Raw genomic sequence first — 144179 nt, 5'->3', positions numbered from 1 at the left:
ACACTTCTATGTCTAGGCTGACCATATTTCCTTGAGACAAAAACGGGATATTGGGAGGACAAAAACGGGATGGGGTTATGTAATATTCCGTATTCATGAAAAACCACAATATAACAAAACAACTGCAGCTCCCTTTGTGGTCTCTCAGGCTATAAGAGATCTAAAAAACAACCTAAACTCACTGCAAAAGAACATGGAAAGGGGCGCAAATGAATAACACTAATTTATTGCATATACACAAAAAACCACTCATAAATATACATATATAAAATACTTATAAAATATCACATGAGCAGTAAACAAGTCTGTATGGCATACCACACTGAACACTCTAATGCAGGACTGCAGTGGCCAGACTGCAAAAAATCATAAACATACACCAAAAAGAAAGAAAAAAAAGGAAAAAATGAACAGCCTGACTGCTATTACAAGCCGGTATATGCTAATGTCCCACCGGAGAGTTCCGCTGTAATAAAAAAAATAGCTAACAGCCTGTTGAGCCGAAATATGAGTCTGAAAAGTTTGAATCAAACTGAATGTAGGACAGAAAGAATCTCTATGAGTGGTATGATGGTAGAAATAACAGCAAGACTCACCCTCCTGGCTCCCACACGCTGAATGGGGCTTAGTGACTGCCTCTTGAATTCCCCGCCACTGCAGACAAGCAAGGGGGCGTCGTCTGATCATTGCTAGCTCAGGAAGCTTGGCCCTGACTGGATAAAGTAAATGCAGCTTCCTCTTTTGTCACACTAGTAGTTTTACTGCACACATTGATTAGCATAGAGCCTTATGATAAACGCGTTCAGTTTTTTACAAAAAATTAAAAACGGGACAAAATTGACATTTATATTAAAACGACGGGACGGTCGGGAAATATGAAAAAAATGGTACTGTCCCGTTTAAAATGGTACATATGGTCAGCCTATGTCCTATGTGCCACTGCACCATCACAGGAGTATAGTTGTGCTCATGGGCTTAACTCCCGACCTGCCTCTATAAGTTTCTTTGGAGTGCTAGGTGGGGTCCCTACACTTTGGAGCCACTGCAAAGTCATGGTGGAGGGTGGCTCATAGGATAGTGGGCCCATCTGCTTGTCTTGGGGCCATGGCAAATATCCAACCGTGCCACCCTCAGGAGCCAGTCCTGCTCTATGCAATGAAGAGATCTCCCTTGGTGAGATCCAACATGACTTGAAAACTTCAGGTCCATGGGGTAAGGCAACCTTTGGACCAACTAGGCCTGTAGTTGGGGAGCCTTGGGTGGGCAGGCCGTCCCACACTCCTTCAGGTGTGAGGTAATGGTTGTGTGTAATTAAGTGGTTGACTGGAGGTGCCCAAAGGAACAGGAAATGCCAGTGCCTTCTTTGAACAGAGGATGTCAGCTGTATACATCTTCCATAAATTGTAACCAAATCTAAACCAAGTTTAAATACGGGGTAGAAGAACAACTTGCAAAAAAAATTGTTTATACCCTATACCTCACCTTGTAAATTTGATACTGTACCAAAAGCTATTTTGTCCACTGCTGGATTTCTTCCTACTGTTAGGTACATAGTTAATTTCTATAAGCATTTTCTTCTGTTAGTGAAAACAGCATTATAACTCAACAGTGAGACAACATCAAAGCTTACAAATTGACAACATTATTCACAATATTGAACCAATCTAGAAACTGTGCATTGATCAGTTCTCTTCAGAACAAAAAAAGGAAACTATATGTCTTGTGGTACTGGAGAAATACCCCGTAAACAGAAACCAAGTATCTCGTCATGGGGAATACACTAGAATCCTAAGAGGTTTCTCTGTTGTTGGGTAAATGGAGCGTCAACACTAAGTAGGGGTTGGGAGGCATTTTTCTTCTGTCTTTCTCGTGTCTTCCCCTGGTTCCAGAGCCCTTTGTCAAAAGCAAAAGCACATTGCAACCACTTAAGGCAGAATGTCTTTTAGCCTGAGGGCTGAATTCCATTTTGGAAAAGCTCTCAGGACCCACATTCCAGAGGTGGGTGGGGCCAAAGGAAAAAGGGGTAGGGTCAAAACAACCCCGCCCCCGACCCAGCATATTAGGAGAGGCATATCAACCCTTTAGAATGGAAGGAAAAATAGTGGTTGAAAGGGGCGGGGCCAGCGGAAGGAAGCACGGCAATTTGGGGGACCATAGAGGGCCAGATGGGACCCCCAGAGGGCTGAATTGGGACCCCAGATTGGAGGTTCTGCACACCTGACTTAAGATCAGTCAGAGAGAAAGTGGCAGAGTGCATAACAGGAAAATAGTGTGTCTGTTTGGTTTGACCAGTGTGGGTTCACCTTTGCAGGAGGAGGAGGAGGAGGAGGAGGAGGAGGAGGAGGCAGCAGCGGTGGCTCCTGCTTGCTAGTTTGATTGCTCCAGGGCTTGTTGGACTGCTAGAAGTGGGGTGACTCTGGAGGTGGGAAAGACGGTTTTTTAAGCAGCCAAGTTTCAAAGGGCATTCAATATACAGACGACAATTTGCTTTCTGTTCCTTCCCATACCTGGGCAGTTTAACAGGCAAAAGAAGAGACAAGTATTTTGTCAGGAGTCTTGCATGTTGGAGAGACTCCCTGAGCATCTCTACACCAACCTAAAATCCCACATTTAAAATGGGTCTTTCTGCTTCCATTTTAAATGCAGGATCACAACAGACACCTTTTACACGTGCTTCCTTCCCCCCCTTATCTGAGTCTTTCATATGTTTCATTATACAGCCGCTAGATGACGCTGTGGTCTAGCTCCTCTTTTTGCAGCTTTTCCTTTTTCAAGAGGGAACTGAAGAGGACTTCAAAAGCTGTAATTTGATAGCTCGTTATCTCCGATCTTTTAAAAAATGGAATGAAGGTCATTTAGTGCGGGAGACACTCTAGAGGTTCACCATGTCATCTAAAGGGCCCACAAACTTCCGTGAGTGAGCAATCCCAAGAGCAGGATAAAAGCTCTGTGTGAAGACATCCCCTGTGAGAGAGGACCAGGGCAAAGACGGAAGGAACAACAGGTAATATAGGTTTCTCCAAGAATGCTGCTGAGGTCCAGTTAGTTGATATGAAGACTATTTTGGAAGCCCAGACAGGTCTATTGGATAGGACAGTGAGGAACATGATGTGGGAGGTATGTGTGAATAAAAGGGTCATGACTCAGAGCAATGGTCTGTAAGATATTTGGAGAGAGAAGCTGAATGAAAATTAGGCAAAGAACTAAGTGTAGACAGCACTGGTTGCTAGAAAACCATGATGCCATAGTAGGATATACGAGAATTTCATTTCTGTTCACAAATCATGTGAGCACGTCCCAGTCGCAATCCCAAACAAGTGCAGGAGCCCCTTTTTTCAAGAAAAAAATGCATTTGTGTTCAAAAAATGCATTTTTAAAAATGTGCTCTTTCAAATGCACTTTTTTTTTTTAAAAAAGCAATTTCATGCTTTAGTCAATGAAAGAAAAGTGCACACGTTTGAAAAATATGCACAGAAATGCACACTTTCCCCATTCGAATGAGCTGAAAAGCAGGTTGAAAATGGGAGTGAGGCAAAACAAGCGTCAAAGAAATTTTCAGAGAGTTTTGGCGTCCTTGAAAATCGGTAGTTCTCCCATCCCTATGGTAGAGTAGAGATGGATTTAATGAGGTCAGCAAGGTGGGATAAAATTGCTGCCAGGGGTTCACAAATTTTTGCTGCTCATGGCAGCCTTCAGAAACTTTGATCAGCAGGACCCGCAAGTGATGGAGTCTTGTCCCTGACCTTGCACCGACCCTCCAAAACGTAGCGTAAGGTCAAGAGACAATCCCTTTCGCAACTACGAGCTTGGAATTTGGGAGGGGGGTGGGGATCATTCTTGGGATCAGGCTTGCTTTGGCTCAGCACTTCCAAGGTGCACAGTCTGGCTTCTGCCATCAACCAGGGGAAATACAGCATTGCGTGGCTGCAGCCCCTCCCCCTGCTTTCCAGGACCAACATCAAGTCAAGGGTGAGACCAACCTGGCCCATCCATTGGCCAAGGAAGGAGCAGCTGCTGATTTTCCAGGGTTCTTAATCACGTGAAGACCCCCCCCCCCCAATATAGGAGGCTTTCCTCTTCAGGCAGATGCGATGACATAAGGGAGCAGGGCTGGGGCACTCCTTCTCCTCATGTGTTGATTATGCATGGTAAGAAAAATACCTGAATAGGGCTGTGTAGGGTTCCAAATTGCATGGAAGCCTACGTGCATACAGCTGTACGTGTGAAGGTCTCCCCGCTGTACGCATGGAAGCCTCTGGGCAGAGCTATATTGTGACATGACATTGGGGGTGGGGCTACTTGGCATGATCATGTTTCTGCTTGCATGGTAAGTTTCTCCACTTATAATAACACCTGAATAGGGATCTTGCTTTGGCCTGGCTTGAATTAAGCTCTGCTAATGCACCAGTTCATCCCTTACAGAAGTTGAGTAGAGATTCAACATTACCATGAATCTTAAGCAGCTGATGTCAGTGCATTTTAGTCATTTTATTTTGCACCAGTCGCACTTTTTTTTTTTTTTTTTAAGGTACTGGCTTTCTTGACATAAATAGAGTTTGACATGTGTATTGGTTGAACCTGCACCGAAGCTAAAAAAACGGATCTCTTGTTAATCTTTTTAAATGCCCCCAGCCAAGAATGATCATAAAACTGTCATTTCTCTTTTTTAAAAAAAATCTGGAAATACTGCTTTTAAGTGCTTTCTCACCCATCAGTTCCTTTCTAATGAAGATGAGTTATATAATCAAATATACATTATTGCAGAGATCCAGCTGCATTGTAGTAGCTACAGCAGGCTAAATCTGGGGGTTAAATGGTTCTGCAACAGCATTTTACAACCAATGATGATTGATTCTAGCATTTTTTTAAAAGTTCTTTTGCTGAAGCATTAGGGATTGATGTGTGCCATGGCTCTCAACAGACTTGTCTGCAATGCAGTGGCAGGGATGTTTGTTCTTATCTTTTCTTTTTAGAGGAAATAGCTGCCCTTTATGATGTTTTCCTTAGTCAGTGCAGTAGCATTCAAGAATTGATTTCAATATTGGTTAAAAATAATGTGCAATTTCAAAGTAATTGTTTTGTTCTAGTAGAAACAGATGCTGAGGTCCAATTTTAACTTGGCTACTTTGGATCTATAGATTTAGTGCTTTGTTTATCATTTGGCAAGATCTCTGAAGTTTGGCTTTAGCTGCCACATGACATCTAGTGCCTACCACAGTTCCACAAATGCCTGCTGCAACTGGAGTAAATGAGTTATGATCTACCCCTTTAAAGAGCCTACATTCCCCCTGCCCCCCCCCCATCCCCAGAAGTCGAACAGGATTCAAGCCACCTGCTTGACTCTAATTTATAGCTAGAATAGAACATTGTGCTGGCCTGAGAATGGACTCTGACAAGGAGCAGTGGAATGTTTTTCAGTGGTCTTCAAACCTTCTGACTTTCTAGCAATGTGGAACTCCTTCCAATGGGCTTATTTGCCAAGGAGCCCCTGGACATCGGAGTGGGAACACCGGAATCTTGCCGAGGATTCTTGGAAGTGCTTTAGGGCCCTCTCACAGTTTATTTATGCAAGGGTGGGGTGGCAGGGAGAACTTTTTTTCTGCCCAGAACCTTTTTTCTGATTCCCTCAGAGGTAATCTGTTGGGAGCTGCATCCTGGTGGCAAGTGGGGCCAGTGCCAAAAGTGAAGGGCCATCCCCAAAGTGGGTGGGGCTGACTGATCACTTGCAGAGGTATTTTGAAATTAGGCGGAAGACCCCTGGTTACCCACCCCTGACTTATGGCACTGACCAGGTGGCTTCACTGTCACTATGTGTGAATGGTCATCTTCAACCCTTTGAAATCTGAGCCCACCTTTTATCCCAGCCTGTAACATGAGACCCAATTTAATTCATTGTCCAAATATTCTGCTGTTTTTTCTCCTCTTCCTCCTCCCACTCTTGCTCCCCCTCTTAGCATATCTACATGGCAGACATACTGATAAGAGCAATTTCTGCCCTCTGCGGAACTAGGGAATCATTGTTTTGTGGGCAGGAGGGCTATATATATCCATATATATATATATATATATATATATATATACACACACACACACACACACACACACACACACACATACACCTGCCCGGACCCTAAGATCATCTGCAGAGGCACTTCTCTGATTGTCCCCACTGAATGAGGTGAGGCAAGTGGCTAATAAGAAGGCCTTTTCAGTGGTGGCACCCCAGTTGTGGAAAGGCCTCCCCAGAGAGGCTCGCTTGGCTCCGACGTTGTGAACTTTACAGCATCAGGTGAAGACTTTTTTATTTTCCCAGGCTTTTTAGCCATTCAGTTTTAAAAACTGTCTCAGCACATTTTAAACCTTGGCCCTGTTGCTGGCTTCTATCATGGTTACTAATTTGGTTTCATTCTGTTTTAAACTGATGGTTTTATATTATGTTTTCCTGTGTTATTGTATTTTATGGTTTTAAGCTTTGTCTTGTAAACCTCCCAGAGAACTTTGGCTAATGGACAGTACAGAAATGTAATAAATGGCTTTGGCTAATGGACAGTAGAGAAATGTAATAAAATTAATTAATTAATTAGATAATTAAATAAAAACAATTCTTTTAAGAAAGCAAATGTGGGGTGCCACTGGTGCAACCCACCTTCGGTCAGCCACAACCACCCACTTATGGGTCTTGACCAACTAGCTGAAGAAAATGAATGTTGCAGAGTAGTCCCTAAATTCATGGCTGTATGTTGTTGGGGAAGAATGATGGTGGCAGGCAAGCGCTCTGTCTTGTTCATCCCTTACTATTTCACACAGAAGAAGCGTTGATAGGCTTCTGTGGAACTCCAAGTTTCTGTAGAATACAGTTTGGTAAGCACTGGTCTAGACAAAGCATTCTCCTATTCCCAAGTTCCCAAGAGTGACTGAGCTCTGGTGATGATGGGAGCACATGAGAAGCTTCATGAAAATGCCATTAATGGGGAGGCTCTCCTTCATTCATAATTGTCTAGCTTACAGTATTCAGCTGTGGCAGCCAGTGATACTGGAGGGATGAAAACAGAGATGTGGACAGAATGCATGGCACTGTATAATGCAGACTGGGCCAGTCTGCTGTCCTCTCAATATTTGGGGCTACAACTTCCATCATCCCTGACCACAGGCCATTCTGGCTGGGGAGGTATAGTCCAAATCATCTGGAGGGAACCAGATTTGGGAATGCTGGAATAATGGAACAGCTGGAAATGGGAAGAGGTGCACTTGAGGAAGAGGTGAAGCGCTGGAAGGGAAGTTTAAGGCCAAGAAGAAGGCTTCTGTTGGAAACTGTAACCTTGTTTCACTTGTATTTAGTTCTATATAAAACTCTGAAAATCTTCAGAATAAAGGCAGGAAGAAAATCCATACAAACCAACTATGAATAAAACCAAGGTACCCATGTTGACTGTAAGAAAAATAATCCAAAATCCATATGTCAAGGTTCCACTTATTACCTGGATTCCCTGAGCAATCCCTTAAGAATCTCTTGCCTCCTTAAGAGTCCCACCTTCCTTTTAAACTTCCCCTTCCTGTAATGTGGGGTTTAGGCTTTAGCTGTGGGGTGGCTGACACTCTAGACACAGGGTTTAACCACAACAGTCTACTACTAGATTTAAAGCAAACAAATTACAACTAAAAGTATTTACACAATAGAGCTGAGTGATACATAACAAAAGGCATTAAAAGAAAATAAAATTTGCAAAAAGCAAGTTCTTTTACCCTCGCTGTACTTTGACTTCTCCAGGCTGCTTCTTCTTGCTTGCTCTCTCTTCAGGCTCTGCTCTCACTTCAAGCTCTGGCTGTCTCTGCTCTTACTGGGTCTCTTGCTCTCTTTATATACCCTCCTCCCTCAAAACTGGAAGTACTGCTTCAAACCTGAAGAAATGAAACTAGAGTGGAGAAATGAAACTGACACATAACTAGAGAAATGAAACTACTCCTCTCAGAGTTACACCCTCCCAACAGAAAACTCCAGATCTCTAAGCCTGACCCTTTCCCCTTTGCTCTGTAGGTCTCAGCCCTTCACACCATGTTAGTGTAAGGCCAACCAAAATATGCAAGTTTTCAAGATCTCCAGATATCTTTATCGGGCCAGATGTTAGAAAAAGTGGTTGAGGTGGGGTGGGAGGTGAGATAGGAGAGAAAAAGTTGAAGTCACAGCATCTGCATGTTCAGAGTCCCAAGGTGATGTGGGGGGAGGAGGGGTCTGCAGACATTCAAATTAGGCTCCACGAGTCATGTGACGGTTACAGGTATGACCTGCCACTGCTCCCAGGATTGCTGGGAACCAGAAAGGGGAAATGTTTTGTCCCCCATTTTGGAAATATTGCATAGTATCCCATGATGTCCTGGCACTAGCGCTAATGACATTGTGCTAGTGTAAACCAATGCTTGCACAATGTAATTAGCACAATGGCTAAAACTGATGATTTGCTGCTGAAATTTGGTGGCACAGCAGCAAAAAAAGAGGTGGTTTTCTTTCAAAACAAGGTGCACAGATAAATAGTTACCTGCAAAACAAGTAATAAATAGTTATCTGCCATGATGATACCAATGGTCATGCTGGTCAATGGTCATGTGTGCTGTGGATGATGGGAGTTGTAGGCCAATGCATTTAGAAGGGCATCTGGTTGGGAAAGGCTGGTCTATGCATTACTAGCCAAAATATTCAGACACTGGGGGTGGAGGCACCAGTGAATGAAACTGGGACCTTCCTTATACATGCAAAACATGATACATGCTCTACAACTGAGTTATGCCTCCTTCCAACATTTTTAGTCACTGGTTGACGGGAAGGTGGGGGGCAGAACCAGCCGTATCACAAGGCGAGATGAAGTAGCAGGTTTTGGAGGACAGATCTTGATACCATTACAGGCAGTAAATGGTCAGTTATCTGATCTTTATATATTACTCCAGAGGGTGGGGAACGGTTTGGATATTCTTCCTCAGGCACAAAAGTGTCTTGAGCCAACCTTGGGTGGGAAGGGTTCAGTTTCTAAGAAAAAAGCCACCCCCTTAAATGCTGCCATATTATCACAAAATATTGGCTGTCTATAAATTACAGCTCCATTAACTAAAATATAATGGAACTAGGATGAGCATATGCATTAATGGTCACAAATGCCCTAACCCCAGCGCCAGCTTGTCTGGCTGAAAGGGGGGGGGCATTGCAGGCGGGTGGGGTGACAAGACGTAGGGGCCTCTGATTGGTGCACCCCAGTGGCACCACCATGCAAGGAGGGGCAGGCTGAGTTGCCTTAAACTCAGCCCCCCTCCCAATCTCAGCTCTCTGGCTCGACGCAGCTAGAGAGAGCTACAGCTCCGCCGGGAAACGATGAAGGACACCTGCCTGCTGGAGACTGGCTTTGTCGTCGTTCCAGCCACCTGGACTCTGCGTGCTATCAGCGCGCCCAAAGCCTCGCTTCTACGCTGGCACTAGCCGCAGCTCTGGGGTTGCTGGCGCTCGCGGTGGGGCGTGTGCACTCCGGCGTACCTCCCTCATGGCTGGTGCCTGCCCTGCCAGCGGGAGCGCCGGCGTTGGTGGTGGCGTGCGCTGGGGCATGGCACCGGTTGCCGCTGGTGCTTGCTGCACCCTGAGGGTCCCGGTGCTTGCGGCGGCAGCGCGCCCGCCCCTTCTTCTCCTCACTTCCCACTGTTGGCTCGGCGCACCTGCCGCATCTCCGGGTTTGCCGGCGCTCGCGGCGGGGGTGCACGTGCTCGGGCGCCACCCCCTCCTCGGCTGGATCTTGCTGCGCCAGTGGGAGCACCAGCGGCTGCACCGGCAGCGGCGCCTGTTGCCCTGCTCCCCTGCGGGGGCGCCAGCACTTGCGGCGGTGGCGCGCCCGCCCCCCTTTTTCACCGGCGTTTGCGGCGCGGCTGCGCTGCCGCGGCCCTGGGGTTGCCAGCACTCACGGAGGGGCAGCGGGCTCGAAACTTGCTGTGCTGGCTGGAGCACTGGCGTTCGGCGGCGACGCGCACTCGTGCACGGTGCTGGTTGCTGCCAGCATTTACTGGCCTTTGAGAGTGCCGACACTTAGGGCGGTGGCATGCCCGCCCCACTGCCTCCTTGCTCACCAGCAGTCGCGCGGGCCCAGGCGCGGCACATATCAACACCGGCTCGCCACCTCCCATCAATGCAGGGCGCTCGCGGCGGCAGCGCGTGCGTCCCCCCCCCAAAAAAAACACAACTGAAAAGGGGGGGCCATTTGACAACAGTGTTGTCAAAATTGGCTGTCAGTCAGCAGGCTGCTTGCCAGGTGCGCTGCCGCCTGCAGCAGGGCGACCGCTGGGCCTGCCCTCATTCGTCACCCCTGGGCCTTCACTTGGGGCTTCCACCGCCTGCGCCAGGTGTCCTTGGGCCCCTCGGCCCATAGGTTTGGTCTGGTTGGGGGAGGGCAGTTGCTGGCTTGCGCCCCCCCCTTAACAAGCCTCGGGTGGCGCAGAGTGGTAGGCGGCTGTATTGTACCCGAAACTCTCCCCATGACCTCAGTTCAATCCCTAGGGGTCAGTAATGACCCGGTGCTTGCACAAGAGGAACCTTTCCTTCCTTGGAGGGGAGTTTGCCTGGCAATAGGGATGGCGGAGAATTTCTCCCTGAAACTTCGGGGGGCCGAGCGCCAACGTGTTCGGCCCCCCGAACAAGTTTCGGGGAGAAATCCTCCGCACACCCCCCGCACACCCCCCCGGGACGGGACTTACCTTCACCGAATGTCCCTCCCGGCGGCGGGTCCAGCCGGCGGTTCGGCGGGTGTTCGAGCGGGGCGGGAGCGGCAGCCGGTCTTTTGACCGGCTGCCGCCGCTGCCATTCCAATAAAAGAAAAAAAAAAATGCCCCCGTGATAGGCTACGTGACGATTAACGTAGCCTATCACGGCTAGATCTGCAAAGTCAGCCGTGATAGGCTACGTCAATCGTCACGTAGCCTATCATGGGTGACTTAAAAAAAAAAAAAAGCGCATACGGATAATGGCAGCCCCCATAGGGAGCCGCCATTCCCGTTCCTTATTTGGTCGCTTGTAGTCTACGTAAAGATTTACGTAGACTACGGCGAAAATAAGGGCAACGCTATTTGCGTTGCCCTTATTTTCGCCGTAGTCTATGTAAACATTTACGTAGACTACAGCGACTAAATAAGGAACGCGAATGGCGGCTCCCTATGGGGGCCGCCATTAGCGTACGCGCTTTTTTTTTATTTTAAAGTCACCCGTGATAGGCTACGTGACGATTAACGTAGCCTATCACGGCTGACTTTGCAGATGTAGCCGTGATAGGCTACGTTAATCGTCACGTAGCCTATCACGGGGGCGTTTAAAAAAAAAACAAAAATCAATGGAGTTCGTGGCCGGGCGAGGCGGGAAGCCTTCTCCCCGGCCTGAATTTCCGCCGGGGCGAGGCGGGAAGCCTCCCCCCCGGCCTGAATTTCGGCCGGGGCGAGGCGGGAAGCCTCCCCCCTGGCCTGAACTTCGCGGGGGGAGCAGCGAAGCACCTCCCCCCCACCGCGAACAAGCTTCGACGAAAGGTAAGTGCCTTTCGTCCACCCCTACTTGGCAGCCATGTGTGGCCACCTCGAGTTCCACAGCTGAAGGAAAATCAGGGTATAAATGAAATGAATAAATACCTAGGGGAAAGGAGGTGGATCCAGGGAAGGGGTGGGGCTTGGCCTTCTGAGGAACCCCAAAGGGCTGGATTTAGCCCCCAGACCTGAGGTTTAGTACCCCATTCTAGCCTTTTCCTCCCATGTCTCTAAGGGCTGGTTGCTCCCAGTCTCATCTGATCTCCGAAACTAAGCAGGGTCAGCCCGGGTTGGGATTTGGATGGAAGACCACCGGGGAATCAGGCTTCCTGCATCGAGCTGGGGATTGGACTCGACAGTCTTGTAGACCCCTTCCAACCCTATGATTCCATGAATTAACTTCCTTGTTCAAGCGGCTCCCCGGGTTGCTGTTCTGGATCCCCCTCTTTCTAACAACATCATGCCCAAAGAAGGGACGGGGCAGAAGCACTGGTAAAGCCCTGTGACACCCCAGAAAAAGGCCTCAACATAGGCACGTTTCTGAGTCAGACCAATGTTGCAGGCCCAGTCTTGGCTTCCATGCTCACGTGTCTGGAAGCAGCTGAATGTACACCCGGGACCACCTCCCCTCCCCCCGGCTGTGCCCAGTGAAGCCACGGCAGTCCACCCCAAAGCAGACATGACAGCAGACGCAATGTTCACTCTTGCTTTCCATTGCATTGCACCTGGACGCCATTGCAGTGCACCTGGCCAGTCTTTGGACAAGAGGTGCACGAGTGCTGACTGCTACAATGGAGCACTCACGACGGAAATGGCATGGGTTCTGGGAGTATGTGCCCTTGGGGCTGTATTCCCAGCACAGACAGCGGTGCTGAAGCACCAGACCCTCAATAGGCCGAGGGCCAGTGCGGGAGATAGCCTGGGGAATGTGGCCACTCCCAGATCTGTTGCCGAAACCCGGCCGGGAAAGAGTCAAAACTGGAGCGAAAGGTCCTGGTCCATCAGGTCCCTGTGCAGAGAAGGGTCAATAGCGGCCCTCCTGCAGAAAGCATCGACATAAGCCAGCCACACACCTCCTCAGGTGAAAGCCATGACGAGAAGGAGTAGCCCCGGTGGCATCGCAACTCGCCAGATTAGCGTGGGGTTCTGATATGCCACTTATGTGGATGCCCAAGCGGGCGGGGGCAGGGCAAGGGATCCTGAATTAATCCAGCAGAACCCTGTAAGACGCTGAGTTAAGCGGCTGGGGCTACAGTGGGGTGTGACTGATGGAGCTGCAGGCGGCCCAGGCGTCATATAGGGAGATGACATTGGGGTGAGGGAGACAGCCGCCCCAGGGAGGTAAGCTAAGGCGGCAACCCCAAGGCCCAGAAGATCGCCCATCTGGTCAATTGAAGCGAGGTCATCTCACCCGTATCTGGGGCAGCCGCGTCCGGGTCCCCGGGAGCAAGGGAGACGATGTCGCTTGCGGTGCTACTGACGGAGATACCCCAGGAGGGCAGACCGCCTCCAGTGGTGGTGTGCCGCCTGGGCAAAACAGCAAGGAGGATGATGTTGCTTGGATCACCGCCGACGGAGATGCTGCAGGAGGGTGGACCGCCTGCAGCGGTGGTGTACTGCCATGGTGAGCCTGAGAAGTCCAAGCCGGACTGCGGATTCACTTGGGTACTGCCGCTACCATGTGGGTTGCAGAATCATAGGGCAGGTCCGATCATGCTGTGGGTAGTGGCCTGTAGAGTGGGGGGCCGCCGCTGCCAAGCACATTTTGGCTGACCTCATAGCCAAGTTACTAGCCCCCCTTTGGTATGACAACATGACCACGATATTCATTTCCCATCCTCCTGAAGTTGGAGGGTCATGTTATGTGTCAGAGTGTTCGCGCTCCAGTGTCTGTGTCACAACATCTGGTTCTGGGCCAGCCATGTGCTGGGTTAGGCAGACCCAACTGTCGATGCTTTGTCACGACATCAGGTCAACGAATCCCGGGCCTTAGCCCCACGGGTGCGTCCATTCCCAGATCCCATCCTTGCAGTGCTAGGGGAGACCGGGATACGGAAGCCAAGCATGCCACCCTGCATTCCATAGCTCCCAGTACAGGAGCCACCTGCGACAGAGCAGGTAGAGTGTGCCGTGCCTTAGGAGCAAAATTTCAGTTATAGCACTCATGGCCCTTACTTAGATCATTTGCCTCAGTTTTGCGTCTCCTTTAGGAACAACAGACTATCTGCCAGGACCATAAGTTGCAAGCTGGCCGTTTAGCCTTCCGGCCCACAACGGTGGGATTTACTGACGCCATGTCAGATTTCAGGGTTTGGTGTAGAATGTAGGGTTGGGCACAGATGTTGCCTGCTTTAGTAGATTTTAGCCACCCTCTCTCCCTGGATACCCTTTTGGGGCTCCGGAGGTAATGGCCCTCCATTTGCGCTTTCCAGTAAGATGTTTTCCTGTTCCACGCAGCAACCTTAATGGCCTTCCTCAAGCCCCCTTAGGAATTCAGGGTTGGTCCGGGCTCCCAAGTCTGACTTGTCCTGGAGGGCCTGGATATACCTCAAGGTAGAGGTCTGGCCCAATGTAACCCACTTACGCATTTGGAGATCAAACTGATATGAATGGCGAGGGCACGGCAGTGGCCTACGGCCAAACGCAAGTCAATGGGTTATGCCCCGTTGGGGCCTTATGGGTTTTATGGAATGCCGTGGGTCCGAGGAGGGGCCTCCGTTTTATCACTTTGACGGCTTACTATTGACATAATGGCAATTTGGGCAGTTTCTACATTAACTCTACTCCGCTAGGCCTAGGTACTTTTCAGTTCAGACCCACTGTTTTGCATTGAAGCAGTCACCATGGCAGCCGCTGGAGGTTTCTCTCAGGCACGTTATGGCAGTTTGAAAACAGGGCTTCACAGTGTTCTGGCCTGTGTTCGCGAGTTGTCTGCTTCTTCCTGACACAATTTTCGCTTTGCTTGCCCTAATGTGCTTATTCCTTAGACCAGCAGACTCGATGTACGCTGGAACGGGTGCTCTTGTATGGGCACAATATGATGTCTTTGAACTGCACGAAGGGCTTGTATGTCGACTTCGGATTTCAGCTTCTGTCACCCCGACACATTAAAATCCAGTGGCTTCACAGACAGGGCATACGGTGGGAGTCCCCCCCTCCTCACCCTGTTCCACCAGTTTGTCAGTCTTCCTCCACAGGTCCAGGTGCTGCACATTGAGAGGAATGACTTCGGCTGTAAGCCAGGCAAGGACCTGATCGAACAGGCCTTGGTTGAGGTGCAGGTGGTCCGGCATACCTGGCCGGAAGTAGCCTTATTGCGTCCTCACTGCTCCCATGGATCAATTGGAAGGCATGGAATGACGTTGCCAGTGGCAGGGCACGTCGGAAAAGTGCACAGAGGAATGGCTTATGGCCTATGCAAATGGGGTGATGGATGCACTGCCCACCAGGAAATTCTGTGGATATGGAGGGAGTGTTACAGGCAGGACGGTGTCCGCCTGTCTCATGTAGTGAATAACATATTTCTGTCTGATCTGCAAAGGGGCCTGAGGGAAGTTCTATAGGCTTGTGACTCCTGTGGCAGCTAGGACGGGCTAAACATGAAAGGGAGTAGGGATGGTGTGCATGCAGAGGCACCTTATGGTGACAGGTGACACCTGAGGCCCCCCGAACGGGTTGTGTGGCTCAGCGGGGGGATAAGGGTTGCCTGGGAGACCAACCCTACTCACTCACCCAGGTGTTGTGCGGCACCGGGTTGGGGGTGACACTGGAAAGTCTACCTCCCCCAGAAGGGGCAGTCCGAAGGGATAGCAAGATCACCGCCACCCCTCAGGCTGAGTGTGTTTTCGCCCAAGAAGTGCCAGCTAGCCGCTGACACAGTTAGATGCCTGTCTTAGTTACCCCTTTGCAGGTATTTCAAGAAATGTGGCCCAGTTTTCAACCCAAGCTCGTTGTCTGCATCTTCTTTAACCCATCTCCGCTCGCAAATGCCCTAACCCCAGCTCCAGCTTGTCTGGCTGAAAGGGGGGGGCATTGTGGGCAGGTGGGGTGACAAGATGTAGGGGCCTCTGATTGGTGTACCCCAGTGGCACCACCGTGCAAGGGGGGGCAGGCTGAGTTGCCTTAAACTCAGCCCCCCTCCCAATCTCAGCTCTCTGGCTCGACGCAGCTCCCTCCCACCCTCCCCTAAGCAGTGTGGGTTTCTTGCCGGTTGCCCCTTTGGGAGCCATGTAGGAATTTTTTGGCTCACAGTTCGATTGGCCTATTACTGTGAGTCTTTTTTGCCTACGTCACACTGTTTTCCGGGTTGAGTGTGTCCTAGGGATGTACGAAAGTGACTTACCTTTCCGTGGATTATGTTGATGCTGGGGGGGAGGCGTTCCCTCCCCCCGGAATCCTGGCTGGGGGGGAGGCGCTCCGTTCCTCCTCCCCGGAATCCTGGCCAGCTGGCTCCGCTCCGCAGGGATTCTGCGGAGCTGCTGGCCGGCTCCGCCAGCAGCTGGACATCCGTCCGCTGGCTAGCAGGGACGCAAATGGCGGCGGCCGTAGCCGCCGCCGTTTGCATCCCTGCAGTCAGCCGTGATAGGCTACGTAAATGTTTACGTAGCCTATCACGGCTGATTTTTTAAAAAACCAAAAAAACGCGCGTACGCAAATGGCGGTGGCCATGGCCGCCGCCATTTGCGTTCTTTATTTTGGCACGTCTTAGTCTACGTAAACATTTACGTAGACTAAGACAGCGAAAATAAGGGGAACGCAAATAGCATAGCGTCTACGCTATTTGCGTTCCCCTTATTTTCGCCATCTTAGTCTATATAAATGTTTACGTAGACTAAGACGTGCCAAAAAAAGGAACGCAAATGGCGGCGGCCATGGCTGCCGCCATTTGCGTACGCGCGTTTTTGTTTTTTGTTTTTTTAAGTCAGCCGTGACAGGCTACATAAATCTTTACGTAGCCTATCGCTTTTGGGGGGGGGGGGGGTTTAACTGGAAATGGCCGGAGCCACCGTCGCCAGGAAGATCCGCCCAAAGTAAGACCCGTCCCGGGGGGGGGTGGGCTGTTCCGCCACTGATTTTGGGAGGCCGAATGCGCTGGCATTCGGCCTCCCCGAGATCCGTGGTGGAACTTTCATACACCCCTAGTGTGTCCCGTAAGGGAATACGATCTATAGTCTATATCATCGGTCGCATTCCAGTTGGCGGCTAGGACGGGCTAAACATGAAAGGGAGTAGGGATGGTGTGCATGCAGAGGCACCTTATGGTGACAGGTGACGCCTGAGGCCCCCCGAACGGGTTGTGCGGCTCGGCGGGGGGATAAGGGTTGCCTGGGAGACTAACCCTACTCACTCACCCAGGTGTTGTGTGGCACCGGGTTGGGGGTGACACCGGAAGGTCTACCTCCCCCAGAAGGGGCAGTCTGGAGGGATGGCGAGATCACTGCCACCCCTCAGGCTGGGTGTGTTTTCACCCAAGAAGTGCCAGCTAGCCGCTGACATAGTTAGATGCCCGTCCTAGTTACCCCTTTGCAGGTATTTCAATAAATGTGGCCCAATTTTCAACCCATGCTCGTTGTCTGCGTCTTCTTTAACCCATCTCCACTCGCAATGTTCTGTCCCTTATTGTAAATCCTGATCCTTTTTTTAAATACTTGTTTAAAAGATCTCAAATGGTTTATGAATAAGTCATGACACATCAGAAAACTAAAATCTTAGGCAGATAATGACTCTGGGACTGCAGAACTCAGTGGGACTTACTTCTGAGCAGACATGCATAGTATTGCACTGGACATTCAGCAGAATTTCAGTAATGTGCAGCATCATCCTAAGTGTGTTTACTCAGACATAAGTCCCACTGAGAGTTACTCTCATATATGTGTGCATAGGACTGCAGTCTAAGGGCTTCTTCACATGGAGCTTTTATCCTGCTATTGAGATTGGTTACTCACGGAGGTTTGCGGGTCCTTTACATGACGTCGTCAACCTCCAGGGTGTCTCCCGCATGAAAGGACCTTTATTCCATTTTTTAAAAGATCGGAAATAATGAGCTATCAAATTACTGTGCTTGAGTTCCCTTGTGAAAAGAGGAAAACCTGCAATAAGAGGAGCTGGACCAATGAAACATATGGAAAACTCAGATAAGAGGGAAAAGGTATGTGTGTGAGGGGGAAGGAAACATGTGTAAAAGGAGTCCGTCATGATCCTGCATTTAAAACAAAAGCAGAAAGCCCCATTTTAAATGTGGGATTTTAGGCTGGTGTAGACATGCTCTAAGTATATTTAAAGCACTATTCTGTGCAGGTTTACTTAGAAGTAAGCCACACAGTTTTTAGTGTGGCTTCCTTCCAAGTAAGGATTGCATAGGATTGCAGCACTTGGCTGCAATTCTATTCACAAGTAAGGGGCTATAAGCCCCATTGAACTCAATGGGATTTACTTTTGCATAGACATGTATAGGATTCCAGTATTGGAGAACTGATTTGTAATTTCTGGAGTGTACCTAGTCATCATCATCATTATCATCTTATAGATTTCTGTCCTGCCTTGTGTATCTACCCTCACAAGGCAGTTTACATATGCAATAGCAAAATACAACAGCAAATACAATAAGAAAAAAAATCCAATGTGATTAAAATAACAGTAAAATAGTACAATTCATCAGCATTAAAATAACATTAAAAATAACATCAGCAGATAAATAGAACACAGCTCCATAAAATTATCTAAATGCAGACCGAAATAAAAACGTATAGAAGGATCTTTTAAAAACCAGCCGCTAAGGGGCCATATGTATTTCCCAGGGGAGAGTATTCTAGTGGTGTGGGGCCCCTACAGACAAGGCCCTGTCCCTGGTACTGATCAACTTGACCACTCTCACTGGTGGACAGACATTCTACTATTGTATTTCTCTCAATAGTCCTAGGAAATGGAACTGGCTGAGAAAACTGTTTTCCTGATACACTTTGCAATGTTTACTTCGATTTATTTTTAAAACACATTACTGGTATTTCCCTCATAAGAACCTACAACTTGTATGGCTCTTTTCAAATTAGCTCTGGATAATGGATGGGAAATGGTGCTATAAAACTCTTAATTTAGTGTTTCTCCTTCTTCCCCTCCCATAGAAGATGAATAGAACATTAGTTCTTATTCTGGTAGCTTATTTCTTTTCTACTATACTGTACCTTGATGTCTTTCAGTATTCCCCCCCGAATGGGCAAGGAGCCTGGCGCAATCTACACTAGAGTTTTATCCCAGTACTCTAACATCTGGCTCACTTGTTGTCAAGGGCTCCTTGGAGGCCTCTCTCAGTCTAATCCAGTAGCCAAGTCCAGACACAGACAATGGGATTCCTTTCAAAGCTTTATTCTTCTTTTACACTTTTACAACTTAACAACTATACCGTTTGCAACTAGATCTGAGCAGCACAGTACCTATGCCCTAAGTTGTAACAGTTGGTCCCTGTTTGAAAGGGAATTACTGGCAGACCCCTGAACTTAAGGACTAGGGAGAGTCCCTCCCCTTTGCCCTTGGAGCCTCTGGGCGCAGCCGTTGTTTGCGCGCCAACCGGGCACTACGCCTCCTTTCTGCGCCCTCCATCTGGCGCCGCTCTCTGCGTCTGCGTCGTGCGTCCACCAAGTCTGCTATCCGTGCTCTGTTACTCCCTGGACTGCTATCTAAGCTAGGAATGTTGGTGGGAGGAATCTCCGTCAGCTGTTGGCCCTGGGGAAGAGGAGCGCGCTCCTCTCCCAGGAGCGACTGCTCTTCCTCAGAATCAGAACTACTCTGGGATTCTATGGGCTCAGTGTCCACCCTGACAGTTGTCCACCACCCATTGTTCAGCTCACTGATTTTCTTCAGCTTTCTTTAGGGCGCAATCGTATGGTATCTGCCCTTGATACTCATAAGCCTCTGAACTCAGAAGCTTACGAGTATCCAGTGCAGGGAGGGAGGTGTGGTGGAAGTGATCCTTGCCTCCGGCATGCCTCTTGCTCTGTCCGCATTTCAGTTAGATGGGCTTTTTCGCCCAACTAGATGAGGTGTTGCAGAGGGGGAGGGAAGGAGGCTAGAGAGGCCTCAGGATAGGGCACACACCGGACTCTCCAGTCCCCTCCCCTCCCACTAAAATAATGCCCCCTTAACCTCCTCTCTGAGGTCACTTCTGCAACCTCAGAGAGGCAGCTGGCGTGGTTCTCTCCAGGCTGGGTGTGAAAGGGAGTGGGAGTGGGTGGGGGGCTCAGATTCCTGGGTCTGAGGTTGGAGTGCTATCTCCAACCTCGGGTCCAGGGACCTGAAATTTCCCATGGACCCCCAGACTCTGTCTAGGGGTCATAGGATTGCTTCCTCCGCCATGTTGTCTTTGGACTAGCTCCCTAGCCAAACGTACAGCTTTCCCATCCCTTACAGAAACTGAGCTGCACACTGAACATTCGAGGCCATTACACCTGCTCAGCCAGTGTTGGAGGTATCACCTACGCAAGGATTATGCAGAAGAGATTAGCACAGTTTGTCCCTGAAGATCCTTTGGAATAAAATTGACAATTATGTATAGTATTGCTATTGTTAGAATTCATAGCTACAAAAACAACTTTATTTTAAAATGGAAATGGTCTTTATTGCCTACCAAAGCCCAGTGGTATGGGGAAAAATAACACATCACATTAAAGTAGTCAATGAAATTAGCCAGTATTGCCTTTCTTACTGCTGCTGCAATATAGGCCTATTTTCTAGACCAGGGTAGGCAAGGAGGTGCCCATGGGCGCCACTGTGCTCCTGGACACCTTTCTTGGCACCTGCCATGGTGCCTTACCCCTCCCAGATGGTTTAAAAAAAAAAAAACCCAACCAACAACACATTTTCTTACTGGCAGCTGAGATTGCTATGAAATAGGTTCCTTCCTGTTGGTGCTGAAAACTGTGGGTTCAAAGCAGTTGTTTAGTGTGTTGGGGCTCAGGCCCCACCTCTGCCTTGTACTCAGTCTTTTGGGCAGGTTATTTGTCCTTTGCCATGCCTCTCATGGCAGCCATTTTGTGGTGGTGCTCAGGACAGTTTCACAAATTACCAAATGTGCCTGTAGCTCAAAATGGTTGCCTATTCTTGTTGTACGGGTATTAATACACTTAATACCCATAGCACAGGGGTGGGTAGACTTTAGGCTTTGGGGATCTATTTTGTATTTCACTAGAACCCTGAGGCCTACCAGCTGGAGATTGGTGCAAAGTAGTGGGGACATGAGGAACAATGCGCCTCGGAGCAAATGCTCAACCTTCTGCCTACCCCTGCCATAACGGATCTTCCCAATTGCTGTATGTCCATGGTCCATTTAAATTTGAACCATTTTGTATTCACATTTTACTACGATTTCGTGTTGATTATTTGCAATTTTGTCTCTTCCTTCAGGTTCCTGGCATAGGTATGTGAACTATGAGCTGCAAGTGGGCATAACCGGCCATAGGTGGTTTTCTTTTTGTGATTTAGTGGCTGTGAGCCTTTGTTTTATTTCAGTAGAGACAGTCAAGCTAACAAGTAGAAAATCTATTCATGCTTTCTGAGTGCAGGGAAGAAAAGTAATGACTTCTTTATTATCTTTGGAATTAATTGGAGCTTTTAAACTAAAGCTTAATTCAGCTCTTTTGATTAGAATAACTTACGTGACTAATGACTGCCCATTGAACAAGCCGCCTGCTATATTTTAGCTGCTAATTTATTTGTGTGTGTGTGTGTGTGTGTGTCTATGTTTAAGCTTCTTCTCCACTGACAGCCTGCAACATCTTAATTTCAGGAAGCCGGCCAATTTGAAGATAGCAGATGACAAAATGTTGTCATAAATTACTGAAAGCAAAAATGTTTCTCCTCCTTCAGAGAAAAAAATAAAATAAAGAGACTAAGATAGCCTGTATATATATCACATTTCCTGCTTAGGCAGCCTTTTAATGGCAAAGTTATTGACCTCTGAAAAATGAGAGTGTGTAATGGAAATGCTGACAGACTGTAAACCAAAAGTGTTCTGCTAAGGTGGTGGGGACAGTAATTATGGGTACATAAATACTCTTCCACTATACCTTGCAATAGCAAAAGCAAACAAACTGCCACCACTACATGGCCAAAGGATTATCTATTGAGAAGGACTGAGAAGGGTTATATATATACTCTTGAATTTTGCACGGTGCACTTTTCTTCCTTTGACCTTGAATATTAGTAGCAACAGGAGCAGCAATCCAGTCAGGGGTACTGGGGGAAGAGAGGAGGCTTTAGCCTTCCCCTCCCTCAGCGACCCCAAAGCAGAAAACCCACCCCGGCGCTCTTAGCAGGATTGCTGGGATGGGGGCGGAATAGGCGTGTGTGTGTATGTATGTGTGTGTGTCACTGAATGTAGCCCTTCGTGGAGGCAACCTGGTGCCCTCCAAATATATTGGATTACAACTCCCATAATTCCTATCATTGGCCATGTTGGCTGGGGCTTATGCAAGTTGCTACTCAAAAATCTGGGGCCTACACCTGCCATAGGGCCAAAAAGGTTGTGCACTCCTGCCTTAGGTAGTGAGATCCTAAAGCTGTGCAGAGCTTTATAGGCCAAAACCAGACCTTTGAACTGATCCAAGAAATGGATCAGGAGCCAGTGAGAGCAAAAAAAGAAAAAAAAAGAAAAAAAAGAACCCGTATAATAGGTTTATGGATCCTCATTAGAACTCTTAAGTATTGTATTCTTCGTTATACATTGCACAAATATAGAAAAATATGACAAAATACAACACTCTACTAAAGAGAATAAAAAATTAAAATAGATTGAAATCCTTACAATTATTGAGCCTTTACTCATTGCGACAATTCAACTCATAACAATATTTATCAGGTTGAGGCAGCAATCCCATTTGTACCAACTTGGGAGCAAGTCCCATTGAACTCAGTGGCTGGGGCTTACTTCTGAGTAGATATGTATCAAATTCTACTGTGCATGTTTTATACTGTTATCAGGGGTGGCATTTCAGAATGCAGAAAGGAGAATGAAGAATTTTTAGGGTGTGTGTGTGCGTGCGTGTGTGAGAGAGGATAAGCCTAAGGCAAGATTTTAGTTATGTTTAACATGAGGGGTGCAATCTTGCCTTACCTGAGAATAAATCCCATTGAACGCAGTGGGATTTGCTTCTGAGTAGACATGCCTACAATTGCACTGAGATGTTTAAGATGGGGAAGAAAAGAAAAAAACTTGAATGAAGTAACTGGATTCAGGAGTATATGTAAGGTAGTTTTCCAATATGTATCTCGACATGCAATGATAGATACAACAAACTCCGATGGTAGGGGCTAATGTTCTTCCTTCTGAACTCGTGCCTTCAAGAATGTCTGTTTTGAGAACTTCTGTCTGGGACCAGTGTCGCTCTGGCAGCTTCCCACGGGCTCTCCATGGGAGCTTTCTCAAACAGCTTTTTAAAAGGTTGAGAAACCTTTTCATCTCCCCCCTGGAATTGAAAGGGGGGGCAAGGCAGTAGCCCTGGACAACATCTTGGAGAAAAGTAACCCCCACGAGATAGTGGGGGGGCTGGATTCCAGGATTATCTTCCCAGAGCTTTACCAATGCAAAAAGCTGTTCTGAGACTCCTGTTTTATAGGAGAAAACAGGGCTGACGTGTTCCATAATAATATATGCTTTATGAAATATCAACAACCTCTGAGGGGTGATTTAAGAAACATTAATATTTGAGAACATCTGAGGACCTGTAAGATCTGTTTGAGAGTAACATGTCTGTGCCGAGGAGAAGAAAGGAGCTGGCACCTACTCCCGCCGCATCCTCTGTGTCAAAAGTGTCGAAAACAGAAGATAGAGGGGAATTATTTACGCTGATAAAGGCTTTATCTTCACAATTTACGGAACAAGTCAAAAGGTTGGATTTAATCCAAAATTCCATTGCCGCCCTGCAAGGAGCTGTAGATTTAATTAATGCGTCACGGCAAAAAATGGAGACGAAAATTAATGAGCTTGAACCAAGTGGCAGCAAATGAAACTACGTCACAAATTTGTTTTAAAAAGATCTCTGATAGAATCTCTCAACTGGAGGCCTTCACGAAAAGATCCAATGTATGTATTATTGGGATTAAAAATCTGCCTAATGATGTAAAAATTGCCTATTTTTGTGGATAAACTTTTGCATGAGATACTCCCTATCCCATCTGATTATTTACTTGATATTGAGCAGGCATTTCATGTGCCAAATGCTAAAGGGACTGATTACATGATCATAGCTCAATTTGCAAAAGTCTCTACAAAAAATTATATCCTGCATTTGGCAAGGGAGGCTGGAAGCCTTTCCTGGAAACAAGATACAGTTATGTTATTTCCAGACTACATCAAAGAGGTGGTGAATTAAAGAAGGCAATTTATCAAAGCAAAGAATACGGCAAAACAAATGAACTTACATTACTTAAAATATCCTGCTACACTTTGTATTGTGTCTGAAGGTCAGATGAAGTTTCTAAATCATGAAATGGCGGAGGCATGGCTTAACGTAAAAATGCGTGAGGATTCTGTTACAACCCCATGAAATGGAATCTTTAAACAAGCTTTAACTGTTTGTGTTTAGTCTACATGATCCAGGCTAATTCAGAAGATAAATGATTATATTTATATTGGTTTACTCTCTTTCATCTTTTCTTGCTTTTCTTTATATTTTTTATTTTAAAAAAGATAATATATCTAGTATAAAATATATTACTTATGGTTGAAGGTTTATATTCAGTTTTATTATTATATAATACTATATATATATATATATATATATATATATATAATTATTACTAATAATATAGCTTTTGGGAATGAATTGTAGACCTGTTTCTTTAATATAAGATTGGTGATATGATATAGAAATGTAAGGTTGTTTATTAAACTGTAAGATCATTAAGGTTTTAGACATAGTTTTTAAAATAGAATGGCATCAGAGCCCGGGGGTTGTTGGAGTTTAATTCTTTAAAGGGGAGGGAGAGGGCATTTTTCTTTTTTCTTCACTTCTTTTCCTCCTCCCTTTTCCCGTTTCTTTCTTTTTTTCTTCTTTTTTCTTCTCTCTTTGTTATTGTGGTATCCTCATCAGAGTACTGTACTGTTGGGAAATTGAAATATTGATTAGGTTGTTGGTAATTTTGGTATTATTTCATTTATAAAAATAATAAAAAATATAAAAAAGAATGTCTGTTTTGACACTTGACGTGTCTCAATAGTGTTGTCTAGAATTTTTGTGGGTTTTTTTATACCAAGAGTGGCTTCTGAGGGGGTGTGTGAAAATGCCCGCCAAAGGTTGCCTTCTTTGTTTTTTCCACATAGTCTGCCTTTCTTCATTATGTGAAGGCATATTTGAACTAGGGAATTTGCTATTACAAGATGGCCATCAATTTGGGTGGCTTCAAAAAGAGGGAGTAGACAAATTCACAGAGAGTAAGACTATCAATGGCTACTAGTCATGGTGGCTATATATTAGCTCCAGTACAAGAGGTAATAAGCCTCTGTATACAGGTTACTGAGGAACATGACCCAGAGGGTGCTGTTGCCTGTTTCTGTTTGTGGGCTTCCCACAGGAATCTGGCCACTGTGGGAAGAGAATGCTGGGCTACATGGGTCTTTGGCCTGATCCAGCAGGGCTCTCATATGTTCATTATGTTAACGCCCATACTGCTAATGTATGTTTGTTCCTGAATTATTTCGCCCCTCACAATTTTTTTCTACATGTGTGTGCGTTGTCCTATTTTAGACTGTCATTGCTAGTGATTTGACTTGAACTATCTACCTACCTACCTATGTATATTTTTACTGGCTTTGGTTTGTTTCCACCTTTTTATTATGTGACAGCCTGACTCTTGTGTATTCCTCTCATTTCCTGTTTTTGTACAATTCTTCCTTTTTTTCACTTCATTGTATGAACTTTCAAACTAGCTGTCTCTTTATTGAAAATAGGCACCTGTGCTGACAATATTTTTCTTCATTTTTTCTTCATGTCTTCCATTTCCCTTATTGAAATGCCTTCAGTTTACTTTCTGTTATTTTCCTAAATTGTTGGGAATATTGACCAGTGGTTTGACTTGGTATAAGGCAGCTTTATGCATTTATTATTCCAGTCTTCTGAGGTTTGTCCAAAATTCTCTGTAATTATTTTGCTTTCTATACATGCCTTCATATTTATTTTCTCTCTTCTCAATACTAACTTTATTTTATTCAGAAATGTAGACATGCACACTCCCACTGCTGACATAATATTCTGTCATCCCCCTGAAAAAAAATCAGCAATCTTTTAAAGAAATAATTAGGGCTGCAGTATTTAGTTGATTGAGTTTTTAAAAAATGATTGGGCAGATTTTTGAACACTAGTTTTAATGTAAGTACTTACAAATCCATGAGTGACAGGCACCTTCATTGGAGAGACATGCCTTCTATTTTATACAAAAGCGAATGCCTCTTCTGAGATGATGTCAGAAAAAAGATGCCTTTTTCTTCAGTTATGAGTTGGATCCAGGATCTGCCTTCTGCAAAATGAAGGGAACTGCTGCAAGAGAAAGGGCTCTGCTTGTGGAAGGCCCCTCCGCCTGATTTTTGAGTTTCCTCCTCCCCCCATACCACAGGTCACCCATTCAGCAGTCTCCTGACTCTCTTATGTAGCATTTTCGAGGGGCTGCCATGGAAAGGAGGAAGCAGGAAAGTCCACTTCTGCCATTGCAGTTGATTGATTTTAAATGGGATCAGACCCTATATAATAGAGTACATTCTTTTTTTAAAAAAAGGTTAAGTCTATTAATCAAGCGATACTACAAGAATTATCAAATAATGGCTTGACTCACATGGAATATAGTTGTTTGCTCACATTCCACTCTGTGTAATTACCCTCCCCTGCCAGCCCTGTTCTTTCCTAGCACAGCCCTCAACTACTACTGCTTATCCTAAGAATCCTCAAATGAATACAGCCCTATTTTCCTTTCTGGCTTTGAATTTAAAAAATTGAGTTGGATCCAGATTAAGTCAGTCATACATGAGTCCCACTGAAATCAATGGGACAAGTTAGTCATGATGAGCCTAAGTCCCAGTGACTAACTTCACCTGGATCAAACTTACTGTTGTTGGGTGCCGCCCCCCCTGCCCCTGCAAAACCAAGATTTTATTGTATGCCTTAATGGTTCTCCCACCCTCAGTAGGGACTCAATCCTACCCTCTCTCTGGTCCTGTTTTGATAGGATTGCTGTACTTAAATGTTATTTGTTTTCTTGTTTTCTGAAAACTTACTCTGTAGTATTTTTAGTATTTAGACTAAATACTAAATAACACACATTCTCTAGGGCCTAGGCAGTTTGTAAGTAGCAGCAGCAGTGGCAGACACTAACAGGATTTTGTGCCATTCATTAATTGTATAAATAGATGTACCCTGACCCTAGTTGAGGTTAAGATTTTATACTGTTTATTGAAAGTTGAACCCAGCCAATTGTTACCAAATGAATGAAGCATGCAGAATATATTTGGAAAAAACAAAATACACCCAAGATCATATTCCTACTGCTATAATAATGCTACATTGTATAATCGTCCATTTATTTATTTACTTTATTTGTGCACTCCCTGCTTTTATATTATATAGGTTTTTTGTTTTATAAAAATGCTTACTTTTGTACATATTTCAACATTTGGTTCGTAAATTATGTTGTGCATATTGGCAGAAAGCAGCATACAGCTAGAATACTGAAGAAATAAAATATTGATTTATTTCCTTAGGAATGTATTCCAGTAAACATATTATGTGAAGTTTAGCTAAATATTCAACCATAAAAAAAAGTTTCCCCCCCCTTACAGAAACAACCATAATAATAATCCTGGAGCTAATTGTTGTATATATATATATATTTCATTGTCTATATACACAAGTCAATATGGTTCTATTAAACTGTAAAGTGACAAAGACTTCAGTCTGATTTAACACATAGTTTCTCCTACAGAAAACATTCTGTGGTTAACTTTCCAGAATTCTTTATAACTGTTGGTGATGGTGCAAAGAATGAAACTGTGAATTGCAAGAAAGGAACAGATGATGAGGCAAAACAGGGACTGGTCACATAGGTTGTCAGGGGAAAAGGGCTAATTGGCTCATACAGCACTCACCCTGATTGGCTCAAACACCACACTGTATCCAAGGTTCCCTCCCAGTGGCAGGTGATACCCTGGATTTGAATCTGGAAGGCCCTTATGTGAAACCTGAGCGGTTCCACAGATCAAGGATCCTCCTGCAACCAATGTAGCCCCGGTGTATTTGATGACATCTCAAGGCTGACAGGTGGAAATGACAACTGGCCTCATGATCTGTGGAATTTGCAGCGTAGGTTTGAGGCCTGGGAACTCTTTCTGGCATGATTTGTTACTGGCCAAGCATGCACAAAGTGAGTGGTGTTTTGTTTCTCCCATTCCCTATGGTGGGGCTTGAACTCAAACCTTTTGATTTCACAACCCTGTTCAGTGAGCTGCTAGAGGTTTCTACTGCAAGACCACTGTTGTAGCTTCCATTTTCTGCCCTGGTTCCTCCCCTTTCCTGCCTGGCAAGACTCCTTCCCTCCCTCTGTGTATCTTGATGAATGCTCCCTTTCCTTTGCTTTATGTAGCCAGGAGGGCACGTATGAGCAGTGTCTGTGTGCCAGTGATGTAAGAGTTTCAAACCCATGTGGAAGGATTAACATGGGAAGAGGCCTGCTGGATCAGACCAAAGGCCTATCTAGTCCAGTGTCCTGTTTCTCACAGAGGCCAACCAGATGCCTCTGGTAAAGCTCAGAAGCAGAATATTAAGGGCATGATCTCTGCAACTGCTGCTCCCCAGCCACTGGAATTCAGAGGCATATGGCCTCTAAACCTGGAGGCTGCATATAGCTGTCAGGACTAATAGCCAGTGGTAGCTTCATGCGTAAAGTATTAGTTGAAGTAGGCCATCATATTTTGTGGGAGTGAATTCCAAAGGTTAACTATGCACTGCACGATGAAGTACTTTAGTTCCTATCCTCAATCTTCAGCCATTCAGTGTCATTGGATGACCTTGTTTTTTGGTGTTATGCGGGGGAGAAAAATGTGTCTCTATCCACTTTCTCCACACCATACAGAATTTTATAAACTTCAGAATAATCAGTGACTGGGTTCTTGCTGTCTGTACCCCAGTAATCCATGTACGGAAATGTGCCTGATGGGTTTTGTGTTGGATGTGGGGTGGGAGAGATGTCATAGGGCTGTTGCTGTGAGTAGACTGGATCCTTCCATGGCTGGTTGGCATGGGAATGTTGTCTCTGTCGGCCCATGATTTATAGGCACAAGCGGTGTTTCTATGGATGGGGGTCTGGTTGTCGTTGCTGTATTCTGTGCTTTTTGCAGCAATATTCCCCTTCTCCTGTTCTGTGCTGGACGAGTAAGATAAGGACTAAGTTAAGCAGACACTGTCATGGGGTATGTGGCCTGCCCATGTAGCAGGGCCACAGGATCACTTGGTGAAGATGTTATCTTAGATGACACAATCTAATAATTGTCTTTCAATTGTTTAGGTAACTAGGCTGCAAAAGTTCACGTTGTGGGTAGCTTGAAAGCTGAAGCAGCTGACAGATGCATGAAAGGAACCCCAAGTGCTGATCCAGCTGGGGCACTACACATAAAGAAGCAGAAGCTTTTACATAACGATTCTCACCTGGAGGGGGTTGCATGGGCAAACAGGTCCTACAGGGGTAGATGTCCTCTCTGATCCAACAGCTAGGACTTTCATGCCAGCAAGGAGCCTTTCAAAGCTGAAATTCTGCTGATCACCTATTGGGGACGGAGAGTAGGGGCTTGGATTCAGTTACCTATCCTGCTCTCTCTTCCCCATTAAGCAGCTGATTGGAGGGATTTTGGCTTTTTTTGAAAGGGCTCCATGTGCATCTATGACATCCGTATATGCTCCTTTGGATCAGGACACCTATGTTTAGATTTCAGTTTTCTGAACCTTCAGTCTAAACTGATTTTTTTTAGTATTGTGCTTAGAAAGTGACATCAGCATAATTATTTAATGCAAATTGTAATTTAACTAGGACATTTTCATCTAAGTGTAAAAGTGCCAAAAATAATTCTGTTTGTTAAATCAATAGTATGATTGTTGGTTGCCATCACAACATTCTTTCCTTCAAGAGTTCACTACCACCTCCCCCTACAATGTTTTTGCAAACTGTTCCACCCAACTTATATGTAGCCTACATAAAAATAAAGAATGCAGGTGTTGTGAAATAGGGAGGAACTCCAAGAAAGACAGGGCAGACATTCATTTATGTGAACTCATAGATTGGGGGTTGGATCCAGATTTAGTCATACTAGTCAGGACCAACTCAAATACTATTGATTTCAATGGGTCTCTCCTAGGTATATGACTAAATCTGGGTCCAATCCCTCATTTACACTAAAAAACATACGTTTGTCCAGGTTGAGGCTATTTTAAAGAAAGAATTCAGATTAGTTTAACTTTTTATAGGCACAGACAAAACATTAAATTGCTTTTGATTCTGGACTTATTCCTCACTGTAACTATCTTAATAGGGTTTCTAAACATTTCAGTTCATGTACATTTGTACTTCCTATGCATACCAATAAAGACACAGGCTTTTTCCTATTGATTAATAGGCCACTGAGCTGTGGCATAGAGGGCAGTAGTTGAAGTTGCTTATTTCTTGGGCTTGCACACAGTGCTTGCATACACTGCACATCCAGAATTGATACTCTGTGATGGGCCTTCCTGTAGCAACACATGTTGGAAGCTTCCCTTCTCCCCTATTAAACACAAGGAAGAAAAACAATTTTTGAAAAATAAATCCTAAGGTGCCAACATGATAGAACAGGCCTATCGCTAATGAAAATATGAGCAGTTCTATTCAAAGCTGTGATTATGGTTGTGGGTCACAAAACGCTTCATAAGTGTGCAACAGGTCTAACTTCTCTCAATAGTTATTTTTAGCTGTACTCAATGCACAGATGCAACATATAACGGGTGATATTCAACACTGTGCAAGCAAACTTCCACTCATATTAGGGACTTCCCATCCTTTCTTCTCCCCCGGAAACTGCCCCGCTCCCCCAATCTGCGGTAGAGGGTTCCCAACTCTCTGGAGCAGACCTTTGTGGCACATGGAGGGGGAATCCATTCCCCCACTGTATCTGTTCTGTTGGTAGACAGACACCATTGAATTTCACCCAAACGAAATATAATCATTATAATCATAACAACAACAAAGGCAGCAATCTTACTCTTCAAGAAGACCATCCAGCTCTGACTTTTTGTTATCTTTCGGATAGTGTTTCGTGAATATGTGCAGGGCAAGTTCTTCGTACTGCTGCTTCTGGTCTTGTACGAGGTTTTCTAAGGATTCCAGTTTAACAAAAGCTTTTGAACAGGTACCAAATGCTCTATTGGCACATGCACAGAGAGCCAATAGGGAATAGATCTCTACTGCAGGAATAATGTCTTCATAATCCCTCAAATGAAGGGCTGTCAAGCAGAGAACAAAAAGATCACAACATACTTATTACACTAAAAGAGGCTATTTTATAATACGACTATTATTATTCTAATCCATTCAAAAATCAATGGCTTTGACCCAATTACCCTGATCCACACTCTCTGTACACTCTTGACATGCACACAGAGTTCTCTTCACTGTAATGGAAGGAATTTGGTGTGAGCAAAAAGGATGCATGCATGGAAACGACCTGGCCCTTCAACTGAAGTGGATGGGAAAATCCTTTAGCATGTGGGAGCTTCTGTGTACATCAGAACTCTCCTCTCTGCGTTGAACTGCAAGACTGGGGCAAATAAGTTCAATTTACAAGGTTTTGTCAAATCTGCTCAGATGACAATATCCATCACCATCCTAACGTGAGGATTTGGGGTATGTAGGATGTTTCAGTGGGTTCCCCATTGTGGAGAGAATGCTCCCTGTCTTACAGAATTGAATGGGGCAACTGAATACATTGGCTTAAGGATTGGGTGTGTAATTCATATGAAAACTGCAACCTGAGCCTTTGGAACAGAGTGGACTATGAATATGAAACCAAAACAGATCAGATTTCATATCAACAAGAAGCAATCCTACCTGTCTTCATTGCTGTATCTACATAACCTTCATAGAGCTGCCTTTGGGCAAGTATAAAAAAATGGTAAGCTTCAGCTCCTCGCCAAGCATTATCAATTAGGCGACTGTCTGAAGAAAGAACATCTTCCTCTAGCAAACCAGCTAATGCTGAAGTAGCCTGAATATAAAGATACAACAGAGAGAAGAAAGCATAAAGGCAAAATAGGTTTTTTTGTACTATTCCGTTATCATGGCTATTTTCTTCATGAAGACAGCTGCCCCCAAATGGATTTCATACACCATAATAATGTACACTTCATAATACAATTTTTCAGATATGAGGAGTCACTTGTACAGCAGCTAAGTACACACAATGGGAAAAGCTTTCAAAAGCAATCTAGCTATCTTCTCCAAAACCATGTTCACTTACCGAGTTATGTGCATCCTAAACGTAAATATATTTGTTAGGATGTGAAGCCCTGATCCACAGAAGAGCCTCCTGATACATTTCAGTAGAGAGGGGCAACACAATTAAGTGGCAGCAAAGTTGTCACGATGTAGTGTCACCCAAAGTTTTTCCTGCTGCTAATTAAAATGTTTCCTAAGTGAGATGTGTCCCTGGAATTTTTGTGTGTGACTTCTTGTGCAGGAGTTGTAAGCAGAGGAATGGGGGACTCATGGCACTCTTTCTCATGACCCTAAAAACCTTTTCCTGGATCTGATACCCCTATCAAGCTATTTTTGAAGTAATGTTCTAAAGAGCATGCTTTTGGGGGGAAATTATGAGAAAAGAAGATTTGTTACCATCTGTACCATGAGCATTTTTCCTAGTATCACCCTGAAAGGTATGCCTTGCTTTCATGTTGGTGGATAAGCAAACATTTTGACATTGTACCTCTGAAGTCTTTCCTTTGACTTTCCCCCTCTGAGCATTTTTCATTTGTTCATGATATTGTTCCACAAGTATAGCTGACATGACATAAAGCTTTTTAACACGCAAAGGTTTGGTCCTCTTTTTAGCCTCTTCATCTGCAATCTTTGAAAGATAGACATAAACATGGTATTGTTAAAACGTAAGAAGTTTGTTTTTGTTTTCTGTTTACCATTTGAAGGTGACAGCTTAACAATCATAATAGAAAGTATGAAAAAATACAGTTATAGATCCTATTTATACACCCCAGCCAATCATGCTATGAATTATCTCCCCTTCTAGCTGGAACCAGAAGGCAGGAGGCAAACGGAAAAGCAGCTGTATTAGCACTGCGCTGTGTTCCCCCATTGCAGTGTCATGGCAGTTGGCCACCCCAAATGCCAATGTAGGATCAAAACTCCTCTGCCACTTCAATCCCTTTGAATTGAGGAAGATCTCAGATCCATGAAGCACCTCTGATGTGCGCCCAGCTGCAGCTCCTGTTAACAGCCTGAATAACCCATCCAATAACTTGGGGTGGCGGGGGGGGGGGGCATACAGCTCCCTGGCACTCTCCTAGTTTTCTAATGGCTTGTCCATGCGACACCTTTTTCCAAGCTCTCCAGTGGTGTTAGGCAAAACATCATATAGTTTAAAGGGGTCAACAAGCCTTAGCCTTCAGGATGATAGGTGGTATAACCTGACCCATTTTTAATGTGATGGGCATCCACCCAGCTCCATTTGTAGAAGGTGCCTTGCAGCTGATTTGGGGCAGTTCCCCCCTCCTCCAGCAGCCACCTGCATTTCATCCCACACTGTTGCCGAGATTCCTCTTAACAGTGAGCAGAGACTTTCAGGATCTACACAAACACAAATGTAAAAGTAATAACAACTACTTCTAAACTCATTAGCATTGCTTATCATCCAAAAGATGTATATATGTATTGGGAATTATCCCAGTTACCCTTCAGTAACAATACCTTGAACATGAGCTTAGCAGCATCAAAGAAATAGTTGGCTTTACGATACAACTCAACGGCATCAAGGGGTTTGTTCTTTTCCAATAACTGGGATGCATATCTAGCTAGCAAGGAACCAATCTCTTTCATATTGTGTTGCTTAGCCAGTTCAACAGCTTTACTCCACTAGAAGCAAGCATAAAAATCATCAGTCTGGAATCTGTTGGATGAACAGTATACAAATGTTTCAAATAAATAAAGACATAGATAATCAATTACATCCCCTTCATGGATCACTGCCTTGTTGTGGTGAAGGGGCTTGCATAACTCAGTAAAGCCATAAGCTATGCTGTGCAGGGCCACCCAAGACGGACAGGTCATGCTGGAGAGTTCTGACAAAATGTGGTCCACTGGAGAAGGAAATGGCAACCCACTCCAGTATTCTTGCCAAGAAAACCCCATGGAACGTATCACAAGGCTAAAAGAGATGACGCCGGAAGATGAGCCCCTCAGGTCGGAAGGTGTCCAATATACTACTGGGGAAGAGCAGAGGGTATTTCCAAGTAGTGCCAGAAAGAGTGAAGCGGCTGGGCCAAAGCCGAAAGGACACTCAGCTGTGGATGTGTCTGGTGGTGAAAAGAAAATCCGATGCTGTAAAGAACAATATTGTTTAGGAACCTGGAATGTCAGATCAATGAATCAAGGTAAGCTGGAGGTGGTCAAACATGAGATGGCAAGATTGAACATCGACATCTTGGGAATCAGCGAACTGAAATGGACAAGCATGGGCGAATTTAATTCAGGTGACCATTATATCTACTACTGTGGGCAAGAATCCCTTAGAAGAAATGGAGTAGCAGTCATAGTCAATCAAAGGGTGGGAAAAGCAGTACTGGGGTACAATCTCAAAAATGACTGAATGATCTTGGTACGAATCCAAGGCAAACCATTCAACATTACAGTAATTCAAGTCTATGCCCCAACCACTGAGGTCAAAGAAGCTGAGGTTGATCGGTTCTATGAAGACCTACAACACCTTCTAGAACTAACACCAAAAAAAGATGTCCTTTTCATCATAGGGGATTGGAATGCTAAAGTAGGAAGTCAAGAAATCCCCGGGATAACAGGCAAGCATGGCCTTGGTGTACAAAATGAAGCAGGACAAAGGCTAATAGAGTTTTGCCAAGAGAACACGCTGATCATAGCAAACACTCTTTTCCAACAGCACAAGAGGCGACTCTACACATGGACATCACCAGATGGTCAATATCGAAATCAGATTGATGATGTCCTTTGCAGCCAAAGATGGAGAAGCTCTATACAGTCAGTCAAAACAAGACCTGGAGCTGACTGTTGTTTTGCTGCTTCTTGCAAAATTTCGGCTTAAATTGAAGAACGTAGGGAAAACCACTAAACCATTCAGGTATGACTTAATCATATCCCTGATGAATATACAGTGGAGGTGAGGAATAGATTTAAGGGATTAGACCTGATAGACAGAGTGCCTGAGGAACTATGGACGGAGGTCTGTAACATTGTTCAGGAGGCAGCAACTCAATCCATCCCAAAGAAAAAGACATGCAAGAAAGCAAAGTGGCTGTCTGATGAGGCTTTACAAGTAGCTGAGGAAAGAAGGGAAGCAAAAAGCAAGGGAGAAAGGGGAAGATATATCCAACTGAATGCAGATTTCCAGAGAATAGCAAGGAGAGACAAGAAGGCCTTCTTAAATGAACAATGCAAATAAATCGAGGAAAACAACAGAATGGGAAAGACTAGAGATCTCTTCAAGAAAATCGGAGATATCAAGGGAATGTTTTGTGCAAAGACGGGCATGATAAAGGACAAAAAAGGCAGGGACCTAACAGAAGCAGATGAGATTAAGAAGAGGTGGAAAGAATACACAGAAGACCTATACAGGAAAGATCTGAACGTCCCTGATAGCCATGATAGTGCGGTCACTGAACTTGAGCTGGACATCCTCGAGGGTGAAGTCAAGTGGGCCTTAGCAAGCATTACTAACAACAAAGCTAGCGGAGATGACGGTATTCCAGCTGAGCTATTTAAAATCTTAAAAGATGATGCTGTTAAAGTGCTGCACTGATTATGCCAACAAATTTGGAACACTCAACAGTGGCCACAAGATTGGAAAAGGTCAGTTTACATTCCAATTCCAAAGAAGGGCAATGCCAAAGAGTGTTCAAACTACTGTACAATTGCGCTCATTTCACATGCCAGCAAGGTGATGCTCAAAATCCTACAAGCTAGGCTTTAGCAGCAGTATGTGAACCAAGAACTACCGGAAGTATAAGCTGGGTTTTGAAGAGGCAGAGGAACTAGAGATCAAATCGCCAACATTCGCTGGATCATAGAGAAAGCAAGAGAATTCCAGAAAAACATTCATTTCTGCTTCATTGACTACGCTAAAGCCTTTGATTGTGTGGATCACAACAAACTGTGGCAAATTCTTAAAGAGATGGGAGTACCAGATCACCTTACCTTTCTCCTGAGAAACCTGTACGACGGCCAAGAAGCAACAATAAGAACCAGACATGGAACAACCGATTGGTTCAAAATTGGGAAAGGAGTACGACAAGACTGCATATTGTCGCCCTGCTTATTTAACTTATATGCAGAGTACATCATGAGAAACGCTGGGTTGGATGAATCACAGGTTGGAATTAAGATTGCCGTGAGAATTATCAACAGCCTCAGATACGCAGACGATACCACCCTAATGGCAGAAAGCGAAGAGGATCTCAAGAGCCTCTTGTTGAGGGTGAAAGAGGAGAGTGCAAAAGCTGGTTTGAAACTCAACATTAAAAAAACTAAGATCATGGTGTCTGGCCCCATCACTTCCTGGCATATAGAAGGGGAAGAAAAGGAAGCAGTGACAGATTTTATTTTCTTGGGCTCCAAGATCGCTGCAGACGGTGACTGTAGCCATGAAATTAAAAGACGCTTGCTCCTTGGGAGGAAAGCTATGGCAAACCTAGATAGCACAGTAACAAGCAGAGACCTTGCTGACAAATGTCCGTATAATCAAAGCTATGGTTTTCCCAGGAGTAACGTATGGGTGTGCGAGCTGGACTATAAGAAAGGCTGAGCACCGAAGAATTGATGCTTTCACACTGTGGTGCTGGAGAAAACTCTTATGAGTCCCCTGGACTGCAAGGAGGTCAAATCAGTCCATCCTAAAGGAAATCAACCCTGAGTGCTCATTGGAAGGACAGATAGTGAAGCTGAAGCTCAAATATTTTGGCCACCTAATGCGAAGAGAAAACTCCCTGGAAAAGACCCTGATGCTGGGAAAGATTGAAGGCAAAAGGAGAAGGGGACGGCAGAGGATGAGATGGCTAGATAGCATCACCGATGCAATGAATATGAACTTGAGCACACTCCGGGAAAGAGCGGAGGACAGGAAGGCCTGCCGTAGGGATGGCGGAGAATTCCGCCATGGATAGAATCCGGCTTCGCTGGAATCTGTGGCGGAATTCTCCGCCATCCCTACGCCTGGCCTTCCTGTCGTCCGCTCTTTTCCGGAGTGTGCTCAAGTTCATATTCATTGCATCGGTGATGCTATCTAACCATCTCATCCTCTGCCGTCCCCTTCTCCTTTTGACTTCAATCTTTGCCAGCATCAGGGTCTTTTCCAGGGAGTTTTCTCTTCGCATTAGGTGGCCAAAATATTTGTGCTTCAGCTTCAGTATCCGTATCTAAGGATTCCAGCCCCCTGGAATCCGTGGCGGAACAGCCTCCTGCCCCCCCGCGGAATCCCCCGGGACAGCACTTACCTGGGGCGGATTCGGCGGTGGCTGGTCTCCTGGCTGGCCATGGCAGCGCTGCCGCTGCCGCCATTGCCATCCTTGGACCGTGATAGGCTACGTAAGAATTTATCTAGCCTATCACAGCTAACCTGAAAAAAAACAAAAAAACACACGCGACGGCCGCCATTTGCATTCCCTGTTTTTCGCCGATTTATCTTACGTAAATATTTACGTAAGATAAATCGGCGAAAAAAAGGGGAACGCAAATAGCGTAGTGGACACTATTTGCATTCCTTTCTTTTTCGCCGTTCTAGCCTACGTAAATATTTTTCTTACGTAAATTCTTACGTAGCCTATCGCGGTTGTCTGGCTGGACGCAAATGGCGTCCGCTACCTCCGCACTAGGCCATCTGCTCCGTGGCCTGGCTGCGGAGCGGAGCCGGCCCTCAAGGATTCTGAGGGGGAGGACCGGATCACCTCCCCCCCGACGAGGATTCCGCGGGGAGGGACAAAGCAAAGGTAAGTGAGTTTTGTACATCCGTAGCCTGGCATGCTATGGTCCATGGGGTCACGAAGAGTTGGACACTACTTAACGACTGAACAACAACAATCAATTACATACAAGTTCACATATAAACCCACTGGGACTCAAGCCTAGTAAAACAGCCTCCACTGGCAAATACTGTATACAAATTGTATAAATATCGTATAAATGTGCCGCATTGCAAGGCTAAAGTCATTTTGGTTTGTGGAGCTTGAACAAATAGTACTTTTGGTAAAGAGAAAGCTCTGCCTCCCTTACGTGATGTGGTGATAGTTTAGGTAGCACAATTCACTGCTTGCATCTCTGCAGTAAGGATCGAGCTGTCTGTGTCAAAAACTACCAATAGCATTGAAATGTGCAACAATTAAATTGTTTTTATTTTATTACAATTATGTCCTGCCTTTCATCCATCATGGAACTCATGGTGATGTACAATGGCTGCATTTGCACAGCACAACTTATTACTGATCACTCCTGACTAAACAAACCACTAAGCTGCTCAATCGCTTCTGTTTGGCTCGTACTGCAAGTGGGAGAGGCTAAACAAACTGCTGACATGGCTGTTTATTGTGATATGTGAACCAGGAACTATGGCTTGTTTCTCCCCAGACAAACCAGAGTTATAAGCCATGGTTTGTTTTTGAAGGTCTATGGTTCATTTAGCCACTCCCGCAGTGTGCACCAGCTGCTCTATTGCTTATTGTGACGTGCAAATGCAGCAACAGAAGACCACCTGGGAATCTTAGCTAGGAACTGACCAGACCCAGACTAATCTGTACCATTTTTAATTAATTAAACAAATTAATTGGTTTAATATGGCTTGGCCCTAATTTTCCTTCCTTGAATAGAAGAATTCAGCAGTTCGTCCCAGAAAGTTTGATTTTGTTTATTTCAATCTTCCACATCAAGATCCATTAGATACAGTATCTCTCTCTCTCTTCCTCCCCACCAACTACTTAGAACCTAGGGCCAAACAATATGCAACAGCAGCGAATGGGTCTCCCAATGCACTGGTTTAACCCTTTCCCCATGATGATTCTCTGGATACCTGTACGTGTTCCCCAGCATGGTTAACAGCAGCTTCAGAGTATGTGTGATTTGCACCAGAGAATAGGCATATGGGAAAGGACTAGCTCCTCACTATGGACCTGTTCCTCATTGTGTTCCCCACCCCACTGCTTACTTTTAGGAAAATATATCATTTGTGGTTTGGCTGTCAGAAACACAGCACAGGAGGATATAAATAGCTAGTCCATTAAAATTCCTAGGTCGATATATAACAACTTACTGAACAATAATTCTCTTATTACTAGATAAATGATATCAGGAGGCTACAAGGAAAAATATTGAAATGAACCATTAAATTAACATGGAAAAGGCTCCCAGTACAGTGCTATATTCTTACCTGGTTGAGATTCACACAGATATCTACTGCATCCTTTGGTTTGTTACATTTGAGAAAGGCAGTTACAGCTTGTTCACACATCCCCACAGTAACAAACTTATGGGCTATATCCTGCAAGAGACATCAAAGTATCCTTAAATTCCAGAGGAGTAGCATTTTTAGGTGCTGTTCTGATGTAACAGTGGTGTTCAGTGGCAACTCATGGGTTCATTAATGCATGCTTTGTTCTTGGGGTTATTTAACCCACGAACAACCCCAAGTGCCTCATCTGGACATCATGGTAACAACCTACGAATGCAGCATTCGTCAGTTCCTGGAAATTAGAAGCAGTGTGCGTCCCCCGCAATTGCCGCTAAATGCTGCTGTTACGTCCGAACAAGGTCTTAGTCTGCACTAAAACAGAAGAGTCCTTTTGCACCTTAACTACTAACAAATTCACTGTGGTACATGCTGACAAGGAGCCTACTTTGTCAGATGCCTAACTTCACCAAATGCATGCAGAAGCAGGATACTATTACCAGTGTAACTAGCAGAAACTATACTATCAGTACTACCTTCTCCATATTTTATTGTTCATACTTTTGACATACTGATAACATGTTCAAAAGTGCTAACCTGGGATATGCACGTTTTGCTTTATGCTGTGCAATGGGCTACTTTCCTTTATGCCCCCTTTGTTATTTGCAGTTCACATTCTTTCTACTGGAATTTGGTATTTAATCTTAGAAAATTTAACATTCTGAGGAGGGTTGGGAAAAGATATGGCTGAGGTTATTTTTTGTCCTAAGACCACATATGATGAAAAGGAGATTTATGCAGAGATGTCTGTATTGTTCTTTCTCCTAAAACTTGCAACATAGTTTAGAATGAGTAATGCACAGATCTGATGTATGTATCATTTATTTAATAGATTTATATACCACTTATCATATTTAAAAATATATATTAAGTAGTATTTTTTGTATAATGATCTGTATAATGAGTGGTTGGTTAATAGATGACAACAGTTTATTCTGACAGGCTTTTCCTTTCAGCACAAGGAACAACACTAGTCATCACTTTCCTCTGACACATTGTTACTCTCAGTAGAATCAGACCACTTGTAGTAGGAGTGGGATTTTTTTTCAGATGAAAAAAATGAAATCTTATGGACGTATGGATGTCTACTCAGAAGCAAGTCCCATTGAGTTCAATGAGAATAACTTCCAGTAAGTGTGTATCCCCAACCTGGTTCCCTCCAGGTTCTGGACTACAATTCCTATCAGCCCCAGCCTGCATGGCCAATGGGAGTTGTGGTCCAAACCATATGGAGAAAACCAGGTGGGGTGGGTATATGATTACAGTCTAGAGTGAGTAATCACAATGAGTAGCTTTCTATACTTACTGGAAGCAACTTGTTGTTTTCTGGAAGTGAGTTAGCCAAATCCTCTAATGCTTGATAGTCTTCCAGCATATAGTAACATTCAGCCAAACGTTCATGGTTTCTGCCTTGTACATAATATGGAACAGCATTTGTCCTAAGAAGAAAAAAAAGAAACATGATCTCTGATCATCTATTAATATTACCAGCTTACTATAGGCACAGTAATATCAGGTAAAGATAACCTCTTGAAACTGTTAATTTAGTTATTTTGCTACTGTCAGTGCTGCAACAGAATAAATATTTCCACTAGTGACAAAGTGGAAAAACATGGGATAAATATTATGCTTAATTTACCAAAATGGAATAATTCCTTGTGACCCTTTAATTAAAACTACAAATACATTAATCAGCAAGCTACATGGAGGATTAACATTGTTACATCTCCTTTCCCTGCATAAGGCAAAATTCAAAAGAAGATGAAGCCCCCAGTTTGAATAGGAGACAGCTATAATCATCTACAATTTCAAGCTATAAGCATACCATTTCTGTCTATCTGCAAAGTAGTCTCCAATTTCATTGTGTGCTACTTCAAGAAGACTGTCATCTCCATGTCCCGAGCCTGTTTGCAACAGCTGCACTACTCGAAATCCATTTCCTAGTTTGAGTCGTAAATCAACTGCAAGATCTCTGCAAATATCACAAATAGGCAACTTTAGCAAACACACAAAAATCACTTCCAAAATTATTTATAGCTAGTGTAGTTAAGTGGCTAAAGGACAGAGCTGTGACACAGGATCTTCCAGGTTCAAACCTCCCCTTCACCATGGTCACTAGCTGGTCTTGGGCAAGTTACTATCACTAAACCTCTGCCCTCATCTGTAATAATAATGGCCTGCCTCACACAGTGCTGCTTTAAGGATTACTAAGGTTGTGTTTGGAAAAGCTCTGAATATTCTAACGCTTTATACAAATCCAAGACAACATGATTAAGCTTTAAGGCAGATTGCTTTGCCTCAAACAGATATTTTAGCACTACCACCTTTAAATGGGTTTGTCTGGCCGTTCCCAGTTCCATCCTCATGCCTGATAAAACTTTTTCTTTTTTCTTTGTCTTCCCCTTTTGAGTTATATAGATTTCAACTTGGGAAATGCAAGTTTAGTTAGAGTGGTGCCCACACTTCTAAATTCACCCACTCAAGATAAATCTATCTCCACCAATATCAACTATGCCACTGTGGAATCAGGATTTTCCTAACAATTCAGATTTATCTATAGAATTACCTTCTGTCCATGTCCAAATACATTCTTTCAGCTTCTTCAAATTTGCTGAAGTAAACTGCCACTTCAGCTTGCCTCAAGGATTCACTCTGCAAGTTGCGAAGGCGTTTTATAAACTTAATACCTTGGTAATTTTTGTAGCGCACAAATGCTTGCTCAGCAGTATGAAGATCAAGTTTCTGGAGGGCTGTTTCAGCCAATAGACGCCTGCATAAATAACATATATATTTACTTAGAAAAAGTAGCTTTATAAGGAACAGTCTACCTAACTTAATTGGTCCAATTACAAAAAATACCAAAATTAAAATTAAGTGAGGTCCAACTCCAAAGGTTCACAAATATTTCTTGGATCAATACAGATGCTGCAAACATGGATTGTATAATTCCCAGCCAACCTCACCATCAGAATGTTCTTCATGTTCTTTTCACACCATCTCATAAAGGCTTCTCATGTAATGTTATGGATGGTTTTGGTTAGACATCTAGGAAAAGACTCTTGGGGTAGGGGGTAGTCTACCTTCGATGGGTTTGTTCCTAGTATTTTGTTCTTCTGAAGTTTCTATCATCTCTGAAAAATCTGAATTTGTTTGAGAGGGAGATCTAGAACTCTGAGAGGAGTATGATATATCTGATTCACAGGAAACAGTTGAATTAGATGCTCAGGTCTGCTAAATGGTAGAAGTGGAGGATATAGGAGATGTTGTTTTAACTTATTTTATCCTTCTTGAAAGGTGTGTGGGGGGGAGTGAGGCAAATTAGAAGTGAGTCTCTTACTAGAGGTGTTTTTCTCTACATTTGTTCCCCCCCCCAATTTTGTATTGTGAGTTTTAACAAATCAAACCAAACCAAACCAAAAACATAACAAAACAAAACAAAAAGAACAAAAAAAATTACAACAACATATTCTAAAATCCTCAGTTTCAAATACTGCAATATTCTAAGGAGAAAAAAAAGAAAAAAAATAGGTTACACATACACTTCAGTAAAAGCAGACCAAATATCCACATATAAGTCCATCTGCAAGTTACGCCTATATACCACTCTTTCAAATGTTGCTAGTGTTGTTAGGTCTTCAGTCCATTGCGTTATAGGTGATGGGCTTTTATCCTTCCAATATCGTAATATCAGTCTTTTAGCAACCAAAAAGGCGTGAAAAATCCATTTATGCTGACCATGTGTTACATTCCAAGAAGCAGGTAAGTAATTTAAAAGAACATTTATATCATTCTAATACAAAATTTATCCATATAATAACTTCCTCCCAAAAGGAGGCAACCCTGGGCATTTCCAAAACATATGAATAAGAGAAACTTGACTGCATTACATCTTCAACAATTAGCCAAATTTGACAAGCCTTTATTAAAAAGATGTTGTAGCATCCGATAGATCTGAAACAAATGTTTTTGCTGAATAAGGCATAACCGAAGATCCACTGAAATGTCTGATACAGATGCCAAGACAGCAGTCCATTGATTAAACAAAATAGGACATTCCAATTCCCTGTTCCATTCCTGCTGTAAACCACTTGTATCATATTTATTCATTGATAATAAATGTTTATAAACATGAATTGTAGGATGATATGTCTGGTCAGCTTCAATAAGTATTTCCAGTAGCAAAGGAGACTCCGAAACAGTAAAAGCAGCAGGACCGAATCTAGATACCAACAAATGTTTCAGTTGCAAATACTGCCATTCTGCTGTAGCAGGCAAATCAAATTGATCTCGCAAAGCTGAAAATACCAAAAACTCATCATCAACCCCCACTAATTGATCCAGGGTAAAGATAATTTTATTTGTCCAGGTTTGCCATAAAAACATTTTCTTACCAATTCTTAAATCTGGATTTCCCCATAAAGTCAATGTAGCATGGAAAAATGGATCAAACTGTAATAGACGTGACATTATACGCCAAATGTCTCTGACTGCCAAAATTGTGGGAGGAGCTCTGTCCACCTTGATATGCTGAGAACCTAATGCCATCCATTTAAAGAGAGGCTCCGGACAAGAAGATTCCAACACTGACCAAGGTGGAAAATCTAATCTAAGTGGAAAAGACCAAAATTTAGTAGAGGTCAGCAAACAGGCCCGATGGTACATAGTTAGATCCGGAAAACCGAACCCGCCTTCATTAATTGGAAGTTGCATCATTTTTAAAGATATTCTTGGTGGAAAGAAACTTCACAAGAATTTACGAATCAAAGCATTATGTTTTTGGAAATATTTGCCAGGTATAAGTATAGGGATCCCATGTATAACATAAATAATTCAAGGTATGGTCTTCATCTTAAGTGTATTCACCTTACCCCATAAACTCAACATTAAAGATGCCCATCTATCTATATCTCGTGAAATATCATTAATCAACTTGTTTAAATGTAACCTAATCATTTGAGATATATCTCTAGGCATAATTATTCCCAAGTAAGTAATAGACTCTGGGCACCATTGAAATTGCCAATTGGCTGATACACTAGAGTATACCCTATCTTCAATCGGCATTATTTCCAACTTTGACCAATTAATTGAAAAGCAGGACAATTCACCAAAGGTATTAAATAATTTCATCAAAGCTGGAACCAACGACTGGAGTCTTGAGATAAACAGCAAAAGATTATCAGCATAAAGGCTAATTTTAAATTCTAAACCAAAATGAACAAATCCATGAATATTATTATTTTGTCTAATAGCACACACCAGGGGTTCCAAACATAAAGTGAATATCAATGGGGAAAGTGGGCAACCTTGTCCGGTACCCCACCCAAGTAAAAAAAAAAAAAAGCTGAGAATAAACCGTTAGTCATTACTCTTGCTCTAGGAACTATGTATAAAATTTTAACCCATTTCAAAAATTCTTTAGGAAAACCAAAATTAGTCAGTGTAATAAACATAAATTTCCAATGAATTTTGTCAAAGGCCTTTTCTGCATCCAAGGAAATGATGGCCGCCTAGTCAGTTCTTTCAGAGTTGGTGGGAGCAATCCTATGGCTGCTAGACAGCGGCTAGATGGCCATAGGATATGTTGTTTTCTGGGAACCGACCTTGCTCGACTTTCGCAGCGCGGAACAGCCCTATCCTCTGTGCTCACAAGAGGAACGCGGAGCGGCCGCAAAGAGGTGTGGCTGGGGGCATTCCAGGCCAGGGAGCACGTAACTGCCTGTATGACACAGTCATACAGTAGCCTCCTTCCCTGCTCCATCCTCCTGAGGCTAGACATCCGCAGTTGGCTGTCTAGCTGAAAAAGCATGGCAGGAGAAGCACGAAGGGAATGATCCCCTCTGTGCTTCTCCTGCCCTGCTTTGGATAGGTGGTCTGTGTTTGGAGGTGGCAGCCTATCTAGATAGGACTGCTCTCTAAAGCAACTAAATCAACAACTACTCTAAGATTATCAGCCCCCTGTCTATTTTTAATAAATCCCACCTGGTCTGGTCTATCCAATACAGTCATGACTTGTTGTAATCTGTTGGCCAAGACTGCTGTTAATATTTTGATATCTATGTTAATTAATGACATAGGTCGATAGTTAGCACAATAGGTATGGTCCTTTCCTGGCTTAGGAAACACAGTAATATAAGCATCATGTAACGATGACGAAAGGGAGCCAGCTTTGAAATATGATTATAGAGGCAATGCAACTTTGGGGCTAAAAAACTAGAGAATGTTTTATACCATTCAACTGGAAATCCATCCAGTCCAGGTGATTTCCCGGTATTCATTTTTATTGCACTCATAATTTCCTCTACACGCAGAGGAGCTAAAAGGAGCTGTTGTTGTGAAGAATCTAAACGTGGAAGATTAATCTGAGACAAAAGAGCATCCATATCTTGCTGTGATATCTTATTACTGGTACTATACAGATCAGAATAAAACTTTTAAAATTGTGAATTTATATCTGTAGGAGAAGTATATATTTTGCCACTCTTGTCTTTAATAGCTGAAATGACATTCTGATATTGATGCTGTTTACGATGATGTGCAAGGATCTTACTAGGATATTCACCACTTTCCCAATATTTCTATTATAGACAGGTCAGGGCAAATTCCACCTGTTGTGAAATAATATTATTCAACTCATGCTTAGTATTCTGTAGCTCTTGATAAAGTTGTGCTGCGGGGGAGGTGGCAAACTGAGTTATAAGAGATTTCAGCTTCTTACTTAAGTACGTCTGTTGAATTTTTTAAAGCTTCTTTTGTTAAGAAGCATAAGAGATAATTCGGCCCCCTATAAAAGCTTTACTAGCCTCCCATTCAGTGGCACACTAACCTGCTGTATGCTCGTTAATATTAAAATACTTCGTTAGTTCAGCTAACATATGCGTTTTAATTTTCTCATCATTAAGAAGAGAAACATTAAGATGCCAAAGACTGGGGGCCCTAGGAGTATCAGAAAATTGCAGTTCCAAACATACTGGGGTATGATCTGACACTACCAATGTATCAATCATGCAGTCTTTTATTTGACATACTAAAGTTGTAGAAATAAAAAAAACAGTCTAATCTAAAGCAGTTATGGTGAACTGGTGAAATAAAAGAGTACTCTCTATCAACAGGATGTAAAATTCTCCAAGCATCAATTAAACCATATTCCATCATATAAGTCTGGAGTGCCAATCTCACAGCAGACTGAGTCTTAGGAGAAGGTGTACTCCTATCTAATGAAGGATCTAAGACCTCATTAAAATCCCCACCCACAATCAAATAATCAAGGGTAATATCAACCAGTTTAGCAAAACAATCATGAAACATAGCTGGAGAATAAATATTTGGCCCATATACATTGATCATAGCAATTAATTTACCCATATACTTTCCTACCAAGATCAAAAAACACCCCTCAGTATCAAAATCACCTGTTGAACTGAAATAGAAAGTCCCTTATGAATTAAAATTGCAACCCCTTTACACAGTGTTGAGGTATCTGACATAGGCCTCACCAACCCAGTCCTTTTGCAACATCTGTCCATCTGCAGCCATCAAATGGGTTTCTTGTAAGAAAGCCATAATGGCAGAAAGTGAAGAGGATCTAAAGAGCCTCTTGTTGAGGGTGAAAGTGGAGAGTCCAAAGCTGGTTTGAAACTCAACATTAAAAAAACTAAGATCATGGCATCTAGCCCCATCACTTCCTGGCATATAGAAGGGGAAGAAATGGAAGCAGTGACAGATTTTATTTTCTTGGGCTCCAAGATCACCGCAGACGGTGACTGTAGCCATGAAATTAAAAGACGCTTGCTCCTTGGGAGGAAAGCTATGGCAAACCTAGACAGCATAGTAAGAAGCAGAGACATCACCTTACCAACAAAGGTTCGTATAATCAAAGCTATTGTTTTCCCAGTAGTAATGTATGGCTGTGAGAGCTGGACTATAAGGAATGCTGAGCGCTGAAGAAGGCCTGCATCTTCCCCTTTACCTACCCCTTTGAGGAGAGAGGCAGCAATGAGAACACTTGTGCCTGTCCATACTCCTGGATGAGCTGTGGGAGAGGGAATGGTGCCTCCTTTATTCCTGAAATTAGTGCCTACTTCTAGGAATCTTCTTGTGAGTGTGAGAGAGGAAGGGAAGTAGATAAGCCCTTGACAAACTGTGATTGAAGGTTGGTTTAATCCATCCAACAAATAACGGGTAGATGTTTTCTCCTTTCAGTATGGGTGCGGTGGATGTTTAAATTCTTCATACCCCATATGGTGGGTACAGTCATTAGAGGCCTCTGCACCCAGGCTGCCCTGCCCCAGGGCCCAGTGTATTTTCATGTTCCTCTGCAGGGCTGTTTTCATGCTTTTAGACTTGGTAGGCAGCCATTCCTGTGGCCAGTATCTGTCCAGGTACGACTGAAGCCTAGGTCTCCCTATACCTCGCTCCCCACAAACCATTCCCACTCACATCCACATCTACTCATACCCACTCTCATAGTCACTTCTGCTCACTCACTCACTCACTCCCTCCCTCACACATACACATACCTATTTGCTCACAGCTTTAACCCATCACTTTCCTCTGCCACCACTGAAAAAATAAAAAATGCTCTAGGAACAGATTCTATGGTTCCTGACAAAAAAGCCTTGTTCCTAGAACATCTTCAGAGTGTCCTAAGAAGCGGGCAGGAACTTTCAAATACTGCTTCCTATGACAGGAGGAACCACAGAGCCCATTCCTAAAGCTTTCCCCTCTCTTTTTTCGTTTGGTGGCAGCAGACACAGGGAGTTTGCCAGACAGAGTTTCCAGGGGCCACTTGTGGCCCACGGGCCGCACATTTCACACCCCTGATCTATTTAGACTGTAGCCATCCTGAGCAGCAAATATTTAATCAGACCTTCATAGGTGGTACATTTAGCTAGCAGCTCTTGAAATTACTACTGAAGATTTTCACAACCTGTTATTTTCTTATGAATAGATACTGATCCAAATTCTCAGCTAATAAAATTTGTTTTGTTAACTCAGAAGTTAACCTGGGAAAACCAATATGGATAAATACACTAATAATACACATGAGTAGAAGAAGGTAGAAAAAAATGGAATTTTACCAAAGTCTTGGATGTGAGTTTTCTTCGATGAACCGGGTAGACTCTACAATACCTGCTTCCTTAACAATCGCTTGAGCATCTCGTAGTGATCTAATTTCAAAATTAATTATGTAGTCCTTATTAGGGTGTTCAGGGTTCTATAAAATATGCAAAAATAAGTTTAGTTTAGTTACTGTCCATTTTCATTCAAAACCACCACTGTGCAAATTGTATAGATGAAATGTTATTAGAAAAAAGAATCTATTATTTACCTTTAATATTTCATCCAATAACACAGATTTAATTTCTAAATCTTCAAAGTTGCAAATGTATCCAGATGTTTGAATGGGTTCCTTAAAATACATGTTAATGTGTAATGAGAAAATCAAAATAAACTTGTAGTATTTCAGACATGTAAATGCATTTTTCACCCTTAACAGGTAGGTTGAAAATGTGAACATGAAATACAGGAAAACATTTTTCTATAAAAATATCACACAGTGAAATTTGGGTTTCCCTAGTTCTGTCACTAAAGGTTCTACCAAAGGCCTTAAGTGTGAGTCTAAAGCACTCCCCTGTATGTGCATAGGTGGTGGTGGTGGGGAATTTGCTGCTGCAAAAGGTCTCTCCAATTTCAGGAGGCACAAGGATCAGCAATAGGAAAAAAAGAGCCTCAGAAGCTTTAGTGAATGTTAGGAGCACTATACAAGGATATTTGGATCCTGGTCAAAGGACTTTCCTACATTTTCTAAAATATACTTATTCATAAATAAACAATGAAGTGTGAAAGCAAAAATAGCTCCCACCACTATCAAATGTTTATAAAATTTTTAGAACTCTTGTTCACAAATGTATTTTTTCAAAAAAAGCTAACTATCATGATACTTCTTCGAAATTTTTATTTAATTTACCAAGGTACAAATCCATTTACTTCATTTTAATGAAGCATTTTTAAATTCTCTCTCAACATAATTGCTAATAACTTATCAATTCAGGGAGCAATCCTATGGCCTCTAGTCAGCAGCTAGATGGCCAAAGGATATGTGGTTTTCCGGGAACTGACCTCAGAGCTCAGAGGTCGATTCCCGGAGAACCAATCTTCCTCCTGCGCTGCCTTGCAGGCAGCGCAGAACAGCCCCAAGCCCCATACTCAGAAGAGGAGCACAGAGCGGCTAAAATGGGGCATTTAGGAGTGGGGAAAGAGGAAATGCTGGTACGACACATCCGATGTGTCGTCTGGCAGCCTGCTCCCCTGCTCCGCCTTCCCGCAGCTATACAGCCGAAAACGGCTGTCTAGCCACAAATGCAGGGCAGGAGAAACGTGGAGGGAATGATCCCCTCCGTGCTTCTCCTGTCCTGCATTGGATAGGTGGTTCCTTTGAGTTTGGAGGCGGCCGCCTATCCCCATAGGATTGCGCCCTAACTTACTCAATAGGCTTATTCTTGACTGAGAGCATAATCCTATACATGTTTAGATAGAAAAAAGTCCTACAACTCCCAGCATGTCGCAACCTCGGTGCAATCCTATGCATAGGACTGCACCCTTAATGCCTGATTTTACCCTTGTTAATTCAGAAGTAAGTCCCACTGATTTCAAAAAGACAGAAGCTGCAATCCTTAGGCTCCCTAATTAGGGAGTAAATCCCACTGAAATGAGCGAGACTTACTTTTAATAAACATGCATAGGATTACTCCCATGTAAGCGTGCATAGATTGCAGACTTAGATCACCAATTTTCCTGCCCCCTCAACTGATCCTATTGTACCCTTATGCAGTCCTGTGCTCCCTCTGCATTTGCAGAACACAGGTGGAAGCCTGTGGGCACTCCTTGCACCTTTCAGAAAGCTTCAACCCATATTACTGCAGTTTCTACATCTACAAATCAAATGCTGGCAGGACGGGAACACCAAGATGTAGTGATCACTGCTAGCTTAAGATAGGCTTAAGAAGATATCATACAAATTCATGGTGGATATGTTTATCGATGGCTATTGGGCAGAATAGCTAAACAGAACCTGAATCTACAAAGGCAGTTCCTCTTTAAATGCCAGACTGTCAGGATAAACAACAGGGATGGCCATCATCCTCATACCTGCTTGTGAATGTCTAGCTGAACCTGGTTAGACAGGATGCTGGACTACATGAATCTTTGGCATGATCTAGTATTTCTATGTTCTTATGCTGTTGTCCCACCTTTCCACTCCAATATTCAAAGCAAACTGTTGTTCTACAGCAATATTAGGAGTAAGGTGGACTGGAGGGTGGGGGCAGAGGCAAGTCCCCCCTCCCCAGCTCCTTATCAAGGAACTTATCGCTCTTTCTTAAACTATTAGTTCCTGCTTAGTATGGACTTAATTTCACTAATTTCTTGCTTGACAAAGACCTCCTCAGGTCAATGATCTCAGGCAGCGTTCCTCAGTGACCATGCTAGCTGAGGATGATGGGAGCTGTAATTCTCATTTGCCCACCTGTGAAAGCAATCAGGTGGTATTGCTCCTGCCGTTATCACTGTTGCTGGTTTTACTGTTGGCTCTTATTGTTGTTTTTATCACTTTTAATATTTTAACAGTTTTTATGTATTTTATTGCTGTAAGCCGCCTTGGGAGGGGTTCTGCCCTGAAAGGCATCCAAGAAATGTTTTGAATAAATAAAAATAAATAAAATTTAGCACAGCTGGAGGGTGCCACTTTTGAGAATGCTAAGGCATATGTATAATGAAAAATGTGCAAAAAAGACATATGTTGCCCTGTGTGTTGTCCTCGGACTGCAGAGCTAAAGGGCAGCACACTATGATTTCATCCATCAGGATAAGTCTGGGAGGCTGAACACACCCTCTGCCTCCCAGAAAGAACATCAAAGCAAAAGCGAGACCAACATCACCCCATGCGTCAGCTAGAATACAATTTCAGGGAGCTTGCTTCACCCTTCCCTGCCAAAAAGAACACCACTAAGAACTTTGTAACTAACAACTAATGCCTGAGTTTGCTTTTTCCCTCCTCCCTCCCAATTCCTTTCCCCCTTGGTATCATGTCTTTCAGACTGTAAGGGCAGGGACTGTCATCATTAGTTTTTGTAAGCCACTCTGGGAGCCTTTTTTAGCTGAAGAACAGGGTAAAACTGTTTCAAATAAATAACATCCCCCCAAATGGATCTGTATATGCCATTGCCACCTGCTTTCTTCCCTTCCCTGCCCCCAAAGATGCAGGATGTGATAGTGGACAATACATATTTTATCCCAATAAAAATAATTATTTTTTATTATTGCTTATTGCTCTACCTCGGGATCCAGGTTTCTGAACACATACATTCTAGTTTTCTCCATCATGGCAAATAAGTCTGGATTATCTCTGGCCCATTTCATATCCCAAACATCTCTTCGTTCCAGTTTGAGTTGTTCACCTATTCCTTGGCATCCTGAACCGTCTGTTACTCGTGCATCCAAGTCAAAGAAAATTAGCATTCCTAACATGTCTATGATAGCAAGACGACTAAAAGAGAATAAAGGGAGAAGGAAAAAAATAGAACAGTACTTCTTTATCAGCTTTCTGCCACAGATTAAAAATACAATAATTTACCATGAATTTACTATTCTCAGAGTAGAATGTCAGCAACAAATAGAGTTGGGTAGAACTACTATTATAAGGCAAACAGAGGATTCCCAAATGGATGTTTGCCTTGTAATGCTAAGGTGGAGAAGGGGAGAATTTGTATCCAATGCCCTTTCTGCTCAGGATATAGTATATAGATCAATATAGTATATAATCTGTAAACACTTCAACCTCCTAGGATAATTTTTAATATTTTAACTAATATGGTGTATCCCAATTAATAAGAATTGTCAATACTGAGAAGCTATTTTATAACCCATCTTGTCTTACCTGGACTTGCAGTTCAGAGACAGTTGATAGGGCCGACAGTTTAGGAGATACTTCCGAATTAAGCCAACATTGGGAAGCCTGTAACTCTGAATGGTGCCAGATTCTCGCCCCTAAAGAAAAACAACTTTTGCATAGTGAGGTACTATGAGCATTCTTCCCATCCTAATACAAAATGTTTTTAACACACCATTCTTTGTGTGTGGGTTTCAGTAAAAAGATTTCTGGCTGGAGGGCAAACTAGAAGACATTTGGTAAGGCAAAATATCACCTTATTCAACAAACATTTGAATTACGTGATTCAGAAAATCCCTTGTTGTGATTTTCTGATTTAGTAATTGGTAACGAACCACTGGCGGCATTCAGACAATCATTTCTGATATTAATAATAAACTGAGATATGAACAAGCCTTTTGCTTCAGCATGCAGCCCCTTCCCTTCTCCCTTCATGGTGCATACCAGTTTGCAGCAAATCTCCAATTAACCATGGTTTCTCGTTCATCCTAACAAGGAAACTACGGTTACCAGGTCTGGAACAAGCCAGGATCACAAACTACAGTTTAAAATTGGTTTAAGATCGTAGCTCGTTCCGAACCTGGTAACCACAAAGAGGGAGGGAAGTGGCTGTGTGTGAGGACAAAAGGCTTCTGTATATATCAGCTAATTAAGTAGAGATAAGATTGCTTGGACCAGGCTGCTGCCCTTCTCTCTTGGGTTTCTGCTATCACTTTCATCTGTATGCAGATAATTCATACAGATGACCAATTCTACCTCTGCAGTTCTGAAACTTTTGAAAGGAAGAATGTTAGATTTGTAAGACAGGTCATTTATGCTGGTGGATGGTTTTTTTCTGAAGCATTTCACTGAATGATGTGTCTGTTCCCCCAGCTTTATGATTCTATGTCTTTGATGTTTTGCTAGCAAACATAGGCTAAGTCATCAAAAATATCTTATTTGGATACCCAAATAAGTTGACTTGGATGTTTCTAAAACTGTTTTTGTTGCGTATCACCATTTCACCTCCATCTTTTCTCTCTCCTATTTTATGTGTAATATGTAACATAATATGATCATTCCCTTTTCTGCCTTCAAATACAGTATTTGTCTGTATCCTGTATAATTTGGTCTACTGTGACCGTCTGCTGTTTGGACACTTCTTCAATATCATATTGCTTCCAAAACAACCTTCCCCAAAGCCCAACCCAAACTAGCTACATCACACAACAATATTCTATTGCTGTACTTTGTAAGGGGGCAGTCCATTGCCTCCATATATTTTGCCCATAGTAACATCTCTTTAGTAGCAGGATGTTGATAAATTCATTAGGCCAGTTCATACAGAACTGTAAACCATGGCTTCCCAATACATGCATGATCCTCAGGCTCTCACACTTCCCTCTGCCTAGGTTTTGCACAGCTGTGAGGATATCAGAAGTTTGCATTTCCCCTTTGAAACAAATCACAGTTCCTTGTTACATCTGAACTCGGAGAACTCTGGTTTCTTTAAACTGTGTTATGGTAGATCAAGCCAGGATCAAACTGTGGCTTCAGATCCCAACTTGTTCTGAAACCACAGTTTAAAGAACCACTGCTGTGGATCTGGTGAAGCAACAACACCGGCAGGACTGCAGAAATGACTTCATATATCACTTTTGCCAATGCTTCCAACAGCAATTGCCTCTGAGAGTTCTAAGAGCCGGAAGCAGTTGACACCATCTGCTCAGAGCAGCACTAGTGGCAGCAGGAATGCTTGGTGGATGGGGAAGAGAACTCTGAAGAACATTTGACCTCTAATACACACTCCTCTTTGCTATGACTGTATCATGGGAGAAGAACCAGGAGCCATATGATACTATTGCCTGAGGGAGTTTGGGGTTGGGGACACTGCTCTGCAGTGGTTCTGCTCCTTTCTCTCAGGACAGTTCCAGATAGTGTTGCTCAGGGACAGCTGCTCCTCAAAAAAGGAGCTATTATGTGGAGTGCCTCAGGGCTCCATCCTATCCCTGATGCTGTTTAATAGCTACATGAAACCACTGGGAGAGATCATCAGGAGATTTGGGGCTGGGTGTTATCAGCATGCTGATGACACCCAAATCTATTTCTCCTTAACGCCTTTATCCAAGGAAGGTATGACTCCTCTGAATGACTGCCTGAAGTTGGTAATGGGCTGGATGAGGGAGAACAAGTTGAAGTTGAATCCAGGCAAGACAGAGGTGCTCACCGTGAAGGATCCTAATTCAGGTATTGAGGTATGTCAACTAGTTCTGGATGGGGTTGTACTCCCCCTGAAGAAACAAGTTCATTGCTTGGTGGTGCTTCTTGACCAAACCCTGCTCCTAGAACCCCAGGGGGAGGCAATTGTGAGAAGTGCCTGTTATCAACTTTGGCTGATATGCCAGCTACGCCCATTCCTGGGATATGTGGACCTGGTAACACTGATGCACACGCTGGTAACTGCTAGGCTTGATTTCTGTAATGTGCTGTACTTGGGGCTGCCTGTATATTTAGTTCGGAAACTTCAACTGGTACAAAATATGGCAGCCAGGTTGGTCTCTGGGACACCCGTGGAGACCATATTACACTGGCTTCCAATTTGTTTCTGAGCAAAATATAAAGTGCTGGTTCTTACCTTTAAGGCCTTACATGGTCTAGGTCCAAGGCACCTTAGGGAGTGCCTTCTCTCCTACGTCCCAGTCCGCCACCTAAGATCCCCTGAGGGCCATCTGCTGCGGCTGCCTTATGTGAGATTAGCAGCCACATGCAAAAGGACCTTGTCGTTTGCCACCCCTCAATTGTGGAATGACCTGCTGGTTGAAATGTGCCTGCTGACCTCTTTGAAGGTTTTTAAGCAGGAATTAAAGACTCTATTATTCTGGCAGGCCTTCCCTTTTTAGAACTCTTGTTCCTTTTGCTTACTCTTGTATACTGTTTTTAAGCTGTGTTGTTTTTATTGCTGGATTTGTTGTTAAATTATTTTTAACTTTGTATGCCGCCTAGAGTATTCGTATGTAGGTGAGGTTATAAACTGAATAAATAATAATAAAATAATATTTTTGATACCACTGAAAAGCACCTGATATTCTGGATCCATCATTGTGAGGGCAGTATCATTCACTATAAATTTGATTTTATTCTTGTGAACTAATTTGAGAATCACTATGCTTTAAAAGTGGTATACAGATATTGTAAAATAAATAAATCACATATTTGGTACTTACAATAATAAGCGTCTTATCAGATGCTGTTATTGCACAAATTGGATCCCTTGTTCCCTGAAACCATATAAATGACATTAGTTTAAACATCAGAAGGAGACTTTTTTTCAAAACACAGGTGTGAAGCAAACCCACTAGCAAGAATGTAATAGCATTTAGTTGCAAAACTGAATACTTCTTTAAATCAACAAAACGGCGAAAAAGCAACTCTATTAAATTGGAAATAGCAACTCTAAACAGCTTTCATCAAAAATTGGCAAGATCAAGGTACTGGTTAAAACCAGAGCTTACTTGTAGGACTTTAGCATAGTCAAGCACTCCATCACCTGCTCCAGAAGGGCTATCATCTACATGGTAAATCCTGAAAGAAAACAAGCAAGTATTGCACCAAAGAAGGATTGGATTTTGGACAGAGATGGGGAACAAAGTCCACCATGCTGGAAAACGATACAGCAACTTGAAGGGAAGAAATTATCAAGGCAAAACATTCCTAAGCTTCAATTATTACTCCTTAATTCAGTGTACTTTCTATGTATTACTAAAACACGTAGGCTTGGATCCTAAGGTAACTTAAGGATTTCATGGAAGGAAAGTTTCCTGTCTCCCCTCCCCTCCCCCCCATCTATGGCCCCTAAAAAGCCTCTCCTGAACAATGTAGCATGAGTATCTTTCCATGAACTTCCTTATCTTATGACCCAAACTCTGATTTTGGGCAATTCCCCCATCTCCCAGGAGCACACGCTTCCCCTGTGCCCCATCACACATTGTTCAGGAGGGCACTCCAACTCTCAAGGAGGCTTTTTTAGAGATGCAGGGGGAGGAAGGGATAGGAAACTTTCCTTCTCTGAAATTCCTTATCTTAGGATTCAGGCCATAATACTACAGAAATAGGGAAGAGTTGGGTCATCAAGGACCTGAATGTCTTTTAATAAGTAAACGTGCTGATGTAAAAAAACATGCCGGCAGCAAGTAATACTCAAGTTGCTCATAGTAACAAAGAGAGGTGTAGACATTAAATGAGGAGTTCAGTGACTTTTGACATGCTGAATGAGAGGAAGTAGTTCTGTTTCCCACCTGCATGGGGTACTGGCAAGCAAGAAAGTTCTGGATAGAAAAACAACTTAACAAAACTGCAGGGATGCTACCTATTCCAATAAAACTAAGGGTTCAAATTTTTAGAATGTTATCCAGGAGTGGAAAATATATCAGGATAAAAAAGGAAAGCCAAGAATCATTCTTTTGGGAGGGGAGGAAAAAATCAGTAGACATCCACTGATTATAGGGATCTATGAAAATGATGTCAGAAAGCAGAAACCTATGTATTAGAAATTACTCACAAAAGCAGCTATTTCTATGAATTTACTTAAATAATACTCCTGGCTTATAAATCAAATGTCATAAAGATAATAGCAAGAAGTAAACAATACAGCACAGATAAAGGAACTAGAAACCAGTGAACGAACCTCTCTTTGCCTTCTTTTCTAGTCCGTGCTACCTGGTTAATTTCCATTGCTGTAAGCTTCTTGTCTATACGATATTGCCAGATATAAAATGCTTCTTTTGAAGCCGCTATCACTTGGGTTTTGGTCATGGTAACAAACAATGGTGCTGTTATAAAATCCAAACAAGAAACACAATTTGAATATGTTTGGTACAAACTCATTTAGTCGAAGATTAAAAACTGGATGGTGTAAGATGTTATTGCCATCTATAAGAAACAATCATTAGTCTCACGACCCGATCAAAAGATCTATGTGCACAGATCTCCTTCACATGGATTGTCCCACTCATTTTAATTGAAATGCTTGATCTGTGTGCACATTCTTATTGTAGTTGCCATGTGTGTATAGGGCCACTCCATTTTAATGAATGGGAAGCTCTTGCAGGCAGGAGAACGCTGTACCTATTAGAACTTCCAGGCCTGTAAACAGATTCTTAAAAAGCAGCCTCCTCCACACATCAAATGATGAACTGCTTTTGAACAGGTATGACACGTATGTGAAGTTAATGTAAAGCTGTATCAGATAAAGTGACTGTGAAATAACTTAGAATAGTTTTGTGCAAAACTGACGAGAAAAACCTTTGTGTATCTGGCTCGAGTATCATTTATAATTTTGTACTTTCTTTGCCTCCACTGTCATGGAATACCAAAGAGCATAAACAGTGACAAACCCAGTTTGCATTAAGCACACCCTCCTAAAAATATACCACATGCCCTTTTCCACCAACAGGAAATAGACCAAACTTTAACCCCCAATCCTCTAGACAGGCTTTTTGGGGAGGAAGGGGCAGGAAGCTTTCCGTCTGTTCTCTTATCTTAGTATCCACACCCATAGTTTAGCATGCTTCAAAAATGAAAAGCTGTGTACATAAATATATTTGCTTCCTATGAATAGTTTACCTGAAAAAAAACGTACTTATACTGTTGATTTTAGATTTGATTACTACTGTATCCATTTCAATTGCCCAATTTGACTCACATAACATTCATTAGTAGTCAATACAAAAATGTTTCGGGACATTTACAACAAAAAGCTTGTCTTCTCTGATAAATAACTGCAATCTCGTAGTGTAAATGGCTATGCAAGACAATTTGGGGCAAAGGATCAAGAAGCATAAGAAATACAATAAACTCCAAATATCTGCTTACCAATGTCAATATATTTTGGGTCCAGGGGAGTACCAATGGAATTGCAGAGAACAAGTACATACTATAGATAAATAAAAACACATATAAATCTCAAAAGAAAATTCAAAGTTTCTCCAGTGCAATCAGGAACACAATCTATATAAATTAGATAAGGAAATATGCCAGGGATGTATTTTCATTAGGGATGTATGAGAATTCCATTTGGGGGGTGAAAACTCAACAGATTTTTCCAGTTCAGCCCTGCAGATTTCATTCCATTTCCCCCCACTGGCATTGACTTGATCTGTAGCGCATTGAGCCAATATACGGATTTCGTTTTTTTTTAATGGCGACAATTTGCAGAATTTGGGTGGGTGGTGGTGGTCTTGAAATTTGTGAAAACACTGTCATAACTGTTTAAAAAATATTTTGTTAATTGCTGTGTATGATCATAGCTTGTCTGCTATGTAGCCCCACAGAGGCATATTCCTGTTTCATCCTCTTGTCAGTTTCATCCTCTCCACACCCTACTTCATTTCGCCCAGGAGAACCTTATTCTGTACTTGTCAAATAACTTGTCAGTCCCCCCCCTCCCCCCCGCTTTGCTCAGGAAGTGCTGAAGTGGAGGATGAAACTGAGAAGTTTTTTAACAGGTACAGAATATGGCTGCTGGGCTAAATGAAGTACTGTGTGGAGAGCATGAAACTGAGGATATTGACAAGAGCTGAATATGTATCTGTGGGGCTACTGAGCGGGCACACGAACTTGCGATCGTGTGCACTTGTGCAAGATCGCCAAAAAAAATAACGTTTTAAAAAAATTACAACACCATTTGCACAAATTTCAAGGTCCCCCCCAATTTGCACAAGTGGCAGAATCCGATTAAAAAATGTGCAAAATTATTTCCAGAATCAGCAACAAACACACACAATAGTATGCTGCTGCTTACTGGAATGACAACATTACGGAATCCCATCAGGCTTAAACAGAATGGAACTCCCAGGGACACACAACCCTAATTTTCATATAGCAAAATAATATAATAGCATTTTATTTTTAGAACGAGAAGAAGCAGGACATATATTTCATTAGTATCAAGCTAGAGGCCTTTCAATTAAAATGAAATCATAGAAGAGAAACCACTCCTTTTCCATAAAATTAAATGTTAATGATTAAGGGAGGACAAAACACAAAATATTATGCTACAAAGCACTATCAAAACCCTTCATTTGTACTACACAGCATTTTATTTACTTACTTACTTATTAACAATATTGATATACTGCTTCTCATTTGAAATTCTGCAGCGGTTTATACAGAATTTAAAAACAACAGCAAACAAACAAACCACACACATGCATCATGAGGTTGGTTCAAAGATAGCTCATGGATGGGGGAAAGCCGAAGTAAATAGATATGATTTTAATAAATGACTAAAACATGACAGCATGGTAGCTCCGTGGGCAGAGCAATCCTATACAGGAGGGAGAGGGAGAAACCAAGGGGACTGCCTTTTCCTATCCCTTGTCAGCTCATGCAGGCAGGGCAGATGGGACTGCCTCTTTTCTTTCCTTTTGGTCTTTTCCAACCATTTCTTCTTTTTAACTGTTTCCTCCCCATTGATCTCAAGGGGAGGGAAATAAATTACACCAGTTTTAATGCTGTTGTAGTGTCCCTCCACCGGTTCCAGTATTTGTGTGTGTCTGGGGAACAGGAGGGCTTTGGATCCTGCAAAACAGTTCCTTTTTATCCTCTGCAATGCTGGAGTTCCAACATCAGAAGAGCAGTGAGTCTCCTCATGGAGGCGTAAATGAAGTTGGATCTCCTTCTCTGAGGATAGACCTCTCTCTGTCCTCAGAGAGGAAGATTTAAAAAAATCCTATGGCCCCCGGGAAGCTCTCCCAGGAACCTAAGAATTGCACCCTGACACAGGCAGAATACAGCAGAGCTACAGATGCCATATGCAGACTATCAGCTTGCAATAATTTCATTCAAACACCCTGTATTTACAGGCTTCTCATACAACCAGGTCTTTAGATTAAGGTCCATAGCACCGCTCCTCATTTTCACAAAACCTGAACATTTGAAACATCTTTCAAATGTTTAGAAAGGGGTAGAATTTCATCACATTTGAGAAAAACTGCTGTAGATGATACTTCAGAAAGCATTCACTTGTAGTTAGTATGTCAAGATAAAGCTTGGCCTGTTCAAAAATTGAAAAGGCGAAGTGACGTAAACAGGCGAAGCAAGAGGGACATTTTGAAGGAGTTAGAAAGAAAGGCTTGGATTCCAGTATCCTTGCACAATATTGTGCAAGTGAAAATATTTCTACTCACATGTGGGTATGATGCTCCTCCCCATCTTAAGTTCTCAGCATCCCCCCCCCCTTTAAGGAACACTTATTCCTGTATCAACCTGCTCAGATCTTCTATGGAGGCCTTTTTACAGGTACCCCTGCAATCAGAGATAAAGTGGTTAGGGAGCTGTCCTTTTAAGCAGTGGCACCGCGATTATGAAATTCTTCCCCAACGAAGTGTGCTTGGAGCCTACTCTGTATCCTTTAGGTGCCAGGCAAAAATGCTCCTATTCTCCCATGCTTTAAAACTATTTCTGTTTTTAAATGCTGTCATTTTAAGCACCTTTGTGTTTTTTGTATTTGCTTTGTTGTTTTATTGTATTTGCTTATAATTTTTTTTACAATGAACCACTTTGGATATGTGTTGAAGAGTGGTTCTAAATAAAAATAAAATAGTAACAATTTCTCTGGAGGTTTCTGGAGCCAGTATGTATGGGGTTGGGTGAGTGGGGAACTGTCAACATCCTCCTCCCTCCACATGTGAGTTGCGATGTTTTTGGATTCAAACAAGGTTTTTGGACCCAAGCCCAATATTTCATTCATTTATATGTCCATCAAGACCACTCATATGTACTCTCCAGAGAGCAGCACAGACCTAATGGGGCAATTCTAGAAATTCTAATTCAATGAGACTGGATGTTTGAACCAAACACATGCCAGTAACACATACAAAAAAGGTAATATCATATGCAATATCAGTTAAAGTAATAGTTAAAATAATTGTTTTTACCATTGCACCTACAGATTCAGTCTCATGCTCCTCCTTTGCAAGCATTGTACAAGAGATATGGAAAATAATAAATTCGTTCAGAAAGTATAGCAATACCAGTTGAACTAAGTATACATAATAGCAAAAGGAACACTCCTGTATGAGTCAGTTGGATTTCTAAAGCAACTGCTGTTTCCATATAGATGGACTCTGAAGAGATTAAGTGTGCTGTAGGAAATATTATTTCTACATTCACATTTTACACTGTGATTACATTACTGTGAGAAACTCCTAGAAAACCCTTCCTGGCTGTATCTGGCTTGAAAACCTAAACCATGTTCTCAACATCATGGGAGGCCATGTTCTTTGAGTTCAGACAGGATTGAGAGAGTTGCTTTGCATAAGCACAAGGCAGACACAAAGGAACGCTCAAATGTGAATGCCCTACAGGATGTTTAATAGAGCACACTATTAAGGCAACAACAACAACAAAAACTTGGAAACATATCCATACTTTATAACAGGAGCGGGGAACAGCTGGGCCATGGGCCAAATTCAGCCCACTGCACAGTTTGATCCAATGCGCCTTTCCTCCTCAGCCTCGGCCTCTCCTTCTTTCATTTGCTATGAAGTGAATCTTTGAGGAAGTCTCTGTTGAAAGCATGTTCCATGCTGGCCGCAGAGGGGCCAAGATGGCTGGTGGAAGAGGAGGTACAGATCCAGCAGCTTGCTCTGCATCTCGGTTGGCCAGGGAAGAAGAGAAGCTCTTTTCTTCCTAGCCAGCACAGAAGCAGAGCAAGCTGCTGGGGTAATAAGCAACCTGTCCCTCCAGCTTGATCACTTCCCTCCATAACCAACATGGAATGTACCTGCAAAGAAGACTTCTTCAAAGACTTGGTCTGTACTGGATGAAAAGAGGAAGGCTTCCTTGAAGACAGCTACGGACTGTCAAGTCCTGAAGTGCTCCGCATTCCTTACTGTGAATCTGCTGAGATGGGCAGAGGTGTTGTACCTTCTCCAAGAAATAGTGATCCTTCTTAGTCTGATTGGCCAGATCTGCCTTTTATCTTTCTCTTTGCTGCTTGTACATTTTGCCATTTTTAATTTGATGTTATATATTATACAGCACCTTAGGGTTTTTGGCACTTCAAAAATATTAATAAAAACAACAGTAACAAATCAGAACCTGTATTTTGAAGATCTATAACTTTTGGCTGAGGTTTCAACTATGGCTTTGGACTAGTCCCTGCTAGAAGAAGAGTATCAGGCTCCTAAGTTGTTGTTTTGAAGGGAACTGAATCTGTGATGAATGAATCTTTTATCAGGACTACTCAGATGGACTAACAGTTCCATTTTATAATTCAGAGTGCTTCAGGAAAGGTTGTAAGATAAGCAGTTATACCTGAAGTTGATTTTCATCCGCTTTAGTTGCCAAAATGCAAAAGTCCCCACAAGTTGTTATGGAGATCAGACTCTTGACAAACTTCAAATACTTTTCATTGTTTTTTATGTCCCAGAAGACCACACAATACTCTGGACGATCAGGACGGGTATATGCATAAACCACTGTATTAGTGCAGTAACCCCACTGCCAACAAAGAAAATTTTATTATTTCTTAATAATGTATAATAACATGAGTACAGACTCAGCACTCATAAGTTTCATTCTTCTAAACACATCCATTGTAGAAAACACATAACTAACCTCATTGGACATGCTGAAGGCTTCAGATAATCATTAACGAAGAACAAGCGAACAGTTCAGACATAACACTAAAACATAGTTTAGCATGAAAGGTGAGAGTTCAATGGTTAAAGAAATATTTGTCAAAGAAAGCTTTGTATGTACTAAATAATACAGGCCCTACAGTGACAGTACTCTCAGAACAGCTTAGAATAATATTAAAATAATCAAAATTAAAATCCAGCATATTAAAAATATTTAAAGAGCAGGACATTAAAACAACGAACAGTAGCTGAGCTAAAACCAGTTCAAACAATGATTTGAAAGACCTGCAGAAATAAAAAGGTCTTTGCCTAGCACTCAAAGATAGCCTAGGTACCAGGCAAGCTCTCCTGGAGTATAAGACTGGGTTCAACAACTGCCTTGCAAACAAGCTGCAGGAGGCCTCCAAAGGATCCTTATGATCATTCTGCAGGGCAAGCTAGAGAAGGCCCCACATCACTTGGACAGCACTGCAAAGATGCAGCTGTTGTTGAGAAGCATTGTTTTTCGCTGCCACCAGATGTTTTAGACCAGAAGTCCCATCAGCCACAGCTAAAGTGGCCAATTATCAGTGGTGATGGGAACTGTAGTGCAAAACATCTGGCGGGCACTAGGATGGGGAAGGCAGCTCTAAGATGAGCTCTTATCTGTGTTGAATTGGACTTGTTTTGATTTTTTTCACAACTTGTAGTCCCAACTGCTTCATCATCTCCAGCTCCCTGGGAAACCAGGGGCCAAACTCTATTCAGTTGGGCAGGACATTACTGTGCCAACCGCCAATGTCATTTCCATATCCCAGACAGCAACATGCCAACAAGAAACTGCATGAGGGCTCTCAGAAAACCATTTAGATCCATCTGTCTCCAAGGGCAGATAATTTAAATAGGTCCGTCACCCCTGTTGAGGGGAACAATCACTGCACACCAAAACTTAATGAGGAAGTGATCTGTCAGGGCAAAATCCCACACTCCCAGATCATCTGGTCACATTCATACCCAGTACAGATATTCAGAGTGTAAACTGCCATATGGGTTGGGCCAATGACGTTTTGGGATAGCCCCATGGTTGTCACGGAAGTCATGAAATCCTGAGCCATCCCTACAAAACAGTCTCAGCATAGATGCTGAGGTCCCCTAGAACCACAAACTAGGCTCCTCAACACTAAATCTAAGACAATCTTCATCAGGTTAGACACGGAAAGAGGCAATGGTACATCAACAGAATCCCTAATATTTCCTGACTGCCCAATAAGAGATACATACACTCAAAACTGGGGCTCAGCTAGACAAATAACCTGGACAGGGAATCCCTATAGACAACTGCCATCAAGCCTCTGTTGGTGTTGTACCCCAAACCCAGTGAAGACAGAGCTGAGAGAGATCCTGCAGTTCTTTCCAGTTTGTCCACCCAGATCTTATTAATGCAAGCCAAGTTGACACTCTCATCTAAGATCAAGTCATGGATTGTAGTTTGATGATCAAAATAAGCAACAGCACAACAGGTCCAACAGTGTGCTTGTAAGGCAATTTGGTTCCCCCTGGTTGGGGGTAGAATCATAAAGAGGGACAGGCTTTAAGTGTCTGACCTTCCCTTCATGGCATCTGAGTAGTCCAGCCCCACCCACACATTTCCCTATGCCCAAGATGATTTCAGTACATGCACTCCTCATTCTCCCAGGCTGTTATAAGCCAGGTTTCCCAGGCACGTGGCAAAAGCAACACAGAGCAGATAACACTAAAACCCAACTTACTTCCAAGCAGCAATACTGCGCAAAACATGCACAGGTAAAGTTCGTAAGTAGTAGATAAAACGCCACCAGAGGAAGGAAAAAGCAGGATACATGAATTTCTTAGGGCAACATTGCTGTTTTAAAAAAGCACAGATGCTAGCAGAGAAAGCTTTACAGTCATACAGGTAATTCTAATAATACAATATCCATTTAAAATATAATGGGTTTGAAAAAAAACAAAAATCAGAACCAGAACCATGACAAACTGACCGGCAAATCTGGCTGTCACCCAGTGCTGCTCATGCTCAAGCTCTCACCGATGATCTTCACACCCTCCTCACACCAGGGGTACTTCTCGATACATTCCCTTTCCAAACAGGAAGTCAAAATACAGTGGTGGCCTTGCCCTTGTCATGACCTCAAGGAGTTTACCCCAAGGGATCATCCCTTTTGGTATTATCATGTCAAGCACCCTTTTCCACAATGCTAGCAATCATGCTTTTAAGTCTTCCAATGAAAGCAGAGCACTGCAGCTACTTACCTTATAGTCTGGCCGAATATTTGCAAAATAAATACACTGATCAACAGCTAGCCCTATTTTTAGACCTCCTCCTTCCCAAGACAGAGCTGACACTTGTTTGCCTGGAACCTTTAGTGTACGCAAATGCTGAAATGACATAATTGACCCCCATTAACTGGTTATACAGTATTAGTTTCAAACTGGGAATAATTAATATAGTATACTGAATATATTCTGTGGGTGTGAACTGGAATAAAGAATGGTGTAAGTGAGCTCAAGGAAGTTTATACCTTCTTGACAGTGTATTGGGAGTACTTGGAAGCAGTATTTTATTATTCTATTTTCCACACCCCTATTTTTCTTAAAATTACATTTCCTAATAATTTTAATGCACCCAAAGGTAGCAAATTACTTCATAGTTGGCCACTACCACATTGGTCCTTCTGCCCGCCTCTGACCTAGAACGTGGTCAACACTACCCTGCATCTGCACAGCACAAGGGAAAGCTGGTAGTACTGGGCAAGCTGTATTTCAGGGAAGCTTGCACACCGTTACTGCTTCTGCTGAACTCAGGCTTTCCAGGAACATAGTTTGAAAATCTTGATTTAGACCACCACTGCTTGGCTTTATTCAAGCACTGTGCACAGGATCAAATAGGGAAAATAAAAATGAATTTACCTCACCAAATGGAGAGTAGAACTGCACAATATTTATATCTTTATCTTGGGCCGCTACCTTCTGGAAACCTGCAATCGCCAGAACATTTCCACAGTGGTTCCACTGGATACTCACAACATTCAGAGCAGCATCAATTAAGACAGGATCTGGATGTTATGAAAATAATAACTAAGTGATAGAAAGATGATACACAAAAAGCTCGATTGAATAATTATATATCTGTTATATCTCTCCTGAACAAGACCTTGAAGCAACTGAATTCACAGTAATTCTTTAGAGGCATTGTAACAAGTTGTGCTTACTTTGATCATTCTCATGTCTCATAATTTGGCATCTTCCATTGTCGAAACAAATAGCAAGGCATGGACAATCTGGTTCAACATAACCCTCTGTTCCAGGGTACCACTGTATTCCAGCAATACTGAATGCTCCAGTTACATTGACCAAACAGTTCATTTTCATTTTCATCTAAAAAAATATTTAATAAACATATGTAAAAATGAGCTTAACAAATAGATCACAAGAGTAGGCCAGACAGATAAGATCCAGCTCCTATCCATATTTATTTGAAAGCAAGACCAATTGTGTTAAATGGGATTTACTGTCAAGTACGTGTGCTGAATAGAACTGTAGAAGAAGCAATATTTGCTTAAATGTTTATATGTAAACTGAGATGTTCTTATATGTTTTTACTGAGGGCTAGGGTATGAAATGCTTTTACAACAGATGTATCATAAGGAAGAATGAAAAGCCTGCTAACAGATACTGGCTGTAATCCACAAATTAATTGAACCAGAGTACTTGCATTCAGTCCAATTTAATGCCACTGACTTCAGTTAAATCATCTTCACTGGTTGCTGTAACCAGCTGGCTCTATATTTGTGCTCCATTAAACACCATGGCATGATAGTCTTTTCCATTCCTGTGGCGACTGCAGAACAGTTTTAAAGCATTTTCATTACAGAACAATAAGCATCAACAAGGTTGCACCAAAGTAGATCAGGTAGAAATGTTTAGGAAAATGTTTTGAACTGTGTGAACAACTGGGCACACAATAGTAGGATATTTAGTGCAATACGCTGCCCACACCTCTGAACTTACCATAAAAGTCCCATGCTTGTCATAAATGTGTATTTCTCCATTTGCCATTCCAAAGAGTAAGGTTCTGCCATCTGGAGACCATGCAACATGGTGGAGTTGCACTTTCAAATCCTTTCCCCAAATACGATTCCCTTTTAACAGAAAATAAGTTCAACATAGTCCACAACTGAAAATAAAGCTTTATGCTACATAAAATACTGCAGTAATGCCACTGCAAAAGTTGAAGAAATTCAACATGGTAACTTATAGAAAAATTTTAACTCATCCACATATCCTGCAAAAGAAACTAATCCTAGTTCAATTTGCATATTTACAAAACTCTAATCTTTAGTTTTTTAACTATTACAAGTATAAATTCTCCAGCATATAGGCTTGGATCCAAAGGTGTGATTGTTGTTGTGTAAGGGAGTTCCCCAGTTTTCATTCATTTCCTCTCCCTGTTGCAGCCACTACCTGCCATTCTGTTTTAGAGGGTCCCCCAAATCTCTGGAGCAGATTAATAGGGGTATGCAGGGGACTGCAGAGGGATGGGGAAGACAGGAAAGCACCATTCCATGAACACAGTTCTTTTCTGCTTATCAAACAGGACACAAACCATTGTAAATATGGTGAGTTTGGATTTATTAATCTTTTGATACTGTGTGTGCTGAACTATTAACAGAAAAGACTAAATAAACATACATATCTTTGGAATCCTGCGTTTCAATAAACTTACTTGGATTATATTTTAAATTGTATTCATATATTACATTTAAATTATTGGGACAAGTGACATTCAGGCATATCCTAATTTGAAATGCTGTTCATGTATGCTTTCTAGATGTTATTTCTTAATACACAGCAAATAATTCATTTTTTTTCTTTAGTTAGCTTAAATTAATTTTTCTTAACCCTCATTTTAATATGTAAAAATATTAAAATGCAGTACATGAAATATATGGAGACCTCCATCTCTATGGTCAGATATTGCCAACTGAATGTAGTGGTTGCAAAGTGTAATAGAGGCTACACTTATGTCTAACCAAAATATTCCTTTTTAGAGCCACAACTGTACCACAGCCAAACACAGTCAAATGTTAAGCCATCTACAATGTTTAAAAACATAAGAACACAAGAAGAGCCATGCTGGATCAGACCAAGGGTCCATCGAGTCCAGCATTCTGTTCGCATAGTGGCCAACCAGCTGTCGACCAGGAAACCGCAAGTAGGACACAAGTGCAACAGCACCCACCCGCACATGTTCTCCAGTAACTGTACATAGGCACACTGCTTCTGATACTGGAGGTAGGACATGGCCATCAGGATGAGTAGCCATTGTGACTCAACATTCACTGTAGACAATACCTCTCTTCAGGCCTTCAATTTCAATGTGTGAAAGGGCAAGCAGGAATGCATGGGGCTAGCCCTGCCCCCCTCAATGACATGCTTGCTGTCCTGGCTACAACGTCCCTGTCAGCTCCACCCTCACATTGAGTGGGAAGGTTTGACTGGGGGATCTTTGCTTGTTCAGATGAAAGCTCTTAGAATCCTCCATGTGATCAAGGACCCTGTGTGACTGGAGTTCCTGATTGTGGAAAGGATTCTAAGTGCATTCATCTTCGGTTTTCCCTTCAGTTCTTTAATTTCTGAAGCTGATGGGGACAGGGATGCTGAAGGTGGAGTCATGCATGGGGCATTGCTCCCGCTCCACACATGTGGGGGAATAACTTCTGGGGTTTGTCTTCAGTAAAAGATTGCTTAAACTTTAGAGATGCTGTAAGTGCTATTAATACAAGTAATACTTTACCATCCACAGAACCAACAATTACAGCACCATCTTCATATATAATGCAGATTTTCTGCCCATCAGCATTCCATCTCATACTTCGAACAACAGATTTATTTCTATTGTTGATCATCTCCTCATACCAAAAACCTGAAGCCAAAGAATGAAAATTCAGCCACACCTTCAACATTGTTATCTTTTATCTGAATTATTTTTATTAGAACAAAATAAACTGAAATTATTTGCACAACTGGTAACTGGGTTGGATCCAGACTACCTGTGGGTACTGCCCCCCCAATCCTCTGCTCTTGGGGGTTAATGGACCCTCCAGAACAGTGTGGGTTCAGAGAGGCCCTCGCATTTGCAGAAGGCCAAATCTGGATCCAACTCACTGAGTTTAACTAAACTGAGAGATGGTATTTTGAAAATCATCAAAACACTGAAACATGTTTAAAAGTTATTCTGAGGATCCAACCTATTTGCTGTGTTCATATAGGACAGGCTTGGGATAAAATTATTCCATTGAGCAATACATTGATAAAGAGGCCACAAGCCTAAGTTTCAAAAGAAGAAGAAACTGGCAGTGTTGGCCATGTGCATACTGCCTTGGGTGTTGTTATTTTTACAGTACTTCCCTGAAATAGTTCTGCACTGAGGCCAGCACATTGTATAAGCTATTATGCTATCAAAAACATACACAGCTAAAACCAGTTGTTAAAATGGTCAAAAATATCGATATCCTATTCCTAAACTCAGAATGTCTGTGGGCGCTCACGATGGGTAGAGATGTAAAACAGGTGTCCAATTAAGGGACAGAATATATAGATTTAAGAATCTAAGAAGAGTCCTGCTAAATCAGACCAAAGGTTCATCTAGCTCAGCATCTTGTTTCCTAAAGTTGCCAACCAGATGCCTCTGGGAAGCCCACAAGCAGGTCATGAAAAATAGTACCCCTATCCCGCTGTTGTTCCCAAGCGACAGGTGTTCAGTGACATACTGACACCGAACCACATAGCCACCAAGATCAGTTGTTGTTGTTGTTCAGTCGTCGTGTCTGACTCTTCGTGACCCCATGGACCATAGTACGCCAGGCCTTCCTGTCCTGCGCTCTCTCTCGGAGCGTGCTCAAGTTCATATTCATTGCATCCATGATGCTATCCAGCCATCTCATCCTCTGCCGTCCCCTTCTCCTTTGGCCTTCAGTCTTTCCCAGCATCAGGGGCTTTTCCAGGGAGTGTTCTCTTCGCATTAGGTGGCCAAAATATTGGAGCTTCAGCTTCATTAGCTGTCCTTCCAATGAGCACTCAGGGTTGATTTCCTTTAGGATGGACTGATTTGACCTCCTTGCAGTCCAGGGGACTCGTAAGAGTCTTCTCCAGCACCACAGTTCGAAAGCATCAATTCTTCGGCGCTCAGCCTTCCTTATAGTCCAGCTCTCACAGCCATACATTACTACTGGGAAAACCATAGCTTTGATTAGACGGACCTTTGTCGGCAAGGTGATGTCTCTGCTTCTTACTATGCTGTCTAGGTTGGCCATAGCTTTCCTCCCAAGGAGCAAGCGTCTTTTAATTTCATGGCTACAGTCACCATCTGCGGTGATCTTGGAACCCAAGAAAGTAAAATCTGTCACTGCTTCCATTTCTTCCCCTTCTATATGCCAGGAAGTGATAGGGCCAGATGCCATGATCTTCGTTTTTTTAATGTTGAGTTTCAAACCAGCTTTTGCACTCTCCTCTTTCACCCTCAACAAGAGGCTCTTGAGATCCTCTTCGTTTTCTGCCATTAGGGTGGTATCGTCTGCATATCGGAGGTTGTTGATAATTCTCCCAGCAATCTTAATTCCGACCTGTGATTCATCCAACCCGGCATTTCTCATGATGTACTCTGCATATAAGTTAAATAAGCAGGGTGACAATATGCAGCCTTGTCGTACTCCTTTCCCAATTTTGAACCAATCGGTTGTTCCATGTCTGGTTCTTACTGTTGCTTCTTGACCCTCGTACAGGTTTCTCAGGAGACAGGTAAGGTGGTCTGGTACTCCCATCACTTTAAGAATTTGCCACAGTTTGTTGTGATCCACACAATCAAAGGCTTTAGCGTAGTCAATGAAGCAGAAATAGACGTTTTTCTGGAATTCTCTTGCTTTCTCCATGATGCAGCGAATGTTGGCGATTTGATCTCTAGTTCCTCTGCCTCTTCTAAACCCAGCTTGTACTTCCGGTAGTTCTCGGTTCGCATACTGCTGAAGCCTAGCTTGTAGGATTTTGAGCATCACCTTGCTGGCATGTGAAATGAGCGCAATTGTGCGGTAGTTTGAACACTCTTTGGCGTTGCCCTTCTTTGGAATTGGGATGTAAACTGACCTTTTCCAGTCTTGTGGCCACTGTTGAGTGTTCCAGATTTGTTGGCATATTGAATGCAGCACTTTAACAGCATCATCTTTTAGGATTTTAAATAGCTCAGCTGGAGTACTGTCATCTCCGCTAGCTTTATTCTTACTAATGCTTCCTAAGGCCCACTTGACTTCACTCTCTAGGATGTCCGGCTCAAGTTCAGTGACCGCACTATCATGGCTATCAGGGACGTTCAGATCTTTCCTGTATAGTTCTTCTGTGTATTCTTGCCACCTCTTCTTAATCTCATCTGCTTCTGTTAGGTCCCTGCCTTCTTTGTCCTTTATCATGCCCGCCTTTCAACAAAACGTTCCCTTGAGGTCTCCAATTTTCTTGAAGAGATCTCTAGTCTTTCCCATTCTGTTGTTTTCCTCGATTTCTTTGCATTGTTCATTTAAGAAGGCCTTCTTGTCTCTCCTTGCTATTCTCTGGAACTCTGCATTCAGTTGGGTATATCTTCCCCTTTCTCCCTTGCTTTTCACTTCCCTTCTTTCCTCAGCTACTTGTAAAGCCTCATCAGACAGCCACTTGGCTTTCTTGCATTTCTTTTTCTTTGGGATGGATTTCGTTGCTGCCTCCTGAACAATGTTACGGACCTCCGTCCATAGTTCCTCAGGCACTCTGTCTATCAGGTCTAATCCCTGAAATCTATTCCTCACCTCCACTGTATATTCATCAGGGATATGATTTAGTTCATACCTGAACGGTTTAGTGGTTTTCCCGACGTTCTTCAATTTAAGCCGAAATTTTGCAAGAAGCAGCTCATGATCTGAGCCACAGTCAGCTCCAGGTCTTGTTTTTACTGACTGTATGGCGCTTCTCCATCTTTGGCTGCAAAGGACATAATCAATCTGATTTCGATATTGACCATCTGGTGACGTCCATGTGTAGAGTCGCCTCTTGTGCTGTTGGAAAAGAGTGTTTGCTATGATCAGCATGTTCTCTTGGCAAAACTCTATTAGCTTTTGTCCTGCTTCATTTTGTACACCAAGGCCATGCCTGCCTGTTATCCTGGTGATTTCTTGACTTCCTACTTTAGCATTCCAATCCCCTATGATGAAGAGGACATCTTTTTTTGGTGTTAGTTCTAGAAGGTGTTGTAGGTCTTCATAGAACCGATCAACCTCAGCTTCTTCGGCCTCAGTGGTTGGGGCATAGACTTGAATTACTGTGATGTTGAATGGTTTGCCTTGGATTCGTACTGAGATCATTCAGTCATTTTTGAGATTGTACCCCAGTACTGCTTTTCCCACCCTTTTGTTGACTATGAGTGCTACTGCATTTCTTCTAAGGGATTCTTGCCCACAGTAGTACATATGATGGTCACCTGAATTAAATTCGCCCATGCTTGTCCATTTTAGTTTGTTGATTCCCAAGATGTCGATGTTCAATCTTGCCATCTCATGTTTGACCACCTCCAGCTTACCTTGATTCATTGATCTTACATTCCAGGTTCCTAAACAATATTGTTCTTTACAGCATCGGATTTTCTTTTCACCACCAGACACATCCACAGCTGAGTGTCCTTTCGGCTTTGGCCCAGCCGCTTCACTCTTTCTGGCGCTACTTGGAAATACCCTCTGCTCTTCCCCAGTAGCATATTGGACACCTTCTGACCTGAGGGGCTCATCTTCCGGCGTCATCTCTTTTAGCCTTGTGATACGTTCCATGGGGTTTTCTTGGCAAGAATACTGGAGTGGGTTGCCATTTCCTTCTCCAGTGGACCACATTTTGTCAGAACTCTCCAGCATGACCTGTCCGTCTTGGGTGGCCCTGCACGGCATAGCTTATGGCTTCACTGAGTTACGCAAGCCCCTTCGCCACAACAAGGCAGTGATCCATGAAGGGGACCAAGATCAGTAGCCACTGATAAACCTATTCCTCTGTGAATTTCTCTAATCCTCTTTTAAAACCAACTAAGACAGAGGCCCTTATCTTGTGGCAGCAAATTACATAAATTATTTATGCTATTTTATTGAAAGAAGGGTGACAGAATTCTCTGGAACCATTTGCTGTAGCAATTAGGCAAAATGCAGAAATCAAAAGTGTTAGTATGTTAAAACCTGAGTACAAATTCAGATTATATGCTGATAATATTATCTTGTTTCTAACTGATGTACAAAAATCCTATTGAAAAATATCTGGATACAAGATCAGTTTAGGTAAGACTGATGTATTTGAGTAATACTTAATAACATCAGTCAGAAATGCAACTCCTAATCTTAATAACTATCTAGGAAACTTTTATGTTTTGGAAGAAGCACAGATTTGATTGTACTGACAAACTGTAAATAATGAAAGATATTTTGAACAAATTGCTTCTGAAATGAATGAGAGATCACTTTTCTGAAAAAAAAATCCCTCTCTGGGGAAGGTAAATAATTCATAATGCTTCAAAGAAAAATGGGTCTCCTATATGTATAAAAAGGCAATAGCATTTTGGAGAATGGTCATAAATACTTGTGCACTGCAATCCTACTAAGGTCTACTCAGAGGTCCTACTGAGTAGATATCAATGGTACTTACTCCCAGGTAAGTGTGTATACAGCCTTAATAAAATATTTCAGACACATTTATCCCCTGATCCGAAGGTAAGTTTATTGAACTTTATTAAATACATTGATCCAAAAAGCATTCAAAACTCACTTACGTATTACTCAGTGGCAACAAGATCACATTTGCAAGGTATTAAAACCCAGCAGTAAGATCAAAACAACCAGAATGGTGAAAAATATCTGAATTCTATTCACATTCGTTAAACTAACTGCATATCAAAAAACAAGTTGTAATTATGAAAAATATGTGAAGAGTGGTGACAGATTATAAACCAGGCACCTCTAACCACCACCACCACCTATATTTTTTTTTAAAGGTGCTTGGTCAGAAACAAATATATATGTATGTAACAGTATTGATATGTTCTATATTTGTACGTAATAAGTATTTGATGTTTTATATTTTTGTCTGTTTCATAAATAACATTAAAAAATGATGCAGTTGTGCCAGAGCTCTTGTTCTGATCTACTGATATGAGGTGTCTCCATCATGACTCTGCACCCCAAACATCGACTCAGCAGCTGCGATGACACAGAAGAATGCCCACAAACATTCTAATTGCTTGGGGTAAATTGTCAGCCTAACATGGGGACAAAAAGAAATGTATGCTGTTTGTAGGAAGAGAGGCAAAAAGGCAAGGAGATGTAAATTTAAGAATAAATCAGTAAACCTTTATAATAAGAGTTTAAAAATAATGTTATTTGGAGTGCTGAAACCTGCAATTAAAAATCTGAAGAAACACTATCTAAATCTCAACACTACTTAAGTTTTGAGATACCACCATGATACAGAAGCCACTTTCTAGCAAATTACCTACCTTTATACAGCATCCAAACAATGATGAGCCCATGCTCATCACTGCTAGTTAATTTCTGATACTGTTCATTCCAAGTCACTACTTGCACAGCACCTAGAAAATTACAGAATCTTATATTGTTGGATCACAACAATAAATTTAATTATGTATATTTAAAGCTGATTAACATTTTCTAATCCATTAAAAACAAACACTACATTAATGATAATACCATGATTACTTATTCTTTATGCCTTAAATACATTTGCTTTTAAAGATCCAATTATACTTTTCCATTCATGGGAGGTTTTTTGGTGAATGCAAAGGCCTTCAATCCAGTGGTAGCTCCTGCAAATGGAAGATGGGGAAAGGCAATTTTTGCCAGTCTCCCCTTCCCCCACACCACTTCCCACGCTGGTCTGGAGGGTCAACTAACCTTCCCAAGTTGATTTGGGGTATGTCTGCTGGGGGAATTGGCAGAAATCGCCTTTCTGCTTCCATTCATGAGAATCTCAAATGGATCAAAGACCCTTATGAGAATTGAAGGAGATGATTAGATCCAACCTTATATATTAAAGCATGCTGTATATAACAATAATTACCACAATACACAATTTTTCACAGTAGATACATTTCAATCTTGCTTAAGTTGTATTTTCTAGCATAATATATTACAAAAGAGCTCCAGCTATTGTGAAAATTATTTTTTTGGTGGGTTTTGTCTGCTTTCTACATGTCATTCATTTAATTACTTTAGCTGTGTACCATAAATTATAACTCAATTCTGGCACTGAAGGGATAGTCTCTGATTTCTATAAATAATAAAGATCTTTGCTGTTAGAATAATACTTTCCATTAATTCTTGGTTCAACTTTTGCTTATAATTTTAAATATTTCTAAGTAGTATTATCTCAGGATCTAATGGAATTATACGTCTTGCTAATACTTCAACTTGTTTAATTAAATATTCGCAATAAACTTTATTTTTAGGATAATCCTGCCAAATGTGTATAAAGTTAATACTACTTCATCTCCAACAAATTGCATTTTTGTTTTATAAATTTTTCTAATTCTTTCTTGTATTAAATAGCACTGACATGAATTTTTTCTCTTATAATGAATTTCTTTAATGTACTGTTTAGGAAGGACTGTAATAGTTTTCTTTAAAAAACGGAACACAGGTAATTAGTTATTTTTAATCATGAAGATCAGGCATATTTCCTTTCATTTATCTATCCGTGCACACTGCGCAATAACATTTTCTGAAGTAGAACCATGCTATTTCAATGGGACAAAGATAATATAAGCTCAATATGTGATGTCAGAGCAGCCCTATATGTGTATTTTTATCTCATTTGCAATAATCACAGCATACAGTAGCAAATATCAAACAATGAACTCAAATAACTGCTTTCCTGTATAAATGAATTAGTAAAAAAACATATTTCCATAATATTCATATTTGAAATATTTTCTAAGCATAAAGTGAAAAGGTTTATAAATGAAATTGCATCAGTTTCTGAACACATTACTCAACAGGAAGTTTTCATCTACAGCAGTATCCTATTGTGCCCATGCACCAGTGGAAGCGACTGCTTGTGCTACAGGGATTTAACAATTCTAAAACGAACCAAAAACAAGTGGAAATGCTAATTTCCAGAACGGGGCATGTCACTGAAGCTTGCAGGAGGAGCTCTGTTGACCTGTCCTGATCTAGAAACAAGCATTTCCAGGATTATTTTTAGAACTGCAAATTACCTGTGCATCAGCCATCACTCCTGTTGGCGCAAAAGAAACACTGGGAGCACAGTGGCAGCATAGAATACTGCCCCTAGTCTGTAATGTATGAGCACTAAATATAAGAATATAATTACTCTTACCAGTGTGACCTTCAAGTGTTTGATTCATTGAAAGATTGCTAGGTGCTGCAAGTCCCTTTAATTTGGCTTCCTCTAAAAAGAGAGCATTTAAACATGATTTTAAAACATATTCTTGAATCCTAAGTTGCTCTTCCATTAGAACAAGGGCAGGGGGTGATTTCCACCAACTCCCTCCTCTATCTACAGCCCCTTACAACATAACAAATCCCACACCATTCCCAAAGATCCCCCAACTCTCAGGAGCACATTTGGATAGAGTCCCGCAGAGGGAACAATAAGGTGGGAAAGTCCTGTTTCATTCATGGAAAGGATGTTAGACTCTAAGGCATCATTTGTACAATCTCCAGAATTTCAGAACTGTACATTTTTATTATCTTTGTCTGTGGTTTTTAGAGGTCAAGATAAAAGTCAATAAAATTCAGTCCACAAACCTGTCCAATGCAGCTGAATAAAATGCTTCCATTTAAAGAGGTTAATACCTCAATCTTTTGTATGTTTACTCATACATAAGTCTCACTCTGTTTAATGGGGCTTACTTATGAGTAAACATGCAGAGGAACAGGCTGCATGATCCCCCCCTCCCCCAAAGTATATATAACATCTGGCCCACCAGTGATTAAGCCTTAGGAGAGGCATTTCAACCTTTTAGCATGGGAAATAAACTACACAAAAGCCAGGAAGCTCCCAAATGATTGGTGGTAGGGGGAAAGAGGGCATGGCCATCTGGGAGGGCTCTACTGAGCCCTCAGGAGGGACAGATTTGGTCCCCAGGCCTGAGGTTCTGCACTTGTGATCTAGAGAGTAGCTGTCACATCTTGTTTTGTTCACCTTAGCAGCTGCTGTCTCCACAACTGACCCAATGCTGTGGCCACTGCAGAAGCCTGCTCACCATCTATATAGGTTAGCCATTCTATGAAATGAAAAAATCAGATGGAATTGGGATGGCCAGGAATGTCGTACCAAGCAACGCTACAGCAAAATGCTGAGAACACTGCACTGTTAAGCAAGTCAAGAAGGTGTGGCACAAGTCATTAGGGCATTACACTGGCACAAGTCATGAGGACATGGAGGGAGCAAGATGGCAAAGTGGCTACACAGCAAAAGCAAAAACAAAGAAAAGGATATCCCATACCCTAGGATGCTAATCAGTTTGCAGTGATGCAAGTGCCAGTTGCTTTGAAAGATCTCAAGGACATTTACCTGTTTTCGTTTCTAATTTTAAAACTTTCAGTAGGCCATCTTCACCACCACAGGCTATGTAGCCCTGGTCCTTGCTCCAAGAAACAGATCTTAGTCTAACATTCCCAGGAATTGTAATCTGAAAGAAATACATTTTTTGTAATGAAAACAATAATCACACTGAAGTTAAACTGACATTGCTAACCACAAACTATGGACTGTTCTAGCATTTTTAAGCTTATAAACATAATCACATTTGTAATTAAGAGATATAGTTTCTTCAACGTACAAGATAGTTTAAGAGTAATACAAGCGAATGAGGAACTATGGATGGAGGTCCGTAACATTGTTCAGGAGGCAGCAACTCAATCCATCCCAAAGAAAAAGAAATGCAAGAAAGCAAAGTGGCTGTCTGATGAGGCTTTACAAGTAACTGAGGAAAGAAGGGAAGCGAAAAACAAGGGAGAAAGGGGAAGATATACCCAACTAAATGCAGATTTCCAGAGAATAGCAAGGAGAGACAAGAAGGCCTTCTTAAATGAACAATGCAAAGAAATCGAAGAAAACAACAGAATGGGAAAGACTAGAGATCTCTTCAAGAAAATCGGAGATATCAAAGGAACGTTTTGTGCAAAGATGGGCATGATACAGGAAAAAGAAGGCAGGGACCTAACAGAAGCAGATGAGATTAAGAAGAGGTGGAAAGAATACACAGAAGACCTATACAGGAAAGATCTGAATGTCCCTGATAGCCATGATAGTGCGGTCACTGAACTTGAGCTGGACATCCTAGAGAGTGAAGTCAAGTGGGCCTTAGGAAGCATTACTAACAACAAAGCTAGCGGAGATGACAGTCTTCCAGCTGAGCTATTTAAGATCCTAAAAGATGATGCTGTTAAAGTGCTGCACTCAATATGCCAACAAATTTGGAACACACAACAATGGCCGCAAGACTGAAAAAGGTCAGTTTACATTCCAGTTCCAAAGAAGGGCAATGCCAGAGTGTTCAAACTACCGCACAATTGCGCTCATTTCACATGCCAGCAAGGTTATGCTCAAAATCCTACAAGCTAGGCTTCAGCAGCATGTGAACTGAGAACTACCAGAAATACAAGCAGGGTTTCGAAGAGTCAGAGGAACTAGAGATCAAATCGCCAACATTCGCTGGATCATGGAGAAAGCAAGAGAATTCCAGAAAAACCTCTATTCCTGCATCATTGACTACGCTAAAGCCTTTGATTGTGTGGATCACAACAAACTGTGGCAAATTCTTAAAGAGATGGGCATGCCAGACCACCTTACCTGTCTCCTGAGAAACCTGTACGAGGGTCAAGAAGCAACAGTAAGAACCAGACATAGAACAACCGATTGGTTCAAAATTGGGAAAGGAGTACGACAAGGCTGTATATTGTAGCCCTGCTTATTTAATTTATATGCAGAGTACATCATGAGAAACACCGGGTTGGATGAATCACAGGTCGGAATTAAGATTGCCGGGAGAATTATCAACAACCTCAGATACGCAGACGATACCACCCTAATGGCAGAAAGCGAAGAGGATCTAAAGAGCCTTTGGTTGAGGATGAAAGAGGAGAGTGCAAAAGCTGGTTTGAAACTCAACGTTAAAAGAACTAAAATCATGGCATCTGGCCCCATCACTTCCTGGCATATAGAAAGGGAAGAAATGGAAGCAGTGACAGATTATATTTTCTTGGGCTCCAAGATCACCGCAGACGGTGACTGTAGCCATGATATTAAAAGACGCTTACTCCTTGGGAGGAAAGCTATGGCAAACCTAGACAGCATAGTAAGAAGCAGAGACATCACCTTGCCGACAAAGGTTCGTATAATCAAAGCTATGGTTTTCCCAGTAGCAACGTATCGCTGTGAGAGCTGGACTATAAGGAAGGCTGAGCGCTGAAGAATTGATGCTTTTGAGCTGTGGTGCTGGAGAAGACTCTTACGAGTCCCCTGGACTGCAAGGAGGTCAAATCAGTCCATCCTAAAGGAAATCAACCCTGACTGCTCATTGGAAGAACAGATACTGAAGCTGAAGCTCAAATATTTTGGCCACCTAATGCAAAGAGAAAACTCCCTGGAAAAGACCCTGATGCTGGGAAAGATTGAAAGCAAAAGGAGAAGGGGACGGCAGAGGATGAGATGGCTAGATAGCATCACCAATGCAATGAATATGGACTTGAGCACACTCCGGGAGAGAGCGCAGGACAGGAAGACCTGGTGTGCTATAGTCTATGGGGTCACGAAGAGTCCATAGTTCCTCAGGCACTCTGTCTATCAGGTCTAATCCCTTAATTCTGTTCCTGACCTCCACTGTATATTCATAAGGGATATGATTTAGGTCATACATGAATGGTTTAGTGGTTTTTCCTACGTTCTTCAATTTAAGCCGAAATTTTGCAATAAGAAGCTTATGATCTGAGCCACAGTCAGCTCCAGGTCTTGTTTTTACTGACTGTATAGAGCTTCTCCATCTTTGGCTGCAAAGTACATAATCAACCTGGTTTCAATATTGACCATCTGGTGATGTCCATGTGTAGAGTCGCCTCTTGTGCTGTTGGAAAAGAGTGTTTGCTATGATCAGCGTGTTCTCTTGGCAAAACTCTATTAGCCTTTGTCCTGCTTCATTTTGTACACCAAGGCCATGCTTGCCTGTTATCCTGGTGATTTCTTGACTTCCTACTTTAGCATTCCAATCCCCTATGATGAAGAGGACATCTTTTTTTGGTGTTAGTTCTAGGAGGTGTTGTAGGTCTCCATAGAACCAATCAACCTCAGCTTCTTCAGCCTCAGTGGTTGGGGCATAGACTTGAATTACTGTGATGTTGAATGTTTGCCTTGGATTCGTACCGAGATCATTCTGTCGTTTTTGAGATTGTACCCCAGTACTGCTTTTCCCACCCTTTTGTTGACTATGAGTGCTACTCCATTTCTTCTAAGGGATTCTTGCCCACAGTAGTAGATATGATGGTCACCTGAATTAAATTCGCCCATGCTTGTACATTTTAGTTCGCTGATTCCCAAGATGTCAATGTTCAATCTTGCCATCTCATGTTTGACCACCTCCAGCTTGCCTCGATTCATTGATCTTACATTCCAGGTTCCTAAACAATATTGTTCTTTACAGCATCGGACTTTCTTTTCACCACCAGACACATCCACAGCTGAGTGTCCTTTCGGCTTTGGCCCAGCCGCTTCACTCTTTCTGGCGCTACTTGGAAATACCCTCTGCTCTTCCCCAGTAGCATATTGGACACCTTCCGACCCGAGGGGCTCATCTTCCGGCGTCATCTCTTTTAGCCTTGTGATACGTTCCATGGGGTTTTCTTGGCAAGAATACTGGAGTGGGTTGCCATTTCCTTCTCCAGTGGACCACATTTTGTCAGAACTCTCTGCCATGACCTGTCCGTCTTGGGTGGCCCTGCACGGCATAGCTTATGGCTTCACTGAGTTACGCAAGCCCCTTCGCCACAACAAGGCAGTGATCCATGAAAGGGAAAAATGTCTTAGCCTTATTCAAACAATAATGACAAATATACCCAGCATAAGGCATGGAAACGCACGCTGTTGCAGCCTCCCCTCCTCTCCCCCAGTCGTGTCCTTTTAGATTTGTGTGTGCAGGCTCAAGCTGTCCCATTTTTAGTCTGAGTACAGAGCTTAGTAAATTTAAGTAATATTTATAATAACAATAATAGACTATCTGCGTGCAATCCGAACACACACGTGTTTCGAGGCAAGTCCCAAGAAACGAAGTGGGATCTCTTTCCGAGGAAGCGCGCATGCTTTGGGGAAGATCCAGTTGTGTAAGAAACTTTGGAACACGCAAATTTGCCCCTGAAGATTCAGACGAGTTGCTTCTGCCAGCCCTTGCAGGGTGGGGACTGAGGGAGAAAACAACAACTATCCCGATTTTACAGAAGCGAAAGGGAGGGGCTGGGCCGCAGACCCATTCTTACCCCCTTCCCATACTATCACACGAAGCTCTTACCTTTTTGCTGAGGTAGACAAACATCTTGCCCGGCGTTGTTGTTGTTTTGTTTGTATTCTGTCCTCACCGGAGTCGCTGCTTCAAACGGCCGTTGCCGTCGTCTCCATGGCAACAAAGGCCTAGTTCCAGCTGCCTTGGCAACCACCGCCGCGCCGGAAGAAGATCTGAAAAACTAATCGCGTCGCTTCCGGGCTATGGAAAATTTGGTCCCCACCTCCTTCATCCCGCTAAGGCGCCCCCCTGTCCCCCCAAAGGATTCTTCTGCTGTTTCTTCGTGGCTGTTGTTTTCCTACCTTCCGGCCGTTGGCGATGAGTAACCGTTCCTGGGGTGATTTCTCTCCCCTCCCCCTTCCTAAGCTAGAGGCTTTTTTCGTAAAGACTTTCCTTAAAAGGTGCGCTTTGGATTTTGGCAGCTGATGTTGAGGCTGCTGAGCCGGTAGAGGGACAAAAGCAAGGTGGCTTGCGTTGGATCCTTGGGTAGACGAGAGTCACCGCTTCCCTTTTTTTCTTTCTTTTATCCCACAGGAGACCTGAGCGCATTAAACAGGGAGAGGCAGAAACTCAACAGATGCAGACTCTCCGCTCCTCGCCGCCAGCTCGGCGTATCTCTCCATGGTGGCGTTACTGTCATTCAGAACTTAGAGCCACAAAGCCTCCATTAGCGGGACGCCTTCCAATGCCCTTGTCGACTTCCCCTCTTGCTAGGGTGGCCACTTTATTCATTTTAATGTTTGATTTTACTGTTTTAAACTGTACTGCTGTACATCACCCAGAGTGGCCGGGTGACTGGCCAGACTGGTGATTAAGTAAGTAAGTAAATATGCAAATTTGGAAATAATTACTAACATTTAAATAAAAATACAATACATCTCACCATGGCCAGGTGATCTGTGGGCCTGCTCAGTTCACTGTTCCAGGAGCTAACTGTTAGGTCCCTTCCTGCTCTCCCTTCTTTTGTTCTTTATCTTTAAACCAAATGTGGACTGGACAGCTCTTCAAACTGAGCAGGTGAGGGGAATGTGTGCCTTCCAAATGTCTCAGTGCAACTCCCATCAGCCCTAGCCTGCATAACCAATGATGAGGGGTGATGGGAGTTGCAGTCCAACATCAGGAGGGTTACATGTTCCTCCTTCCTAAAACAGCATGCCTTTGCACAGAGGTCTCTTCCCTGGCAGCCCGTAAAACAGAGTGCTGTCCTCCATAAAGTAAGACACCTGGCTCTTCTCTCCACATGCATACTGTTCTTTTCCCACACTTAGCATTCTTTTCCTGCAGCCACCAGCCCACCCAGATATTTTTTCTCATTTTGTTCCTCCTCCCCTGCTCCATCCCCTCCCCTAGTCCACTGCTGCTATAACACGTCTCTTCCTACAGCAAAATTCAGGGCATTCTATATACACAAATAATACTTTTAAGTGGGTATATACATAGTCATAGAACAAATGCTGTTGACAAAGTTAGCTCCATTTCTTTGAAATTGAGCCATGCTTTTACACACACACACACACACACACACCTTAGTGAACATCTCTGTGTCATAGTTTCAGTGTAAGGTTGACAGCTTGATATGTCAAGGTAGGGGACATACATACTATCTTCTAGCTATCTGCATTAATATTCTCCACTAAAATGAATGACAAGAATGCACATTGGAAACAATACGAGCTATGTGAAGGCCCATAGGAAATAATGGAAGCCTCAAATGCCAATAGACATGACTGGGCTCCATTGAAATACATGCAAACTAAAATAAAGCAAGGAATAGATCCTGAGAGGCAGTAGAATGGGTCTCAGGGATAGACCACATTAACCACGGTGATAAGGAGAATTGATGTGGAGTAGCAATGACAGACCTTAAGAGACTGAAATGATGGATCCTGGGATGGGAATGGCAGATCTGGGTGGCCCTGGGAGTGGAACCACAGACATAGGACTCTTAATTACAGCCCTTGGGACTGGAATGACACCCCTGGGGCCGGAATGACAGGCTTCTAGGATTGGGATGATGGGCTATGGGACTGGAATGACAGGTCTAATGGTTGAATGACAGTTCCTGGGTGGAATGACAGCCTCTGTTGCAGGGTAGGTAAAGGATGGAGAGATTGGTATTTACTGTTTAATGTCTGGTTGCCTTTCCTCACCCAGAGCAAGCAACAGCTGCTGATCAGGTGCTTTTCCTTCAGAATAGAAAGCAAACGTAGCCCATAAGAATTCCAAAACTAAAGTCAGGATTTTATTAGGACTAACAAAGATTTCACAAATTAATGAGCAAACTTTCAAGTTCAACAGAATTTTTTGCCAGGTTGGATGTTAAGCAAAGCAGGGATTGCAATCTTTCTGTTTAGTTATGTTCTCTATGCAACAAGAACAAGTGCTTTTTGTTTAAAAAGCCAATCCGAGGAGCTGCTGGGTTTTATACTTTTAAACATGAGGCATCTGCCATTATGTGTTTCTTTGTCCTGGTATTGCTAGGTATAATCCGAAATATGCATAGCACCTAAGGGAGTCTTATTAGTGGTGGTGAGGCCACTGTTGAAGAAACCAAGTTTAGATCCTGTGGTTTCTGATGATGACCACACAGTGTAAAATCTGACATTCTTAGACGAGGTATTGGAGTGTGTAGTAGCTTCTCAACTCCAGACAATGATAGATAAGACTCAGGGCCAGCGCAAGACCTCCTGCTGGTTGTTAAAACAAAGCCTCACCCACCCCCCAAAAGTGGGGGGAGGAAGAAAGATGGGTGGATCCTTACGCCATGTTGTTTGCATTTAGTCACAATATTAAGATGGAATATGAGAGGGGATAGCAGACTTGAATACGTTATGCTTTCGTTCATGGGTTCTCAAACTTTCTATCCTCAGGGCCCTCTTCAGAGAGTTGAAATTGACTGAGGCTCTCCCGTCACACATTGGTGTTAGATGGAAGCAGAGCTTGGCATTATAACCTGGCAAGTACTGAAATAATTTTATATTGATACCTAATCCCTCCTTGGAAATGGCAAAGTTCTTTGCCATAACTATTTCCTTGTAGTAGGAAGTACCATGGTTCACCACTCCACAGCTGAAGTACAGACATTGGCTCTGAATGTTTCATTATTCATCCTCCCAATTTCAGCAGAATTTGCTGAACCAGAGGCTGTAACTAGAGGTCTTTTTATTTTATATTGTTTTCCTTGTTCCCCTCACATGCCTCTCAAGTTTTCTGATTTGTCTCCTGTCATTTCATCTCACATTCTCCTTTCACACTGAACTTGTACCCTATTCTTTCATTCCTCCCTCACACTTTTACATTCACTTCCTCCTATAACAGCTTCCCTTTCTTAGCTCATTCCTCTTTATTCCCAGTTTTTCAAAATATTATTAAAAATATTAGCCTTGCTTTCTAACCCACTGCTATACCTGCCTATGCAGTGTGCATGGTGCAGCCATGGCACAGGGCAGTCAAGGAAGGTGGGACTAGGTAGCCTGAAGCACTGAGACCCACCTGAAAGTGGGATGAGACCCACTGGGTCCTGGCCCACAGTTTGAGAAACACGATTCTGGCCTCTACCTGCCTATCAGGTGCATGTCAGTTATAGAATGCCCCTCTAACTCTGCCTAAGGGGGTGAAGAAACATGCAATGCCTGCTTTGGAAAATATAAAACCCAGCTTAATGTAATTACTTGCATTCATTTTACTTTATTACGCTTCACACATTTTTATACTTCATAGAAACTGTTCACAGGGCCCTGCCATTCCAACATGAGAGGCCTTTTATTCCAGTACTTTGTTCCAGTCTCTCAAGTTCTGTCATTGCTATTCCTCCTCATTTCTGCCTTTTAATGTGGTCTTTCCCTGTGACCCATTCCATTCCCTCTCAGAATCCATTTCCATCTTTATTTGTAGGTTGCATTTATTTCAATGGAGCCCAGTCATGTCAATTGGCATTGACAGCTCCCATTATTACTTATGGGCCTTCTGATTTTTGCCATTCCTTTTTAGTAAACCTGACATGAGACAGCAACTGTGCTGAAAAAAAAAAGCAGTTCTGGGTCTGGTTAGTGACTCGATGGGAGACCATTTGGGAACGTTGTGTGTGTTGTCTTGACTTCTGTGGAAGAATGTAGGGATATAAAATAAATAAAAATAGCCTCTTTAATGTTAGTGAGACTGTTTTTTAAGTATATACCATAGAAAAGCATGGTTATTTTGCTCTTTTTGCCTATTTATATTAAATTATTCAATAGCTGATTGCTTGCAATGATCAAATATAAAATGCAGAAATCTGAGTCTATTAATAACCCTACCAAAGTAGCTTCAGACAATCTTGGTTGTATTTATAAGACAGATTCATTTGCTGTTAAGCCTATGTTGAAACAAGTTGTCTTACTAACTTTCCTGAACTTGTATTTGTTCGGGTATCATTTGTGGGACATTTCTGCTGCAGAACTAGTACCTAAAGGAGTTAAAGAATTGCTGTTAAAGCTTCAGTTTGGAAAAAGTAGAACAATCAGTACTGAAAGTAGAACAATCAGTACTGAAGATTACAGTAGCATATTTCAGCAGAGACCAGCAGCCAGTCCACTTTCATATTTATATTACAGATTCTCCAAACATGCAAGATAATGCTAACTATACCTTCCTTATTGAGATATCATACCAAAGTATGCTTAATAAAAACCAGGAAGAGGAGGAAGAGACCTATGTGCAATTGGTGCAGAGGGCATTGGGACTCTAGCATGTAAGTTTGTGTTTAAGGGATAGTTAGCCATTTAATACGTTATTCACCCTTATACAGTGAATGATGCTTTCACTTTGTGCTGTGCGAATTGCTATGGATAAAAAACTACAGAGAAAGCATGATTAAATGTCCATGCTTTGCAGCTATGGACTTAGTATTTGGGGTTAAGGCCAAATGCTGCAGTTTTGCCCACACTTAAACGAGGATAAGATCCACGAAAACTGAGAAGATATCTACACTACAGTTTTATATCATTTTTATTTCAGTTTTAAGAGCCATGGGCCATGTTTCCACAACAACAGAAGGAGAAGCTAATTGGAGGAGTACTGGATTTTTAAAAAGGAATCGGCTTTGCTGTCAGCAGGGTTCCACGAGCAGATTCTCCAGACCAGTAAAAATCGCTTCACAGAACATAGTTCCTGGTGGGGGTGAGGGGGTGGAGTGAATATCATCTGACTGGCAGGGGCTGCTCAACCAATAAGAGAGGCTTCTCCACCCCCCAAGAGAGGCATTTCAGGAGCAAGCCTCGAGCCCAATGGGAGTTACTTCCAAGTAGACACACATATGCTTCCCCCTGGGAAAGGGGGAGGAGAACACAAAGATGGAAACCAGCCTCCATTTTAACCTGCAGGACCTCACTGACTACAATGGGAGTTACTTCTGAGGAGACAGTAATGGGTTTGTTGTGGGAAAGAGAGCAGTAAACACAAAGACAGAAACTAGTCCCCATTGTAACCCCCAGGATATCTCTAACGAAGATGTGAAGTACTACTTAAGGCAATGAATTGGAGCCTTGAGATTGTGCTTAATCACACTTAAGGAATTGGGTTTTAAAATGTGTCATTTCTAGGGATGTCGGAGAATTTCTCCATGAATCTCCGGGAGGCCGAATGCCAACGCATTCGGCCCCTTGAAATTGGTGGAGAAACGGTCTGCCCCCCTCCCGGGATGGGACTTACCTTTGGCGAATGTCCCTGGCGGTGGCGGCTCCCGCCGGTGGTTCGGCGGCGGCGGCCGGTCTTCTGACTGGCTGCCACCGCCGCCATTTCCAAGTGTAAAAAAACAACAACAACAAACGTGATAACAAACTATCATGGCTAGATTTTCAAAAAACACCGTGATAGGCTAGGTAAATGTTTATGTAGCCTATCACGGCTGACTTTGGGGGGAAAAAAAAAAGTGTGTACGCAAATGGCGGCGCCCATGGGCGCCACCATTTGCGTTCCTTATTTGGGCACGTGTAGTCTACGTAGACATCTACGTAGACTACGGCGAAAATAAGGGCAACGCTATTTGCGTTAACCTTATTTTCGCCGTAGTCTACGTAAATGTCTACGTAGACTACACGTGCCCAAATAAGGAACTCAAACCCATGGGCGCCGCCATTTGCGTACATGCTTTTTTTTTTTTCCTCCAAAGTCAGCCTTGATAGGCTACATAAACATTTACGTAGCCTATCACGGCTGACTGCAGGGACGCAAACGGCGGCGGCTATGGCCGCCGCCATTTGCGTCCCGGCAGGACAGCAGGATTCACGGCCGGAGGGACGGGGCGCCTCGCGCCCGGCCAGAATTTTGGCCGGAGGGACGGGGCGCCTCCCCACCGGCCAGAATTTCGGCGGGGAGGGATGGGGCGCCTCTCCCCCGCCAAGAATTTCAGGGGGAGGAACGGAGCGCCTCCCCCCCACCGCAAAGCAAGCTGCGGGAACAGGTAAGAGACTTTCGTCCATCCGTAGTAGGGATATCAGAGAATTTCTCCATGAATCTCGGGGAGGCTGAATGCCAGCGCATTTGGCCCCCCGAAATTGGTGGAGAAACGGTCTGCCACCCTCCCGCCCCCCCCGGGACAGGACATATCTTGTGCGAATGTCGGTGGCTGCGGCGGCGGTTCGGCAGTGGTGTAGCGGCGGCGGCTGCGGCGGCCGGTCTTCTGACCGGCTGCCACCACCACCATTTCCAAGTTAAAAAAAAAAAAACGTGATAAGGTACATAAAGATTTACGTAGCCTATCACGGCTAGATTTTTAAAAAACACCGTGATAGGCTACGTAAACATTTACGTAGCCTATCACGGCTGAGTAAAAAACAAAAAACCGCGCACGCAAATGGCGGCGCCCATGGGCGCCGCCATTTGCATACGCACGTTTTTGTTTTTGTTTTCACTCAGCCGTGATAGGCTACGTAAACATTTATGTAGCCTATCACGGCTGACTGCAGGGACGCAAACGGCGGCGGCTACGGCCGCCGCCATTTGCGTCCTGGCAGGATAGGAGGATTTGTGGCCGGAGGGACGGGGCGCCTCCCCCCCCGGCCAGAATTTCAGCGGGGAGGGACGGAGCGCCTCACCCCCACCGCGAATCAAGCTTCGGGATCAGGTTAGTGACTTTCGTAGATCCCTAGTATTTTGAGAGAGGGTGAACAATGTCTCCCTATCCACATTCTCCACACTATGCATAATTTTGTACATCTCTATCATGTCTCCCTTTGCCCTCTTTTTTTCCAGGCTAAACAATCCCAGCTGTTGTAACCTTCTCTTATAGGGGAGATGGTCCAGCCCCTTGATCATTTTAGTTGCCCTTTGCTGCTCATTTTTCAGCTCTACACTATCTTTTTTTAGATGTGGTGACCAGAACTGTACACAATATTCCAAGTGTGGTCGCACCATAGATTTGTATAGGGGCAGTATGATATTGGTAGTTTTATTCTCAATTCCTTTTCTAAGTATGCCTAACATGGAGTTTGCCTTTTTTACAGCAGCTGCACACTGGGTTGACATCTTCATTGAGCTGTCCACTACAACCCCAAGATCTCTTTCCTGGTTGGTAAAGGGCTTTTTCCTGTCCCTGTGTTTCCCGCCCTGTGTTTTCCAGCAAAACCAGTTAGTGTCTACTCAGAAGTAACTCCTATTGTGGTTAGTGAGGCTTGTCCCCTGAATGCACACTTCAGAATTTACAGAGAACCCTCAATTGAAATAGCACATTTTGAAGCACTAATTCCCTACAGGCTATAAAGCACTATCTCGAAGCTGCGTTTCTCTGTTTGGTTTATTACCTTTCAGAAGTAACTAATTCGCACCTTTAACCCTGCACTGCATCGGGTTACAAAGGGGGTTGGTTTCCCATCCCTGTGTTTCCCAGCACAAACATATGTGTGTCTACTCAGGAGAAACTCCAATTGTGTTCAGTGGGACTTGTCTTTGATGTTTACTTCTTTTCTTTTTGGAAGTAATAATTCACAGCTTCACTCCTTTGCAGAAAGGGGATTAGAAAAAAGGCTGGTTGGAGCCAGCGTGCTACAAGTATTCACAGGGTTAAGTCTCCTAAAAGCTCTGAAGCGCTTTGCCAGCTGTAAGGGAGTAGTTAATGTGGAGCCTCACAGCACTGGGAGTTTTAAGGGAGGGAGAAGGATCTACAGCTGTGTTTCTGTAATGTTTCCTGCTGTAAGGAAGTTGTTAATGCGGGCACGGGGACGGGGAGAGAAGGAGAGTGCTTTTTTTTGAGACACAGGAGAAAACCTCCCAGGATTTTATAGAAGGAGAAAGGGCTGGGGGAGAGCCTCTCTTATTGGTTGAGCAGCCCCTGCCAGGCGGATGACGTTCATTCCAACCCCCCCCCCCCACCTGGAAGTATGTTCTGTGAAGTGACTTAGCTGGTGCAGTGCACGCACTCATGGAGCCCTGCATGGACCAAAGTGCACCAAAGCTGATTCCTAGGAAAATCTGGATAATCCTCCGTTTGCTTCTCCTTCCATTGTCATGGAGAACCCCCCCGCAGTAAGTTTGATGAAGGTGCTGCATATTCTCTGTAAGACAGGAGTGGGCAACTTGTGGTCCTCCAGCTGTTTTGGCCTACAACTATCATTAGCTCTAGCCAGCATAGCCAATGGTGAGGATAATGGAAGTTGCAGACCAGAACATCTGGAGGGCCACAAGTTGCTCACCCCTGCTCTTGAGAGATCCTTAGTTTTCCCTCACAGAAGAACTACAATTCCCAGGGTTCCTTGGGGATAGGAAATGCTTAGTAAAGCAGTTTAATTCTGTGGGATAGATATGCCCTTAGCATTATTGCCTGTGTTTCAGTCTATGCATTTAGGGGCCATACTCTGCATTATCGAACCACCATGATTATCAAAAGCAATGATTTGCAAGTGATTAGGGTGCTTCATTCCATTCATTCAGCATAAGCAGTGTGGTTATCGTTGTGCCACAATACGCTCCGAGGCCAGTTCCCAGAAAACCGACCTCCCCTCTTGTCCGTGCTGCCTTGGAGGCAGTGCGGAGAAGCCCTGTCCTCCCCGCTCACAAGAGGAGCGCGGAGCGACTGAAAAGGGACAGGGCTGGGGGGCGTTCCAGGGCGGGGAGAGCGGAGCTGCGTGTACGACACATCCAATGTGTCACATGGCAGCTCCTCTCCCGGTTGGCCCCCCCTGCCGCTAGACAGCTGAAAACGGCTGTCTAGTGAAAAATAGCAAGGCAGGAGCAGTGCGGAGGGAACAATCCCCCTGTGCCTCTCCTGCCTTGCTTTGGATAGGCGGTCCCCTCCGAGATTGGAGGCGGATGCCTGTCTAGTTAGGATTGTGCCCTACGTCTCACCATAGTGTGGATGACAGTTTGCTGCTGTTCAGGTGCTAACTGTAAAAGGGCAACAGTTCTTCCTATGGTTCTTCATATTTAAACCAGACTTGGTCTGGACAGCCCTTCAGATAAAGCATGCCTTCAAATAGAGGATGGTCCTCTAGCAACACTTCAAATAGAGGAGTGTCCTCTGTAAAAGAGGACACTTGTCCATCCTGCTTAGAATTTAGCTCTTTCTTTTTAAGAACACGATTTGCTGACTTTATAGGGAGCATATCTCTAAGCTGACAATTTTAATTTATCTGCCTACCCTTCTGCAAATATACTGGCTAATGTTTTCATTAAGCCTAATCCAAAAACTCATTAAGAGCTAATGTCCTGCAATATCTTCGGATAGTTTCATTTAAATAGATGGATGGGCTTAGTGGGCTCTGTTCCATTTTTTCATCATGTAGACTTGAGAGGAGTGTAAACTGAAATATGATGTTGCTTCAGAAATCCAAAGATACACTGCTTTATGTTCATGGCATAGAATTAATACAGGGACATCATGTTTGCCTTGTTGGGTTAAAGGAAATGCTCAATGGTCCAAAATGATTTTTAGGGTAACTAAGCCACACTCTCTTCCAACAACCTAAGAGACGACTTTATACATGGACTTCACCAGACAGTCCACACCGAAATCAGATTGACTACATCCTTTGTAGCCAAAGGTGGAGGACATCTATGCAGTTGGTAAAAACAAGACCTGGAGCTGATTGTAGTTCAGATCACGAACTTCTTATTGCACAATTTAGAATCAGACTAAAGAGAATAGGGAAGACCCACAGATCAGTTCGATATGAGCTCACTAATATTCCTAATGAATATGCAGTGGAGGTGAAGAATAGATTTAAGGGACTAGATTTAGTAGATAGAGTCCTGGAAGAACTATGGACAGAAGTTCACAACATTGTTCAGGAGGCGGCAACAAAAAACGTCCCAAAGAAAAAGAAAACCAAGAAGGCAAGACGGCTGTCTGCTGAGACACTGGAAGCAGCCCAAGAAAGAAGGAAAGCAAAAGGCAACAGTGATAGGGGGAGATATGCCCAATTAAATGCAGAATTCCAGAGGTTAATTATTTTTAAATGAGCAATGCGCGGAAGCAGAAGAAGATAATAGAATAGGAAGGACAAGAGACCTCTTCCAGAAAATCAGAAACATCGGAGGTAAATTCCAGGCAAAAATGGGTATGATCAAAAACAAAGATGGCAAGGGCCTAACAGAAGCAGAGGAGATCAAGAAAAGGTGGCAAGAATGTACAGAACATCTGTATAGGAAGGATAATAATATCGGGGATCGATGAGACGGTGTGGTCAGTGAGTTAAAGCCAGACATCCTGAAGAGTGAGGTTGAATGGCCCTCAAGAAGCATTGCTAATAACAAGGCAGCAGGAGACGACGGTATCCCAGCTGAACTGTTTAAAATCTTGCAAGATGATGCTGTCAAGGTGATGCATGCCATATGCCAGCAAATTTGGAAAACACAAGAATGGCCATCAGATTGGAAAAAATCAACTTATATCCCCATACCAAAAAAGGGAAACACTAAAGAATGTTCAAACTATCGAACAGTGGCACTTATTTCACATGCCAGTAAGGTAATGCTCAAGATCTTGCAAGGTAGACTCCAGCAATTCATGGAACGAGAATGGCCAGATGTACCAGCTGGGTTTAGAAAAGGCAGAGGAACTAGAGACCAAATTGCCAATATCCGCTGGATAATGGAGAAAGCCAGGGAGTTTCAGAAAACATCTATTTCTGTTTTACTGACTATTCTAAAGCCTTTGACTGTGTGGATCATCACAAACTGTGGCAAGTTCTTAGTGCTATGGGGATACCAAGTCATCTTGTCTGCCTTCTGAGGAATCTGTATAACGACCAAGTAGCAACGGTAAGAACAGACCACGGAACAGCGGACTGGTTTAAGATTGGGAAAGGAGTACGGCAGGGTTGTATACTCTCACCCTACCTTTTCAACCTGTACGCACAACACATCATGCGACATGCTGGGCTTGATGAATCCATGGCTGGAGTTAAAATCGCTGGAAGAAACATTAACAATCTCAGATATGCAGACGATACCGCTTTGATGGCTGAAAGCGAGGAGGAGCTGAGGAACCTTATGACGAAGGTGAAAGAAGAAAGTGCAAAAGCTGGGTTGCAGTTAAACTTCAAAAACAAAACAAAACAGGATTATGGCAACCAGCTTGATTGATAACTGGCAAATGGCGAAAACGTGGAGGCAGTGACAGACTTTGTATTTCTAGGCGCAAAGATTATTGCAGATGCTGACTGCAGCCAGGAATTCAGAAGACGGTTACTTCCTGGGAGGAGAGCAATGACAAATCTTGATAAAATAGTGAAGAGCAGAGACATCACACTGACAACAAAGGTCCGAATAGTTAAAGCAATGGTATTCCCCATAGTAACCTATGGCTGCGAGAGCTGGACCATAAGGAAGGCTGAGTGAAGGAAGATAGATGCTTTTGAACTGTAGTGCTGGAGGAAAATTCTGAGAGTGCCTTGGAGTGCAAGATCAAACCAGTCCATACTTCAGGAAATAAAGCCAGACTGCTCACTTGAGGGAAGGATATTAAAGGCAAAACTGAAGTACTTTGGCCACATAATGAAAAAACAGGATACCCTGGAGAAGATGCTGATGCTAGGGAAAGTGGAAGGCAAAAGAAAGAGGGGCCGACCAAGGGCAAGATGGATGGATGATATTCTGGAGGTGACAGACTTGACCTTGGGGGGAGCTGGGGGTGGCGACGGCCAACAGGAAGTTCTGGCGTGGGCTGGTCCATGAAGTCACGAAGAGTCGGAAGCGACTGACTGAATAAACAACAACAACAAGCCACATTATCATATAAACTGGGTTGCCAGGGCGTATTATTTATACAGCACCTAACATGACTAGTTTAACTGTAAAAACTGACAAAACTTCGATGGTACAACTTATTTTGGGGCTTCTAATCAAGGCTGGATTTCTCAATAGGCAGATAAGGCAAATGCCTCGAACCTCAAAAGCTTTGAATAAAAAAAGGGCGGGGGGCATACAAATACTTGGATCAGGAAATCTCTCTGAATAAATATGGTTATTGTTTCTTATTGTTGTTATTAATACTGCAGTACAGGAGAAGGCCTTGATGGCTGATGGGGTTTTCCACTGTTTTTGAACAAATACCTCTTTTAGCTACCTTGCATATACCAAACTATAATTCAGACTCTGCATGTATACATTATTTTGGTTCAGTTCACCTTGCATCCCAGAGTGTAGGCAGGGTGTGGTAACTGAAGGCCTCCATTTGTAAAGTGTCTATGCAAACCAAAATCGGTATGCTTTGAATGTATGCATATCTTAAAACAAGACAGGGTTTCATGCATTTAGATTTCTTTCCTGCCATATCCTCAACAGTGAGTTCAGTGAGGTTCCAACACAGCCACTTTTGATGGTGCTGGCATCAGGAGTTGGTGTAACTGGGCACTTGCTGAGGCCTACACACCAGCAGGGCACTACTGCTAACTACTGAAGCTGCCTGGCTTTGTGGTTCCTCCTTGCTTTCACTGCCTGTTCACCTGTCCCCTCTTAACAAGTGAGTAGTGACAGGAGCAAAGAGAAGCCCACTCCCTCTGGGTAGCTGTGCAGATTGGAGCAAGCAAATGTGCAGTGGTGACAGCAATGTAGAGGAGGTGGACCCACTCAGGGCATCTTGCCCAAGGGCACCCCAAACTTGGAGCTACCACTAACTTTTGCCTATAAGAGGAGAAAGGCTTGTTTAAAAAAGCAGCGATGCACTTGAATTTCTACAACATACATACATACATATATAATTTCTATCCCACCTTTTTTCCTCTTGCAAAGAACCGAAGAGGGCTTACTTAGTCTTCCTCCTCTCTATTTTATCCTCACAACAACTCTGTGAGGTAGGTTAGGCTGAGAGTCAATGACTGGCCCAAAGTCACCCAGTGAGCTTCATGACCAAGTGAGGACTAGAACCCGGCTCTCCCAACTTCCAGTGTAATACTCTAACCCTACACCACACTGGGGTGTGTGTGTGTGTGTGTGTGTGTGTGAGAGAGAGAGAGAGAGAACAGAAGAAGCCAATGTGGCTTCACAAAAAGCGCAGAGATGGCCTGAAAACAAAAAAGGACACATATAGGAAGTGGAAAGAAGGCCAAGCAACAAAGGAAGAGTACAGGCAGGTAGCACAGAATTTCAGTGATAGTGTCAGGAAGGTTAAAGCTGAGAACGAGCTGAGATTAGCGAGGGATGCTAAAAACAACAAAAAGGCTTTCTTCAGCTACCTGCATTGTAAAAGACAGAGGAAAGAAATGGTGGTTCAGCTATTAAATAAGGATGGCAATATGATAACAGATGACAAAGAATGGCCAGAGGTGCTGAATTCCTACTTTAGCTCAGTCTTCTCCCAAAAGAGGGTCTATGACCCCCCTGGCAAAGGCAAAGTACAGGCTGAAGGGGCAGGATTGCAGCATGAGATCGATAGGCATATGGTCAAGGAACATCTAATTACTTTGAATGAGTTCAAATCTCCAGGGCCAGATGAACTGCATCCTAGAGTAATAAAGGAACTGGCAGAAGAGCTCTCAGAACCACTGTCTATTCTCTTTGAGAAATCATGGAGGACGGGTGAAGTGCCAGATGACTGGAGGAGGGCTAATGTTGTCCCTAACTTCAAAAAGGGTTAAAAGGAGGAACCTGGGAACTACAGACCAGTCAGTCTGACATCAACCCCTGGGAAAATTCTGGAGCAGTTGATAAAGCAATCCATCTCTAAGCACCTTGAAAACAATGCAGTGATTACTGGAAGCCAACATGGATTTGTCAAGAACAAATCCTGCCAGACAAATCTGATCTCATTTTTTGATCAAGTAACCTCTCTGGTGGACTGTGGGAATGCTGTAGACATAATATACCTCAACTTCAGCAAAGCTTTTGACAAAGTGCCCCATGATATCCTGATGAGCAAACTAGCTCAAAGTGGGCTACATGAAACAACGATCCGGTGGATCCACAGTTGGCTGCAGGATCGGACTCAAAGAGTGCTTATCAATGGGATCTTCTCACACTGGGGAAAGGTAATGAGCGGGGTACCGCAGGGCTCAGTCCTGGGCCCAGTGCTCTTCAAAATTTTTATTAATGACTTGGAGGAGGAGGTGCAGGGAATGCTGATCAAATTTGCAGATGACACAAAATTGGGCAGGATAGCTAATACTTTGGAAGACAGAAATAAAATTCAAAGTGATCTTGATAGACTGGAGCGCTGGGCAGAAAGCAACAGAATGAAATTTAATAGGGATAAATGCCAAGTTGTGCACCTAGGAAAAAGAAACCAAATGCACAGTTACAAGATGGGGGATACGTGGCTCAACAACACTACAAGCGAGAAGGATCTTGGAATTGTTGTCGATCCCAAGCTGAATATGAGCCAACAATGTGATGTGGCTGCAAAAAAGGCAAATGCTGTTTTGGGCTGCATTAATAGAAGCATAGCTTCCAAATCCCAGGAAGTTCTAGTTCCCCTCTACTCAGCAATGGTTAGGCCTCATCTGGAGTACTGTGTCCAGTTCTGGGCGCCACATTTTAAGAAGGATGCAGACAAACTGGAGAGGGTTCAGAGGAGGGCAACAAAGATGATCAGGGGACTGGAAACAAAGCCCTGTGAAGAGAGACTGAAAGAACTGGGCATGTTTAGCCTTGACAAGAGAAGACTGAGGGGAGATAGGATAGCACTCTTCAAGTACTTGAAAGGTTGTCACAGAGAGGAAGGCCAGGATCTCTTCTCGATCATCCCAGAGTGCAGGACATGGAAAAATGGGCTCAAGTTACAGGAAGCCAGATTCCAGCTGAACATAAGAAAAAACCTCCTGACTGTTAGAGCAATACGAGAATGGAACCAATTACCTAGGGAGGTAGTGGGTTCTCCCATGCTGGCGGCATTCAAGATGAGGCTGGACAGCCATCTGTCAGGGGTGCTCTCACTTGGATTCCTGCATTGAGCAGGAGGTTGGACTTGATGGCCTTGTAGGCCCCTTCCACCCTGACTAGTCTATGATTCTGTGTGTGTGTGTGTGTGTGTGTGTGTGTGTAAAAACAAACACACACATAATTAATATTCTTTACTAGACAATAGCTCATCTCTCAATCACATAAATATGTGAAAAAAACTAATTGATTTATCGTTTTCATGCATGTTCTGGATGTTCTTGAAGATATCTCTTTCTGGTGTGCAACCTTTACATGTGGCCAGAAACAAGACATTATAGCTGGGTGCAGGGAGGCTCTATATAGATGTGGTCACTGGTCACCACTCGCCCGCCAGAGTGTTACCAGGTGGACCAATAGCCTTCAGCTTTTTGAGATCTATAGTAGGCACCTTTAATCCCAAATTGCAACAGATGTCTGTATTTCTTTTCTGTGTTTTCTGTTCTTTTATGTTTTTCTTTCACATTCTTGTTCTCCCATCACCTCTCTTTTTCTCTGAGCATTTTTACACCAGCCTAAAATCTCGCAACTTTACTGGGGCTTTCTGCTTCCATTTTAAATGCAGGATCATGATGGGCTCCCTTTATATGCGCTTCCCTTTCCCCTGTTATCTGTGTGTTCTATATGTGTCATTATACAGCCACTAGTCGGTGCTGTGGTCTAGCTCCTTTTATTGAGAGATTTTCTCATTTCACAAGAAAACTCAAGGTGCTGTAATTTGATAGCTCATCTCAGATCTTTTAAAAAAATGGGATAAAGGTTATTTAGCGTGGGAGACACCCTGGGGGTTGATAGCATCTCAAGGGAACATTTTGTGCAAAGTTGGGCATGATAAAGGACAAAGAAGGCAGGGACCTAACAGAAGCAGATGAGATTAAGAAGAGGTGGAAAGAATACACAGAAGAACTATACAGGAAAGATCTGAATGTCGCTGATAGCCATGATAGTGCGGTCACTGAACTTGAGCTGGACATCCTTGAGAGTGAAGTCAAGTGGGCCTTAGGAAGCATTAGTAACAACAAAGCTAGCGGAGATGACAGTATTCCAGCTGAGCTATTTAAAATCCTAAAAGATGATGCTGTTAAAGTGCTGCATTCAATATGCCAACAAATTTGGAACACTCAACAGTGGCCACAAGACTGGAAAAGGTCAGTTTACATTCCAGTTCCAAAGAAGGGCAACGCCAAAGAGTGTTCAAACTACCGCACAATTGTGCTCATTTCACATGCCAGCAAGGTGATGCTCAAAATCCTACAAGCTAGGCTTCAGTAGTATGTGAATCGAGAACTACCGGAAGTACAAGCTGGGTTTCGAAGAGGCAGAGGAACTAGAGATCAAATCGCCAATATTCGCTGCATCATGGAGAAAGCAAGAGAATTCCAGATAAACGTCTATTTCTGCTTCATTGACTACGCTAAAGCCTTTGATTGTGTGGATCACAACAAACTGTGGCAAATTCTTAAAGTGATGGAAGTACCAGACCACCTTACCTGTCTCCTGAGAAACCTATACGAGGGCCAAGAAGCAACAGTAAGAACTAGACATGGAACAACCGATTGGTTCAAAATTGGGAAAGGAGTACGACAAGGCTGCATATTGTCACCCTGCTTATTTAACTTATATGCAGAGTACATCATGAGAAATGCCAGGTTGGATGAATCAGAGGTCGGAATTAAGATTGCTGGGAGAATTATCAACAACCTCCGATATGCAGACGATACCACCCTAATGGCAGAAAGCGAAGAGGATCTAAAGAGCCTCTTGTTGAGGGTGAAAGAGGAGAGTGCAAAAGCTGGTTTGAAACTCAACATTAAAAAAAAAAGATCATGGCATCTGGCCCTATCACTTCCTGGCATATAGAAGGGGAAGAAATGGAAGCAGTGACAGATTTTACTTTCTTGGGCTCCAAGATCACCACAGACGGTGACTGTAGCCATGAAATTAAAAGACGCTTGCTCCTTGGGAGGAAAGCTATGGCAAACCTAGACAGCATAGTAAGAAGCAGAGACATCATCTTGCCAACAAAAGTCCGTCTAATCAAAGCTATGGTTTTCCCAGTAGTAATGTATGGCTGTGAGAGCTGGACTATAAGGAAGGCTGAGCGCCGAAGAATTGATGCTTTCGAACTGTGGTGCTGGAGAAGACTCTTACGAGTCCCCTGGACTGCAAGGAGGTCAAATCAGTCCATCCTAAAGGAAATCAACCCTGAGTGCTCCTTGGAAGGACAGATACTGAAGCTGAAGCTCCAATATTTTGGCCACCTAATGCGAAGAGAAAACTCCCTGGAAAAGCCCCTGATGCTGGGAAAGACTGAAGGCAAAAGGAGAAGGTGACGGCAGAGGATGAGATGGCTAGATAGCATCACCGAGGCAATGAATATGAACTTGAGCACGCTCCGGGAGAGAGCGCAGGACAGGAAGGCCTGGCGTGCTATGGTCCATGGGGTCACGAAGAGTCGGACACGACTGAACGACTGAACAACAAAGGACCCACAAACGTCTGTGAGTAACCAATCTCAGTAGGAGGATAAAAGCCCCATGTGGAGAAGCCCCCCCCTCCATCTTTTACCATGACTTACAGCGGAATGCTGTGCACATCTACTCAGAAGTAAATCCCATTGAGTTCAATATGACTTACTCCGAGGTAAGTGTGTATAGGTTTGCAGCCATAAGCAATGAGAATAATGCAAAAAAGTAAGTGTTGCCATTGCTGCAACTCAACATGGGTTGAGACACAATCCCCTTAAAGGCAATTCATGAAGACCACTCCTTCTAATTATAGTGAAGAGAAATGAGAATTGCAGCTCTAAAAGCTCAGTATGGAAACATGGACCATAATGGAACATAACTTAACAAAATAATTGCCAAAGCTGTCTTGCTTGAAAATTAGCAAATTACTGGAAATGACTCATCACAGGCATGACCAAATTGTTTATGGTTCATACAGTAATCTGACATTAAATTTGATCCTTTTATTTCAGTGCCACACCATCTTTTATTTGTTGCAGCTAGTAAAAACAGCTAGTAAAGTTGCTGTTGAAACTATATTTTCCATGTAATGTTTGACTTAAGGTCAACAGAATCCCAGTGCTCTGAGGAAGGTCACTCCAGGAGACTTTCCCTCCTTCTCCTTCCCCCTGTATCCTCTGCACCCCTCCCCCCCCCCAAATATGCTCAGGAGGGTCTTGCAACCCTCTGGACCAGATTGGGAGGGCAATCTGTATAATGAAACATTCAGGCGGAGGGGGGAATCCACCAATACTGTCAGTTCCATTTGGTGGACAGACACTGCTGGACTTCACACAGGCAAATTAGACCCATTAACTTGATATACCTAACTTTGCAAATACATATTGGAAAGTGAATAGTATTTAAGTCTTACTACATGAATTGGAACAGGATCAATTCAAGTCCTAATTACCAAACCTTTGTTGGCCTAAACCAGAGCAATATAGGAACATAGAAAGACACCTTATATTTGGGGTGTAGAGCCTCTTTCAGCCTGAGGGGCAAATTTCATTTCTGTGAAGCTTTCAGGGGCCCATTCTAGTGGTGGCTGGGGCTGAAGGCAAAGAGGACATAGACAAAAAAACACAAAAATTGTGTGTATGTTGTAGCTGAAAGCTCTTACTGCCAGTAACTAAGCTATAGGAGAGACATTTCAACCTTTTAGAATTGGGGAAAAAACTGGACAAAAGCTGGGAACCCACTAAATGGTCAGTGGTTGGGGGAAAGGAGGTGGGGCCAGGGAAGAAGGCATGGGCACTGGGGGAATCCCAGAAGCCAGACTGGGATCCTGTGAGGCCTGGCCTGAGATTCCATACCCCTGCCTTACATCAAGTTAGGCTGTTGGTCCGTCCAGCTCAGTACTGACTGGCAGCAGTGGCTCTCTAGGGTTTCAGACAGACGTTTTCCCAGTCCTACCTGGAGATGCCAAGAATGAACCTGGGGCCTTCTGCATGCAAAACATGTTCTTTGCCACTGAGCCATGGCCTCTTCTCTTCAATAATTGAACCTGGACCAGGATCAAAGGAAAAGGACATCATAATGTTTTATCTCCCTTCTAGCAAGGTGTCCATGAGTGTGCTGTGACCTATTTACTCTCTTCCATAGAAACAAATGGCTCTCATCAGCTTCTGTGGGGAGCATTTGCTAACTATGGCTTGATCAGTTTGATACGGTAGTAAACTATGGGTTGTTGAGAACTACAAAGTGTTACCAAGTGTCCTTTTTCACACAGATGCTTGGGAGGGGCGGGGGGCGGGGGGAGGAAGGCACGGGCAAGCCCAAGGGCCCACGTACTACCAAAACATGCTCTAGTGTTATATGTCAATTGAGCTGGTGTTTCCCAGTAAAGAAAATGGTGGGAAAATGTTGTAGGGCACAATTGTATGCAGAACATTTTAGGCAGAAAAAGTTCTATAACTTCCAGTATTCCCCAGCCCTTAAAGCAGGAAAACATTTTGTTCCAGCTGACTATGGCAGAGAGCTAGGAGCTTACAAATTAATGCACCAGTAGAGATACACAGCTGCTGACTGTTGAGAGTAATGCTCCAGTGCCTTCGGAGAAGTGTTATAGATATTGAACTGTGATCTGGAAATGAAATGCAACAGATTGTGCTCACCATTCCGTCTGCTGGTGAAATGACTATGAGAGCAAGTGCTCAGAAGTGTGTAATTAAGTCTACAAGTTTGCGTACAATGGTGGTTTGAGATGTCTACAGATGCAGTTACGTTACAGGACATTCAAATTTGATGTGACTTTTGCTTGCTATGAAATGGTTATGACATGTAATGCATAAAATTTGCTCTGCGCAACCAAGGAAGACATATCTGAGATTTATTTTTGGCTATGGTTTTAAATACCATCAAAACAAGAGAAGACTATGCAGGTATCAGATTGCTTTAGTTTAGCATGTATTTCTCAAGGGAAAATTTTGAATTAGCTAATTTCTTATCTGTTAGTGCACAGTTTGGTAACAATGGACATTGAACTTTGTTTGCTAAGGGGTACATTCTTGATGTAGTTCATTTTTACCTAAGGGATCTAGATTGATCAATATGATTGTAGCAGCAAAGAGGGCAACAGAGTTGATCAGGTGAATTTTGCACTGAATTTTGCAGGTAAAATTTTGTTTTATGTTAGCTCGTAATCATTTTAGATACTTTTAAGGTTATTGCGCTGGGTCATTATAATTATTGACAAGTTTATTGCTGTCAGACTCTACTGTTGTTTTATGGTGTTCGGTGGTATTTTGATATGTTTTGGGTTAGATGATGTATTGTGTTTTTATATATTGGGAGCTGCCTTGTGAGGGCATGCCCCTAAAAGGCAGGCTAGAAATCTCTTAAATCGGGGGTACACAACTGATGGGCAGCCTGCGGCTCGCAGCCGCTTCTGGTTTGTCCCCTGGAACTGGCAGGACCCTGCCCACTTTTTCCTGCAGCTGTGGGAGGGAAAATGCTATTAGCAGTGCTGGCACAGGGATCTCACTGGGGATCGGTGGAGGACTGGAGAAGTGAAAGCCTCTCCCAAGTCCAATGACCTCACTTCCCAGATTACTGTTTTCTTGCCGGTAATAGTGGCAGAGAAACAGCGATCAAATCACTGGTTTCTGGGAGAGGTGAATGCCCCCCCCCCCGCCTTCTGAGGTCTAGGGATCACTGGGGGTTGGGACAGTTGGGGGGTGTTTCCTCCAGCCACTGCCACAGGGGGCCAGCCAGACTTGTGTCTAAGTGGGGGGAGGGGAGGAGTTGAAGGTGGAAGTGGCTGAAGAGGGCACTGACGGATGTGTTGGGTGACTTGGGGGAGGCTTTTCCTCTCAGGCACCTTGGGCGTTTTTAAATAGAATAGAAAGGTGGGCTATAAACATTTTAAATAAATAAGTCCTTTACAAATAATGTGAATCATTCCTTTCCCTTGTTAGAGTCAAGGGAAGGATGTTTGTGGTCTACCCCGAAGAGCTGAATGTGGCTAGACTCACACAGATATGTACACTGTGGTGGCCACTCTAATGTACTTCAGTTCTAACCATATGGGAGACCTGGTGCTTTGTGGCGGTTTGCCAAAGTGCAGTGCAGCTCTGTGCTCACAAAGCACACCAAGATCCAGGGGAGACATTGGGGTTCATCACACAAAGCTTTTATACTGCTATTGAGATGGCTCTCTCTTGGAAGTTTGTGGGCTCTTTAGATGAAGCCGTTACCCTCCAGGGTGTCTCCCACCATTTCCTCCAGCTTATCTCGTGTTTTCCCCAAACATAAAAAGTGGTATTTTCCCCAGCCTACAGAACAGGAGCGCCATGACTTCCCTGTGAAATTCTCCAATAGTGGAAGAAACCGCTGTGTCTGCCTGCTGTGGGCGTTTGTTTTCAGTTGTTGGGAGCGCGGTCAGGATGAGATTTGACAGGAGCGAGGGCAAGAATCGCCTGCCGATTGCGTCTCCTGTCTCTGCATTTCTCAGTTGGAGGGAGAAGAAGGTAAAATGCCTCCCTGCAACGAAGGGAGATATATCTACCCTACCAAGCTCGGAAGCAACGTCCTGTGTTGTTTCAGAGCACCCTATTAAATTCAGTGGGGCTTACTCCCAAGTAAGTGTGCCGAAGACTGCAGACTTACAGGGTGATCTTATGTCTACTCAGAAGTAAGTCCCATTGAGTTCAATGTGGCTTACTCCCACATAAGTGTGCCAAGGGTTGCAGATTTACAGCACAATCTTACATTTTATGTCTACTCAGAAGTAAGGCTTCCTGGGGGTTGGAGAAAACAGTACAACAGAAGTTAAGCTACGAAAAGAAGACTCCACCCCCTCTTTTGCCCACATGCCAGGAAGGGAGGGAGGCAATCCCGCAGTTAAAACCACGTAGTTTCTTGCCAAAGAAACTGAAAGCAGGAAGCTCCAGAAAGGATGTGGGTTTTTGCGTGGGATTTGCTTAGTGTAGAAACACCCATTTAATAGTAAGATTGGTTACTGACTGACCAGGGGGTACAATTGGCTGGCTGGAGATACCACACAATAAGGGTTTAAGCAAGCTACCAGAGGGTACTTACTGCTTATGTGACTCTGCCCAAAGCTTGCTGTGATCAAACATGCTCCTCCATGCTACATTGTAAAATGGTGCTGTAATTTCTCTGATCTAGACGAGTGTATTAGTAGATCATATTTTGAAATTGTGGCTGGCCTATGCTGATAATTTACAGGACTCCAGCTGCTACTACTTTGTAAGTAATTATAGTAGGTTTTTAAAAATAACATTTTGCATTGCTAACTGTTTTCAACAAGTGCTGTAATTTATGATGAGGTTGGGCCTAGCTAATTTTTGCTGCCTTCAGTTTGAAATACAAGTCCATGTAAATCTTGCCCTGTGTGTGTTTTTTTCCAGATCCATGTTTCAGTTTTCCCCAGGGCACTTACAATACATAAGGAATAGAAGCCTTGACTTAGCTATTCATTCTGGGTCCTGCAGGCAAAACAAGAGGGGAATGCAAGCACACCAGCCTTAAAGGTGAGGCCATGTACTTTATGGGATTCTGCACAAGTGTAGGAATCCCACAGAATGTGACATTGGAAACAAAATGTATCTGTCTGACAACGTTCGTTTCTAATTGTTTAAATAAAGTTTGTAGCCCTTTTGGATGCAGAAATAGGGCTGAATATATATGGCCAACCCCTTCATGGATCACTGCCTTGTTGTGGCGAAGGGGCTTGCATAACTCACTGAAGCCATAAGCTATGCCGTACAGGGCCACCCAAGACAGACAGGTCATGGTGGAGAGTTCTGACAAAATGTGGTCCACTGGAGAAGGAAATGGCAACCCACTCCAGTATTCTTGCCAAAAAAAACCCATGGAACGTATCACAAGGCTAAAAGATATGACGCTGGAAGATGAGCCCCTCAGGTCGGAAGGTGTCCAATATACTACTGGGGAAGAGCAGAGGGAATTTCCAAGTAGCGCCAGAAAGAGTGAAGCGGCTGGGCCAAAGCCGAAAGGACACTCAGCTGTGGATGTGTCTGGTGGTGAAAAGAAAATCCGATGCTGTGAAGAACAATATTGTTGAGGAACCTGGAATGTAAGATCAATGAATCAAGGTAAGTTGGAGGTGGTCAAACATGAGATGGCAAGATTGAACATTGACATCTTGGGAATCAGCGAACTAAAATGGACAAGCATGGGCGAATTTAATTCAGGTGACCATCATATCTACTACTGTGGGCAAGAATCCCTTAGAAGAAATGGAGTAGCACTCATAGTCAATAAAAGGGTGGGAAAAGCAGTACTGAGGTACAATCTCAAAAATGATAGAATGATCTCAGTACGAATCCAAGGCAAACCATTCAACATCACAGTAATTCAAGTCTATGCCCCAACCACTGAGGCCGAAGAAGCTGAAGTTGATGGGTTCTATGAAGACCTACAACTAGGGATGTACGAAAGTTCCGCCACGAATCTCGGGGAGGCCGAATGCCAGTGCATTCGGCCCCCCCAAATCGGTGGCGGAATGGTCCCCCGCCCCCCCCGGGACGGGACTTACCTTAGGCGGATCTTCCTGGCGGCAGCAGTGGTGATTCAGCGGTGGCAGCTGCGGCGGCCGGTCTTCCGACCGGCTGCTGCCGCCACCATTTCCAGGTAAAACAAACAAACAAAAAAAGTGATATTTTTTAAAGATTTACGTAGCCTATCACAGCTAGATTTTAAAAAAAACCACTGCGTTAGGCTACATAAATGTTTATGTAGCCTATCACGGCTGATTAAAAAAAACCAAAAAAACACGCTTACGCAAATGGCAGCGCCCATGGGCGCTGCCAGTTGCGTTCCTTATTTTGGCACGTCTTAGTCTACGTAAACATTTACATTAGCATTTGCGTATGCACAGTTTTTTTGTTTTTTTTAAAATCATCCGTGATAGGCTATGTAAACATTTACGTAGCCTATCACGGCTGACTGCAGGGATGCAAACAGCGGCGGCTACGGCCGCCACCATTTGTGTCCCTGCTAGCCAGTGGCTGGATGTCCGGCTGCTGGCGGAGCTGGCCGGCGGCTCCGCAGAATCCCTACGGAGCGGAGCCAGCTGGCCAGGATTCCGGGGCGGGGGGGAGGAACGGAGCACCTCCCCCCCCAGCCAGGATTCCGGGGGGAGGGATGGAACGCCTCCCCCTCAACATCAACATAATCTACGGAAAGATAAGTACCTTTCATACATCCCTACCTACAACACTTTCTAGAACTAACACCAAAAAAAGTTGTCCTTTTCATCATCGGGGATTGGAATGCTAAAGTAGGAAGTCAAGAAATCACCGGGATAACAGGCAAGCATGGCCTTGGTGTACAAAATGAAGCAGGACAAAGGCTAATAGAGTTTTGCCAAGAGAACACACTGATCATAGCAAACACTCTTTTCCAACAGCACAAGAGGCGACTCTACACATGGACATCACCAGATGGTCAATATCGAAATCAGATTGATTATGTGCTTTGCAGCCAAAGATGGAGAAGCACTATACAGTCAGTAAAAACAAGACCTGGAGCTGACAGTGACTCAGATCATGAGCTGCTTCTTGCAACATTTCGGCTTAAATTGAAGAACGTAGGGAAAACCACTAAACCATTCAGGTATGACCTAAAACATATCCCTTATTAATATACAGTGGAGGTGAGGAATAGATTTAAGAGATTAGACCTGATAGACAGAGTGCCTCAGGAACTATGGATCTTTTCAAGAAAATCAGAGATCTCAAGGGAACATTTTGTGTAAAGACGGGCATGATAAAGGACAAAGAAGGCAGGGACCTAACAGAAGCAGATGAGATTAAGAAGAGGTGGAAAGAATACACAGAAGAACTATACAGGAAAGATCTGAATGTCGCTGATAGCCATGATAGTGCGGTCACTGAACTTGAGCCGGACATCCTCGAGAGTGAAGTCAAGTGGGCCTTAGGAAGCATTACTAACAACAAAGCTAGCGGAGATGACAGTATTCCAGCTGAGCTATTTAAGATCCTAAAAGATGATGCTGTTAAAGTGCTGCACTCAATATGCCAACAAATTTGGAACACTCAACAGTGGCAACAAGACTGGAAAAGGTCAGTTTACATTCCAATTCCAAAGAAGGGCAATGCCAAAGAGTGTTCAAAGTACTGCACAATTGTGCTCATTTCACATGCCAGCAAGGTGATGCTCAAAATCCTACAAGCTAGGCTTCAGCAGTATGTGAACCGAGAACTACCGGAAGTACAAGCTGGGTTTTGAAGAGGCAGAGGAACTCAAATCGCCAACATTCGCTGCATCATGGAGAAAGCAAGAGAATTCCAGAAAAATGTCTATTGCTGTTTCATTGACTATGCTAAAGCCTTTGATTGTGTGGATCACAACAAACTGTGGCAAATTCTTAAATATATGGGAATACCAGACCACCTTACCTGTCTCCTGAGAAACCTGTACGAGGGTCAAGAAGCAACAATAAGAACTGGACATGGAACAACCGATTGGTTCAAAATTGGGAAAGGAGTACAACAAGGCTATATATTGTCGCCCTGCTTATTTAACTTATATGCAGAGTACATCATGAGAAACGCCGGGTTGGATGAATCACAGGTCAGAATTAAGATTGACGGGAGAATGATCAACAACCTCAGATACGCAGATGATACCACCCTAATGGCAGAAAGCGAAGAGGATCTAAAGAGCCTCCTGTTGAGGGTGAAAGTGGAGAGTGCAAAAGCTGGTTTGAAACTCAACATTAACAAAACGAAGATCATGGCATCTGGCCCCATCACTTCCTGGCATATAGAAGGGGAAGAAAAGGAAGCAGTGACAGATTTTATTTTCTTTGCTCCGAGATCACCGCAGACGGTGACTGTAGCAATGAAATTAAAAGACACTTGCTCCTTGGGAGGAAAGCTATGGCAAACCTAGACAGCATAGTAAGAAGCAGAGACATCACCTTGCCGACAAAGGTCTGTATAATCAAAGCTATGGTTTTTCCAATAGTAACGTATGGCTGTGAGAGCTGGACTATAAGGAAGGCTGAGCGCCGAAGAATTGATGCTTTTGAACTGTGGTGCTGGAGAAGACTCTTATGCATCCCCTGGACTGCAAGGAGGTCAAATCAGTCCATCCTAAAGGAAATCAACCCTGAGTGCTCATTGGAAGGACACATACTGAAGCTGAAGCTCAAATATTTTGACCACCTAATGCGAAGAGAAAACTCCCTGGAAAAGACCCTGATGCTGGGAAAGATTGAAGGCAAAAGGAGAAGGGGACGGCAGAGGATGAGATGGCTAGATAGCATCACTGATGCAATGAATATGAACTTGAGCACGCTCCAGGAGAGAGCGCAGGACAGGAAGGCCTGGCGTGCTATGGTCCATGGGGTCACGAAGAGCTGGACACGACTTAACGACTGAACAACTACAACAACATATATGGCCAATGGCAAATAAAAAAAATCTCAGATTTCCCTTGATCATCAACATAGGCTTCAGCATTCTTTGTAATTTCTTGCCCTTCCCTATTACTGGCAAAAGCAGAATAAATTATGCAAAATAAACAAAATATGCAAAATTGCTTAATTTAAATAATTTATATGGGTCAAAGAGTTTTCTGTTTCTTGGCATGGGATTTTATGTATACAGAGAATGCACAGCCTTACCTACAGGCAAATGAGCATTTTCCTGCTGCTGCCTTGAAAGGGTGGTGGTGCAGGGAATCTTCCATGGGTTCTTTTCTCCAGTGTTACACTGCCCATGTGAGTAGACCACTTGAGTGAGAGATTATTTTGCACTGGAAAATCCCTCTGAATTCAAGAGGTAGTTGCCCATAGGGTCTCTCGAACATTAATAGGGACTGTTAAGGGAAATTGTCAGGGACTGTTATAATCTGGTTGATGCATAAATTTGTTTTAATAGAGGGGGCTAGACTTGCCTATACTGGGAAAAGTGTGGTGTATGGATTAGATCACAGCCTTCCCAACCTGGTGCCCTCTAGATGTTTTGGACTACAACTCCTAGCATTCCTGAGCATTAGCCATGACAGCTGGGGCTGATGGGAGATGAAGTCCAAAATAACTGAAGGGCACCAGGTTGGAGAAGGCTAGGTTGCAGTGTTGGACTAGGACTAGGAAGACCCAGGTACAAATCCCCACTCGCTGGGTGACTTTGGGCCAATCACAGTCTCATAACCTACCCTATCTCAGGCTACAATCCTCCCATAACAATCCTCATTGTTATGAGGATAAAATGGGGGCGGGGAGCATGTCCACCACCCAGAGCTCTTTGGAAAAAGGAAGGGATAAAACATGATGATGATGATGATGATAAGCTTACAATGTGGTAAAGCTGTTATTAGATGGTTCTACTTCATGTTGCAGGGGCAGGACTGCATGTATGAGTGCCTCCCATGAAAGTAAAGATCCCTACACATAGAAAACTCATAGAGAGAAGCCTAGGCTAAAGTGTTTCTCTCTGGCATCTATTTTTTAAAAATGTTCGTAGCTGTTTTGTTTAAGGTAAAACATATAAATTATGCAACTCCTCACATAGAGCATGGAGTAGTTAAATCCAGGAATAGTTTTATCACATCATGAGCTACTGGAGTAGGCCAAGCCCAGTGACTTTCATTCTTTCCCAGGTTGATTGGATGATTCCATGACTGTTTATGCATCACTGTCAGTTGAAAATCCAATTTCAGAGAGCGTAATTATGTCCGCACTACAGAAACTGCAGTCATTATTTTAATCAAACACCCTTTTATGTTACTCTTATATATAATCTTGTTTAACATTGCTTGAAGTGAACTGATTTGAGAAAATAGCTCCTTAACAGTTTAGCGGGTGTTGGAAAGCTTGAACTGGAGCAGTTTTATACTCTGAAAATGATTAGATCAAACAGTAGAGTAAAAATATTCAGCAGCCTTGCTGAACAAAGCAAGTGAACAAAGAACAAAGTGAGAAGTATGAAGATGTAAGAGCATGAAGTTCTACATTAATCAGTTTTTCAAGTACAAGTGAAGACTTAAGCCCCTTCTACACAGGCCTTTTACCTCTGGGGCAGCTGCGAGTTGAGGTCCCTCGGGACAGATGACTCAGTCGCTACTTCACAGCCATCTGTGGTTTTCTCCTGGAAAATGCGGATTTCCAAGTAGGTGTTTTGCTGCGATGTTTTTCGTTTGCTGCGGGTTTCCCGCGGTTGTGAGCCATCTGTCCCTTCCCCAAATCAGCTCCGCATCTTGCAGGGAGTGTGTTGTAGGTGTGAGTAGTGCTTGCGTCACTGGGTGACGCCCCTTTACTCCCCTGGTCCCTTCACAGCTGCGCAGTTACAGAGGCACAGAAAGGCGTTCTCATTTCTTTAATCACATTTTCACACATTTTTGCAGCTTTGTATCTTCACAGTGGTTGCTTTTGGACTCAGTGCCCGGGGCCAGGGGGATCTTGGGGGAGGACCAGCATCGCTCCGGCCACCATTTCAGAGTGACGGGTAGGCACATATCACCCACGCTTGTGAGTGTGAACCATTGCGAGAGTCTCAGGCTGGGGAACTGATAAACAGATGGTGTCGAAATGAAGGAGCACAGAATACCCATATTTTATGTAACAAGGGATGGAAAGACACAACAGAACCCCTAAAATACAAAACAGCCACTGAACTGTCATGCCCCCATGCTCACGGGACTGCACAACTGCGCATTAAAGTATAATGGCAAACAAAAAGGGCATGGCAGAGTCTGTTGGGGAAGCCCACAGTAAATCACGAGTGTATCCCAGCTAGGGATGTACGAAAGTGACTTACCTTTCGCGGATTATGTTGATGGTGGGGGGGAGGCGTTCCGTCCCTCCCCCCGGAATCCTGGCTGGGGGGGGGAGGCGCTCCGTTCCTCCCCCCGGAATCCTCGAACCGCCGGCTGTGCTGTTCATGAGCTGTTCCTTTCCTTCTCCATACTTTTCTCTTCCCATCATTCTGGTACAAGTTCATCTTGGTTTCATCAGTCCAAAGAATCTTATTTCAGAACTGGGCAGGCTTTTTTAGGTGTTTGCTGGCAAAGGCTAATCTGGCCTTTCTGTTCTTGAGCATTACCAGTGATTTGCACCTTGTTGTGAGGCCTCTGTATTTACATTCATAAATGTACGTCTCTTGACTGTAGATGTTGACAATGACATGCCTACCTCCACAAGAGCATTCTTGACTTGGCTAGATGTTGTGAAAGGGTTCCTCTTCACCATGAGCAGAATTCTGCGGTCATCCACTTTAGTTGTCTTCTGTGGTCTTCCAGGTCTTTTGCTGTTGCTGAGCTTGCCGGCTGATTCCTTCTTTTCCAGGATGTTCCAAACTGTTGTATTGGCCACTCCCAATGTTTTTGCTATCTCTCTGATGGGTTTATTTTGTTTCCTCATCCTAATGATGGCCTCCTTCACTCGCATGGACACCTCTTTGGACCTCATGTTGGGAGTTCCAGTGAACAGCTACCAAATGCAAATGTAATACTCAGAACCACCTCCAGGCCTTTTATCTGCTTGATTGGTCATGGGGTACCCAGGAAACAGGCCACACCTGGCCATGCAGCTGCTTGTCAGCCATTCGTTCCATTACTTATGAGCCACCAATGATGGGTGTGTGTGTATGCCACTGGCTGTACTTCCTGAATGGTTAGTGTCCCACTTTTGTCAAACCCCTTGAATTACAACTGAAAGTCCTGACTTCACTCCCATCTGGGTGTGTTTCCTTTCAACTTCAGTGTGGTGGTGCACAGAGGCCAACTGCCAAAACAGTTATCCTTGTTTCGATATTTCTGGCCCTGACTGTAAGTGTGCATAGGATTGCATTGTAAGTTGCAACCAGTCTTCTACTGTAAGGATTTATGTGTATGTTTTTGTATTGTGCTTATGATTCTCTTAAGTCTTTCACTGTAAGGTTTTGGTATTGTGGTTAGGGATGTCAGAGAATTCCGTGATGAATCTCGGTGAGGCCGAATGCCAGTGCATTCGGCCCCCCGAAATCTGTTGCGGAACGAAGCCCCTGCCCCCCCAACCCACGAAAGGCATGCGGGACGAAGTCCCCACCACCCCCAACCCACAAAAGGCGTGTGAAACGGAGCACTTACCTGCTCCCATCTGCGTTGCTTTGCGAATGGCGGCCGTTCTGCGGCCGCCATTCGCTTCCTCTTCATAGCCGTGATAGGCTACGTAAATACTTACGTAGCCTATCACGGCTAATGCAAGGACGCCATTTGCGTCCCTGCGGAGGCCATGATAGGCTACGTAAATACTTACGTAGCATATCACGGCTAATGCAAGGACGCCATTTGCGTCCCTGCGGAGGCCATGATAGGCTACGTAAGTATTTACGTAGCCTATAACGGCGGGGGGGGGGAAACCCAGTGTACGCAAATGGTGGCGGCTACCGCCATTTGCGTATGCTGAGTTTTTTTCCCCCTGCCGTGATAGGCTACGTAAATATTTATGTAGCCTATCACAGCTAAATACAGGGACGCAAATGGTGGTGGCTACGACAGCCGCCATTTGCGTCCCTGCAGGGCTGCCCAGCGGCTGGATGTCCGGCTGCGGGCGGCCGGAGCTGGCTGGTGGCTCCACGGCTTAGCCGTGGAGCAGAGCCAGCCAGGCAGGATTCTGGAGGGGAGGACTGGATCGCCTCCCCCCCCTGTCGAGGATTCCGGAGGGAGGGACAGAATGCCTCCCCCCCCCAGTGGAAACAGAACGGAACGGAAGGTAAGTGTTCCATCCATCCCTAATTGTGCTTGTGGAGTTGGTCACTGTTGATTTGTTTAAATTTTTCTTGTGCTTTTTTGGAGTGTGTTTGTATTGTTGGTTTTCTGTGTGTTGCCTTTGGTTTTTAATACCTATGCTGTCTTTTATGATCTCTCATAGGCCAAGACAGCATTATGTGTATATTGGGGTTTTCTAACTCTGCAATCCTGTACCCACTTAACTGAGAGTAAGCCCCGTTGAACTCAATGGAACTTACTTTTAAGTCAGGGGTGCAGAACCTCTTTCAGCCTGAGAGTCGAATTCCATTTTGGAGAAACTCTCAGAAAGTGGGGCGGAATGCGAAAGGGGTGGGGCCAAAGGCAAAAACGTGGTGGTGGGGATACCAGCATTTTTTAGGTTGAAGCTCTTCCTGCCAGCATCTAAGCTTTAGGAGAGCCAATTCAAGTTTTTAGAATGGCGGCAGGGGAGAGGATTGCACAAACTCTGGGAAAGGTCCAAATGATAGGTGGTAGGGAAAAAGTGGGCGGGGGACAGGGGAAAGGGGCGTGACCTTCTGGGAAGTCCTGGAGGGCTGGACTGGGATCCCTGGAGAGCTGGATTTGGATCCTGTGCCTGAGGTTCTGCACCTGTTTTAAGTAGACATATAGGCTTGCTCTGTGAATCAATCTGAAGTTTTTAATGGGATTGTGTGATTCAACTGTTATTGTTAAATTTCATAGCATCTTAAGTGATTTGGTGATGTTAGCCATCTTGAGCATCTTGTATGGAAAGGCGATATATATCAACTGAAGTGATGTAGCTTGAAGAGTTTCATGAATCTGCATGATTAAATGTTACTTTGTCAATTTGTGATACCATGCTACAATATGCTATTATCAAGCTGGTTTACAAAGTTAAAACATGTTTTTTAAAAATACAGCAAAGCATCAACAAATTCAGTTAAGGTAGCAAGATGAAAGTAGCAGTAAAATTCATTATTAAAACAATACAACTCTTCAGATGGTAAAAGCCTGGATGTGGGGGAGAAGGCTTTTGATTTGTACTGAGAAGGAGGCTTCAATGAGGGAGAGATGGGAAGCAGGGTCACTCCATTCACTTTGTGGAGAAGCCATCTCCTTCAGGCATTCCTGTCCATCCCAGCCACCGCCATTTCATCAGGTTGCAGCCTGCAGCAGATGGACAGATGGGAAGCAAAGCCACTCCATTGGCCCATTTGAGAGACCAGCTCCTCTTCTCCTTGAACTCTTTCCGTTACAGCTAGATGATGTAAGAACTTTGTAAATAAGAACTAGTACCTGAGTTTGCATTTTTTCCTTCTCCCTCTCAATCCCCTTTCGTTTTGTGCCATGTCTTTCAGATTGTAAGGCTGAGGGCAGGGACTGTCTTAATATTGATGTTTATAGGCTGCCCTGGGAGGCTTTTTTGGCTGAAGAGTAGAGTAAAAATGCTCTAAATAAATACATACATAATAAATGAAAGGCAATCAAGCAATAAATCAAATTATTGATCTAGTTTAACAGACATCACAAGAAAGATATTAATGCTGCAATCCTATACTCACTTACCTGGAAGTAAGCTTCATTGGATTCAGTGAAATTTCCTCTGCGTAGATGTGAGCCTCGCTGAGAAGACAGTTCCCCAAACAGGGACCCCACAACAAAGAAGCCTTTATAGAATATAACAGAATAGAATGAGTTGTTTGTGTATACACACGCACACATACCCCTTAAAAATAATGATTGAAAGAATATAATAAACAATTAGAGTTAGGTTTTTATAACTTTAATCTTTTAAATTTAAGTTGGCTGAAAATATTAATTGTAGTGGGCAGGCAGTGGTGGAATTGGAAACAACCCTAATATCTCAGAAATGGATGGCAGTCCTGCCTCCTGCAATCCTTACAGTAAAGTGAAGAATGGTAAAGGAAGCTATTGCTGCATCATGATAGAGGTTTAATCTACTTTTTCCTCCAAGCTACATTAAAATTAATTATATTCACCTTCCTCATGACTCCAATAAGATGCTGTACATTCATTCCATTCAAGTATAATGGCTTCTTTTACAGGAAAAGAAGTGACTTCAGATATTCGCCTCCGCTAATTTCACATACGCATGCAAATCAATGAGAGTTTTATGAGGAGTAAAGGGTTAAACTTAAAGAACTTACATGCATGTACCCACCCATAAAGTAATTGGCTTTGGGCTCCTGATCTACTGAGCACTTATGAGCCATGCTCAGAATTACATTTCACCCATTCTTGCTATGTTTGCATATAACTAGGGATGTACAAGAAATTTGTTCCTGTTCACAAATCATGCAAACATGCCCAGTCTGCAATCCTGAATGCAAACATGAGCATGAACGCAGTCCTTTGGAATTTTTCACAATTTCCTGAACTTGCGCTCATGTTCGCACTTGTGCAAATACATACTCATGCATATGCACATTTTTGTAAGTGTGCATATGCACATTTTCAGAGGAGCACATGTAAGCATATCCTCCAAAATCTGCAATTTCATGCGTTAGCTTATGGGGAAAAGCACATTTTTGGTTTGGGAAAATTCATTAAAAAAAAAAACGCATTTTTTTCAATTGGGAAAAATTGTGCACTTTTAAAAATGTACATTTTTTTCCAGTCAAAAAATGTGCATTTTTCCCAATCAAAGAAAAAAGATGCTCCTGTTCAGAAATGCAAATGAGGTAAAATGAGCTTCAAGGAAGAATTCAGAAAACCTCGAACTCAAACATTGCATGTTTGCCCATCCCTACATAATACTTAAGCCATGGTTAATGTTAACTGTAGTTTGCTGCCTTAGCCGTGAATTGTCTTGCAGAGGGGCAAAGAAACCACAGCTAGTTTTCCCTGTTTCTAGTTTGTTTCTTTCCCACGCATTTTGTCATCCTTCAGAGCAGTTTCATTTTCAGGCTGCACTTGCTGAGTTCCTCTGTTTCAGCAGCACAAACAAGCCAGGGATAAGCTATAGTTCTGGCTTCAGACATCCCAACAAGCAATGGTTTAAAGAAGCCAGACTTCATAAGCCTACAACAAACCATGCTGTCTATTTGTGGTTTGTAGCTAGTTAATGATTTGCTTGTAGGGAAAGGTTCAGACACAACAAGATAAATTTCAAAAAAACACACTATGGCTTAGTGTTATGTGTGAAGCAGGCCTCTGAGCTGAAAAATAACTTCTGAGAGAAAAAGTGCTCAGTTCATAACACAGACCGGCAGGAGAAATTAATATACTGAACCAGGTAGTTATTAATTTTGGTAACATCTTTTTTTCTTTTTGTATATATCTTTATTCATTGTATGAATTGCCTTTTATTTACTGTCATTTCTTGTAAGAGGACTCACCTTTTGGAACCTAAGAAGCTGCCTTATACTGACCCAGATCACTGGCCCCTCTAGCTCACTGTTGTCTGCACTGACTGGCAGCAGCTGTCCAGGTTTTGAGACAGCGGGGTTACCTGAAGAAGAATCCCGCTTGTTCTTTCCGAACTCTTAATAAAGGTAGCTTTAAGCAAGCTGTTCAAATGAGCTTGGTATTCTATGACTCCTTAGTAAGTGGCCTGAGTATATAAAATTGCCTTAAGTAAGATCATCAAACAAAAAGGCTTAGATTTTATTGCACCTGGAAGGTGGCAGAGGATGAGTTAGTACATAAAACTGACTACCTTTTGTCCTTCAAGAAGACAAGAAATGCACACCATTCTGATCCACAAGGCATGTTACTGCATGAGCATCAAGAAGTCTCTTGGGGCGCATTCCTCCCAACGTCACTGTCCATGATTAAAGCAAAACCAATATATGGATCATAAAAGTAGTGACATAGTATTAGAAATGATCTGTCTTCATTATGTTGACATTTTCAGCCGCTAGGATGCTGTGTAAAGATTATTTTACAGTGCAGATGTGAGGTTTGAGCCTCCCAAAGTGGATATTAAGTAATATGTATTAATTTAGACTTAGTGAATATAAATATTGTAGCAATTTATAATTAGCACTATTTTATCTCAAAAAAATAAATACCAAAGTGCATTGTAAACAGGGTTGCCAAAGGATCAGGAAAGAAAGTCCTGTATGTTTGTGTGTGTGCATGTGTGTATGTGTTTGTTTTGCTTTCAAGCCAGTTGCCAAGGAAGGACAGTGCAAAGCTAGTGCGGTGTAATGGTTAAGAGGACTGGACTAGGACTGAAGAGATTCAGGTTCAAATCCCCACTGAGCCATGAAGCTCACTGGGTGTCCCTGGGTCAGTCACTACCTCTCAACATAACCTACCTCACAAGGTTGTTGTAAAGATAAAAGGTGTGGGGGGAGAACCATGTGCACTGCCCTGAGCGTCCATGGTGGAAGAAGGAGGTAAAAATGTAATAACAACATTAAGTGGGCATTTTTTCCTTCCCCAGCCATATGCTTTTAGTGCCGTCCTTAGCAGAATAGAAAGCTTTTCCTTTGGCCTCCATGACCTGCAACCACCAGGAACAGCTGGGCACCACCCCCATAGCTGCTAAAATACCCTGAACCCCACTCCTAGACCCATCTCTATGCCTCTGACCCAAAACCACTTTGGCTACCCAAGGACCCACCAAAACCTGTCAGGCTTCACATCCAATTCCTCCCTTGGACCCACTCTGGCCCTGCCCAGGTGCCAAAATATTTAATTTCAAGAGCTGGTAACCCTAATTGTAAATGATGATCATAATACTCCTGTTTGATTCAATTTGGAGAAATCCTTTGCTTGGAATGGGAAGTGGTCTTTCTTTTTTCTTTCGGTAGGTTAGATGGCTTGGAGACTAGTCAATTGGGAAAAAAATATTATACTGCAGAAGAATGTATTGTGACATGGAAGATTAGCCAGAGCCACAGTGCCAAGCTCATATTACTAGAAGTATTACTGGATCTTAAATATTCAAGTTGAACATAAAGGACCCTCATTAGTTTTAGGCTGGATTTATGCTCCGTTTCATTGAATACACAGCAATCCATCAAGTGCTACTGCTATAAATCCTCCATCCTCTTCCATGGGTCTCTTGCATAAAATCCCATTAAAATGAATAGAGGCTGTGCTGTAGTACTACTTAGGTCCTACTCAAATCAGACCCTTTCTCCTGATAGGTGCCACCATTTCTGTTGACATGCAGAGGTCATTAAAATGCTGTGTAAGACTATGAAAGTGGCACCATGGGCAAGGGGGAAGTAGGGGAGTTCTTGAATGTGAGAGTGGGGCAGTGGGGTTTACCTACTAGCTACTCCCCCCTCACCAATATATGTACTGGCCATACACCCCACAAGCTGCTCATCATTATCAATATTTATATACCACTTTTCATTGAACAAATCCCGAAGTGGCTTACAAAGGAATACAAAAAATTACATAAAGGTATTATATTGAAGATTGGTTCAAAAATAGCTCATGGCTGGGGAAAAGCCAAAGTAAACAGATCCATTTTCAGTGAAAGCCTAAAATACACCAGCGTTGAGGCCTGATGTACCAGAGCAAACCAGCATGAAGGGCAAAAGCCTGTGACAATCAGTCACCCAACACAGTGTATCTGTACACGCACATAATATTTTATACAAAGTGTTGTCCCAATGACATGTTTTGACAGCCTCATAGTTGTTATGAAGCCCTTAGCTGCCCTAGTCTCTGCATGTATATTGAGGTCCCCCAGAGCCATCATTCTGCAGGACCTCAGCACCAAATCTGATGCCATCTCTGTCAACTCAGGCAGGGAGACTGATGAGCAGCAGGGTGGGTGGTACACAAGCAGAATCCCTTATCTGCCCCGTCTGGACAAGTACAAACACTCAAGACTGGCACTCAGATGGACAGGAAGCCTGGAGAGGAAAATGTAATCCCAGCCTATAAACTGCAGTGACTCCCTGCTGTGGTGATTATGACCACTTTATTTATATTTAAAATATGCACAGTGGTCTATATGTACACAATGAAGGTGATTTATCTATAGAAGTTACCAGAAATTTGGCATTAGTAGTGATAGGAGTCATATGACAAGAACAAGGTGTACTTTGCCATTAAAATAGAACCTGTGTAATGGCTGTTATAAAATGCAAATACCTTGGAGAAATCCTATATTCATTTTCCTGCAGGCATCATAAGCTTTAAGGCTCTGTCAAATATACTTTCACGTCTGCCTGAGTCTGTAGCAACCCACCTATAAAACCAATTAGTTTGTGGTAGAAACTAGAAGTGCATCTCAGAGAGCTCTAAATAATGCAAAGTACCAAATTATCTTACACACTTTCATCTGTTCTATTACATAGCTTGAAATGAAGGAAGTTTCTCTTATGAATTTTCATGCAAATTGTTGGGTTCCCATTGGACTCTTCTAAATACGTATCATGGTTCACTGTCTGAACCAAAGTGAGTTTAGCTTAATTCTCTCTCTCTCTCTCTCTCTCTCTCTCTCTCTCACTCACACACACACACACACACACACACTTGGAGATATATCAAAGCAGAGAAGCAGCATATACAATTATCTTACCTATCAAATTATAATCAAACTTGTTCTATTCTGAAGTTTAATTTGGGAGCAATCCTAACACCTCAAAGGACTGATCAAGGGTGGTTTAGACAGGGCAGAATGGAAATCCCCCCCTGCCAGTGGCGGAGTTCTCCCAGTACACCTGAGAAAGATTTGTGGAATAGCAGTATTGCCAGTGGTGTTTCCCCCTACGGTAGGGGCTGAATCGGCAGTCTGGAGGGGGTGTATGTGTTGGGGAAGGTCAGCGACTGTGAATCTGTTGGGTCCAAAGTCCCCTTGCTTCCCTAACACATCCCCTTACCTCCACCAACCTGAAGCTGATGTAGGTATGTTTATTATTTATTTGTGAAATGTATATACCACTAAATATAATAAAATCCCTAAGCAGTTTACACATAAATATTACAATCACATGTAAAATACAATATTAAAAACCATTACAATAAGAGCAACACAAGGGGCAGTAAGATGGAGCAGCATGATTAATTTAACTACAAGCCAGGGAAAGCTTGGAGGAACAAGTGTGTTTTCAGGAGGCGTTCAAAAGATGCCACATTTTCCTGCCTCCCAAACTGCACAGGAGGGTTTTCCAAAGGGTGGGTGTTGCTACTGTGAAAAGGCCCGCCATCAAGTTCTTGCATGGTGATGGTGGTGACATTCCGTTAATTTCTGAATGATCAGCAAGGCCTCCTCTGATGTTCTTAAAAGTTGGCTGGGTGTATATAGGGGAAGGCGGTCTGCTAGGTATCCTGGTCCCAAGTTGTTTAAGGCTTTATATGACAATAACATAACCCTTGATCATGGCTTGGTAGCTAATAGGCAGCCAGTGCAGTTCATGAAATGTTCCTTTTCATTGTAACCAATGGGTTGGTAGGGAAATCCACAAGAATTTCTAAAAGAAAAAGATGAGAATGCCTCCCACACCCCACCCCTCTGACCTAGCTGGTAGAAGCCAATAGGGCTTGGGTAGTGGAGGATCATTGCCCACAAATTCCCTTACTCCACTTAAGATTGCTCTGTGCTTCACTATTTCCAGTTAGCTGTCAAACTATGGGCCAAAAACAGACATTAAATGTGTGTCCAGCAGCTATGTCTTATTTTGTTTTATTTTTACTCTAGAGTAGGCACAGGAGCCCCAATTGGGACCTTACCATGGGAGGTAGAAGGGGCTTTTAAGATCTGGATCAGGCCCCCTGTGCCTACTCTAGACTAAAAATGAAAAGAAGACATAACTGCTGTTTAAAGGAACATCTGTTCTGGCTGACTCTGTGTTCCATTGATAGCACAGTTAATATTCCACCTTGGAAGTGTCTGCTTTCAAAGTCTGGTCTACTTTTAAAGTCTGATGAGGTGGAAGCTATAACGGAATAATCAGAAAATATATATATCAAAGTTACTGTGGGGAAGACGACAATTAGGCAACTAACACAAGTGACAAAGAAAAAGAAAGGGGCTTTCAAATAAATATCCTTAATTTAATTGTTATTTAAACATTCAATGTGTTTTGAACCACTACCCACCTCTTCTTCAGGGAAAGCAAAAAATACAAATCCATTTTACAATGGTGTAAAATACAAGCACTCATTCATTCATTACTATGAAAATATTCCACATTATATCAAATATAGCATATACAATTCCATTCTAAATATTTCATTTAAAAATATGGCAATCATTTTTTGAAATATGTATCTTTTTATTTTCAGTAAATTTAAAAGGGAATTATTTCAGTTATTGCACTGCATTACACTTCCTGATATTTTCAAAATCCATGCATCATACTTTGCTCTGTTCTTATCTCTTTTAACAGTTAATTTAAAAATCCATCTAGCCCTAAATTCTTTAAGACCTCTGTTTTTCATTTTCCCTTAACAGATTAAAGTGCATACATCTTCTTGCCTATGCTAAAAAATACCCTTCTTTGCAATTATTTCTATATATCATTGAAGGGATGCATGCTTTTTCAGTCTGTTAAAAATATTTATAGTTCAAGCATATATTCGGTGGCTACTCTAATAGTGCAGTCTTATAACATGTCTACTCAGAACTAAGCTACACTGAGTTCAATGGAACTTACTTCCAGGTAAATATATTTTGATTGCAGCCTTAGGGCACAATCCTATACACACTTTACCTGGGAGTAAGTACCATTGAATTAAATGGCAATTACTTCTGAGTAGACATGTATAGGGTTGCAGTTAGTCTACTACACTGGTCTTGGGCTGTAATCCTATAACCATTTACCTGAAAGTAAGCCCCATTGAACTCAGTGGGGCTTAGTTCTGAGTAGACAGGCATAGGATTGTGCTGTAAGGCTGAAGTCCTGTACACACTTACCTGAGAGTAAGTCACATTAAACTCAATGGGGCTTACACCTGAGTAGACATGTATAGGACTTAGGGCTGTGGATCAGATTGGCCCAAGTCTGAACTCGGAGCAGAAGTGGGCTTCCCTCAGAAGCGAACAGAACTGAAGCTGCCCCAGAACAAAGCTTCATCAGCACCTTGTATCTTGGAGATACACCTCCAAATACATCTTTTGCTTTCCTTTCTCAGGGGAAAGGGAGGGGAGGGGAGGGGAGGGTGGTTGAGTGACTGATAGGTCCACCTTCTAATTGTAGGACATGTTTTGCCAGGGGCTCCAATCACTGTGTTCTGGGGGAGGGCAAAGATGGGACCATGAGACAGACATTCTTTCAACACCACCAGGTTTCACTGAATAAAAGCTTTACACTTGTTTTCAGTCATCTTAACTTGCCTCAAAATGTCAAGGTTGGTCTTGCAGCTATCATGCTGAAATTTGTCTGGCATGATCCCCTCTGAAGGGGCAATTATCTCTGTGATTTTCATCCAGTTCTGCCCAGAAATAAAAAAGTTATCAGCAGTTCTCATAAAACATATCAAAATATAAAGGTGTGTAGCACAAAAAACTACACCTATTTCTTGGACGTTTGGCAGGCGTGATCACCTCTTGAGAGGCTACTTTGCCTGCAAATATCACCTGACCAAGAGGGGGGAAAAAAGGTTATGGCACTTGGATTTCCCATGAGAGTCAATGGAAAGGGTCACATTTCTGATCCTTGGCTTGGGTTTGGTACCAATTTGAAGCAGACCGATTCTGAACTGGTCAGAGCAGAAGTGGGTCATTTTCCAAAGCGCCAAATCATGGTCCGAGTTGAAGGTGCAGGGGGACATCCCAAATAGAATTGCACTGTAAATATATATCTGGCACAACTTATCTGCATTGTAGAATCAGCCTTTTCCTACATGAAGCAATAGATGTAACAGCCCAGTTTTCATTGCAAAATGCATGGAATGTTTTAGCAGCATCGAGGGTTTCACAAAAGGTCAGTTCAACATGTACATGCAGGAGGAAAGAAACTGTATGCCTGCCACATGAAACAATTGTAATATTTGCTTCTGTTGGCATTTTGAGTACAATAAACTTGTTTTGGATGTAGTGAGTGCATTGCTTGATCACATTGGCATTGAAGAATCAGGACCAGCACCACTATAAGTCGAAGTCAGTCCTCTTGTCCTGAAAAACTGGATCTCTGCAAGCCAATAGCTAGCTGCATATATTTCTCTTCCCATAACATCTCTCTGGCAGTGTGAGCTCCTCTCCCTTATGAACTCAAAGATATTTTAATGACCCAATGGCAACTGTGATAACGACAATAAATAAATTCATCTTAACTAGTTTTAAGGGAAACAGGATTGAAGGGATCGATGCACACTGCCTTGATTTTATGGGAAGTGATGTATTTATTATTGACATTTATATGCCTCCTTATCTGCTAAAAAGCCATCAAGGTGGTGCACAAGAATTTAAAATAATACAAATCTACAATAAAAGCAAGAACATTAAAAATGGTAAAAATATTAAAATATTTAAAACTACACATTTTGAAAGGCTAAATTTAAAAGATGCATCTTCTCACCCTTTCTAAAGGCCAAGAGAGTGGGGACCAATCTTGAGGGAGTGCATTCCATAGTTGGGGGACAACACAGAAGAAAGACCTTTTAGATGCACCTGACAAACTGGCCTCTGCAGGTAATGGTTCCCTCAAAGGGGCCTCTCCTGCAGAAACTTAGGCAGGTTCATAGCGAGACAGGTGACCCCTTAGATAGCCAGGGCCTAAGCCATTCAGGGCTTTAAAGGTTGAGAACAACTCTTTGAGTTGTGGCTGGAAAGCAACTGGCAACCAGTGCTGGTCTTTCAAGACAGGTATAATATGGTCTTGATACTGTGCACCGGTCAGCAGCCTAGCCTACCTTATCTTACAGGTTTCTGTACTGCTCCTTCATCACTAAAGGAAATCCCAGGGCAGTGTACACCAAATTATAAAAACAATATAACTGCAAAAATTAAACAGAGGCATTAACCCCCCCTAAAAACCAGCAAATTACAAAAAAAGAAACAAAACCCACCCACCAAACATTAAAATCAATTTCAAAATTATCCTCGGCAAACAGAAACATTCTGATTTGCTGCTGAAAAGAATACAGAGTTGACATCAACCTCATCTTCCTTGGCAGGACATTCGAAAGCCAGGGTGCTACCACAGAGTGGCCCCCGTGTGGCAGCTTTTTTTGTGTATACCAACGTTCACCATTTACTATATTTAAGGCAGGTGTGAGGAACTTGAGGGCCTCTAATTATTGTTGGACTGCAACTCCCATCATCTCTGACCATTGGCCATGCTAGGGTTGATGGGAGATGCAGGCCACTGACATCTGGAGGCGGCCACGTGTTCCCCACCCCTGATTTAAGGCATCCAAAACTGAGCCTTTCCAACAAGAACACTTGCACCAGCCTTCCCCAATGTGGTCTCCTCCAGATTTGATGGACAGCAAACCCCATCATCCACCAGCATGCTGGATGGGAATGACAGGAGTTGCAGTCCAACTCATTGGGGGGCACTAGGTTGGGGAAGGCATGCTTACACTTTTGACTACAGGGTGCTATGTACTGTTCCAACCATAAACAACAGCAGTGAAGGTGTTTCTTCTCCAGCCATTATCAACATAGAACAGCCTTCCCCCAACCTGGTGCTTTCCAGATGTTTTGGACTTCAGTTCCCATCATCTTTGCCAGCATGGCCAATGGTCAGGAATGTTTGGAGTTGTAGTCCAAAACATCTGGAGGCCACCAGGTTTGGTAAGGCTGACATAGAAACATGTTTGTTTCTATGTAGGACTTCCAAGTAATACGACTTGGGTGTACAGCTGAACATCCAGCCTGGTGGTTTAATTCACGTAGCAGGCATTGTCATGAGAAATAATCCTTATTGATTTATTTCAAGAGAAATATGCCATATATATGCCTATAACAAACCTATATGCATACCCGTCCCATCCAAAAAGTTGCTTGAACGTAATTCCCCATCCCATTTTCCTTCAACACGTGGCTATGTATCTATAGTACTTCATAATTTGTAATGTTTCTAATTTTAGCCTTCATAATTTTAGATCATTGCTTTTGCTTGTCAACATTCTATATGTTAATCTTGCCATCAAGCAGCTGGGAGATAGCTGAGCTGGGTCTTACAATGTCTATATAATGTAGCCCATATGCTTGCTTTTTTATCTGGGCAGATGTCAATAGAATTTAACAATGTACAAATGATTTGCTCGCCTTCAGTCCTTCATTCTTACTGTACAGAACATATTTTATGCATTCATGCTAATCTTAAAAAAATGTAAAAGATTCTCTGGTTTCCATTGATTATATACAAACATAGACACACACACACACACACACACACTGAAGCAGATTGAATGAATGGCTTTGGAAGCTGGCTCTAATTAAAATTAGTCTCCATTCACAGTTGTTATTGTTTTTTAGTCTCTTGTGGTTTGGATTTGAGAGATCTGTAAATTAAGACTGATTATGAGACTACAAAGGTTGTCACCTGTGATGAGTCAGAAGCCACAAGGGCAGGAAGTAGAGAAGTCAGGTGACTGAAGTACTAGTTCCCCTCTACTCAGCACTGGTCAGGCCTCATCCTGAGTACTGTGTCCAGTTCTGGGCACCACACTTTAAGAAGGATGCAGACAAACTGGAGAGGGTTCAGATGAGGGCAGTGAAGATGATCAGGGGACTGGAAACAAAGCCCTATGAGGAGAGACTGAAAGAAGTGGGCATGTTTAGCCTTGAGAAGAGAAGATTGAGGGGAGATAGGATAGCGCTCTTCAAGTACTTGAAAGGTTGTCACAGACAGGAAGGCCAGCATCTCTTCTCTGTGATCCCAGAGTGCAGGACACGGAACAATGGGCTCAAGTAACAGGAAGCCACATTCTGGCTGAACATCCGGAAAAACTTCCTGACTGTTCGAGCAATACGACAATGGAACCTAGGGTGGTGGTGGGCTCTCCCACACTGGAAGCATTGAAGATGAAGCTGGACAGCCACTTGTCAGGGATGCTCTGACTTGGATTCCTGCATTGAGCAGGGGGATGGACTCGATGCTCTTATAGGCCCCTTCCAACCCTACTGTTCTATGATTCTAGAACCCAAGTTGGTATGGTTGAATTCCATGGCCATTTGGCAGAAATCAAATGGGAGCAGCCATTTATTTTATATGTTGAGGGATGCTTGTCATGACACATGTTGGGGAAAGAGCCACCAGCTTTGCCAGACCATTCTGGTCCATGAGAAAATAAGAAGGGTCCTGCTGGATCAGACCAAAGGCTTCTCTACTGCAGCATCCTGCTTCCCGTAGTGGCCAACCAGATACCCATGGGAAGCCAACAAGCAGGACATGTGTGCAATAGCCCTCTCCTCTCATGTTCCCCACCAACCGGTATTCAGGGGGATAATGCTTCTGATACTGGAGGGAGCATATAGCTTTCATGACTAGCAGCCATTGACAATTCTATCCTCCATGAGGAAATTTTCAGAATTCCAGTTCTGAAACATGTACCTCCAGAAGAATTCTGCTGAGGGAAATGCTGGGCTTTTATGTCATGACAAACAGTGTGTGCTGCTTACTTTGAGCAGCATTAAAACCCAAAGCATTCTTGATGACCTTGACTGAGCAAATAGGAAAGAGGGAAGGAAATCGTCCCACCTCTTTTCAATCACCTGACTCCAGCATTGCCTAAATTGCACATATCATCTCAAGCTACTTTGTCAGTAAGGCGATACTTAAATGAAAAGTAGTTGTACTCTTAGGGTGCAATCCTGTGCATGTTTAGATGGGAAAAAAAACCTTACAACTCCCAGCATGCCCTAGCCAGCCATGAGTTAAACAAGTTTTTGCGGGTTTACAATTTGAAATCATGCTGACAGCAGTATTGGATGGCAGATGCCATCAGATCCCTTATGACCAATGACTATGTGTTTGTGGATGCTGTAGAGGAAATGCACTGGAAAACCATTGTATTTTGAGGAGACAGGAGTGTGGCGTGCCACAATTGTTCCTTGCATGCCTGAATCTCCTGGAGAACCTTAAAAACTTGCCCCCGGTTAAGAGCTCTCAAGCCTCCAGGCTGGAGATTTTGCTTTCCGAGGTCAGTTGTCTGCTTGGGAACGTACAACCTTGAATCAATTAAGTTGGCCACTGTCCACTTGCTTTAGCTTATCATGAGACCTCAGAGTCCGACCATCACCCCGTGTGATTAATTAGGGTACTTCTCAAAGCTGCCCGTAGCAACAGGAGAACTCAGGTATAAAAGTAACCAGAGACTTGGCCCCAGGGAGGTTTAACGCAGACCTGGACCATGGAAGTGCTCCATGCCAGCTGTTTGACTGGGGACTCACCATTGTCGTTCACCTGAAGCGCCTGGCAACTAAACGGAGAAGAAAGCTATTGGTATCTTGTGTTTCTCTGTATCATTTTGCCTGCTCTTTAATAAAATCCTTGACTTCTATTTAGGGATGATGGAGAAATCTGCTGTGGTTTCAAATCAGGCCGGATTCTCAAGAATCCGACCTGTGAAGTCCGCAGTAGACTGACCCCACTCACCCCCGGGTCCATCAGATTTCCTGTGGGCTGGCTCTTCTCCATTCTAAACGGCACTGGGGTGAGAGCGCTGAGGTGCCACCGAGGCCCTTCTCCCTGCGCTGACTCCAGAGCTTCCTTAACAGCCAGCATGGGGAAGAAGGGTCCCGGTGTGTCCAGCCCCCAGTGCTCTCACCCTGACCTCTTTTCGAGGAGTCCAGGGTGAGAGTTCTGGGGTGCCCCCAAGGCCCTTCCTCCCCACATCAGCTGTCAAGGGCTTTCTTAACAGCGGGTGCGGGGAAGAGGGCCCCAGCATGGCCAGCCCCCATGGAAGAGAGCCACAGTGCGAAATCTGATGGATGTGGTAAGGCTCCAGGGAAATCTGCGGGGCCCCAAGTGGCCTGGATTTCCCTGCTTCAGACCCTGCCCCCCCAGACCAGAAGTCACAGGGCTCGTACACCCCTACTTCTATCCACTTGTGTGTTTATTGCTTCTGACTCCTAAAAGAACTTTTACCTCTTGGCAAAACAGATGGTCAGAAATTGAAGATCTGATACACTATGGGTGTGTCCTTTACATGCATTACCATGTTCAACATTTCTTTGGAATATTATATCTGGGTTGCAACCTGAATGTATCTTAACAAATACATGCTACCTGCTATCTCACCAAGATAATTAAGTGACCCAGTAGGTCGCACTTCTGCTTTAGCAGCTTAAAAAAGATTATGCTAATGCCCTATGTGTCATCATGGTTAACTGTAAATATGACTCTTTGGTGTAAAGGTATAGGTGTATGTCAGTTCAGATTCACTAAGCTCTCTATTTAATTATTTAATTACCCCATTGCTTTATTTCTGTTATACATTTTATAATGTTTTATAGGTTCTATTAATGACCTTTGGTGTAAAAAGAAATGGCTGACTGACTGACTATTGTTTTTCTAATGTAATACACTTCAGCCCAATAGCCAAAGTTCCACAATGCCCTGGAGGGATGCTATGTCAGAGGCATGGGGAGTTAAAATGGCAACTTCAAGCCACCTGATGCGAGGGGCCCATGTCTGCAGGCCTGGCTCCAGGCCTGAGAATTGAGAGGTCCCTCAGGGCCGCAGCCAATGCCCCAGGGTGCTGACGCCGGGCCTGCTTTCAGGGTATTTCACTGACATTGAAGCTTCCTATTCAACCACTCCAGCAAGTTACAAAGAGCCACCCCTTGCTTTAGGGCTAACAAGAATCCAGTTTAAAACCAAGTGGAAATATTTTGCTTTTCTGCAAGGTCTAAAACAGACAGAGCACGTCATCATAATGATTAATGATAACAACATCACTTTTTCACCTTTTTGTCAGGCTGACAGTCATTTCCCATTATTTCTCCTAAAAGCTCTAAAGCAAGACCTTGCCTATAAAAAGCTAGAGAAACACTTGGAGAGTGGAGTCATGACATTCAATCATAATAACATTGTTAAAGCTAAACACACACTCTTGGAAGTAAGTCAGAGCCAGTCTTCCCATGAAGTGGGGTGAAGCCTCCTCGTCAGGCAGCAGGGCAGGAGGAGAGGCCAATTGCTCCCCCAGCACACACACACCCCTGCCAGGTGGGCCCACCGCCACCTTCAATAAGACTCTCAGAGTTGGCTTGCAACCAGATTCCAGACTGTAAGTTTGTCATGGATCTGCATCATCCTTGAACTATCATCTGTAAAGGATTCCAACTCTTCATTGTCAGAAAAGGCTCTGGGTTCAGTAGAAGAAGACTCAGGGCTTCTTCACATGGATCGTTTATCCTGCAATTGAAATCTTTTAGACGACGTAGTTAACCTCCAGTGTGTCTCCTGCACTAAATAACCTTTATTCCATTGTTTAAAAGATCAGAGATAATGAGCTATCAAATTACAGCGGTTGAGTTCCACCTAAGAGGAGCTAGACCAATGACACATATGGAAGGCTCAGATAAGGGGGAAAAGGAGGAGGAAAGGGTGTGTGTGTGGAAGCACGTGTAAAGGGAGTCCGTCGTGATCCTGCATTTAAAATGGAAGCAGAAAGCCCCGTTTTAAACGTGGGATTTTAGGCTGGTGTAGAGACACTCTCAGCCATGGAAAGGCATCACGAGACCTCTATCTCCCCAGGACCCAGTTCTCCAGACAAACCCCAGGAGTCACCCCCCTGGATCCAGACGGAGGCATTCTCAGTTCTGCACTGAAACCAAAAGTAGATACAGCCGATGAACGGCCTCGTGTATAAATGCTCTTAATGTCACATTTCAATATCACAAACCACCACCACCACAACAGCCCACTTCTTGATTGAACTGTTTTGTGGGGAAAGGTGATCTATAAAATGAACCGATCCTGTATTTTCGCATACCCCAGCATATTATAATGAAACAATCATGTATGCCAGCAGTTTGAAGCAGAGCTGCCTTGTCATCCTGGGATGGTGCCTATGCAATTAAAATGTAGCTGCAGCTGGTGCACTTCCTGCCCCAATGGAACACAGGACACTGACTTATACCAGGCCAGACTCTTTCTCCATCTAGTCCAGTATTGTCTACTCTGAATAGCAGCAGCTGCCCAGGAAAGAGAAGTCTTTTCCATTGCCTGAGACATGATTGTTTTAACTGGAGATGCTGGGGATTGAACCCAGGACTTAAACAGGACTTGGACTGAACAGCCCTTCAAATATAGGACATCTTAAAAACAGAGGACTGTAAAAGAGGATATAGCCATTGATAGGTGTTGTACGTGCAATTTCCAATCTAGTGTTATGGACCTGTGCTTGCGTCTCTGAGCCTGCACTCAGAGAGAGATACTGCTCTAGGAACCAGGTGTACAACATTGTTTGGCACATGCCATTCCTGATCCAACTGGGAGAAATCTGCAGCCCAGGCCGCATTAAGACAATAGGGCGCCACTTTAGAAGAATGGTGCCATTGTTTACGCAACATTAGAAGCTACAGCAGTGTTTGAATTAGGGTTGTCCATCAGTTCAAATGTTTCAGACTTAATTGATCAATTACATTTCAGTAGAGTTGCCTTTAATAAGCAAGAGCTACCACCACTCATAGTTAGGAGAAAGGCCATCTTCAATGCTTCTTTTTCATTCCTATTTACAGTAACACGTCATAACGAAACAGTAATCTGCCTCACCAATAAAAATTGGCCCACATAAATAAAATCAGCTAAAGCTTTACACCTCAATGCTATGCATGTTTACTCATAATTCTTCTGAATTCAATGGGCCTTACTTCAAAGTAAGTGTGCAAGGGACGCAAGTGTTTTATTATGTATTAATCTAGCATTTACCCCAACTAAAGTCTGTAGCACCAAGTTATGGTTAGGTATCATATCTCACTTCAGACCTGATATTTCAGTTGCATTCAGAGATGGCTTTTTGGTATGGTAGAAACGGGTTGTAAAATACTTTGAGTACTAACATGTGATTTGTATATGGTCTCCAAGTATTTCATGAAATAAGGCCTTCAAGATAAGGTCTCTATATAAATCGTAACAAAAAGCAACATTAATTCTTAGACTGATGACATTGATCCAGACAAATCTAAGCATGTATAACTTCCACTGATGTCAATAGTTGTGAATTCAGCAATCAATAACGCTTAACTTCTAGTTGGATTGCACCCAGAATTTGGAATTGATCATAAATACAAGCCATCTGAGAAACTCCTATTTCGGATATGTTTCAAGAAAGAAGACATATCAGTTTTGTTTTGTTTTTGCTCTCTGTGGCTGCGTTAGGGATTAATAGACATATATTAAACAGAACTGTCTCTAAACACACATGCACAATCCATATCTCTTATATAATAAATCTTGCTGGTTTATGGCTGTCATATATCAGAATTGTCATGATGACTTGGCCTGTAACTCAGGCACAAGAATGACAATAACTTAAAGGAATCACATAAATAGAACACAGATACAGCTCCACCTGCCTAGATAAATGGCAAGCCATTAATTGTAAATTCTGTTTAGAAATTTTACTGGTATCCCAAACCAGAAAATGTAAAAACTGAAAAACCTGAAAAACCACAAGCAAAATACTTTGGCAGTGTTTTGACTGCTGTCTCCCATTTCACACGAGAGACAAAAATAAAAGTATGAATACTAGGAAAATCAAACCAACTTTGGCTAGTGTTTTAATGTGACACATATTTTTTCTCCTTCTGATTAATATACCATCTTCTAATTTATTTTTTTCAGCATGGTTGAAAGAAAGTAATGGTGAATTGTTTCGTGTGAGACAGTTTCTTTTGAAGACAATAGCATCTTCATGTTAACTTAATATGCTGTTGAAAAAACTTGCTTGAATGGGAATAAAGATGAAGGGTGAAATCCAGTGAAAGTTAAATCCAATTTATTTCAATGTATTTTAATGGGATTCAGGGGCTGCCAATTTTCTATGGGCATTTACCGGGTTGCCAAGAGTCTTTGCTTGGCAGAGGAGCAGGCATACACACTCTTACTGTGGAAAGAATCCTTTAAGCTCACCCCTAATGTGTTGCGTGTACCCCAGAATGGCAACGCAGTTATAAGAGTGCCGCTGGCATCTGCATAAGATGTCCAACCGATGCTTGTGCTTGTGTTTAGTATGCAACCAAAGCCGCATCATGTTTGATCTATGTTCCCCCTTTTGGGCTATCAGAGGTTTGCCTTTCCTCCCAGCAAACTAGCTGCTCTGCTCTCTGTGAGTCAACACAATGGAATGTTAATGGAGGTCTGGCTAGAGAGCCAGGTTCCTGATAACGCCATGCTTTTATACTACATTACCTCTACTGTGCTGGTAATGTCTGTTATGCAGCACTCCACATATATGCCCACCTTCTGCTATTTTTCTCCCTAAAAGAAAAAAAGGTGGGGGGTTCACCCATTGTGTGCATGTGGGGGCAGGCGGGAGGAAGAGAACACATTACCATATTGCAGGGACTGGCTTTGCTGCGTCTGGGCATTGCTTCTCCCCCATTGGAGAAGGCCTGTGCACAGCGAAGCCTGCTTCGCCTGCCTCGCACCTACTCCCACTGGGGAGAGGATGTGGGGCCGGCAAAGCTGCTGCGGCTGACCTGGCATCTGCAGGAGCCCTCCTCCAACCCTGGTTTCAGTTGGGTAGCTTTGCCCCATATGTAGCTTCCCCAGGGGCTTAGGGAAGCTGCCATGCTGGTGAAGCATCCAGAACTGAGCAGGCTGCTGGAGGAGCGCTCCTTCAGACCCTGGCTCAATCTGGGCTGCTTTGACCATGTGGCAGCTTCCCCAGTGGGGAAGGCACCGCATGGGGGCATCCCCCGCCACCTGCATCCCCCCACCATTATGTCCAATCTGTGATCCAGGAATCTAGGAAGGCCCCTGGGCTGGATTGGCAACCTCTGCAGGCTGGATTAAGCCCATAGTCCAGAAGTTGCCCTCCCTTGCCACACTGGGCTTCTTCACATGGAGCTTTTATCCTGCTATTGAGATTGCTCACTCATGGATGTTTGCAGGCCCTTTAGATGATGTCGTGAACCTCCAGGGCGTCTCCCACACTAAATGACTTTTATTCCATTTTAAATAGATCGCAGATAGAGCTATCAAATTACCCCCTTGTGTTCCACTTGAGTTCCCTCTGTGAAAAAGGAAAAGCAGCAAGAAGAGGACCTGGACCAATGAAACATCTTGAATACTCAGATAAGGGGAACAAGGAGGGAGGAAGGGGAGGGGGGAAAGGAAGCGCATGTAAAGGGAGTCCGTTGTGATCCTGCATTTAAAATGAAAGCAGAAAGCCCCATTTTAAGTGCGGGATTTTAGGCTGGTGTAGAGATGCTCATTGTCAAGGCAACTTGGCTATGCTTCCTGTCTTCCTTTGCTGTGAGGAAAGTTTCAGTGCCCCTCATAGCACAGGAAGACGTGCAGCGTCACACAGTTGCCTCAGTACCACATTTCTTGTCTTCCCAAACTGCACTGGAAGGGGCAAGGAAGCCGCTTCTCACAGCACAATGTGCTGAGGCAACTGAGTGATGTCCTTTAACTCCTGTGATGCAAGGGGTAATTAAACTTCCTTCACAGCATGGTATTGGAAGATGTAGAGTATCACCTAGTTGCCTTATCAATATAGTGATCTATAGAGAGCCTTCTCGAAGCTTGTGCCCTCCAGATATTTTGGACGACAACTCCCATCTTCCCTGAACATTAGCCATGCTGGCTGGTGATAATAGGAGTTATAGTCCAATGCAGCTGGAGGGCACCAGGTCACCTACCCTTGCTATAGAGGAACAACTTTATCTGTACATATATATTTAGAATGTGGATGCTGAGACTACTTAATAATGAGATTCATAAGCTACATTTAAAATTTCTGGACGAAATGACTTGGGAATTGGAGTCACTTTGCTTCCTCTACTTCTACGGGTATACTAAAGTGAGACCCTTCTATATTGATTTCTAGTCACACTGCAGAGTATTGTGTTAATGGTTTAATTACTGTTGCTGTTTCCTCATTACCTTGGCATAGGCTCAAGAGTTAGTCAGGGCTCTTGCCAAGTATTACTGATGCACCCATCGATAATGAGGCACAGTGAAAGAAATGAATTTAATCAAAATGTATAAAATGTTTGATAGTGTAGAAAACAACGAAACTCACTGGAGGAATTTTTTTAAGAGCCCCAAGTTGGACCACAGAATGTTATCAAATAGCCGGGCAACTTGAGCAAAGTGTGTGTATCCTAATTCACAATGTGTTGAGTTTTGCTTTCTGACTTGTACATGAGTGTGACATGGTCCATGAAATCAGTGGTGGTTATGGGTGCAATTCTATGCATGTTTAGACAGAAAAAAGTTCTATAACTCTCAACATTCCCTAGCCAGCATGGCTGACTGGGGAATGCTGGGAGTTATAGGACTTTTTTCTGTCTAAACATGCATAGGATTGCACCTAATGTGAACTTTAAATGTCAATACTTAGTTTGTATTCTACAAATATTTTTATTTGTTTGTTTATTTATTTAGAAGATTTATATACCACTCTACCTCCGATAAAATATCTGAGCAGTGGGAAAAAATGGGGGGGGGGAATCATCATTAGCATCGAAATACAGAATTAAAACCTTTAAAAGAGAAGGCTTGTTTAAATAAAAATGTAATCAGCAGGTGCTGAAAACAGAACAGTGTTTTCCCCCTCTTTAAAGCTGTGCATGTCCATACACATTCCTATATATGTGGCGATATTCTCAGGCAGAATGAAGTAGGAGACAGGATTCCCCCTCTTCTTACTTGAACAAACTACCAAATATTCTTCATATTCTTCAAGATCCCCAAGTCACTAACCAAACAAGCTTCCCTAGGAAGAGCATTCTACTGGGTGGACATTAGGAGGGAAAGGAAGCTCAGAACAAAGATATATGAATGGGAGTCAGTGTCCTTCCAGTATCCTGGACCAAGAGCACTTAAGGCTTTGAAGATCAGAGCCAGAAATGCTGAATGGGCCTGGAGACAGTCTGGGAGCCAGTACAGCTCTCTGCACAATTTGGAAATGGCAAAGCTGAGTCAAAATGGCACATCTGTTCAGCATTCTGGCTTACAGGGACTTGCCAGATACCACACATAGGTATTGCTTCCCATCACCAAAAAGGAGGAGGAAAGAGGACATAGATTGGCATGTGCAACTTGATATGTATAAATGCATGTTTAGAGATAATTACTATAATGTAAATAGAACCATTCAGACCATTCGCCCATCTAGATCAGTATAGACTACACAGGCTGGTAGTGGCTCTCCAGGGTTTCAGGCAGGAGTTTTCCAAGCCCTACCTGGAGATTCCAGGGACTGAACCTAGGACCTTCTGCATGCAAAACAGCGAGCTCTACCACTGAACTTCGGCCTCTCCCCTTAAAGCTATGGCCTTTCCCCTTAGAAATACATTTCACCATAGTGGGGAAGAAAGGCGATCTACATTCACGGTTTTTTATGCTTCCGAAGAGTTTTCGTTCCCCTCGTTTCACACTATGCTCTTGCTGTTTCATTTCGGAACTGCAATTTCCTGCTGCCGTGTTACCACTTTCATTACCCTGATATTCTGTGATTTACGAGCAGATTTCATTCCTGTGCTCTGCTTTTCCGCTTTTGTTACCGTATAGGGGCATGAAATTCTTATTTCATGCCTGTCCATATACGGTGGTGTTTGTATTTCCCTCCTGTCCAATCCAGTTGGGTGTCGGTATAGCAGTATTTTTTCTTCCAGTATTGAATGGTAAGTTTATTCCCCCAATTTCCTCCTTTCTGAGTATCGGGAAGAAAAGTCTTGTATATACCAGCTCCTAACGTTGTGTTTCTCACCGTTAACACTATTTTCCCCCCGCGAGACGCTCTCCCCTTTATTTATAAACTCCTCATGTTCCATGGCTTTTGTCACTGCTGCCGGGGTATTACAAAGATAGGAGAGCCTCTGTCAGGGTGGAAACTGAGCCCATAGAGCCCCAGAGCAGTTCTGATTCTGAGGAGGAACAGCAATCCGTGGGAGAGGAGCTCGCTCATCTCTCACAAGCACAGCAGCTGGCAGAGATTCCTCCTGCCAGCATTCCTGGGATAGATAGTGACCCTGGCAGTGAGAGAGCTCTGGAGGGGGGCTTGCTGGACACTCAGCACAGATGCAGGAAGTGGCGACAGATGGAGTGCGCTGGAAGGAGGCGCTCCACTCGTTTGGCGCACAAACAACTGTCGCGTCCCGAGGACCCAAGGGAAAGAGGGAGGATCTCTCCCTAGCCCATAAGTTCAGGGTCTTCCCATGATTCTCCTTCAAACGGGGACCCACTGCCTTAACTGGAGCTTAGGCTACTCTGCCATCTTTCCCCAGTGCTGTTCCTTGCTTTGGCGCTAGCGACTAGTATTCTGAAAGAATCATAAAGTAATAAAGGAATAAAGTCTCAGAAAGAATCCTTGTAGTCTGTGTCCTGAGTTGGCTATTGGAAGGGACTGCAAGAGGCAGCTAGGGCGCTCCTGACAGCCTCGTATCATGATAGGGAACACCAATACTTTTTGGCAAAAGTGCTTCATCGCTCTCTTTGGGGTATATGCCCTCCCTTTCTGTGAGAACGCAGAGCTGTAATGTAGAGAGAGGCTATCTCCAAGCCCTACCTGGAGATGCAGGGGCATTCGTACAATTCCATGCCTTATGCCTTTTCCAGCTTAAAACCCCAAACCCTGAATATGCACACACAGTGCCGGCGGTGTGAGTTCCTCCTCTTCCAGGAATAAAGGTCCATTTCAAAGCTTAACCTTCCTCTACTGACGCTGACAAGCACTGTGAGGTCAGTGTTGTCTGACCCACTCAGCATGTGTTACTCTCAGAGTAGAGGTTGATGCGTCACCTCAAGAGCCTACTCAGTTTTGCACTGAAAGGCGGGGACGAGCGCAGAATACACTCCAACTCGAAGCATTGAGAAATACTGTTCCTTCAGAGACGTCCTCCCTGCTCTGAATTCTGGTGAGGTTCAGTGAAGCACCCGGTTTTCAGGGCAGACATTGAATAGAAAAAAAGGGTTACAGAACCAGGAGGTTCTAACTCGGTTTTGCTTTGGTTTCTTGGTGTCCTTTTTTCAGGATCAGGCACATCCATACGTAACTGCTGCTGTACCTTCTACAGGGAATTCCATTGCGTCCATTCAACATTGCATTCAGGTCAGTCGAGGGAACGTCAGCTGGATTGGGCAGAGCGGTCGGTTTCTCTCTTCCCTGCAAATCCACAATGGCATCTACCAGTAAGGGAAGAGGGGTATCTTGGAGGCACAACGAGATAGAGGACTTGCTTGACATTTGGAGGGAGCAGAAAATTCAAGAACAGTTGCATAGCACACACAGGAACTTGGACTTCTTGGGGAGATCTCTGGAGAGATGAATGCACGAGGGCACAAGCGCAGTGCCATCGAGTGCAGATCCAAGACCAAATCCATGAGGCAGGAATATCGGAGAGTGGTGAACCTGTCCATATTATGCACAGCTTCACGGCATTCTTCGGGCCAATCCACCATTTGTCCAAAGCGCATATCGGGAAGTTTACAGATTGCTTGGACTGTTTCCTGCTCCGATGCCAGAGATCGCAACCCTCCGGAAGTGCTGTCATGTGATTCCTCTCAGCCGTTGTTAGAAGAGGGGGACACTGTTGTCGGTCAGCAGCACAATATTGGTGGGTATTAGGGCCCAGGCTGGTATTTCTGATGTTGAATGCCGTTCTAGGAATGTTCACATTGCACAGAGCTTCATATGGTAGACTGTGAGTCCAGTGTGTAGCTGTACACATGGAACGTTTCCATCTCTATTCAGCAACTATGTAGACTTCAACCCTAACCCAGACCCTCCCTGTGATTTCTTTGTAAGCCTGGGCTTCATTATAGCCAAGGAGTTAAGAACGGGAAGGGAGCCCCACTGCACCAGTATCGTGGTATGTATGTGTCGTTCCCCACAAACATGCCAAAGAACATAGCAGATAACATGAATGTCTTCTTAGACAGGAAATGACAGCATAGACCAAGAGGGGGTAGAGGGATCCCAAGATCCAGACACAGCCGTGGCCAAAGGGAGCGGTGAGTTATGGTACTCAACTCTGTGATAGGGACCACAACTTACTGCTTGGAAGCATAGAGTGAACTAGCCCCTCTGCATTGGTTTAGGCGCGGAATATAGTCCGGGGTGAAAAGGGGGTATTATCCCCCATCGTGCTTGACTTTTACAACGGAGATCATCATGATTTGATGTCTAGGTCTAGGTCTATCATAAACATGACTGGTTTCCCCCCGGTCTTTCCCCCTGGTCTCAGGATTGCTCATGTATAACAGGTCGCGCCATGGTTGCCCGGGCACAACAGGCGTCCCGCATTACCATTTGCAATGTAGGAACATCTTGTGCCTTAAACACACTTAAGATGGCTTTGCTGGGACTGATTGTAAAAGTAACAATGTCAATGCCTGTCCTGGTATTTCAGGAGGACAGGCAGGCACCAGTGAACAGAAGATGAGCAAGTACGCATGATGACCTAGACGACACAGGTGAGCAAAGGAATGAATGACATTTCCCATGTAAAGGAAATACGACAAAAATATTCCAGTCTCTTCCCCAAATGTGTGATGATAGCTAGGCCCTTTGTGTTCCCTCCATGTCCATGATCCGAAGTTGTCATTGTTAGCATTGTCTCGACAGAAGAACCACTTGAGTGGTGGGGGGGTGGTGCCTCTGATCAATGACACTCACCCCCTTTTTTCCCCTCATTTTTTGAAAAACAGTGGTCATGGCCACCATAGGAGGCTATTACAAGTTTGCCTTTTCCTGATTATCAGAGGGAAGTCAATGTATTCCTTCTGAGCTGAACACGAGTAATATATGTATGCAGACCTAACATTAGTTGATGTGCCACTCTGTAATCTGTAATCATATTTCCTCGGTTGTTAAGACACCCATGTTCAAAAGTTCCCGCCATTACATCTTGGATTGTGTCTGTCATATGATGCTAATAGCGGTATGTGGAATGGGATGCAGTCTCTTCAATTTCTGTCTGTAGTGCATTGTTACTTGTTGCTGCCGCAGGACATACTGCAAAGTGTTCTTAAACCATTTCTAATTTCTCTAACAGACCATGTAGTAACCAACAGACAAGGCATGTTATCCCCAGCTATGCACCTGTCACTGAACAGAAATAGAAAGATTCCTAGAGCAGCCAACAACATTGCTGAACACATCATGCGTCATGCTACAGAGGAGAACGATCGCGTACTCGCTGTCGTGGAAAGAGATGCGGAGGTCTTTAGGGAATATGTGAGAAAATCTGCTTTAGACGATGAGGCAGCCAGCAGGGATAGGAGGGCGCTCATCAGTTCCATAGACAACCATGCCATAATTCTCAGAGCCATGCTCGATAAAACACCCGATTACAGCTCCACATAGACTGTGGTTCCCCAAGGGCAGGAGTCAAGCCCACATAGACGAACCCCAACGCGCCATGATGTGGCGAGTCCAGGTCCATCATGTGACGCCACCCCTGAGTCTGCAGTCCCTATAACCTTGACACCCAGGCATCAAGGAGGAGGTCGCATTAGACCGGCTTGACTGCACTAATGCCCCCATCAATTCTCTCCATGAGCAAGGGAATTGGACTGTATTCTTCTTCCGTATTTAGGCGGGAGACTGCTGGGAGGTACCCTTTCTCAGTGGCAGAATACAATGCCCTGTTTGATGTTCCCAATGTTGTTCTATTTGTTCTCTATTTTGCTCTGTTTGTTTGTAACAGTGCATTGCCCAGACCGGACAGTTCCTGGACCTCTGCCTCCAGGAAGTGCTGGGAATGGGAAGAAAGGTGGGGGATGCTCCTCTGTAGCTGAGTGGGGTTCTATTGAGAGATGACAGTGTGTAAATTACCAATAGTCCCTCAAAGTGCAAAAAGAAGTTTAATGTTTGGTCAATTCGTGTCATTGACATGTAAAAAGTAAATGTTTGGACCACCAGAAGTCGTTGTGCTCCCTCAATCCCTTTCAGAACAAAAAAACATTACACACGTTAAAGGCGAGAAGGTTTAAAAAAATTAACAGTGCTGTTTTGTATTCTTGGAGGCTTTAGTGCGGAGACAAACCCCGCTCAGGCCTCCTCTTCCCTCTGCCTCCGCCCTACATGATTTTTTCTCCTTCAGCACGTGCTTCTCCAACCAATTGACGCACTTCTCCATCTTGCTCTAGGGATGGACGGAACACTTACCTTCCATTCCGTTCTGTTTCCACGGCGGGGGAGAGGTGCTCCGTCCCTCCCCACAGAATCCTCGACGGGGGGGGGAGGCGATCTGGTCCTCCCCCCCGGAATCCTGTCCGGCCGGCTCTGGCCGCCCGCAGCTGGACATCCGGCCGCTGGGCAGCCCTGCAGGGACGCAAATTGCGGCTGTCGTAGCTGCTGCCATTTGCGTCCCTGTATTTAGCCGTGATAGGCTACGTAAATATTTACATAGCCTATCACGGCAGGGGGAAAAAAACCCAGTGAACGCAAATGGTGGCAGCTACCGCCATTTGCGTACGCTGGGTTTTTTTCCCCCTGCCGTGATAGGCTACATAAATACTTACGTAGCCTATCACGGCAGGGAGAAAAAAACCCTTTTGTGGGTTGGGGGGGTGGGGGCTTCGTTCCGCGACGGATTTCGGGGGGCCGAATGCACTGGCATTCGGCCTCACTGAGATCTGTCGCGGAATTCTCTGACATCCCTATCTTGCTCACTGCAAAGAGAACAAGAAAACACTGTATATTTTCCACCCTATCCATTCTTCGGGACAATACTTTCCTCACTGAAGTTTCGCAAAGAATACCTACTTCCGCTGGTGACCGAGCCCTCCAGACGGAGCACAGCCCCAAGAACAGAAGTGATTGTTGCTGGATCCATCGCTGTCTCCTCCCGAAGCTTGTATTCACCTTCCTCTCCACTTCTGTCTGTGCTCTGTGCTCCCATCCCTATGAACGCTGGTGCGGTGGTTGCAGAAGGTAATCCATGAGCAATCAAGTCATTCTATATTGTGCGTATAAAGAGTAGGGAGGGTCCACTTTGGATGGTGGTGGGGATATTTGAGTCACAGCGCAAAATGGGCCACTGTATTGGAGCAGCTGTATGCAATTTGCACTGTGGGGTGAACTAACCTTCAAATGAATGCTGTGGTGGGCGATCTGTTTGGGGTGTGCCACGGGAGTGCTGTCAGAGAAGGACAGAGGGTGGTTCATGCAAGTTCCACAGGCAGAACTGTCAGAACTAAACCAGAGTGCCACTTGCGGAAAAAGCAATCTTTTGGAGAGAAGGGCAGGCCCAATGAGAGAAACAGAAAACCTTGTCTCAGTCTCACCTGCAACTGTCCATCCAGAAGTGTGTCCAGTGGAGGCTGGTGGTGGTACCCCTTGTGCTTCCTCTGCAGTCCCTTTTCCCCCTTGTGATGTTGATGCTCCCTCTCCTGCCTGACCAGAGACACTGCTCCCCCGCTGGGCGTCCCTCACTCTTTGCACAGCTGGAAGGATAAGGTGGGAGATATACATTGATGTTGCCCGTTAGGACTGTGGATACAAGCACCGACACAAAAACAGTGTATTGTGCTTATCGAGTTGCAGGATAATATATTATTTTAAAAGGGTAATGCGTGGTTAGCCTTGGGAGAACCTAGACATTGATAGTTGCCAGCGCGGTGTTTTCTGCCAGGGATGGACCTCCCTTTTTAATGCATCACTTAACTGTGTGTCGTGTCTTGGCACAGCATCAAGTGGCCGTCATGGGGGAAAGGCCACCCGAACCAGGACACATAACCCTTTGAAAGAATGCTCTCATCGAAGGGCGGAGGGAACTTGAGGTGTGATTTAGAAAGGTGCGGGTAGAAGTAGGGGGGTGTTCTCCTTCCGATTCTGTCCCATGCTTGCCAGCACTCTCACATCATTGACCCCATCTGGCCTGGAACAGCCCTCTAACACTGGAAGCATGACATTGGCCACCTTCTGAAAAGAACAACACCTGTGGTGGTATCCTGCCCCCCCTTCCTCTGTAGAAGATTGTTACCTATCTAGTTTGGACAAACACCCCCTAGTGTCAGCATCCCTACGTCCCACTCCAACCTTTAAGTGACAGCCTTCCTTTTAACTTCTTCACCTATGTCACTGCCCAAGGCTGACCTGCAGTGCACCTCTCCCTCCAACTAGACTTTCCTGCACGGACCCACAGCTCGTGTAGGAGTTGATAGTAGGGCGGCTGTACTCTTGGGGATGGAGGACCTCTGTACTCCTCCAGCGCATCAAAGAAATGGGCCTTCAAGGCCTTGAATTTGGTTCGGACCTGCAGAGATGAGCGCAGATATCCAGCCTGCAAGAAGCCCCTTGCGACCGCCCTAAAAACGGCCTCATTGGAGTGAGTGGAGCTCCGCATAATGTGCTCTGGACGACCATGCTGCAGGATCAGCTCCAGCATCAGCTTGACCTCTGCGTCTTGCCAGTACACGAGCCTCCTTGACACCATTTTTTTGGCTTTGAATTGTCACCAGTTTTTTGTAGGGAAAACAATAGAGAATTCCACTGTAAAAACTGAGGTGCAGCACCACCTGTTGATGAAGTTTTGAAAAAATGTTTCTTCGAAGAACCAGAAATGAAAGCGAGGTGGGGGTGGGATGGGAATAATGTGTGTGGCAGCTCGTAGTAAAACCAGCGCAGACACAGTCAGAATGTTCTACAATATTTACTCAGTACTACATTCGGAACACAAAACCCTTACAATGAACAGAGAGCAAACCAGAAACGTTTTTTAAATGGAAACAATACCCCCACCCTCTCGCTGTACAAACTGGCACTGAAGGGTTTTCTCAACATGTACCTTCAGCCCAAACGTCCCCTGTTCACCCACAGGTAATCACAGAGAGCCCTCCTAACTGCAGTTCCCTGCTCATTGTGCACATTGTCGTCACTGACGTAGGGCAGACCCAACGTGTCTAGCACAACTCTGTTTTCGTCCTTGGCGGCATACGTCAAAGCATGTCCATTCGTTTCACAGATATTATGTAGTATGACACATGCAGAAATCACGGATGGAACGTTTTCCTCCGCCACCTCCAGTCATCCCTCAAGACATCTCCACCTGCTTTTTAGCCTACCAAAAGAGCGCTCAACCATATTTTTTGGGCTCGACTCAGGCAGCAGTTCAAGTGAGCCTCCTCTGCGAAAGGTGACCTCTGAAGGGCTTCATCAGCCAACGACGCACGGGGTGATGCTCCATCAACCAGTATCAGGGGTGGTATTAGCACACTGCACACTCTCCACGTTGGGTTGCCAGGGACAAATATTCCAGCATCCATGGCCTCGCAGAGCGCAGAGTTCCAGAACACATAGGCATCATGGTTTCTCCTGCTCCATCCGATTTCTACATTGATAAAACGTCCAATGTGGTCTGTTCTCCCTTGTAGAAGCATGGAATAGTAGTGCTTCCTATTAATAAATTCACTGCCTTGTCTAATTGGGTAAACAATGGACAAATGCATCCCGTCACAAGCAGCAAACGCTCCAGGGAACCCTAGGGCAGAGTAGCCTGACATTGCCTGGGAAGAGAGGATAGACCCTATTTAGTATGAAGAAGCAAAACAATCCCTGTCTGTAACTGAGCTGAAGATACATCCTGCTTCTAGCCCCATTTCTCTGCACACTTGCCTGGGCAAGCCCGGGAAACCGCAATTTTTTTCACAGCCCCCTCCATGCTTGCAGTGCGCAGTCCGGAATGCAAAGACACACACACAGAGACACTCATCCAGGAAGACAGTCATCAGTATTCATGGACCAAAGTCAATAGAAATGTCTATAGAGCACATTTAACATCATGTCATGATCAGAAAGTGGCGGGCACGAAAACAGCCGTCAACGAAGCTCTGAAGCTTTGAAGCTTCAAAGATGCAAGCAGACCCCCCCAAAACTCACGTGAACTCCCCCCCTGAAACAGCACTCACCACATGCATGTCGCCAAGGCTCACGGTTCTCCTTAGCAGAACATGTTCGATGCAAGGCCCACAGGGATGTATGAATTGTATACCTTCAGTGCCGCTTGATTTCTGCAGTTTGCAGGCGGTGCTCCGTCCTTAACAAGCCCCCGGAATTCTCTTTTTTTCCGCTCCGAAAATTACGATGATAAATCTGTACCAACAACCGTAATTCTGGTGCCCAGCCATCTCCATGAGTCTGCATAACTTCCCTAAGAATGGCTATTTTTCATAGATATTTATGTATTTTTCCCCTGCCCTGAGATGTGCAGTAATTACTTTCAGCTAAAACACTTCTTCCTCCTAGGGGCTTCCCAAAACAAGGCTGTCCTAGGTGTGCCTGAGCGATGCACTCTTTGTTTAAAGCATTGCTGTTTTAAAGAAAGAAAAAAACCTTTTAAAATGACCATGCCGGTTCTGGAGCCCTGCATGAGGTATTATTCTCCCTGCTAAGCTTTCTGTTTCCACATCCAGCATTGTTGTTGACATTGTGAGGCTAAAATGGAGAGGAGAACCAACTCTGTGCATGTCTACTCAGAAGTAAGTCTTACTGAGTTCAATGCAACTTACTCCTACACATGTCAGGACCCCACTTGCCCCCAGCTCAGCTTTGTATTTCCACATCCAGCTCACAATCAAACCTCCTGTTAGTTATCTCACTGGGTGACTTTGGGCTGGCCTCTAACCACTAACCCACACTTCTGTTATGAAACTCATGAAAA

The 144179-nt window shown here is 43.6% G+C and overlaps 1 protein-coding gene and 1 long non-coding RNA gene across 4 annotated transcripts; one reads left to right on the top strand and one right to left on the bottom strand.

Moving 5' to 3' along the window:
* Positions 1–27068: 27068 nt before the first annotated feature.
* On the bottom strand, positions 27069–81568 carry WDR35 (WD repeat domain 35). Of its 3 annotated transcripts, XM_084830700.1 has the most exons (28): positions 81456–81568; positions 77471–77588; positions 76271–76342; positions 74412–74504; positions 68664–68792; positions 66878–67008; positions 66079–66244; positions 65777–65922; positions 65120–65245; positions 62526–62711; positions 61145–61177; positions 58080–58140; positions 56893–57037; positions 55721–55790; positions 55433–55486; positions 52218–52327; positions 51617–51827; positions 48612–48692; positions 48361–48497; positions 41847–42050; positions 41106–41252; positions 40587–40719; positions 39203–39313; positions 33511–33675; positions 32516–32656; positions 31642–31798; positions 30797–31037; positions 27069–30322 (listed from the first exon to the last, which is right to left on the bottom strand). In XM_084830700.1, exons 1-28 carry the CDS (start codon positions 81477–81479, stop codon positions 30169–30171), a joined length of 3546 nt encoding a protein of 1181 aa, XP_084686826.1. In that variant the 5' UTR covers positions 81480–81568; the 3' UTR covers positions 27069–30168. The 3 variants fall into 3 exon arrangements, with proteins under 3 accessions (XP_084686826.1, XP_084686836.1, XP_084686845.1); XM_084830710.1 differs by lacking the exon at positions 61145–61177; XM_084830719.1 differs by lacking the exons at positions 33511–33675; positions 61145–61177.
* A 65-nt stretch (positions 81569–81633) lies between these two features.
* Positions 81634–108363, top strand: LOC146359086 (uncharacterized). Its single transcript, XR_014787190.1, has 4 exons — positions 81634–81847; positions 84317–84402; positions 104173–104880; positions 106197–108363. It is a non-coding gene; the product is annotated as an uncharacterized LOC146359086 (long non-coding RNA).
* The last annotated feature ends 35816 nt before the right edge of the window (positions 108364–144179 follow it).

This window comes from Heloderma suspectum, chromosome 1 (genome assembly GCF_057233095.1).
Source record: "Heloderma suspectum isolate Gila_16-S chromosome 1, 16-S_ref, whole genome shotgun sequence".
NCBI classification, from domain to species: Eukaryota; Metazoa; Chordata; class Lepidosauria; order Squamata; family Helodermatidae; genus Heloderma; species Heloderma suspectum.
This window is presented reverse-complemented; position numbering and strand designations above follow the sequence as displayed.

Coding starts and splice junctions, on each gene's coding strand:
- WDR35 (XM_084830700.1), bottom strand. CDS start 81,479: ATGTTTGTCTACCTCAGCAAAAAG. Junction 55,791..56,892: donor AGAAAAGAAGGCAAAGAGAG/GTTCGTTCACTG, acceptor GTTTTCTTTCAG/GATTTACCATGTAGATGATA. Junction 40,720..41,105: donor TTTGCAGATAGACAGAAATG/GTATGCTTATAG, acceptor TTTTCTTCTTAG/GACAAATGCTGTTCCATATT.